The sequence below is a fragment of the Oreochromis aureus genome, linkage group 9, assembly GCF_013358895.1.
Source record: "Oreochromis aureus strain Israel breed Guangdong linkage group 9, ZZ_aureus, whole genome shotgun sequence".
In the NCBI taxonomy this organism is placed as follows: Eukaryota; Metazoa; Chordata; class Actinopteri; order Cichliformes; family Cichlidae; genus Oreochromis; species Oreochromis aureus.
This window is the reverse complement of record NC_052950.1, coordinates 2,361,408-2,480,765: the sequence shown is the minus strand read 5'-3', so window position 1 is coordinate 2,480,765 and position 119,358 is coordinate 2,361,408. Positions and strand designations below refer to the sequence as shown.

Sequence of the window (119,358 nt, the reverse complement as noted above, 5' to 3'; positions counted from 1 at the left end):
GAGGGCGAATTTCAGACAAGTGTGGTAACACGAGAACGTCTTTGCATTAGCAAAGAGACGACTAACCCAGCCCCTCTTCCTCAGTCTCTTAAGAGCTCCACATAAAAAAAAGATAAGTGGATCAATCAGTTCAGTCAGTGACATGGTCAGAGGAAGGCTGACAGAGATCTATATTATATTTTAAAAAATTCACAAGTCAGGAGCAGGAAGACATTAATCTTTGACTTGATCTACACATCATCAGCACACTCAGTGCTACGTTTCCATTTAAACACAGGAAAGTCATTCATGTGCGACACTGCTCCAGAGCCTGATGACACAGAAGTGGGCATCTCCTCAGCTTGTGGCCTGCTCAAAATGAAATGAACTTTACTGGAGTTGCAGCATATTGAAGATTAAACCAGTCAGCACTGTGAGATGAGAGCAGGCAGGGACCTGAATCTGCACGTCTTCCCTCAGTGATACAGATCAACGGGCAGCATGTCTAAACTGAAATCACACACGGGATCGTGATGAACTGAATATTCACGTTGAAACTCTTTAATGATATGCATTTTAATTTGCTGAGAGCAAAACTAAGGAGCATGACCAGATGATGCAGGGACCATGCAGTCAATGGATGGTCCACTGACTGGTGACCTAACCGAACTCCTGCTGCTGCTCTACACTCGAAAAAGAAGAAACTCTGTAGCGTCACATCAGTCTTTATTGTCAGCATCTCAAATCACGTTATTACATATTATTTTTCACAATGATAAAAGCAGTGAGAGAAGGTCCACAGTATGAAACGTGGGTGGAACAGCTGGAACGAGCTGCTGTAGTGCAGATGAGTAAACTTAAAAGCTTCCAGACGTCTCAGTAGTGTTGTCTGCAGCTCACATGCATCTGACTCCACTTTGATCACACGTGAGGTTTGTTAATGAAATGTGAGACATTTGTTTGGTACATAACTTTGGCAGAGCTGTTTCCCCACCTGCAGTCAAAGTTGGCAATAAGAAGGATTCAGATTTTCAACTTTCAGTAACTCGTCTTGATAAAAGTGGAGACAGTCACGAGGCCATCGCAGCTCGGGACCGGACTGAAGGACTCTAATGTTTTTATGTCTCTGGGTTCACTATTGTTACCATTAGCATGGACACATGACTCAGACCATCACATTTATAAGCCCAAAAGACTGATGTTTTATCATTATTATTATTATTGTTATTATTTTAACACAGGGTTGTAAAACTGTAGTGCTATGTATGGATGTTTCCTGCAAACCCATCATTTTCTCATCTTGATGATTAATAGTAACAGATGGTTGTTATAAGGACAGAAACAGGTGAGTAAAGACTGAGCCTGAAAACTGCTTTGCTTTTCAATTACTGACTGATTACGTTTCAGCTCACAGATACTTTGGTCGCTTCAGTACGAGATGCCGGTTTGGCTTAAACGCTGCTGCACACGTGCTGACAGCAGCAGCTGTGAGGAAACACGGCTCTTTGGTCAATCTGCACAACAACATCGGGCTGATGTAGCAAACATTACTGCCACAGGCTCATCACCATCACCATAATGCACAGAATGAGCCGTGTGTCTGTTGTTGTTATCACTTCTATACAATTCAGAACTTACTAAAACTACTGCATCACTAATGACTAATAAACATCAGAATTTCATTATGAACTTTAAATATTAAAGTAGAAATCAATATCAATGTACCATTTATTACAAATTAAGCTACTCCAACAAATAATTTTAACTTTGTTGTTGTGGCAAAATCACTGAGCAGGACTTTCTGAGGCACTAACTGATCATCCCTGCTTTGTGAAAAACAAAGCTGCAGCTGAACCCACCGAGTTACTGCAGGACAGCTGAGGGCATCCTTGTCACCTGACACAGGAGCCAGCTGCTAGCCATGGATGTGTTTTAGTGCCACTGTAGGAAACATGCAGCACAACAACGACACAAACCAGAGAACATTTCCCGATCACACGGTTGTTGGATGTGCGTGTGTGTGTGTGTGTGTGTGTGTGTGTGTGTGCACGTGTGGGGATTGCAGTGCTGGTTTTAGTCATGTTGGAATGGTGAGACTGGGATTCAGCAGCCTGCCCTCAGAGGAGGAGAGACAGAAAGCAGACGGGCAGTGGTTTAAGTCCTCGTACATCTGAAGGTTTTGCTGGAGAGACCGGTGTGTGTCGTGTGGGGGGTGGGGTTGGGGGGTGGGGGCGGCGTCGACCTTTGAACTCCACATTTTAAGCAACGTCTTCCTGGCCTCCGCTGGAGTCTGCTCTCTGTGACACCAGGAACGACTCCCACACCGCCAGGCACTGAAATAAAGACGGACAATATTCATAATAATTACTACGAGTAGCAGCAACATGAACACTGGCTGGAGAATGAAACAGGGCTTCACTGCACATGGAAACGCAGCTCGTAACAACCGAATGTCTTGCTCGACATTGTTTACATGTCATTCTCTAAAACCACATAAATGTGTTTTGGAAGGAATGGAAGGAAGGACTGATCACCAAGATAATCTTTAGTTTCAGTCCTACAACATACAGAAAACAGATTTAAGATTTCACATTTGACCTCTGACCTCAAATCACACCTGCTTTTGTTTCAAGTTGACCCCAGAGTGTGTCCCATCTTTAAACAAAGTCAAGAGAAAGAGAATGAGCTGCCAGAAATACTCAAGCTCGTCATCCATGACCTACATCACGTTTGTGAAATCAAAGTAACCCTCTGTTGTTGGTTCTTGGCAGCCCGTCACACCGAACAGTGTGATCGCACACCGTCTGAGGAGCTTCTCTGATGGTGAACGCCCCCATCATCTCATCACTGCAGTCCCAGTGTGTGTGTGCGTGTGCGTGTGTGTGTGTGTGTGTGTGTGTGTGTGTGTGTGTACGGGGTTTGCAGCGGACTCGACAAAGCGAATCCCCCTCTGTCACATAACCCCCCTAAAAAACGCAGTTATCTTGATAGCAAGAAGCCATGAATTGACAAAGTGATGACAAGCACACACCATCAAGAACAGACACGCTCAAACGCCCGTGTGAGACCTCAGGGTCAGCGCACAGAAAGTTTATGCGAGGCAGTAGCAGTTTGTTCAGAGCGTCGGCACCACGACAGCGCAGCACGGCGTCGCCTCAGACAAACTCCGTCATGACAACCAATCCTAACAGACTGCTGCTGCACTTTCTACTTACACACACATCATCTTGTCCACGCGTGCACACACACGTTGGGTATTCATAGCTTGTGGGGACATCTAATTGGCATAATGCTTTCCCTCGCCACTTACCCTACCCTTTAACCTTTAACCTAACCATAACCCAACTGTAACCCTGACACTAAAACCACATTTTGAGTCTGAAGAATGTGACGAGAGGACGGTGCACAGTCAGAAACACGGCCCTGACTCAACTCTGAGCAGAGGAAAGCCTGATCAGCTGACAGCTCTCCTCCACACTCATTGGTGCTCAGCAGGTGACCAGAATCAGGACAAACACACAGAGATGGGCAGGGTGTGTTGGTCCTCTTGTAGCACAAGAGGACCGACACTTTAAAAACAGCACAGCAAAGTACCAGAACTCAGAGCGGGGTGGTATTCAGCTGGTGTCAGGAACAAATGTGGGGCCAGTGAAACCAGCTGGTGGGCTGTCATCACCCTGCTGTCCCCCTTCTCACTCTCCACCTGCTTACTGCTCACACAGATGCTCATGTCTCACCAGCCTGTTCATCACCACTGGAAGCAGGAATTAGACATATCCCTCAGTGTAATCCCACCTTCGCTGTGAACCATTTGTTACGCTTACCGCAGCCCTCATACATGCCCCGCACCACTCGGCCACCTGCAGCTTCCTCACCTCTGTGTGCAACCTTTGACCTCTCTACTTAGTACAGTTCTGCCAGATTCTTCTCATTTCTCCCATCATGCATCCTGTCCAGATGCCTGATGAGTGCAGAGAGAGAGGATGCCCAATGAGATAATCTACTTAGAAACCCAACTGTCATCTCAATATCTCCATGGATTTGTTCATCAGGTCACACGGTCATCCTCTCCTTTACTGTGCACACTTTACCCAACTAATCGCTTGCACTTCCTCAATTTGTACGTCCACAGAAACCATGGATTCAGGGTGTTATTTATTTTAAATATTATATTATATTTATGGATATACATTTTCTTTATGGCGATCCATGCAGAGTATGTCCTGGACATCCCGAAGTCAAAATGGGTCAATGGGTGGTGGACAAGTAAAGGAAGACGGCCGTAGTGACAGATGTAGCGATACCGAGTGACAGCAACATCAGGAAGAAGGAAGATGAGAAGCTGCAGCAGCACCAAAGGCTCAGAGATGGTATTTCTATTTACAGCAGCCCTTCTCCAGCACACTGTTGCTATGAGGTAACCATAGAAATGGGCTCTGCCATCCAGAATGAAGGCAGAGCTCCTCATAACTGTGTATCACAACGATAATCAGTGCATCATCAATAACACAATAAGAGCCGGAGCTGGCGACACAGTCGACCTTTACATCATTCATATATGAAGAACTGATGGCTTTATTCATCAGTAAGATAAAGTCAATATGAAAAGAGGAGCGCCTCAGTTTGTAACATACTGGAATATTTAGAATTTGAGCCATTTTGTTACATTTTGTATTCATTTGGTACTTTAACTGGTTTGTTACATTCTTGACTACATAACTAAAGTATTCTGACTCTGATGAATAGATCATGAATAAACTTGTTATGTTTAATATTCTTTTGCCAGTCCTGCTTCACATATGACTGAGTGGACCTGATGCCTTAAAGTATCACATTGACTGTTTTTGACTTGATGTAGCAACACCACCCCTTCTTTCCTTGATCTCTCTATCCTCACTCATTTACTTCCATCTATTTCTGAGTCCTGCCCTGCATCGCTCATAGCCGCTATCAAATCCTCCCGGGTGGAGGTTTCTTATTAGATTCTTATAGCCTCTCTGGGCTCCAGACCAATAAATCATTCACAGCCCCCATGGCCACGCTGGCCCACATATGCACCTGAATAACAATATGTGCACACAGCCTCTGTGATCACTCAGATGGAAACTTATCTAACACCCCAGTGTCAGCTAAGTTTGCACACAGTGTGCAAACACTAAGCACTTTAAACGTACGGCGTCGCTGTGTTCCACTAAAGTCACAAATGACCCAGCTCAGGAAGCTCAGGCCTGCCCATTCACCCCACTGCAACTCTGATTACTGTGTGTACACTGATGCCCTCACTCCGGCTATTCTCCCGTCCTCTAAAGAATGGCTCTCATTATTTTCTTAACACCTTCCCCCGTGCTGCGGTTCCTCAAGACAACACAAACTGCTCTCACACCAAACCAAACCGTGCCTCAGCTTTCACACAGTGGAGTTGTGCTTGCAGTGATGTAGCACCTCTGCTGAAGAGGCCTCTGATGTGGAATAGATATAGAAAACAAGGCCAATGAGACGTGTGAGCCAAAGAGGCAACCGCTGCCCAAAACTGTGGACGCACTAATTGGATTTATGACTTTTGGCTTTTTCTCTGCTCGCTGTTTCTGACTGGAAAACAACTTCCAATAACTTGGCTCCTTCCCTATTGGATTATACCCACACAGAGACGGGCATGCCGTGGCCAAGGCGTGCCTGTTTCTCTCCTCTCAAAGACCAGAACAAAGTGAGCATTAGCTTAGAGTAGATCACAGGAGGCAGTTACAGCTGGGTGAATCCTTTCACCTATCAGCTCTGCATCGTCTATGATAGGATCAGACATTAGGACTTTTTAAACAGAGACCTGCTCCAGACTTCCTGGTTCCACTGGATTCTGAAAAAGGACTTTTGTCCAGGTTCACACACACGTCAGCTCTCTCTTTATACTGGGCCTCCCAGTACTCGGGTCTCTTTATACTGGGCCTCCCAGTACTCGGGTCTCTTTATACTGGGCCTCCCAGTACTCGGGTCTCTTTATACTGGGCCTCCCAGTACCCGGGTCTCCTTTCTTCATCACCCCGACTAGCCCGCTGGAGTATAACATGTAATGTTCATAAAGCACGATACGAGGTGCTGCACATGGTTCATTATTGAAGAATGTGATAACTGGTTTCAGAAGCCTTTGTTATTAGTTTCTGACACTGTCCATGAAACACTTCTCAAATGTAACTTAACTGAGTAAACAAGAGAAAACATTAGACAAACTGACCATTCTGAAACTCAGATATTAAGAAATTAGCTGCCAGGAACATCCCGAGCCTCCTTCCTCTGTTCAGAGGATACACCAAACACCTTACTGGCAGTTTCTCTCAGCACATCATCTGGTTACTCTTCCCGACGACTCAGAGCTGAACTGTGATCAACATTCTTCCTTCTTCGGCTTCCACCATTTAATCACCAGCTCTACCTTCACTTCCTTCCTCTTCATACTTCTATCTCCCTCCCTGGTCTTGAAGTGTTCACTGTAGATATTTCACAAAATCCACTATCATGTCTCCTTTTGCATTTCTCTCTTTAGCACCTTACCTACCCAGCACCTCCTCATCACCTCTGTTTAATTCACTGAAGTCTACTCCAAACTCCAGTCTTGCCAACTCTTCATGATACTCTCCTCCACTTTATCCATCTTCTTCCAGAATTCCCCTTTCTCTTCCCGCTGACCTCCGACCTGTGGAGCATAGGCACTGACAGCATTCAACACCAACACTCTGATTTCCATCTTCAGACTCGCGATCCTGTCTGACCCTTTCTTCACTTCCACATCTGCTTTGTTGGAGTGTCTTTACAATTTAAAGCAGCTTGATGCGAATGCTGTAGTGACTGGGCTTCAGACCAGGAGGACGGGACAGGTCATCCTGAAAACAAAATGATCCTCCAAACCAAAAGACAGAAGGAAAACGCTGCTGATGCTGACTGTAATTTAATCCAATAACTCCTGACTATTAGACTCAGTGTGTAAGCTGCCATCAGCCAGTGAGACAGAGAGAGCTGCAACGCTGCAGGTTGGTCAGAAAAAACACCAAAAGGCTGCACATGCTTAAGAAGCCCCCACAACCCACCTGCATTAGACAAAGTATCAAGTACTCATTGAGCATTCAGCATACACTCTTCTTACTGGTCAGCTGGCACATTCAGTGTGTGACATGCCCTTTTCCACTTCAAACCACTGACAGGAGCACAGACGGCACCGAACACCGAAACTTTAAAGTACACCAATCAACACAATCACAGGAATATATTGTCAATGCCTTCAGTATTATATTCACTCATGAAAACATAGAAATCAAGTCCACGAGTTAAGAACCTTTGAGTTTGGTTAATATTTCTGAAATATTCCAAATGAAAACTAACACAGCTCCTGAGGTCAGGGCCTTCATCAGGTGCAGCAAAGGTCCGGTTCACGTCTGGACTCTGCAGCAGAACCACAAACACCACAGCCTTTAGGACTGATAGGATGTCCTGATTGAGTTTTTCAGATTACTGTAAAAGTATGAAGGAGGTGAATTAGCAGGATGTGCTGCAGAGTGGGTGGGGCGATCACTTCCTGTTTCAGCTCCACACATGGCCCAGCAGCAGGCACTGCACGTTCCTAACAACTGAATTCGTACGAGAGTGTGTGGGCATGAAGGACTTGATTTCCACTCATCCAGCTCAGTGTGTTGTTGAAGATAAAGGAAGGCTCGCCCAGTCATTTCCTGTCCAGGTCTTATGTGTCTAATCTAACACTAAACACTGTGTGAGAATCCAGCCCGGTCTCTGATCCAGGACCAGTACGGTCCGCTCAGCAGCACACACGCCGCTCTAAAGCAGTAAGACCAGTCCAGCCTTTGTTCCACTGCTCAGTGGAGCCGAGAAGAATCCACAGAAGAGACGTGTTACGTTGACGAGTGGGAGAAGTTTCATCTCCAAAGTTATGATGAGAGGTGGAGTCAGTGTTCTACCTGCAGGATGTGGAACCATGAAGTCAAAGAGCTGACGTAGGCACAGAACGGACTGCAGGCAGAGCTGCTGCCCTCTGCTGGAGCACAGAGGAGCTGGGGGTGTGTCTGGGTGGAGACTGCAGGGCTCCAACCAACTGAGTGAGTGCTGTAAGAGCTTTCTGCTCCACCAGCGTCTCTGCTTCAGCCATCTGCAATAATATCTCAGTGCTCTTCACTCAGTTTACCCTTGGGCATACACAACACACATTTTAATGACTCCTGAGGTGAAAGTGAATTAAATGGAAGTCATCAGTACAGTCAGAGTGTCATGTAAGAACAAATGGACTCTGAGCCACAGCTGCTGAGCACACACTTCAACAACAACAGCTCAGGCTGCTCTCACACTCACCTGAACAGCCCACAATGTTCTTCAATACAAACCAAGGTCAGGTGAGATGAAAGGTGTCTCTGCGTGCTGCGTCTAAGCTTCTCAGGTGAGCTCACCTTCTCGTAGTACTCCACGTTCTTCTCTGCAGCAGAGATGAAGGCTGATCTGAGGTCAGTCTTCATGCTGCGCTGCCAGCGGAGCCAGTCTCCCTTCAAGCTGTTGTTGGCCTGCTCCATCCGATCCGCCAGGACATCCACCTCCTCCTGAAGCTGCCGCCAAACACACGTTATGCTTATTGACATATTGTGGTTCATTATGGAAACATGACGTCCTGATGTATCCCTGTGCTCCTCCCACAGCACGCCTCTGTGCCAACACAACAGCCAGTGCATTAACTGGTTCAATACAGCACCTACTACACTCACATGTATCTATACACAGGAACATGTACTTGTACCTGTGTACGTGTGTGCAATTGTGTGAAGCTGTTTATTCCACACCTATTTTCACCTGGCAAAGCATTTACACACACACACACACGCACACACACACGCACACACACACGCACACACACACACGTCAGTGTAGAAGATGAAGCAGTTACAGAGGTCAGTGTGTGCACTTCACTTAGATAACAGTGCCCCCTCCTGGCCACAACACGTACACACACACACACACACACACACACACACACACACACACACACACACACACAGCCTGTGGAATACGTGACTCATAAAGTCGAGCATTTCTTCCCAATAAAGGTGACGTTCTAGAAGGAAGTTTAATGTGCGATGTCTGAGAAGCCTCTCGTCTTATTGGCCAGTGTAGTCAGCTGACACAGACTCACACACAGACTGCGTGCAGTGTCCAGCACCTCAGTCACATGTGACTACAGATTCCACTAACCAATCAGATCACTTCTCAGCGCTGCATCTGTATGATGGGTTCAAACACTAATGCTCCAAAGCTGCTGTGTGTCAGACACTTTTAGTGGTTTTGGGTTCACAGTAGACAAATCAAGAGCATAACAGTATTCACTTTCAAAATAAAAGACCTAAAGGATGTGAGCGATAAGGGGCTGCTTATGATAGCTGGTTGCTCAAGCCTCTGTTTTGACCTCGCTGCTTAAATTCAAGCACTTTAAAGCTTGCCGGTGCTGGTTGAGCAAATTATTAGTGGGTGTACAGGAGGTTCTGGTTTCCAGGGTGACGGAGAGCCAGCTCCTGCAGCATCCTGTGTGACTGAAGGGAGGTGAAGGAGCAGGCTGTTGGATCACCTGTGGACCAGTGCTCAGTGGACGATGGAACCACAACCTGCAGCTCTGAGGTTCTCACCTGCAACTGTAAATGAGTGGAGTTCCACTTCCACTGAAGTCGTCAGTGGAAGTGGGTTAATGAATGTGAGAGCAATAACAACGTATGGTGAAAGCCCAACAACCTCACAGCAGGATGAGCTGTAGTTTAAAACAACCACAGTGTTTAAAGAGTCTCCTTCAATAAGCACATTCATAACTGCATTAAGACAAAATATCACTCGAGGCCTCGATTCCCCGCAGAAGAAACTTTAAGGCCAATAAACCTGCAAAGAAGCTCCGAGTATGGATTTACTCAACAAACTGCACAGTAATGTAGTGAGCTCGGCTGTATCGCAGCTGCTGCCCAGTCGCTCACAGCATTTGGCTGTCAGCTAACTAAGTGATGAAATTAGGTCATAATGACGCAGACTTTAGGTCAAATGTAAAGCAGCTACATGGAGGAAGCACAGACGGTGTATGAGGGAAAAGCACAGCCAGTGGGTCAGCAGCTGAGTCAGGACCAGATGTGCTGACAGATGTGAAGATCAGTGCTAGCCCGGACAAGCTGGACTCCTTCTGGCGTCCTCTTTGATGGCCATGAAGAAACATTTAGATCAACATTTTCCCAACAAAGACTGTTTATGTTTGGAAGTGAGCTGAACAGCGTGATTAGACCTGATCTCCAATGATCTGATCAAATCTTTCTCTCCAACGCACAACGCCACTACGATGCTCTGTATGTGTGTACACACACACACACACACACACACACACACACACACACACACACACACACAGCATGTTTGTGTGGATGCTTATGCTTATGAGGTCGTGCATGTCTATGACCATGGCACCTGGTTGTAGACATGCTGAACAGGTGCTGTCAAACTGTGGGCTGTACTGAACTCCAAGTTCTGAGAGTCGATGTGATGTGTACTTTGGTTTTTAAAGTGTGTAACACTGCTACACAACACTGGCTGTTTGGAATTACAGGGACACAGGCTGCATGTAGAACTTCTCATTTTCTAAATCTAGATTGTCTGAATTTGTGGGCGGTGCCAACTTTACGTGCAATCTGTCCTGCTCTCCGTCTTCCTCACCTTCATCACCCATTACACCAGAAAACACCCAGCGGAGACTGTATAGTGACTGGCAACCACAAGTTGTCATAGAAGGTGTGGTAGTCATGTGACTACCACACCTTCTATGACAACTTGTGGCACAGTTTGTTACACTATGCTGTGAGAAAACAGGCAGCACTACTGCCTAGTGAGGAGTGAGACAGAGCAGAGAGCAACACAAACACGACTGACAGCAGCTGCAGAGACCTGCCGGGTCCACACCCACAGAGCGACGAGACCCATTTCCCTCCCAGTAACACCGCCGCCTTCTACAGCAACACAGTGAAGCTGAATGAAAGCATGTCATTCAGCTTTCCTCTGACATTCACTTCTCATTAGTGCAGGTCTGTTATAGGCATTAGCGGGCTGATACACAGCAGAACCTGGAGGGCTGGATTAAATCAGAGCTCGCACAAAGCACGAGTACAACGGCGGTCTGTGGGGGAAGCACAGCTTCTTAATTAACATCTAACAGATGGGACTGGATGTTGGCCTGATGAGGGGGACAGACACCTGCAGGTCACACACACACACACACACACACACACACACACACACACACACACAAAGATGCCTTTCTTCTCGGGTCTTCGCGTCCTCACATCACGAAGCGAAGCGTCATCTAAGAAGGAATTTTTCTCCTGCCAAGATCAGTTGTCAGTGCACAGCAGGAAGTAATATCAGCAGCTTTTCTTCACTCTGAGCTCGGCACAGACTTCCAGCCTACAAGCAGAGATATTCAGATAATCCTCCCAGGGAGCCCTCTCCTCCTTCCCAATATGAGGTGAAGGCGGCTCTGCGAGAGAGGCCCACTGCACGCCTCACTTTATTACAGCTAATCTCAGAGATGACCGCAGGACGGCCAAAGGCAGGGCTGCCTCAGACACGTGCAGGGACGGAGGAAAGTGTGTGAGTGCTCTTTTATCAGCATGTGTGGATCAAATTAAACTTACTGCTTCCTGCTCCACTTTCCTGGTCAGCAGAGCCTCGTTCTTGGCTTCAAACTCTGCCTGGATGTTGTCTCTCCGTCTCATCACAGCCTGCCACAAACCACCAGAGACCTGCTGTCAGTGCACATGCTCCAACACATGCTGTGACGTTTTCACTCACACACTCAGGTGACACAAAGAATGTGACATTTGCAAATAGACACATGACATCACAGAGCAGCACTTTGTTCTTATTTCCATCTTCTCTGTCATACATGTGCTTTCCCAGAGCTGCATGAACAAGGTTAGGTCGTTAGGTTAAAGGTCACACTGCTGCATGCTCCCTTTCCACAGTGAATCTCAGATGTTACCTGTGGAGTGGCTGAGTCACAGCCAGTATCTGCTCCACACACTGTGCTGTGTCTGCTCTACTGTTAGTGGCAGAAGTGTCACCTCCATGCTACATGCTAAGGCTCACTAACACTGCAGCTGCTGCTCAGGAGGCAGGACAGGTTGTCGGTTCAATGCCTGACCCCCTAAGTCTGGATACCCAGACAGCGAACACCGTGGTTCCCCCGAGTCCCTGAATGGGCGCACAGCGCTTCGAGTGTTCGGTGTTCAACTTTGACATCACACCTTGTCTTACCGCTGCTCTGCATCAAGCCCCACCTGCAGAGCACCATCACAGGTGAAGCGTGCTCATGCCTCACCTTGAGCGTTTCAGCGCAGAGGACATACTCGTGCAGGGCAGGGACCAAGACTTCAGACAGATGCTGGATGTGCTCTTCTGCTTCCTTACTGCACTGCACCACACAGCTGGCCATGCCCTTCAACGGCTCCGTCAGATCCTCCTCCAACTCCCCCCACCGGGCGTAGGTGGGACTGTACTGCTTCAACTCGTCCACGTACTCTGGAAGCACAGAGGAAAACACAAAGACTCATTTTCAGACCAGATGGTGCTGTTAGCTACACAGAAGCAGGTCACAGGAAGTGTTGCAAAGAATTAAAGGTTGAGACCCTCTGAACACATCACATGTGAGTGGAAGGTGTCTGTTCAGACACGGAGTGGGTAACGTGTTAGGAGAGGAGGGTGCCAAATGGAAAAGAGGGCTGAATCCAACTCCGACAGCCTGATGATCAAAGTGAGGAAACGATGTGGCAAAATGCTGCTCAGTAGTTTGGATGGCCACAGATGCCTGTAGTGCTTATTATTACTTACCTCATTAACCCACTGACATCCGTTCACATAAGCACGTTTTTCTCTCTAACACACATTTACACTCAGACAGTAACTTGAGTTAGTGTGCTGCCCAAGGATATCTGGCACACACACTGGAGCAGAATCATGAGGAAAACCCTCATGAAGTTAGTTTCTCATTGTGTGGTTAGAGGCACTGACACCGGTGACCTGCAGGAGGTCATTTGTAGCTCTGGCACTGCTTGTCCTGCTCGTCCTGAGGAGCCCTGCAGATGGGTTAACGGGCTCTGCCCACAGTTTACCTGCCTCGATGCCATACTGACTAAAAAGTGTTTGAACAGTGTATGAGAAATTCAGAGTTTTTCACTTGGACCGCAAACATGTATTACCCACAATTCACCTACACAGCTGATGAGTGATAGCACGGATACTGGTGACACTGTAACACAAGAACAAAGTGTGGAACAATATGTGCACATAAATATGTTGTAAACAGAGATAATGTAAGAGGAACTCTCCTCCAAAGAAGAGTCACATTGTCATGTGCAGTCATGGCTCAGCCATCTCTCCATCAGTGACCACAGAGACATCACTCATTGGGTCAACATGAGGGGAGGAGCTGTGCTGGGTTGTAAAGCAGCTTGCAGCTGTATGCAGGCTAAAGCGGCTTAAACTGTGTACATCATATGAGATGTACAGAGGGTGCCAGCAAGCATCTGAGTCCGACTCCTCTGATACGGAGAAATAACAGCTATGTCCTTCTGGGAGGAGAGCCTGGAGCTCACTAAGATGGACAGATGACTGCTTTCTGCTGGATTGGGAATACCTCTGAACAGACAGACGGATACCTCTTTGTTCCTTGACGATTCTCTGGGTGACTTTGTCCATGCAGCACATCTTGTTACTGAAGTCGTCCACGTACTCCTGCATCACAGCGAACTCCTCTGGCCGGCTTTTGAGTCCTCGGACCGAGTTGGCCACCGCTCTCACCGTCTCCCCCATCCTGCTCAAGAAGCCCGGTCCCTGTTTCCTGTGGGGCGCCAGATCCTGGAGGAGCCACACATTCAGAGGGTCAACATACCACCGAGTCACAATTCAATGCATTCTAAAACTAGAAGTGCTGTGTGTGTGCGTGTGCGTGTGTGTGTGCGTGCGTGCGTGCGTGTCAGACACACACCTGTGCAGTGAGGAAGACTTGGAAGTGCTGGCTGTATGACAGGATGGGATGCTCGGATATCTTGTTGAGAAAGCGGTGCAGGGCTCTCCTCCTCGTCTCAATGAAGTCGTCGTTGAAGCGCTCCACCATGCCTTTCATAACAAACTTCTCTGGGAGGGGCTGGAGACAGAAACGACAGAAGAGTCGACGATATCAGACCGGAAGCTGTTCCACGTCACCCCATTTACACACGCTTGTCCATAAAAGTGCAGAAGAGGGCGAGACGCATTAGACTCTTCGTAGCAGTCTATTTTTAGTGGTGAATTCTAGCAGAGCAGCTTTGCATGAGTTGTGAGCAGCAGCTGGGTGGGGCTACGTGCCTGAGAGGACCACATGTGTGATATCCTCTCTATGACAAACACACCTAAGAGTAGCTCTGTCCTGGCAGAGCAGTAACCTAACCAAGATACACACAGAGCTGGAAATGAGGACGATGGTTTTGCTTGAACTTCAGACCTCAACAATCTTTCACGTTGCAACAGCACAAAAAGCAAAGAAAGGGAAGCTCAGAAATGTTCCTGCAGTCTGTGACTGTGAATGAATGAACTGATGCATTCACATGCCTTGCAGTAGTGTGCAGCAGCCCACAGCTGTGCAGGGCAGTGACCTGGTGAGCTGATACGTACGTGGACGATTAGTGTGGGGTGCTTTTCTTCTAGTTTGCTGCGGAGCCACACAAAATCCTGGTAGCGTCGCCGTACCTCGTACTCACTGGAGTCAAAGTCACTCCGAGTGGTCTGGAGAGAGAGGGACACATGAGTACAGACAGTATCAGTTAACACACACATATGCATACATTTACACTACTGGTCAAAGGTTTTTGAACATGCCAGTTTTCCCAGTTCTTTGTGGTGTGGTGAACTGACAGAGGTTAAAAAAAGGTGATCCAAAACTGAAAAATAATGTACATTTCAGAATTATACAAAATGGCCTTTTTCAGGGGTTTAAAGCTGCTCTGCAACAATGGAGGCTGATCGAGCCTTGAAAGCTTCTGCTACTAATTCCTGGAGGAGGAAGTGTGATGGTCTGGGGCTGTTTGCTGGACCCAGGGTTGCTGACTTGTACAGAGTGAGAGGCTCCCTGAACCAAAACCACAGCATTCTGCAGCTCCATGCAGGACCCTCTGGTATGTGTCTAGCTGGTCAGGAGTTCATCCTACAGCAAGATAATGACCCAAACTTGAGTCCAAGCTGTGCCAGAACGACCTCAGAAAGAAGAACAAGATGGTGAGCTTGGAAACATGGAGTGTCCAGCACAGTCTGCAGACTTAAACCCCATCGAGCTGGTTTGGACAGAAGAGTGAAAGCAAAGCAACCTACAAGGTCCACATTTATGGGAACGTCTGCTACAGATATGGGAGAATATTTGATTTCTGTTGCAGACAGAATGACACGGCTGTGTTCAGCTGTTACATCTGCCAAAGGAGGCTACTCTGATGAGTAAAAATAAGTAAAAATAAACTGATTCCATGATTTCTTCTTTAACTCCAACTGCTTATTCATACCATGCTTTCATTTCAGAGTGAAATCAGACATTAAACTGCATCATTTTCAATAAAAACTGGGAAAGTTGGGGTGTTCTGAAACGTCTGACCAGTAGTGCATTTATGCCTAAAATTGCTCTCATTCAAATCAACTATTCAATATTTTTTTCTACACTAAATTTAAAAAAAACTGAATGAAGTGAAACTTTTTATTTGAACCATTTTTGAACCATCAGTTATCCACAGCGGTTTTCACAGGTGGCAGTACTGTCACAGTAAGGATCTTGCTGTGGTCAACACTTTGAAAACACCCCACATGTATAAATGTGAACTGTTTTCAGTCCCGTTGCCTCACATAGATGAAATGCAGCACCTGTGCAGTCTGCCTTTACAAACTGTTCACACTACAGAGACTAAATGCTTTTAATGGCAGAAAGCATCCAAACAGCACCGCTGTGTCTGAGACACGATGTGACCACGCTGATGCAGGACGACCACCTCACCCTGGTCACCACTCTGTACAAGACGAACGTCTCGATCGCCGTCACTTGGCTCTCTGGGTGGTCGACGGTGACGAAGATGTCCTTAGTGTTGGCAACCTCTTGGCCCTCATCATCGTCCTCCAGTCTGTACTGGTTGACCATGGAGCTGGGAGAGTTGGGCATGGGGCTTCCATCTGGCAGGGAAGTATTCTGGCCCAAAGAGAAGATGCAGTGGATATTAACAGCAAACACAGCCTCGCTCACTCACATCAGTGTCAGCTGTGTGTGCACTCAGAGACCTGCAGGCGCAGAATTGCTCAGGTCAGCTCTGGAAACAGTCAATGAATTCAGGATAATGTTCTTCACCAAAGCATCTGCAGTTTTTAACTGGTGAACATGTTTATGTTGTTATAGAAGGAAGACTTTGCTTGATGAAAGCTTAGTGAATGTTTGTAGAAAGTAAACAAATGAATAAATTAATGCAGTGTCTGAATAAACAGGGCTGTGCGATGTGACCAAACTCTCCTGTCCCGATATAAACATTTATCATCCCGATAACCATATAGACCACAAACTAGTGCTTTTTCTGTAAATTCAGTGAATCTCGGCCAACTCGACCTGTGTGACGTGTTTTCAGCTGGGCGTCGTGTACCTGGAGTCGAGTGTTTTGACCGATGCATGAAACTTTGTATTTTTAGTTATTTCTTTGTATTTATTACACGGCGTGCTGCGGGGAAAAGCCTGCTCCAACCTTTCAGTCTAAGGTTTACTTTCTCTTTCATTCTTGTGTAGGTGGTAAAAGAGGTTTGTGTTTGAGTCTGAGGCAGGCCCGGTTTGTGCCATCATTTGTACAATAGTACAGTTTTCTGGTCCGTGTCAGACTTTTCAGAACCAAACCATGTCCTCGCTGGACGTACTGGTAGGGCTGTTCGATATAACGATATATATCTGATGATGATATGAAAACTATTGTTTCATATGACGCTATCGTTTGTTTCGAGGTGTCACAAATAAACTGTGTACAGCAATAATTTTTCCCTATTCTGATGGTCCCTGTAGTGGCTGTATTCATTTCTTAAAGTTCTCTCTTTCTCTTATATTTAAAATAACCACACTACGCACGGACAGGCGACTGTTTTTACGCGTTGTCGTTAGCAACAACGACGGGAAACCCAGTGTGTGGCTCCGCCGTCCGCTTGTTTATTTTCCACATAAACCTTTCAAAATAAAGCTGTTGAGATTTTTCAAAATAAAGTGAAATGTTGACAAACAGAAGGACCAGTCCAAACAAATCGAGGCCCTTATTCATAAACGAGGGGCTGCCTCTGTAGCATGGACATGGGTTGGTTCTGACACGGACCAGAAAACTGTACTCTGCAAATTATGCAGCACGCCGTGTAATAAATACAAAGAAAATGGCGGCCGTTACAACTTATGTCTAAAAATGTATCGTTTCATGCATCGGTCAAAACACTCGACTCCAGGTAACCGACGCCCAGCTGGAAACACTTCACGCAGGTCAAGCTGCCCGAGATTCACAGAATTTACAGAAAATGTAAAGTTTCGGTGATATATATCATTGTTAGGACGATAAATGTCTCATATCGGGATATGAGAGTTTGGTCATATCACACAGCCCTACAGTATTCTCTGCGCCCGATGAAAAGGTAAACTGCGGATTTTGCGACACCACGAAACAAACGATTGTAATTTGAAACGATAGATGTTTCCATTTGGTCATGTTGCACAGGCCTGTGAATAAAACTAAAGGATCTAATGTTGGAGTCGAGGTCCTGTGTTGGATATCGAGTGTTTTAGCCTCCTTGGCCTCGTGTGTCTGAAAAACTCAAACACACATTTTATTTGTTGTTATCCATCCTCACTCATAGTTTCTACTGAATTTGTCAGACTTTATTTGATTTAGTGCTCAGCTAAAATAAAAGAATTATTGTGGGTGGATTTAGTATCCAGAGAGCTCTCTCCACAGATCTGTCTTCACAAATAAAATTGTAACCATGAGAGAAAAAGCATCTTCCTCCAAACCTGCTCAAAGAGGTCGTACCATGACTGAAGGCTTTCATCTTAAACATGATGACTCAGGCCTTTAAGGTGGCAGCATTGTTCATTTTTTTCTTCAAAAACCATTTTTTCTGATGAAAATGAGACGATAATTAAATAAAAAATAATGCACAGGACAAAAACTGTGATGAAATGTACTGACACTTCATCAATGGATAAAAACGAGATGAAAATATTCTGGAGAGATGAGATCCTACCAGAACTAATTAAGTTGTGTAAAATGACAGGACGAATTTGGAAGTGATCCAATCAGAAGCAATCTCGTTGTGCAGCAAAGTTAGAAACACACATTTGAGCCGGTCCTCACAAACAGGATGGGCTCCCATCGAGCTCCCCGCCATGACAAAATGTTAAACTCGAGAGGAAGAGAAGGACAGCCAAACAGAGAGTCTGTAAACTGTGGAGCACCTCTAACCAGTAAAAACACAAACTTTTACACTTTATATTTTTAGTCAACAACAGTTTAACACGGAGCATGAAGCTGCCACACAGAGTTTATAGCTGCTGATGATTTTCAACCTTTGTCCCTTGTTGGGCTTTTACATTCACAACACTCAGCTACATAAAACCATTATATACTACAATTACAAAACTAAAAAGAAGTTAACACACAGCACTATCACATAGGGCTGCCACGATTAGTCGACTAGTCAAGATTACGTCGACTATTAAAATCGTCGACGACTAATTTAATAGTCGTCGTCGTCTGAGGCTACATGCTGCTTCCCAGTGATCCACAGCTAAACCTAATAAAAACCCATGACTTGTCTCATCTCTTGTCACTGATGCTCCTCGAGCACCAGGAGCAGCTCGTCTCTAGTCTCCCACCCCACTGCTGGATGAACTCGGACTTAAGGGCAACTGTGGATCAAGAAGTAGAGTGGACCACCAATCGGAAGGTCAGTAAATTGAACCCCAGCTCTTAAAGTCCAAGTGTAGGAGTGTCCTCAGCTAAGACACCCCGATTGCCCCTGATGTGTGCCATGTATGTAACCGGGCGAATGAATGAAGATAGGCACTATTTCAGAAGAAGTCCTTGTTCTGTCAGTGGAGAGGAAGGACCCTGCAGCTTGTGGTTCCTGTACCAACAAGCCAAGCTCAGCGAGCTGCACACCAAAAACCACAACTTCTGCACCGTGGACGGGCATCAAGGCCTCACTGAAGCCGCAGCAAAATATAGAAACTTACTGACCACTTTTTAGCTACAGCTTCCTAGTGCTGGACTTGAGCAGTGTTTCCTTCAGAGCCCTTTTAAATTATGCTTATTCAGTAGTAAATAACCCCTGCACCACTACCCCACCACCAGCAGCTGTCATACCGTTTACACCACCTGAACCCCTGGTCCCAAATATCAGCACATACTGCGCCTTCTTCAGCATCAGCTCACTGCAGGTTTCTCCAGCCTTATAAACGCTGAATCTGAACAACAAGTGAAGCTAGCACCACTGCCTAACAATGACCCATGAGGTCAGTTTCATCGTTGTTTATATGTAAATCACAATCAGCTGTGTTGGGCGATGGCTGTAAGACACAGGTGTCGAACTCCAGGCCTAGAGGCCCGGTGTCCTGCAGGTATTAGATGTGTCCTGATTTAAATGGCTACATCACCTCCTCAACATGTCTTGTAGTTCTCCAGAGAACAGGTAATGAACTAATCATTTGATTCAGGTGTGTTGATCCAGGGTGAGATCTAAAACCTGCAGGACACCGGCCCTCCACGCCTTTTTGGTCAAAAGTCAGTAATTAGTGCATAATCTGATTAAGTTACGTAACTAAGGTGATAAATAAGTTCAAAGTTAAGAAATATTATAAGTAATTCATGGTATAAACAGTTAAAATGTGTGGGTTTGAAATTTGCTCAGAGTGAGACATCGTTATCACAAGCGATCTTTGTATTGTATGTGCGGAAATGGGAGCGAGGGAGCGCTCTGGTCATTCACCTATCTTTGACGTATTTTCTCCGTTAATGTTGTGAAAAGTGCTTCGGCAGTATTAAAACTGTGAATAAGCTCATGTACACGCTAAAAGTGCCCTACACGCTTGTACCTTGGGAAACGTTCGTCTTTGTGAGTATTAATGTGTTCAGAAATAACTTTTATATGTGTTTACCTGGAGTTAACTGTGATGCTAATGTAACGCACGTGTTAAGCTAGGCTAATCATTAAGTTGTCATTAAGACGTGTATTAGCTAGCAATTTATTTTCATATTCTGTATGTTTCAGTTACAAATAAGAAATAGAAAGGAGAAGCCTTGAGAGAGGATAAGGCTTTAAAGGATCTTCATTAAAAGCAAGAAAAGCAAGCCTTGTGTGGAAGATCTCGTCTATTTTGTTCGCTGGCTGTCTAGCTTCACATGGTCACGTGTCGTGAGGGCAGCACAGTAAAAAGACGCCTACTCAGCGGGTTCAAGCTTACAGAGTTACTTTAAGCAACATGAGTCTACGCTCAGGAAGAAATTATCTAAAAGACTACGCTGCTGAAGAGCTAGACGAAGCAGCCGGTGGTGAACAGCAACCAGACGTCGCCACTCAATCAGCTACAATGCAGCAACAGTCTCAGCCATTCGACACCAAGTCGCAGAAATCCAGAACATCGACAAGGCGGTCTCAACGGACATCCTCATCAACAGCTTCTGCAGCTGCAAGGGCCTATGCCAAAGCTCAAGCAGCACGACCTCAACTGGCCTTCGCTGAAAAGGAAGCCAATGCAATGAAACAGAGAGCTGAACTGGATGCTCATCTACATGTCCTCCAGTGCCAAAAAGCAATAGCCGCAGCTGAAGCAGAGGCTTCAGCCTATGAAGAAGCAGAGATTCAAAGCGGGGAGCTCTATGGAGAACTTTGTGAGGAAGTTGAGCCTATCAGTACAGTGCACCGCACTAACGAATATGTTCAACAACAATGTGAGTTACTCTACCCAGACACTCAGCACGACCCAGCACAGCTTCCTAAAGGGAATGACAATGAAGTAGATGTACAAGACAGTACACAAATAACTAATCCATTTATAACCAACACTCAAATGAAACCACCACCTGTAAACAGAGAAAGGAAACGGGAGCAAACAGTGAACACATGTGTAGTCGACACGTACTGGTCCAACTCCACAAAGCACACCCCCAACCTTAACAACTGCTTACCTGAAGCAAGTGAAACGCAACAGTTTGCAAAATACCTAATTCGCAAAGAACTAGTCAGCACAGGTCTTTTGCAATTTGATGACAAACCTGAAAACTATTGGGCATGGAAAACCTCATTCATCAGCGCAACCAAAGACCTAAATTTGTCTCCAAGAGAGGAATTAGACTTGCTAACGAAATGGTTGGGTCCAATATCATCCGAACAGGCTAAGCGGATTCGTGCTGTACACACCCTCAATCCTGCTGCAGGTGCGAAGATGGTCTGGCAACGCCTTGAAGAGTGCTACGGCTCACCTGAGGCTATTGAGGATGCACTCTTAAAAAAGGTAGAGGACTTTCCCAAACTCACAAATAAAGACAATGTTAAGCTGCAAGAACTTAGTGACATCTTATTGGAGCTACAGTGTGCTAAACAAGATGGCGCACTCCCAGGACTTGCTTACCTGGACACAGCCAGAGGAGTCAGGCAAATAGTGGATAAACTTCCCTTCAACCTACAGGAAAGGTGGACAACTGTAGGAACAGAGTACAAGGAGACTCACAGTGTGTCATTTCCTCCTTTCTCAGTTTTCACACAATTTGTCCAACGGCAAGCAAAAATGAGGAATGACCCAAGCTTTGCTATGTCCAAGGCCAACACCCATGTCCCTTCTCCCACAGAAAAACTGAGGTCATATAGTCGCAAACCTACTGTGTCAGTACACAAAATGGACATTATGGCAGAGCCCGACCAGAATAATCTCGGTCCAAAGAACATGGAGGAACCGGATCGTCAGTGCCCGATCCACAAAAAAACCACATCCACTCAAAAAGTGTAAACTTTTTAGAGACAAACCCATTGAAGAAAGACAAGCCTATCTGAAAGAGCATCACATCTGCTACAGATGCTGTGGGTCTGTCCAACACATTGCAAAAAACTGTAAAGCAGTGGTTAAGTGTATCGAGTGTGACAGCCTTAAACACTTATCTGCAATGCATCCTGGTCCTACTCCTGCCCCTAAGAGTACTACACCAGGAAACAACGACAATGAAGAGCAAACTGAGAGCTCACCTTCAGTCGAGTCGAAGTGCACAGAGGTATGTGGCCAAAGTGATAGCCCACGTTCATGTTCTAAGATCAGTTTAGTCAAAGTGTATCCCGCAGGCCAAAAAGAGAGAGCTATAAAAATGTATGCAGTAATAGACGACCAGTCCAACAGGTCACTGGTTAAGTCAGAGTTTTTCAGCCTTTTCGAAATCAATACCAGACCCACTCCATACACCTTGAAGACTTGCTCTGGCAGAGAACAAAGTAGGAGAGCTGTAAACTTCTTCCTCGAGTCCTTGGATGGAGAAGTCAGCATCCAACTACCCCCTTTAATTGAATGTGACTGTTCCTGATAATAGATCTGAAATACCCTCTCCAGAGATTGCCCAGCATCACCCACATCTTCTTCCAGTCGCAGATAACATCCCACCTGTTGACCACCACGCCCCAATCCTTTTACTCCTAGGACGAGACGTCATCAGGGTCCATAAGGTATGTGAGCAAATCCAACGGACCCAACAATGCACCATACGCCCAAAAGCTAGACCTGGGTTGGGTTATTGTGGGGGAGGTGTGTTTAGGAAAAGCGCACAGTCAGTCAGAGGTCAATGTCTACAAAACACACCTTAGATAATGGACGTGCATCCTATTTTGAGCCTTGCCCAAACACAATTCACGTTAAAGAGAATTATGGGGTCACTATGAATGCTACCTGCGTCACAGACGATTTGGGACACTCTGTGTTTGTTAGATCTGAGGGTGATAACAAACAAGCCATATCTATTGACGACAAAGCATTCCTGACAATAATGGACAATGAAGTTTATCAAAACCAAGAGAACAGCTGGATTGCACCTTTACCCTTTCGCTCACCGAGAAGGAGGCTCCCTGACAACAGAGAACAAGCCCTACAACGCCTCTGCTCTCTCCGAAAGACTTTGGAAAAGAAACCAGAAATGAAAGATCACTACATCCAATTCATGCAGAAAACGTTGGATAACGATCAAGCCGAGCCTGCCCTGCCTCTGCCAGAAAATAAAGAACATTGGTATCTGCCCACTTTTGGTGTATACCACCCACAGAAGCCACAACAAATACGAGTTGTGTTCGATTCAAGTGCAGAATGTGATGGAATTTCGCTCAATCAAGTGCTTCTTGGCGGACCTGATTTGAACAACTCCCTGTTGGGAGTGCTGTTGCGCTTCCGCAAAGAGCCCATAGCCCTGACAGCTGACGTGCAGCAAATGTTTTACTGCTTCGTTGTACGCGAAGACCACAGAGATTATCTGCGTTATCTGTGGTATGAGGACAATGACATTACAAAGAACATAGTCGAGTTTAGAATGAAGGTCCACGTGTTTGGAAACAGCCCGTCGCCCGCTGTTGCCATCTACTGCATGAGACAGGCAGCACAACAGGGTGAACGAGAACACGGATCTGATGCAAGACAGTTTGTTGAGCGTCAGTTTTATGTTGACGATGGGCTCACATCAGTCGCCACGCCAGAGGAAGCAATCAACCTGCTCACAAGAACGCAAAACATGTTAGCAGAGTCTAACTTGCGCCTTCACAAAGTGGCATCAAACTGCAGTCAAGTCATGGAAGCTTTCCCTGTTGAGGATCGTGCAAAGGACCTGAAAGATTTAGACCTAGGAGTAGACCCTCTTCCAGTTCAGAGAAGCTTGGGACTCTGTTGGAACCTACAATCTGACAGCTTCACTTACCAGGTGTCAAATGAGAGCAAACCATTCACACGGAGGGGAGTATTGTCGACAGTTAATAGCCTCTATGACCCTTTGGGATTTGCTGCTCCCATAATAATGCAGGGCAAAGCATTACTCAGAGAACTGTCATCTGATGGGAAAGACTGGGACACACTCTTACCCCCTGAGAAGCAGGAGAGGTGGGACTCATGGAAAGACTCTTTGAAAGCCCTTGAGAACCTCCAAATACCAAGGTGCTACAGCCCAGGTACGTTAAGCGCAACAAAAGCGAAAGAACTATGCATTTTCTGTGATGCCTCCACTGTAGCTATAGGTGCAGTAGTCTATCTGCGTACAGTTGACAGTGAAGGACAGTGTCATACTGGGTTTGTAATGGGGAAGTCTAAACTCGCACCCCGCCCCGCACACACTGTACCACGCCTGGAACTATGTGCTGCTGTGCTCGCGGTGGAAATGTTTGAGCTCATCAGAGACGAGTTAGACATTAAAGTAGACAATGTGACATTTTACACAGACAGTAGGATTGTGTTGGGGTACATACACAACACCTCCAGACGATTCTACATGTATGTTGCCAACAGGGTTACGCACATTAGAGCATCTACCCATCCGAGTCAATGGCATTATGTACCAGCTGAGTTAAATCCAGCTGACCAAGCCACTCGGTTTATTCCAGCAGCAGACCTGCAGAACAGTACCTGGTTCTCAGGTCCACCCTTTCTGTACTCTGACACACACACAGAACCACACACTGGTCCTTTCACGCTCATCGAACCTGAAAAAGACAGAGAGATACGTCCAGAAATAAAAGTAATGAAAACTAGTGTAGCAGAGCCACAGTTAGGTTCTGACCGTTTCAAAAAGTACTCAAACTGAACCACACTTTTCAGAGTCATAGCCAGACTCATTCATGTGGTTACATCCTTTGCACAAAAGTGGACAAAGGGGATGGAAAAGCTTCAGTGAGACACCAAATGTCCAAGAACTCACCCGAGCCAAAGTAGTCATTCTTTGAGCTGTCCAACAAGAAGCTTACAAAGGGACACTTGAAAACATTAAAGAAGGAAAGAAGGACAGTGGCATATTTGATGCACTCAAAAAGCTCAATCCTGTAGTGGACAAAGACAGTCTCTTACGAGTCGGTGGACGTCTTTCCACTGCCGATCTCACAGAAAATGAAAAGCACCCTCTGATTATTCCATCTACCAGCCACATCGCCATGCTAATTGTAACTCACTATCATGAACAAGTAGCTCATCAAGGAAGACACATAACTGAAGGAGCTATCCGTGGTGCTGGGTACTGGATAATTGGAGGGAAGCGGCTCGTGTCATCTGTCATTCATAGGTGTGTCACATGTCGCAAGTTGCGAGGCAAAATGCAGATCCAGAAAATGGCGGACTTGCCCGCAGACCGAGACACCCCTGAACCACCCTTTACCACTGTAGGCCTAGATGTGTTTGGGCCATGGACAATTGTGACGCGGCGTACAAGAGGTGGTTGTTCCCAGAACAAACGTTGGGCTGTGTTATTCACATGCATGTCAACTAGAGCTGTGCATATCGAACTGATAGAGACTATGTCTGCTGATAGTTTTATCAATGCATTAAGAAGGCTCTTCTCTATTCGGGGTCCAGCCAAGTTTCTGCGCTCAGACAGAGGCACCAATTTTGTGGGCGCTTGTAAGGAATTAGGGCTAAACTCAGGAAACAAAGCAGTAGGGAAGTACCTGCAAGGGAAAGGGTGTGTTTGGACATTCAACCCCCCTCATGCGTCTCACATGGGAGGCTCGTGGGAGCGCCTTATAGGGGTAGCCAGGCGCATTCTGGATGCAATGTTGGTATGAACTGAACAAACACGTCTTACTCATGAAGTGTTGTGCACCTTCATGGCTGAGGTGATGGCAATTATTAATGCAAGGCCTCTTGTCCCCATATCCACTGACCCTTACAGTCCTGCAGTACTCACTCCAGGAATGTTACTAACGCAGAAGATGAGTGCTGTGTCTGCCCCACTCGGGAACTTTTCATCAGGGCAGTTGTTTGGGAAACAATGGAAACACGTTCAACACCTTGCTGATACCTTTTGGAAAAGGTGGAAAGGAGAATATTTGTCTACCTTACAAAGTCGTGCAAAATGGACAGAGACTAGACCTAATGTCAAAGAAGGAGATGTGGTCCTGCTGAAGGACTCCCAAGCCAGCAGGAATGAATGGCCCATGGGACTAATAGTAAAAACATTCCCCAGCAGCGACAAGAAGGTCCGAAAAGTGGAAATGCGGACTGTAAAAGATGGGACTGTTAAAATGTTTCTCAGACCAGTTTCAGAGATTGTTGTTTTGCTGGCAGAGACTGAATGAATATTCTTCTATGCTAAATAATGTTTGAATATGTTGTATTGATGTTTATTGTGATATAATGTGTTATATCAAGCGGGGAGTGTTATGCCTTTTGGTCAAAAGTCAGCAATTAGTGCATAATCTGATTAAGTTATGTAACTAAGGTGATAAATAAGTTCAAAGTTAAGAAATATTATAAGTAATTCATGGTATAAACAGTTAAAATGTGTGGGTTTGAAATTTGCTCAGAGTGAGATATCGTTATCACAAGCGATCTTTGTATTGTATGTGCGGAAATGGGAGCGAGGGAGCGCTCTGGTCATTCACCCATCTTTGACGTATTTTCTCCGTTAATGTTGTGAAAAGTGCTTCGGCAGTATTAAAACTGTGAATAAGCTCATGTACACGCTAAAAGTGCCCTACACGCTTGTACCTTGGGAAACGTTCGTCTTTGTGAGTATTAATGTGTTCAGAAATAACTTTTATATGTGTTTACCTGGAGTTAACTGTGATGCTAATGTAACGCACGTGTTAAGCTAGGCTAATCATTAAGTTGTCATTAAGACGTGTATTAGCTAGCAATTTATTTTCATATTCTGTATGTTTCAGTTACAAATAAGAAATAGAAAGGAGAAGCCTTGAGAGAGGATAAGGCTTTAAAGGATCTTCATTAAAAGCAAGAAAAGCAAGCCTTGTGTGGAAGATCTCGTCTATTTTGTTCGCTGGCTGTCTAGCTTCACATGGTCACGTGTCGTGAGGGCAGCACATACATACATACATACATACATACATACACACACACACACACACACACACACACACACATACATATATATATATATACACACACACACACACACACACACACACACACATATGTATAACCAGTAACTATGATACCTAATATATGCCTTATATAACAGTAGAGCTGATGACCAACTCCATCAGTTTAACTCAAGTTCTCAGCATTCTTGTCCATCAAGGCTCAAACTGTTTGTGGTAAACAGGAACGTTACAATGTAGCAAATCAGAAGAGAAACTGCAGGAAAGCAGAACAAACATGGAGAGAAAGGAGCTTCAGACTGATAACAACCGTGAGTTATGTGGCTCATCCTGTAATCAGAACATTAACAATGTTTGCAAACACTGCTACCTCAAGAGTTTCTCAACCAAAAAGTATAGTTAATATTCTGAGCATTACTATATTACTCTGGTATTCTCATATTTAAGTAGCATAACAACGCTACACCCAGATGACCAGTAATCATTCAATCATTTTTATCTTACTGATGAGCAATAAGACATATTTAAAAGAGAAAAATTAGAATCTTTTAAAATAAACTGATGATTGCTTTCAGTATTAGAAACTGCAACATTTTAATGTGTTACTGCAAACATCTGTCAACAAAGCTCTATGCCACATTACAATGAAAGCTTTTAAATGCAAAAATACATCAATAATCACAAGTCCAGAAATTTTAAATACAGTAAGGTCTACATTGGAGGGGCGGGCCTTACATTTGTATGAGGTAAAAAGAGTTGGGACAGTGCTGTATGTCCTGGAAGACACAGATGTGCTGTCTTTGGTGTGTGTGTGTGTGTGTGTGTGTGTGCGCGTGTGTGTGTGTGAGCCTTCACAGCAGTATGTGGTGGCTGCAGTGGAGAAAAGTGAACACATCAGCAGTGTAACGTTTGCTCTGTGCTGTGATGTCTTTGTGCTGCTGAAACAGATGCTACAGTGACACGTTCATAATAAAAACTTCAGCCCCGGGTCAGTGTCTCAGAGTTTTACAGGCACATGAGCATTTTTATTAGCCTGCAGGAAAAAAGCTCTTAAATATTCAATGTTATTAATGTAATATTGTATTTCACCTGAAAAATAATGTTATGAAAGCCTTGAGATAAATATGGTGTAGTACACCCCGTGCCCCCCTGCCTGCCTGCTGCAGGTATCACTGTGACAGAGAGTGGGCCGGCTGCCCTCAGCCTTCAGCAGGCTGCCTGATTTGATTCCAGTTATCAGCCTGGGTGAACATTTCATCTGCAGATTTGACTGTAGCGTCTGGAGCTTCACTGCATGTGTTCACTGTGTAAAACAAACGACGGTGGATGGAGCAGCTACAAAGTTCACTTTTCTTTTGTTGATCAAGTGCTCTGATACATTACAAAGCTGCAAACAGATATTTGAAACTGCTGGTGCCTCTGGAGACCTGCGAACATCAAGGTGTAGGATCCTCCAGAGACTTGCAGTTGTGCATAAACCTTCTATTCGGCCACCCCTAACCAATCCTCACAAGCAGAAACGGCTGCAGTGAGCCCAGAACTACATGAAGACTAATTTTCAAACAGTCCTGTTCACTGATGAGTGCAGTGCAACCCTGGATGGTCCAGATGGATGCAGTGGTGGATGGTTAGTGGACGGCCACCATGTCCCAACAAGACCGCATTGTCAGCAAGGAGGTGGTGGAGTCTTGTTTTGAGCCGGAATCACGGGGAGAGAGCTGGTCGACCCCCTTTAGGGCCCCTGAAGGTGTGAAAATGACCTCTGCAAAGGATGTGGAGTTTGTGACTGACCACTTTCTTCCATGGTAGAAATAGAAGAACTGTGCCTTCCGTAACAAAACCATCGTCATGCAAGACAATGCACCATCTCATGCTGCAAGGAATACCTCTGCATCATTGGCTGCTATCGGCATAAAAGGAGAGGAACTCATGGTGTGGTCCCCATTCTTCCCTGACCGCAATCCTACTGAGAACCTTTGGAGCATCCTCAAGCAAAAAGCTATGAGGGTGGGAGGCAGTTCACATCCAAACAGCAGCTCTGGGAGGCTATTCTGACATCCTGCAAAGACATTCAAGCAGAAACTTTCCAAAAACTCACAAGTTCCATGGATGCAAGAATTGTAAAACTGCTATCAAATAAGGGGCCTATGTTAATATGCAACTTGACCTGTTAAGATGTTTTTGATTGAAATTGCTTTTGATTTCAGTAAATATGATCTCCTCATGCTGCAAATTCAACAAATGACCATTTTCAATTCTCTACAGTCTTTAAAATGTTTTGAAACTCTGTGTGCTTAATAATTTGGAACAGTTTTTTTTATCTTTATTTTTGAAAAACAAACTGTTTTCATTGGCAGTTTTGCTGAGTAACATTTGAATTATACTCTAATGATTGATGACTCTAAAATTATGCTGACTGTCATTTGAATCGACTATTTAGGAAAATCAGAGAAAAATATCATTTGCATAATAATTTGCAACACAGTGTATGGTGTCATAATGGGCTCTGTGTCCAAGCTGCAGGACTGTATGCAGTGAGGGGCCGTGTCCATGTTAGAGACTACAGACAGGTGTTCAGAGAGGCAGCAGCGAGGACCTGAAGGAAAACACGTCGTCTTTTCTGACTACATCAGGAAGTGCATACAGCACCTGAAGCAGAGGACTCCTATCAGTGCTCAGTGCGACACCAGGCCCTCTCTCACATAGACAACAATGACTCATATGTTTATGGAGCTCAGTTGTGCATGCAGCACCATTAAGCTAGCACCACCGGGTCCCTCCTCATCTGTGTGCAGCTGGGTCCTGGATTTCCTGAGCTGCAGGCCACAGAGAGTCAGGATTAACTACAACCCATCCTCCATCACTACACTGAGCACTGGCTCCAGCAAGGCTGTGTGCTCAGCCCACAGCTGCCCACACCGATGACCTGTGACTGAAAGAGCGCACTACAGGATGAGATGGTGTTCATGCTGCAGGTGGAGGACCTGACACGGTGGTGTGGGCACAAATACTTCATCCTCAACATGCAGAAGACCAGGCAGATAGTTGTGGACTTCTGCAAACCTGGCACTCCCCCTGCTCTCTAATTAGATAGAGTAGATGGCCCCTCCATCAGGCACCTCTGACTAACACCATCAACACTACACCTATTAAGAAGGCGACCTAGCATGTGTTGGACTGAATGTTGACATCCTCGGGTCCTTCGACAGCTGTGTGGTGGAGCGCGTCCTGACCTACGCCTTCGCTGTGTGGTATGGCAGATGCACTGGAGAAGGAGTTGCAGAAGGTGAAAGTCTGCAGACTTACCACACATCAGTGACACCTACACCATTAGATGTAGAACAAGCACCACCTGTAAGCACATGAACTGCTTGCTCTAATGCCTAGTAGGAGGAGGCCGCGCTGCATCCAGCAAAAAACCTTCAGCAGTCAGACTGCTAAACTGCTCCACCCTCAGTACTCACACCTTCCACCTCAACAACATGACTTACTGAACATGAGTCTGTGAAGTGTTGATGTTACCCACACCTGACAGCAGCTGTGCAATATTCTGCTTTATTATGATTCCTTCTTTATATTTAGGGCTGCCACGATTAGTCAACTAGTCACGATTACGTCGACTATCAAAATCGTCAATGACTAATTTAATAGTCGACACGTCGTTAGAAGCTTTGTAAGATCCTGAAAGACGCAGGAATAAGCATTACGATTTAAGGGTTTAATAACGGACTGAAACAGAAGATGTCAGCAATGCATCTACAAGGATGCCAGCTGCCGTTAAACACCAAAGAAGAAGAAGCAGTCTCCAGTATCGTAGCTGTGTCCAAACTCAGGGGCTGCATCCTCCTGAGGCCGCATTTGAAGGCTGATTACATCACAGCGACGTGACAAAGGCTGTCCAAATTCAAAGACTCCTCCAAATGCGTCCTCCTTTTCCCCAGATTTGAAGGATGGGTCGGGTGTATCCTTCGTGGCCCAACCTTTCCCAGAATTCATAGCGCGGCCCAGCCAATTCCAGTTTCCAACAATGGCAGCAGCTACTTAGTTTTAATATTACTCTTTCTGGGTCACAAAATAAACTTTTAAGATATTTTCAGGCGAGAATGCAGCTGTGTAAACTTCACATATCTGCTCGGTTTATCAACACATCACATATTTGCAAAAGTGCTTCGACGTTTTCGGAGACAAGCCGACCGGGAGGTCAAGGCTCATTAGAGCCGGCGAGAACAGCGAGCTACCGGCACATAATTTTCAGATTCCCGCGGTGTTTCGCTGCTCATGTTAAACATGATATATAAGTCACTTAGATAACTTAAAAAATGTTATTGTTTGGCTTTTTTCAGTGTTCGATTTGTTCCTGAGTAAATCGGTTTGGCTGAGATCAAAATTATAGTTTTCACACAGCTGAATAAACGTCAAACAGAAAACTGATTAAACAGAAGTGTGAGATGTTAGGGAATTTACTCCAGTGTCCTGTTATATTTTAGATAGCAAGGAGCAGACGGCTGAGTTTATTAAACTCCACCGAGACAATCTGCAGATTTCATTCAAAGTTTAATAAACTATCATCTTGTCTTTATTTTTAGTTAGCACATACCTGAAACACTTCAAGCTGTAAGCTAATGATAGTTATATAAGAGCAGATGCTGCTGGTGCAATAAGCTGTATGTTTTACGTCCAATGGATGCATGATCTGATTAGTCGACTAATCACAAAAATAAACGGTGACTAGTCGACTATCAAAATAATCGTTTGTGGCAGCCCTATTTATATTTTAGGACTAAGGTAAGACAGGTGAATCAATATTACATTTAGTAGCGTAGTGCATATAATGAGACTAAAAAAGTGTGTTTCATTCATATCTTGTCCAGTAGCTGAATGACAATAAAGCTGAGTGTGGTTTTAACAGACAGACACATCCTTGGTATTACAGCTGGCCCCTGAAACACGCCGACATCAATGTGGAGGCAGAAGTCGTCGTTCCATGTTTGACTACCTTTACAGCTCCACACACACAGTTCTGACGTCAGACCTGAGAAGCTGGAGTCCAAACAACAAACTCATATTCACATCACGATGTGAGCTTTGCAGCTCCCTGTTTCAAATTCAACCACACAGTGCAACATCATCAACAACATCTACACACTTCCATCAAACTCTCACCTCACAACAGACTCCCAAAAAGCTAATGGCAGCACGTCATCTGTAAGCTCCGCCCTTTCACCGTGGATATTATTGCAGCTGCATTCAAATGATCCACTTTATGCAAATAGTATTGAAACATGCATGCTTTGCCTACAGGTGTGTTTCCTCTAACAGCAGTCTGAGGTCAGCGTCGGGCTCCTGTGATGGCGTGTGGTGACAGACATGCCATGGCTCTGGATGGTTGATAGTTCTTACATCATCTCCATCTGCAGAAAGCAGAAACAGCAGCCATGCTTCTGCCCTCAGCTAACATCTATTCACAACTACTTCCCTAAATGTCTTTGTGAGTGAACTGGTTGTTATGGTAACATGATGTGGAAGCATAGATGTGTGCTCTGCTGCAGGCACCACAGATGTGAGTCTATACAGCTGTGCAGTGTGTTAAATGTGTAAAAATACCTGAGCCACATGCAGGACACATCTACAGACGCTCTGATCCTCATCGGCAGCACTGGACTGTGACAGCAACAGTTGTCCTAGTAACAGGAATGTTGGTAGCTTCATTTCTTTCATGCACACAGCTCATCCTGACTGAAATCCCTCCATTAAACCGCTTTTCACATCAGTGTGTATGTCGACTCGTGTTTACTCTTTTGCACCTTTTTTCTTTACAGCATGCTGTCATCTCTCCTGTAAGCTCACAATCACTCAGTTTAGTTCGTGTAGAGTCAAGAAGAGAGGAGGAGCCTTTGGGGATCAAAGATCTCAAAGGTTCTTATAGGTGAGCCTGTGCAAACTGCTGTTCTTTCTTTCTGCAGCGTCCAACACAAACAACTCCATGGGTAACGCCCATGTGAAATAACTGAAGCAACACACAGGTAAGCCCATAGGTTTTCGGACAAAGACACATTTTCTGTCATTTTACCTCTGTACACCAGAGTGGACTTTATATGAAACTGGAGTTCAGCCTGCGTTTGGTAGCTGTTCAGCGGATCTCTAAATAACCCGTCCAAACACATGCTGATGCAAGTGAAGGACATCGTTAGGCTCCAGGTCACACCGTCCTTGCCAAGGAGTCCCCTAGCAGGACGACAGAGTCACCAGGTAGAGCACCCTCGAGTACCCCACTCAGTGACTCCAAGAAGACTGGGTACTCTGAACTGTTGTTCAAGTGCAACTGATAGTCAAGATGTTTTTTCCTTTTTAATGATTTAATGAAAAATTAGTCACCAGGATTACACTGAGGTGAGCCTAACTATATCTAGCCGGTATCTCTCAACTTCACGCACTAGCTCATGCTCCTTTCCCACCAAAGAAGTGACATTCCATGTCCCGATAGGGATCTGACTGCTACAGCCTCCTCCCTGACTGCTGTCTGACACAACACTGCAGCCAACCCTTACAGCGCCTCCTGTGGTGTGTCTATAGAAGTGTGTTGTTGTCTCTTCAAACTGCGGCCACCAGACACTCTCCTTGGAGCTCCCTCCCCAGGCATCGCTCCAGGTTGGGGCCCTGGTAACCCTATCCCAGCTAGGTTAAACTGGTTTTGACATGATTTAGTTCCTTTCATAGGGGCTGATTCTGGCAAACTGTCACATGACTCAGGAGTGGAAGGCAGTTCTTTACTCAGAGGGTGTAAAGTGGGGGTGGGGTGCTGCTGACCTCAACTGGGGATATAGTCGGGGGTGGGACCTCCTTAGTTGTATCATTTACAGTGGGATGGTAATCCAGAATTCGAGTAGTCGAATTCCTTGGAATCGTTAGTCTGCTTGCCTATTGATCGCTCATATCGGCTCTTGCACTTGCGCTACTAACAGCTGATTTCAATTGTCGGAGGAGGTAAATAGCAGGGCAGTTTACAGCGTGGACATTACTTTTATTTTTATTGCACAGAAGAACAAGAATGTAATGGTAAAGTGCAAACTGCATCCAGGACAGAAACTATTATACTGCTAACATAACTTCGGCTCTTTGCAAACACCTGCACAGACAGCATGCTAACGCTAAAGCTAGCCAAAAATCCAGAGTGACACTAAAGCTGAGTAAAGGCCAGCCTAGGACGGCGGTCAAGTGTGCCGTCACTCCACTTCATCAGGTAACAGACGAATAAGCAGTCACGCAGCAGCCTTCATTTCTACCTGTTCATGTGTCTACAGTAGAATCACTGTGACGATCGCGTCGAAGTGTCTTTCTGTTGGTCTTCATCTTTGTATTGTGCTGATGGCTTTGTGTTCATATCTAAACACTGAGAGAAAGATCCTCATCAGGACAGGGTTTGGTGTGTGGGACTGTGGCCTCAGGTTTAGATTGTAAATGGCAATTATGAGACACTGTTTTTCAGGTCATGTTATGAGGAGCATAATGAATAATTTTCTCTTTGGAGTAATTAAGTAAGGTACTGCATTACTTCTAATAAAATTGTTCATTACTTTTTGAGTAATGACCCGACACTGATCACAATGAAGAGAGGAAACACATCCAAAATGCACAAACATTTGACCAAAAACATGCAATTAATTTGTTCAAATGTAATGTCTTTTGATATGCTGCTTACTGATGGTGGTAACTGTTAAAGCAGACCATTATTTATGGCTCACTTCCGAATAAATAAATCATGACTTTAAAAGTGTAATTCCTTTTTTCACCACATGGTGGCAGCACATTTTTTTCTGCTACCTGGACCAGGTAGCATTTCTCCCATGGTGACTGTACGAAAAAAGAGAAAGGTTGACAGTGAGGCCCGCCGCTTTCAGGAGCGGTGGGAATTGCAGTATTTTTTTACTGAAATTCGAGGCAATTGTGTTTGTCTGATTTGTAAAGAGACCGTTGCCTTGTTTTAAGGATTTTAACATTAGGAGACACTACGAGACTAAATATGCTGCAACATATAACAAGCTAACAGGGAGTGAGCGTGCTGAAAAAGTGAAGCAACTCCAAGCTGCTCTGGCTTTGCAACAGCCTGTGAGACACGTGAAAATATCACGAAAGCCAGCTACGAAGTGGCTATGTCATGACGTCATTTATCACAACAATGTGAGGTGGCTAAGTCGGGGGTCTGCACTACAGCGATGTTTCTCTCTCAGAGTGGAAACCAGACCGTTTTTGGATGAGAAGGGACAACCAATGGAAGAACCGTCTGATCCTGTATGGCTGGCAAATCTGGCTTTTTTGGTTGACATTACGAAGCATCTAATTGCGCTGAATGTTAATCTTCAAGGAAAAGACGCAGTGGTGAGCCAACTATACGCTCACGCCTTTAGAACCAAACTGTAACTTTTCCAAAGACACTTGTCCCTAACAGAGCCCTGTACCGCACACTGACAGTTTCCCAGAGGACATTAATGCCCACATGAAGAGTTACGCAACAGCTATCACGTCTCTTTCTGGGGAATTTAACAAACGCTTTCAGGACTTTGCAGTCATTGACAAAGACATGCTGCTTTTCTCATCTCGCTTCTCCGTGGACCCTTATGATGCTCCTGCAGCTTCAGCTGGAGCTCATTGAGCTGCAGTGTGACGATGAGTGCCGTGGAAAACACCAGCAGTGTTCTCTTGTTGACTTTTATCAGCAGCCAGACAAAGACAGGTTTCCTGAAAATGCTGAACTTATTTGGTTCCACATATTTGTGTGAGTAAACATTCAAGGTCTTTACAAGATCTTTCAGGAAGAACTTAAACAAGAACGGTGTGAGATCAAAGATGAGTGACTCCCACTTGCATGATATTTTACACATCTCAGCCACTGCCCTCAAACCAGACCTGATCGCTTTACTAAAATCTAGATCTCAGTATCACCCCTCTCACTAGTGCAGGGATGTCCAAACTCTGTACTGGAGAGCTGCTGTCCTGCATCTTTTAGTTCCCTTTCTGGTTTAGCACAGTGGAATCAAATGATGGCTCATCAGCAGGCCTCTGCAGAGCTTTCACATGGTTAATGAGAAGATGTGCTGATGAGCCATTATTTGATTCAACTGTACTAAACCAGAAAGAGAACTAAAACACACAGAAGAGCAGCCCTCCAGGAGTGACATCACTGCATTAGTCATGTGTTCCTGAACAGTAAAAAGCACTAGAAAGCGAAAATTTCAGAAGAAATTTTATGTGTGCCTATGCCGCTGCTAATCTGTGTAGCTTGCCATTCTTACGGCTGCTTAGGGCAAAACTCAGAAGAGCAGCTATTCTCCACCATGAACTATGGTAAAAACAAACACCGCTCACACTTCACAGATGACAGCTTACAGTTTTGGGTAAAGATGAAGTGACTTCGTACAGCCCCGATTTGCAGACGCTGTGCACACAGGTTCATGAGCAGAAGTCCCATTGTACCACGGCAGACCCCAACAATGTTTGCATGAACATGCTTTGAAGCATTACGTTATGGACCACTTTTCACACATGGTTGGTGTACCCACACAGGCAGCTGTAGCTTTTCAACTCATAGCCCAACACACACCCAAAAAACAGCCAAGAGAGCACAGACTTTTACCCGTGGGTCCACCTCCCCTGCAGCGGCACTGCAGACCACGCCCGACACACACATCAAACACATAAAATAAATATTTATGCACTTTCGCATTCACTTTTTGTTTTTTGTTATTTTTACACAGTGTTCTGAATGATGAACAATGGTCTACAGCCAATCTTGTGTATTATTATACAAACTTTGGTTGTAAGATTCAGATAAGTATTTAATAAAAGCTAAATATTTTATATGAGAGTAAGAAAGAAAAGTATATCTTTATGTCCACCTTTCTCTGTTAATGCCCTACCTGGCCCCTGGCAAAAGCTTTGCTAGATCCGCCCCTGCACAGTTACCAGCTGTCAGCTACACAAAAAAAGGAGCTTGGTGTTTGTCTCTCAGAAACAGTTCATAACTTCCCTTCAACTCATTCATGTCACCTAAGGGTAAACCTGTTTCTCCATCACCTGTTCAGCTCTGATGATTCAGTAAGGATATCTGGTTTGGAACAGCCGTTTTTACAGCTGTGGCTGCAGCAAACATCAGCTGATACTAGAAATTAAAAGCAAATGAATTCTAACAACAGCTGATCAAGCTTAAACGTGCTGCTGTTGTTTAGCGCGATAAACAAACAAGAGAGAAAAGCCGATCATTGATCAGTTTCATGACTGAAGTTTCAACAGGCGAGAGAATGACAGGGAGGCTTTCGTAACGACAGAATAAATCGTAATATTTTCTCTGAATGTGGCACGATTCCGTTTGTACGGCAACTCTACGAACTAACCATTATGAATAAAATAAAGTCCAACGTCAGTAACTTAGCGCGCACACAGCTGTATATAAACTCCCGTGGTGCTAGCTAGCACGCAGTACGATTGTAAAAAGTCAGCACAACGAAAATAAACTACACCTAAACTCCTGTTTATATCTGACCCAAATAGAGTGCAGTTCATAACTTCTTACCTGAAATTCAGTTCACCTCACGCTCCTGCCTTCGCTTTCCCTGATCCATGATTGACCACCGCGTTAGCAATCGCCTGCCCGGCCTCATATGTCTCGTTGGCGGCATGTCCTTTCTGTCACACACCGGTGGGTAGCTGCCCTCTGTTGTAGCTCCACCACCAAACAACTCAGTTATTTTTTCCACATCCAGCTGTAACTTCGATTCTATGCGAGCACGACAGAGAGAGTCCCCTCGCTATCCATTTGCAGCCAAGTGCGGCAGCTAGCTAGGTAGCCGGCTAGCTGTCAGGCAGGACCGACGTAGTCAGAGCACTGTCGCTAAATATGGGATGTCTTGATAAAACAAGCAGATATTTGAAGTTTACACACCTACATTCTCGCCTGAAAATATCTTAAAAGCTTATTTTGTGACCTAGAAACACGAATAAAAGACATATAAAAGCAGTGGTGGCCGCCATTGTTCACTCTGTAGAGGCGTGCTATGAATTGTGGGATATGGAGTTTTCAACACAAGGATAAATCTTTTCGGCTGTACTACTCCCGGTATACCACTAGAGAGAGCCAAGACACCACAAATGAAGTCTGTTTATTTGGCGCCAAAAGATGAATTGGCCTAAATTTGCACTAAAATCTAAATATTTCAAAAACTATAAAAGTCATAAACACCAAAAGTCACACCATACTAGTCCAGCTTCAGCCGCACAAAATGATGTAACATATGTAACCCTATTGTCAAAACTGTTTGGCAGAGGAGCGCGGGAAAATTTTCACTAAAATATTAATATTAAAAAAACTATAAAATTCATAAACACCAAAAGTCATAGCACACCATTCCAGATCCAGCCGCACAAAATGAGGTAACATATATGAAGCTTGTCTCAAAACTGCGGGGCGAGTTTCGCTGCAAAATTTCAGGCGGAAACTGAAGAATAATAATAACTAGAAAGCGAAAATTTCAGAAGAAATTTTATGTGTGCCTATGCCGCTGCTAATCACTGTAGTTTCCCATTCATACGGCTACAGAGAGCAAAACTCAGAAGAGCAGCCATTCTCCACCATGAACTATGGTAAAAACAAACACCGCTCACGCTTCACAGATGACAGCTTACAGTTTTGTGTAAAGATGAAGTTACTTTGTACAGCGCCGATTTGCAGACGCTGTGCACACAGGTTCATGAGCAGAAGTCCCATTGTACCACGGCAGACCCGACAATGTTTGCATGAACACACTTTGAAGCATTACATTATAGACCACTTTTCACACATGCATTCACTTTTTGTTTTTGTTATTTTTACACAGTGTTCTGAATTATGAACAATGGTCTACAGCCAATCCTGTGTATTATTATACAAACTTTGGTTGTGAGATTCAGATAACTATTTAATAAAAGCTAAATATTTTATATGAGAGTAAGAAAGAAAAGTATATCTTTGTGTCCACCTTTCTCTGTTAATGCCCTAGCTCCCCCTAAAAGCTTTGCTAGATCCGCCCCTGCACAGTTACCAGCTGTCAGCTACACAAAAAGGAGCTTGGTCTTTGTCTCTCAGAAACAACTCACAACTTCCTTCAACTCATTCATGTCACCTAAAGTGTAAACCTGTTTCTCCATCACCAGTTCAGCTCTGATGATTCAGTAAGGACATCTCCTGATTTCATCTTCATGCTCCAGCAAACATCAGCTGATACTAGAAATTAAAATCAAAAGAATTCTAACAACAGCTGATCAAGCTTAAAGCGTGCTGCTGTTGTTTAGCGCGATAAATAAGAGCGAACAGCCGATCATTGATCAGTTTCATGATTGACGTTTCAACACGCGAGAGAATGACAGGGGAGGCTTCGTAACGACAGAATAAATCATAATGTTTTCTCTGAATGTGGGGACGATTCCGTTTTATGCGGCACGGCAACTCTATGAACTAACCCTAATGAATAAAATAAAGTCCAACGTCAGTAACTTAGTGCGCACACAGCTGTATATAAACACCCGTGGCATTACGATTGTAAAAGGTCAAGCGAAAATAAATTACACCTAAACTCGGTTTATATCTGACCCAAATAGAGAGCGACCGGTGCTGACACGAGTTTCACCCGCCTCAATATAAGCCAAGCCTGGGTGCTTTTTCACGAAGGGTTGCTAGCGGCGCGAGCTAACTATGCTAGCGGCGCTAGCTAGCTAGCCGGCTATCAGCAACACATAAGAGAACTGCTGCTAAATAAACTACACCTAAACTCGGTTTATATCTGACCCAAATAGAGAGCGACCGGTTGCTGACACGAGTTTCACCCGCTTCAATATAAGCCAAGACTGGGTGCTTTTTCACGAAGGGTTGCTAGCGGCGCGAGCTAACTATGCTAGCGGCGCTAGCTAGCTAGCCGACTATCAGCAACACATAAGAGAACTGCTGCTAAATAAACTACACCTAAACTCTGTTTATATCTGACCCAAATAGAGTGCAGTTCATAACTTCTTACCTGAAATTCAGTTCACCTCACGCTCCTGCCTTCGCTTTCCTGATCCATGATTGACCACCGCGTTAGCAATCGCCTGCCCGGCCTCATATGTCTCGTTGGCGGCATGTCCTTTCTGTCACACACGGTGGGTAGCTGCCCTCTGTTGTAGCTCCACCACCAAACAACTCAGTTATTTTTCCACATCCAGCTGTAACTCCGATTCTATGCGAGCATTTGCGAGAGACCGGGAGGTGAAAGGAGAGAGAGAGTCCCTCGCTATCCATTTGCAGCCAAGTCGCGGCAGCTAGCTAGGTAGCCGGCTAGCTGTCAGGCAGGACCGGCGTAGTCAGAGCACTGTCGCTAAATATGGGATGTCTTGATAAAACAAGCAGATATTTGAAGTTTACACACCTACATTCTCGCCTGAAAATATCTTAAAAGCTTATTTTGTGACCTAGAAACACGAATAAAAGACATATAAAACGAAGTGGTGGCCGCCATTGTTCACTCTGTAGAGGCGTGCTATGAATTGTGGGATATTGAGTTTTCCACCAAGCATTACCGTAACTTTTGAATGATTTGCGCAACCTTAAAAATTCCAATGGCTCCTGAAAGCAGCGACGCTGTGCGCACCGTTGAAATTGTCATCATTACGGTAATCCAAATAAGGGTACACAGGCTGTACCACTCCCGGCATACCACTAGAGAGAGCCAACACACCACAAATGAAGTCTGTTTATTTGGCGCCAAAAGATGAATTGGCCTAAATTTGCACTAAAATATTAATATTTAAAAACTATAAAAGTCATGAACACCAAAAGTCATGACATAATAGTCCAGCTCCAGCCGCACAAAATGATCTAACATATGTAACCCTAATGTCAAAGCTGTTCGGCAGAGGGCGCGGAAAATTTTCACTAAAATATTAATATTTAAAAACTATAAAATTCACAAAGACCAAAAGTCATAGCACACCATTCCAGATCCGCCGCACAAAATGAGGTAACATATATGAAGCTTGTCTCAAAACTGCGGGCGAGATACGCTGCAAAATTTCAGGCGAAAAAGGAAAATAATAATAAGAATAATAAATCGAGGAATAGTAATATGTGTGCCTCTTGGCATAGGCACACATAACTAGAAAGCGAAAATTTCAGAAGAAATTTTATGTGTGCCTATGCCGCTGCTAATCACTGTAGTTTGCCATTCATACGGCTACAGAGAGCAAAACTCAGAAGAGCAGCCATTCTCCACCATGAACTATGGTAAAACAAACACCGCTCACGCTTCACAGATGACAGCTTACAGTTTTGTGTAAAGATGAAGTTACTTCAGACAGCGCCGATTTGCAGACGCTGTGCACACAGGTTCATGAGCAGAAGTCCCATTGTACCACGGCAGACCCGACAATGTTTGCATGAACACGCTTTGAAGCATTACATTATGGACCACTTTTCACACATGCATTCACTTTTTGTTTTTGTTATTTTTACACAGTGTTCTGAATTATGAACAATGGTCTACAGCCAATCTTGTGTATTATTATACAAACTTTGGTTGTGAGATTCAGATAACTATTTAATAAAAGCTAAATATTTTATATGAGAGTAAGAAAGAAAAGTATATCTTTGTGTCCACCTTTCTCTGTTAATGCCCTAGCTGCCCCTGCACAGTTACCAGCTGTCAGCTACACAAAAAGGAGCTTGGTCTTTGTCTCTCAGAAACAACTCATAACTTCCCTTCAACTCATTCATGTCACCTAAAGTGTAAACCTGTTTCTCCATCACCAGTTCAGCTCTGATGATTCAGTAAGGACATCTCCTGATTTCATCTTCATGCTCCAGCAAACATCAGCTGATACTAGAAATTAAAATCAAAAGAATTCTAACAACAGCTGATCAAGCTTAAACGTGCTGCTGTTGTTTAGCGCGATAAATAAGAGCGAACAGCCGATCATTGATCAGTTTCATGATTGACGTTTCAACACGCGAGAGAATGACAGGGGAGGCTTCGTAACGACAGAATAAATCATAATGTTTTCTCTGAATGTGGGACGATTCCGTTTGTACGGCACGGCAACTCTATGAACTAACCCTAATGAATAAAATAAAGTCCAACGTCAGTAACTTAATACGCACACAGCTGTATATAAACTCCCGTGGCATTACGATTGTAAAGGTCAACGAAAATAAATTACACCTAAACTCGGTTTATATCTGACCCAAATAGAGAGCGACCGGTGCTGACACGAGTTTCACCCGCCTCAATATAAGCCAAGCCTGGGTGCTTTTTCACGAAGGGTTGCTAGCGGTATGTGAGCTAACTATGCTAGCGGCGCTAGCTAGCTAGCCGACTATCAGCAACACATAAGAGAACTGCTGCTAAATAAACTACACCTAAACTCGGTTTATATCTGACCCAAATAGAGAGCGACCGGTGCTGACACGAGTTTCACCCGCCTCAATATAAGCCAAGCCTGGGTGCTTTTTTTCACGAAGGGTTGCTAGCGGCGTGAGCTAACTATGCTAGCGGCGCTAGCTAGCTAGCCGACTATCAGCAACACATAAGAGAACTGCTGCTAAATAAACTACACCTAAACTCTGTTTATATCTGACCCAAATAGAGTGCAGTTCATAACTTCTTACCTGAAATTCAGTTCACCTCACGCTCCTGCCTTCGCTTTCCTGATCCATGATTGACCACCGCGTTAGCAATCGCCTGCCCGGCCTCATATGTCTCGTTGGCGGCATGTCCTTTCTGTCACACACGGTGGGTAGCTGCCCTCTGTTGTAGCTCCACCACCAAACAACTCAGTTATTTTTTCCACATCCAGCTGTAACTCCGATTCTATGCGAGCATTTGCGAGAGACCAGGAGGTGAAACGACAGAGAGAGTCCCTCGCTATCCATTTGCAGCCAAGTGCGGCAGCTAGCTAGGTAGCCAGCTAGGTAGCCGGCTAGCTGTCAGGCAGGACCGACGTAGTCAGAGCACTGTCGCTAAATATGGGATGTCTTGATAAAACAAGCAGATATTTGAAGTTTACACACCTACATTCTCGCCTGAAAATATCTTAAAAGCTTATTTTGTGACCTAGAAACACGAATATAAGACATATAAAACGAAGTGGTGGCCGCCATTGTTCACTCTGTAGAGGCGTGCTATGAATTGTGGGATATTGAGTTTTCCACCAAGCATTACCGAACTTTTGAATGATTTGCGCAACCTTAAAAATTCCAAGGGCTCCTGAAAGCAGCGACGCTGTGCGCACCGTTGAAATTGTCATCATTACGGTAATCCAAATAAGGGTACACAGGCTGTACCACTCCCGGCATACCACTAGAGAGAGCCAACACACCACAAATGAAGTCTGTTTATTTGGCGCCAAAAGATGAATTGGCCTAAATTTGCACTAAAATATTAATATTTAAAAACTATAAAAGTTATAAACACCAAAAGTCATAACATAATAGTCCAGCTCCAGCCGCACAAAATGATCTAACATATGTAACCCTAATGTCAAAACTGTTTGGCAGAGGAGAGCGGGAAAATTTTCACTAAAATATTAATATTTAAAAACTATAAAATTCATAAACACCAAAAGTCATAGCACACCATTCCAGATCCGCCGCACAAAATGAGGTAACATATATGAAGCTTGTCTCAAAACTGCTGAGGCGAGATTCGCTGCAAAATTTCAGGCGGAAACTGGAGAATAATAATAATAATAATAATAACTAGAAAGCGAAAATTTCAGAAGAAATTTTATGTGTGCCTATGCCGCTGCTAATCACTGTAGTTGCCATTCATACGGCTACAGACAGCAAAACTCAGAAGAGCAGCCATTCTCCACCATGAACTATGGTAAAACAAACACCGCTCACGCTTCACAGATGACAGCTTACAGTTTTGTGTAAAGATGAAGTTACCGTACAGCGCCGATTTGCAGGCGCTGTGCACACAGGTTCATGAGCAGAAGTCCCATTGTACCACGGCAGACCCGACAATGTTTGCATGAACACGCTTTGAAGCATTACATTATAGACCACTTTTCACACATGCATTCACTTTTTGTTTTTGTTATTTCTACACAGTGTTCTGAATTATGAACAATGGTCTACAGCCAATCTTGTGTATTATTATACAAACTTTGGTTGTGAGATTCAGATAACTATTTAATAAAAGCTAAATATTTTATATGAGAGTAAGAAAGAAAAGTATATCTTTATGTCCACCTTTCTCTGTTAATGCCCTACCTGGCCCCTGGCAAAAGCTTTGCTAGATCCGCCCCTGCACAGTTACCAGCTGTCAGCTACACAAAAAAAGGAGCTTGGTGTTTACAGGGAGTGCAGAATTATTAGGCAAATGAGTATTTTGTCCACATCATCCTCTTCATGCATGTTGTCTTACTCCAAGCTGTATAGGCTCGAAAGCCTACTACCAATTAAGCATATTAGGTGATGTGCATCTCTGTAATGAGAAGGGTGTGGTCTAATGACATCAACACCCTATATCAGGTGTGCATAATTATTAGGCAACCTCCTTTCCTTTGGCAAAATGGGTCAAAAGAAGGACTTGACAGGCTCAGAAAAGTCAAAAATAGTGAGATATCTTGCAGAGGGATGCAGCAGTCTTAAAATTGCAAAGCTTCTGAAGCGTGACCATCGAACAATCAAGCGTTTCATTCAAAATAGTCAACAGGGTCGCAAGAAGCGTGTGGAAAAACCAAGGCGCAAAATAACTGCCCATGAACTGAGAAAAGTCAAGCGTGCAGCTGCCAAGATGCCACTTGCCACCAGTTTGGCCATATTTCAGAGCTGCAACATCACTGGAGTGCCCAAAAGCACAAGGTGTGCAATACTCAGAGACACGGCCAAGGTAAGAAAGGCTGAAAGATGACCACCACTGAACAAGACACACAAGCTGAAACGTCAAGACTGGGCCAAGAAATATCTCAAGACTGATTTTTCTAAGGTTTTATGGACTGATGAAATGAGAGTGAGTCTTGATGGGCCAGATGGATGGGCCCGTGGCTGGATTGGTAAAGGGCAGAGAGCTCCAGTCCGACTCAGACGCCAGCAAGGTGGAGGTGGAGTACTGGTTTGGGCTGGTATCATCAAAGATGAGCTTGTGGGGCCTTTTCGGGTTGAGGATGGAGTCAAGCTCAACTCCCAGTCCTACTGCCAGTTTCTGGAAGACACCTTCTTCAAGCAGTGGTACAGGAAGAAGTCTGCATCCTTCAAGAAAAACATGATTTTCATGCAGGACAATGCTCCATCACACGCGTCCAAGTACTCCACAGCGTGGCTGGCAAGAAAAGGGTATAAAAGAAGGAAAAACTAATGACATGGCCTCCTTGTTCACCTGATCTGAACCCCATTGAGAACCTGTGGTCCATCATCAAATGTGAGATTTACAAGGAGGGAAAACAGTACACCTCTCTGAACAGTGTCTGGGAGGCTGTGGTTGCTGCTGCATGCAATGTTGATGGTGAACAGATCAAAACACTGACAGAATCCATGGATGGCAGGCTTTTGAGTGTCCTTGCAAAGAAAGGTGGCTATATTGGTCGCTGATTTGTTTTTGTTTTGTTTTTGAATGTCAGAAATGTATATTTGTGAATGTGGAGATGTTATATTGGTTTCACTGGTAAAATAAATAATTGAAATGGGTATATATTTGTTTTTGTTAAGTTGCCTAATAATTATGCACAGGAAGTGTCACCTGCACACACAGATATCCCCTAAAATAGCTAAAACTATAAACTACTTCCAAAAACATTCAGCTTTGATATTAATGAGTTTTTGGGTTCATTGAGAACATGGTTGTTGTTCAATAATAAAATTATTCCTCAAAAATACAACTTGCCTAATAATTCTGCACTCCCTGTATGAGAGTAAGAAAGAAAAGTATATCTTTGTGTCCACCTTTCTCTGTTAATGCCCTACCTGGCCCCTGGCAAAAGCTTTGCTAGATCCGCCCCTGCACAGTTACCAGCTGTCAGCTACACAAAAAAAATGAGCTTGGTGTTTGTCTCTCAGAAACAGTTCATAACTTCCCTTCAACTCATTCATGTCACCTAAGGGTAAACCTGTTTCTCCATCACCTGTTCAGCTCTGATGATTCAGTAAGGATATCTGGTTTGGAGCAGCCGTTTTTACAGCTGTGGCTGCAGCAAACATCAGCTGATACTAGAAATTAAAAGCAAATGAATTCTAACAACAGCTGATCAAGCTTTAAACGTGCTGCTGTTGTTTAGCGCGATAAACAAACAAGAGCTTAAAAGCCGATCATTGATCAGTTTCATGACTGAAGTTTCAACAGGCGAGAGAATGACGGGGAGGCTTCAGTAACGACAGAATAAATCGTAATATTTTCTCTGAATGTGGCACGATTCCGTTTGTGCGGCAACTCTGAACTAACCATTATGAATAAAATAAAGTCCAACGTCAGTAACTTAGTAGCGCACACAGCTGTATATAAACTCCCGTCGTGCTAGCTAGCACGCAGTACGATTGTAAAAATTCAGCACAACGAAAATAAACTACACCTAAACTCTGTTTATATCTGACCCAAATAGAGTGCAGGTCATAACTTCCTACCTGAAATTCAGTTCACCTCACGCTCCTGCCTTCGCTTTCCTGATCCATGATTCTAACAACAGCTGATCAAGCTTAAACGTGCTGCTGTTGTTTAGCGCGATAAACAAACAAGAGAGAAAAGCCGGTCATTGATCAGTTTCATGACTGAAGTTTCAACAGGCGAGAGAATGACAGGGAGGCTTCGTAACGACAGAATAAATCGTAATATTTTCTCTGAATGTGGCACGATTCCGTTTGTACGGCAACTCTACGAACTAACCATTATGAATAAAATAAAGTCCAACGTCAGTAACTTAGCGCGCACACAGCTGTATATAAACTCCCCTCGTGCTAGCTAGCACGCAGTACGATTGTAAAAAGTCAGCACAACGAAAATAAACTACACCTAAACTCTGTTTATATCTGACCCAAATAGAGTGCAGTTCATAACTTCTTACCTGAAATTCAGTTCACCTCACGCTCCTGCCTTCGCTTTCCCTGATCCATGATTGACCACCGCGTTAGCAATCGCCTGCCCGGCCTCATATGTCTCGTTGGCGGCATGTCCTTTCTGTCACACACCGGTGGGTAGCTGCCCTCTGTTGTAGCTCCACCACCAAACAACTCAGTTATTTTTTTCCACATCCAGCTGTAACTGCGATTCTATGCGAGCATTTGCGAGAGACCAGGGAGGTGAAACGACAGAGAGAGTCCCTCGCTATCCATTTGCAGCCAAGTGCGGCAGCTAGCTAGGTAGCCAGCTAGGTAGCCGGCTAGCTGTCAGGCAGGACCGGCGTAGTCAGAGCACTGTCGCTAAATATGGGATGTCTTGATAAAACAAGCAGATATTTGAAGTTTACACACCTACATTCTCGCCTGAAAATATCTTAAAAGCTTATTTTGTGACCTAGAAACACGAATAAAAGACATATAAAAGCGAAGTGGTGGCCGCCATTGTTCACTCTGTAGAGGCGTGCTATGAATTGTGGGATATTGAGTTTTCCACCAAGCATTACCGTAACTTTTGAATGATTTGCGCAACCTTAAAAATTCCAAGGGCTCCTGAAAGCAGCGACGCTGTGCGCACCGTTGAAATTGTCATCATTACGGTAATCCAAATAAGGGTACACAGGCTGTACCACTCCCGGCATACCACTAGAGAGAGCCAAGACACCACAAATGAAGTCTGTTTATTTGGCGCCAAAAGATGAATTGGCCTAAATTTGCACTAAAATATTAATATTTAAAAACTATAAAAGTTATAAACACCAAAAGTCATAACATAATAGTCCAGCTCCAGCCGCACAAAATGATCTAACATATGTAACCCTAATGTCAAAACTGTTTGGCAGAGGAGCGCGGGAAAATTTTCACTAAAATATTAATATTTAAAAACTATAAAATTCATAAACACCAAAAGTCATAGCACACCATTCCAGATCCGGCCGCACAAAATGAGGTAACATATATGAAGCTTGTCTCAAAACTGCGAGGCGAGATTCGCTGCAAAATTTCAGGCGGAAACTGGAGAATAATAATAATAACTAGAAAGCGAAAATTTCAGAAGAAATTTTATGTGTGCCTATGCCGCTGCTAATCACTGTAGTTTGCCATTCATACGGCTACAGAGAGCAAAACTCAGAAGAGCAGCCATTCTCCACCATGAACTATGGTAAAACAAACACCGCTCACGCTTCACAGATGACAGCTTACAGTTTTGTGTAAAGATGAAGTTACTTTGTACAGCGCCGATTTGCAGACGCTGTGCACACAGGTTCATGAGCAGAAGTCCCATTGTACCACGGAAGACCCGACAATGTTTGCATGAACACACTTTGAAGCATTACATTATAGACCACTTTTCACACATGCATTCACTTTTTGTTTTTGTTATTTTTACACAGTGTTCTGAATTATGAACAATGGTCTACAGCCAATCCTGTGTATTATTATACAAACTTTGGTTGTGAGATTCAGATAACTATTTAATAAAAGCTAAATATTTTATATGAGAGTAAGAAAGAAAAGTATATCTTTGTGTCCACCTTTCTCTGTTAATGCCCTAGCTTCCCCCTAAAAGCTTTGCTAGATCCGCCCCTGCACAGTTACCAGCTGTCAGCTACACAAAAGGAGCTTGGTCTTTGTCTCTCAGAAACAACTCATAACTTCCTTCAACTCATTCATGTCACCTAAAGTGTAAACCTGTTTCTCCATCACCAGTTCAGCTCTGATGATTCAGTAAGGACATCTCCTGATTTCATCTTCATGCTCCAGCAAACATCAGCTGATACTAGAAATTAAAATCAAAAGAATTCTAACAACAGCTGATCAAGCTTAAACGTGCTGCTGTTGTTTAGCGCGATAAATAAAGAGCGAACAGCCGATCATTGATCAGTTTCATGATTGACGTTTCAACACGCGAGAGAATGACAGGGGAGGCTTCGTAACGACAGAATAAATCATGTTTTCTCTGAATGTGGGACGATTCCGTTTGTACGGCACGGCAACTCTATGAACTAACCCTAATGAATAAAATAAAGTCCAACGTCAGTAACTTAGTACGCTTTACAGCTGTATATAAACTCCCGTGGCATTACGATTGTAAAAGGTCAACGAAAATAAATTACACCTAAACTCGGTTTATATCTGACCCAAATAGAGAGCGACCGGTGCTGACACGAGTTTCACCCGCCTCAATATAAGCCAAGCCTGGGTGCTTTTTCACGAAGGGTTGCTAGCGGCGCGCGAGCTAACTATGCTAGCGGCGCTAGCTAGCTAGCCGGCTATCAGCAACACATAAGAGAACTGCTGCTAAATAAACTACACCTAAACTCGGTTTATATCTGACCCAAATAGAGAGCGACCGGTGCTGACACGAGTTTCACCCGCCTCAATATAAGCCAAGCCTGGGTGCTTTTTCACGAAGGGTTGCTAGCGGGCGCGAGCTAACTATGCTAGCGGCGCTAGCTAGCTAGCCGCTATCAGCAACACATAAGAGAACTGCTGCTAAATAAACTACACCTAAACTCGGTTTATATCTGACCCAAATAGAGTGCAGTTCATAACTTCTTACCTGAAATTCAGTTCACCTCACGCTCCTGCCTTCGCTTTCCTGATCCATGATTGACCACCGCGTTAGCAATCGCCTGCCCGGCCTCATATGTCTCGTTGGCGGCATGTCCTTTCTGTCACACACCGTGGTGGGTAGCTGCCCTCTGTTGTAGCTCCACCACCAAACAACTCAGTTATTTTTTCCACATCCAGCTGTAACTCCGATTCTATGCGAGCATTTGCGAGAGACCAGGAGGTGAAACGACGAGAGAGAGTCCCTCGCTATCCATTTGCAGCCAAGTGCGGCAGCTAGCTAGGTAGCCAGCTAGGTAGCCGGCTAGCTGTCAGGCAGGACCGACGTAGTCAGAGCACTGTCGCTAAATATGGGATGTCTTGATAAAACAAGCAGATATTTGAAGTTTACACACCTACATTCTCGCCTGAAAATATCTTAAAAGCTTATTTTGTGACCTAGAAACACGAATAAAAGACATATAAAACGAAGTGGTGGCCGCCATTGTTCACTCTGTAGAGGCGTGCTATGAATTGTGGGATATTGAGTTTTCCACCAAGCATTACCGTAACTTTTGAATGATTTGCGCAACCTTAAAAATTCCAAGGGCTCCTGAAAGCAGCGACGCTGTGCGCACCGTTGAAATTGTCATCATTACGGTAATCCAAATAAGGGTACACAGGCTGTACCACTCCCGGCATACCACTAGAGAGAGCCAACACACCACAAATGAAGTCTGTTTATTTGGCGCCAAAAGATGAATTGGCCTAAATTTGCACTAAAATATTAATATTTAAAAACTATAAAAGTTATAAACACCAAAAGTCATAACATAATAGTCCAGCTCCAGCCGCACAAAATGATCTAACATATGTAACCCTAATGTCAAAACTGTTTGGCAGAGGAGCTGGAAAATTTTCACTAAAATATTAATATTTAAAAACTATAAAATTCATAAACACCAAAAGTCATAGCACACCATTCCAGATCCGGCCGCACAAAATGAGGTAACATATATGAAGCTTGTCTCAAAACTGCGAGGCGAGATTCGCTGCAAAATTTCAGGCGGAAACTGGAGAATAATAATAATAATAATAATAATAATAATAAACCGAGGAATAGTAATATGTGTGCCTCTTGTCATAGGCACACATAACTCAGAAAGCTTAAAATTTCAGAAGAAATTTTATGTGTGCCTATGCCGCTGCTAATCACTGTAGTTGCCATTCATACGGCTACAGAGAGCAAAACTCAGAAGAGCAGCCATTCTCCACCATGAACTATGGTAAAACAAACACCGCTCACGCTTCACAGATGACAGCTTACAGTTTTGTGTAAAGATGAAGTTACTTTGTACAGCGCCGATTTGCAGGCGCTGTGCACACAGGTTCATGAGCAGAAGTCCCATTGTACCACGGCAGACCCGACAATGTTTGCATGAACACGCTTTGAAGCATTACATTATGGACCACTTTTCACACATGCATTCACTTTTTGTTTTTGTTATTTTTACACAGTGTTCTGAATTATGAACAATGGTCTACAGCCAATCTTGTGTATTATTATACAAACTTTGGTTGTGAGATTCAGATAACTATTTAATAAAAGCTAAATATTTTATATGAGAGTAAGAAAGAAAAGTATATCTTTGTGTCCACCTTTCTCTGTTAATGCCCTAGCTGCCCCCATAAAAGCTTTGCTAGATCCGCCCCTGCACAGTTACCAGCTGTCAGCTACACAAAAACAACTCATAACTTCCTTCAACTCATTCATGTCACCTAAAGTGTAAACCTGTTTCTCCATCACCAGTTCAGCTCTGATGATTCAGTAAGGACATCTCCTGATTTCATCTTCATGCTCCAGCAAACATCAGCTGATACTAGAAATTAAAATCAAAAGAATTCTAACAACAGCTGATCAAGCTTAAACGTGCTGCTGTTCTTTAGCGCGATAAACAAGAGCTTAAAAGCCGATCGTTGATCAGTTTCATGAGTGAAGTTGCAACTGGCGAGAGAATGACAGGGAGGCTTCGTAACGACAGAATAAATCGTAATGTTTTCTCTGAATGTGGACGATTCCGTTTGTACGGCAACTCTGACGAACCAACCCTTATGAATATAATAAAGTTCAACATCAGTAACTTACACAAGCACACACAGCTGTCGTGCTAGCTAGCATGCAGTACGATTGTAAAAGGTCAGCACAACGAAAATAAACTACACCTAAACTCTGTTTATATCTGACCCAAATAGAGTGCAGTTCATAACTTCTTACCTGAAATTCAGTTCACCCTCAGCTCCTGCCTTCGCTTTCCCTGATCCACGATTGACCTCCAGGTTAGCAACCACCTTCGCTTTCCCTGATCCACGATTGACCTCCAGGTTAGCAACCACCGGTCGATCGGCGGTGGCCTGCCCCACCTCCCTATGTGTGGTTCGCGGCATGTCCTTTCTGTCACACACGGTGGATAGCTGCCCTCTGTTGTAGCTCCGGCTAGCTCCACCACCAAACAACTCAGTTATTTTTATCCACATCGACCACCATCATCGGCCCATATAAGCGAAAAATGAGTCCAGCTAAAACACAGACTTGGCGGCGATCGGGTGTTGCAACAAATTTTAGCGGCGTCACTATAAGCCCAGCCTGGGTGCTTTTGAGGGTCGCTAGCAGCGCTAGCTAGCTATGCTAGCGGCGCTAGCTAGCCGGCTGGCTATCAGCAACACATAAGACAACTCTTGCTAATATGGGATGTCTTGATAAACGAGCAGATATTTGAAGTTTACACACCTATATTCTCGCCTGAAAATGTCTTAAAAGTTTAGTTTGTGACCTAGAAAACACGAATAAAAGACATATAAAACGAAGTGGTGGCCGCCATTGTTCACTCTGTAGAGGCGTGCTATGAATTGTGGGATATGGAGTTTTCAACACAAGGATAAATCTTTTCGGCTGTACTACTCCCGGTATACCACTAGAGAGAGCCAAGACACCACAAATGAAGTCTGTTTATTTGGCGCCAAAAGATGAATTGGCCTAAATTTGCACTAAAATATTAATATTTAAAAACTATAAAAGTTATAAACACCAAAAGTCATAACATAATAGTCCAGCTCCAGCCGCACAAAATGATCTAACATATGTAACCCTAATGTCAAAACTGTTTGGCAGAGGAGCGGGAAAATTTTCACTAAAATATTAAATATTTAAAAACTATAATAGTTATAAACACCAAAAGTCATAGCACACCATTCCAGATACAGCCGCACAAAATGAGGTAACATATATGAAGCTTGTCTGAAAACTGCGGGGCGAGATTCGCTGCAAAATTTCAGGCGGAAAAAGGAAAATAATAATAAGAATAATAAATCCGAGGAATAGTAATATGTGTGCCTCTTGGCATAGGCACACATAATAATAATAAATCCGAGGAATAGTAATATGTGTGCCTCTTGTCATAGGCACACATAATAATAACTAGAAAGCGAAAATTTCAGAAGAAATTTTATGTGTGCCTATGCCGCTAGTAATCAGTGTAGTTTGCCATTCATACAGCTACAGAGAGCAAAACTCAGAAGAGCAGCCATTCTCCACCATGAACTATGGTAAAAACAAACACCGCTCACGCTTCACAGATGACAGCTTACAGTTTTGTGTAAAGATGAAGTTACTTTGTACAGCGCCGATTTGCAGACGCTGTGCACACAGGTTCATGAGCAGAAGTCCCATTGTACCACGGCAGACCCGACAATGTTTGCATGAACACGCTTTGAAGCATTACATTATGGACCACTTTTCACACATGCATTCACTTTTTGTTTTTGTTATTTTTACACAGTGTTCTGAAATATGAACAATGGTCTACAGCCAATCTTGTGTATTATTATACAAACTTTGGTTGTGAGATTCAGATAACTATTTAATAAAAGCTAAATATTTTATATGAGAGTAAGAAAGAAAAGTATATCTTTGTGTCCACCTTTCTCTGTTAATGCCCTAGCTGCCCCCCAAAAGCTTTGCTAGATCCGCCCCTGCACAGTTACCAGCTGTCAGCTACACAAAAAGGAGCTTGGTCTTTGTCTCTCAGAAATACTCATAACTTCCTTCAACGCATTCATGTCACCTAAAGTGTAAACCTGTTTCTCCATCACCAGTTCAGCTCTGATGATTCAGTAAGGACATCTCCTGATTTCATCTTCATGCTCCAGCAAACATCAGCTGATACTAGAAATTAAAATCAAAAGAATTCTAACAACAGCTGATCAAGCTTAAACGTGCTGCTGTTGTTTAGCGCGATAAATAAGAGCGAACAGCCGATCATTGATCAGTTTCATGATTGACGTTTCAACACGCGAGAGAATGACAGGGGAGGCTTCAGAACGACAGAATAAATCATAATGTTTTCTTTGAATGTGGGACGATTCCGTTTATGCGGCACGGCAACTCTATGAACTAACCCTAATGAATAAAATAAAGTCCAACGTCAGTAACTTAGTGCGCACACAGCTGTATATAAACTCCCGTGGCAGTACGATTGTAAAAGGTCAACGAAAATAAATTACACCTAAACTCGGTTTATATCTGACCCAAATAGAGTGCAGTTCATAACTTCTTACCTGAAATTCAGTTCACCTCACGCCCTGCCTTCGGTTTCCAGCATCATCGGCCCATATAAACGAAAAATAACTCCAGCTAAAACACATACTGTCGGCGAGCGACCGGTGCTGACACGAGTTTCACCCGCCTCAATATAAGCCAAGCCTGGGTGCTTTTTTCACGAAGGGTCGCTAGCGGTGCTAGCTAACTATGCTAGCGGCGCTAGCTAGCTAGCCGGCTATCAGCAACACATAAGAGAACTGCTGCTAAATAAACTACACCTAAACTCGGTTTATATCTGACCCAAATAGAGTGCAGGTCATAACTTCTTACCTGAAATTCAGTTCACCTCACGCTCCTGCCTTCGCTTTCCCTGATCCACGATTGACCTCCGCGTTAGCAAACACCGGTCGATCGGGCGGTCGCGGCATGTCCTTTCTGTCATACACTGGTGGATAGCTGCCCACTGTTGTAGCTCCGCATTATAGCACCACCAAACAACTCAGTTATTTTTTCCACATCCAGCTGTAACTCCGATTCTGTGCGAGCATTTGCGAGAGACCGGGAGGTGAAAGGAGAGAGAGTCCCTCGCTGTCCATTTGCAGCCAAGCGCGGCAGCTAGCTAGGTAGCCGGCTAGCTGTCAGGCAGGACCGAGGTCGTCAGAGCACTGTCGCTAATAATGGGATGTCTTGATAAAACAAGCAGATATTTGAAGTTTACACACCTACATTCTCGCCTGAAAATATCTTAAAAGTTTATTTTGTGACCTAGAAACACTAATAAAGACATATAAAACGAAGTGGTGGCGCCATTGTTTAACTCGGCAGAAGTGTGCTATGAATTGTGGGATATGGAGTTTTCCACCAAGCATAGAAGCCATTGTGTTTACCGTAACTATTCAATGGTTCGCGCAACCTTAAAGCCTCCAATGGTTCCTGAAAGCAGCGAGGCTGTGCGCGCCATTGATATTGTCATCATTACGGTATCCAAATAAGGGTAGACAGGCTGTACCACTCCCGGCATACCACTAGAGAGAACCAACACACCACAAATGAAGTTTGAAATTTGTTTCAATGGGACCAAAAGATGGCGCCAACACACCACAAATGAAGTCTGTTTATTTGGCGCCAAAAGATGAATTGGCCTAAATTTGCACTAAAATATTAATATTTAAAAACTATAAAAGTCATAAACACCAAAAGTCATGACATAATAGTCCAGCTCCAGCCGCACAAAATGATCTAACATATGTAACCCTAATGTCAAAACTGTTTGGCAGAGGAGGCGGGAAAATTTTCACTAAAATATTAATATTTAAAAACTATAAAATTCATAAACACCAAAAGTCATAGCACACCATTCCAGATCCGGCCGCACAAAATGAGGTAACATATATGAAGCTTGTCTCAAAACTGCGGGCGAGATTCGCTGCAAAATTTCAGGCGGAAACTGGAGAATAATAATAATAACTAGAAAGCGAAAATTTCAGAAGAAATTTTATGTGTGCCTATGCCGCTGCTAATCACTGTAGTTGCCATTCATACGGCTACAGAGAGCAAAACTCAGAAGAGCAGCCATTCTCCACCATGAACTATGGTAAAACAAACACCGCTCACGCTTCACAGATAACAGCTTACAGTTTTGTGTAAAGATGAAGTTACTTCAGTACAGCGCCGATTTGCAGACGCCAGCACACAGGTTCATGAGCAGAAGTCCCATTGTACCACGGCAGATCCGACAATGTTTGCATGAACACGCTTTGAAGCATTACGTTATGGACCACTTTTCACACATGGTTGGTGTACCCAAACAGCCGGCTGTAGCTTTTCAACTCGCAGCCCGACACACCCAAAAAACAGCCGAGAGAGCACAGACTACGCCCGAGAGGCGTGATTGCAGGTGCCGCTCAGGTGGGTCCACCTCCCTGCAGCGGCACTGCAGACCACGCCCGCCACACACATCAAACACGTAAAATAAATATTTATGCACTTTTGCATTCACTTTTTGTTTTTGTTATTTTTTACACAGTGTTCTGAATGATGAACAATGGTCTACAGCCAATCTTGTGTATTATTATACAAACTTTGGTTGTAAGATTCAGATAACTATTTAATAAAAGCTAAATATTTTATATGAGAGTAAGAAAGAAAAGTATATCTTTGTGTCCACCTTTCTCTGTTAATGCCCTACCTGGCCCCTGGCAAAAGCTTTGCTAGATCCGCCCCTGCACAGTTACCAGCTGTCAGCTAAATAAAAAAAAGGAGCTTGGTGTTTATTTCTCTCAGAAACAGTTCATAACTTCCTTCAACTCATTCATGTCACCTAAAAAAAGGTAAACCTGTTTCTCCATCACCTGTTCAGCTCTGATGATTCAGTAAGGACATCTCCTGGTTTAGACCAGCCTTTTTACAGCTGTGGCTCCAGCAAACATCAGCTGATACTAGAAATTAAAATCAAATGAATTCTAACAACAGCTGATCAAGCTTAAACGTGCTGCTGTTATTTAGCGCGATAAACAAGAGCGAAAAGCCGATCGTTGATCAGTTTCATTATTGCAACAGGCGAGAGAATGACAGGGGACGCTTCATAACCACAGAACAAATCGTAATATTTTCTCTGAATGTGGGACGATTCCGTTTGTATGGCAACTCTACGAACTAACGCTTATGAATAAAATAAAGTCCAACGTCAGCAACTTAGCGCCACACAGCTGTATACAAACTCCCGTCGTGCTAGCTAGCACGCAGTACGATTGTAAAAAGTCAGCACAATGAAAACAAACTACATCTAAACTCGGTTTATATCTGACCCAAATAGAGTGCAGTCCATAACTTCTTACCTGAAATTCAGTTCACCTCATGCTCCTGCCTTCGGTTTCCAGCATCATCGGCCCATATAAACGAAAAATAAGTCCCATTTCCCTGATCCACGATTGACCTCCGCGTTCTGAAACGCGGGTGTTGAAATGCGTTTCAGCCGCGTCACTATAAGCCAAGCCTGGGTGCTTTTTCAGGAAGGGTCACTAGCGGCGCTAGCTAGCTAGCCAGCTAGCTATCTGCAACATCGTCAGACAACTTTGCTAATATGGGATGTTTTCACAAAACGAGCAGATATTTGAAGTTTACACACCTACATTCTCGCCTGAAAATATCTTAAAAGTTTATTTTGTGACCTAGAAACACTAATAAAAGACATTTAAAACGAAGAGGTGTCCGCCATTGTTTAACTCGGCAGAGGTGTGCTATGAATTGTGGGATATGGAGTTTTCCGTTACCGTAACTATTCAATGGTTCGCGCAACCTTAAAACTTCCAATGGTTCCTGAAAGCAGAGACGCTGTGTGCGCCATTGATATTGTCGTCATTACGGTAATCCAAATAAGGGTAGACAGGCCGCACCACTCCTGGCATACCACTAGAGAGAGCCAACACACCACAAATGAAGTTTGAAATTTGTTTCAATGGGACCAAAAGATGGAGCCAACACACCACAAATGAAGCCTTCCCATTCATTTCAATGGGCAAAACTTGCAGTAAAATATTCATATTTAAAAACTATAGAAGTAATAAACACCAAAAGTCATAGCACACCATTCCTGATTCAGCCGCACAAAATGATATACCATATGTGAAGCTTGTCTCAAAACTGTGGGGCGAGTTACGCAGCAAAATTTTAGGCGGAAAAAGGAAAATAATAATAAGAATAATAAATCCGAGGAATAGTAATATGTGTGCCTCTTGTCATAGGCACACATAATAAATCCGACGAATAGTAATATGTGTGCCTCTTTCATAGGCACACATAATAAATCCGACGAATAGTAATATGTGTGCCTCTTGTCATAGGCACACATAATAATAATAATAATAATAATAAATCCGAGGAATAGTAATATGTGTGCCTCTTGTCATAGGCACACATAATAATAATAAATCCGAGGAATAGTAATATGTGTGCCTCTTGTCATAGGCACACATAATAATAAATCCGAGGAATACCTCTTGGCATAGGCACACATAATAATAACTAGAAAGGGAAAATTTCAGAAGAAATTTTATGTGTGCCTATGCCGCTGGTAATCAGTGTAGTTTGCCATTCATACAGCTACAGAGAGCAAAACTCAGCAGAGCAGCCATTCTCCACCATGAACTATGGTAAAAACAAACACCGCTCGCGCCTCACAGATGACAGCTTACAGTTTTGGGTAAAGATGAAGTTACTTCATTACAGCGCCGATTTGCAGGCGCTGTGCACACAGGTTCATGAGCAGAAGTCCCATTGTACCACGGCAGATCCGACAATGTTTGCATGAACACGCTTTGAAGCATTACGTTATGGACCACTTTTCACACATGGTTGGTGTACCCAAACAGCCGGCTGTAGCTTTTCAACTCACAGCCCGACACACACCCAAAAACAGCCGAGAGAGCACAGACTACGCCCGAGAGGCGTGATTGCAGGTGCCGCTCAGGTGGGTCCACCTCCCCTGCAGCGGCACTGCAGACCACGCCCGCCACACACATGAAACACGTAAAATAAATATTTATGCACTTTTGCATTCACTTTTTGTTTTTGTTATTTTTACACAGTGTTCTGAATGATGAACAATGGTCTACAGCCAATCTTGTGTATTATTATACAAACTTTGGTTGTAAGATTCAGATAACTATTTAATAAAAGCTAAATATTTTATATGAGAGTAAGAAAGAAAAGTATATCTTTGTGTCCACCTTTCTCTGTTAATGCCCTACCTGGCCCCCTGGCAAAAGCTTTGCTAGATCCGCCCCTGCACAGTTACCAGCTGTCAGCTACACAAAAAAGGAGCTTGGTGTATATTTGTCTCTCAGAAACAGTTCATAACTTCCCTTCAACTCATTCATGTCACCTAAGGGTAAACCTGTTTCTCCATCACCTGTTCAGCTCTGATGATTCAGTAAGGACATCTGGTTTGGAACAGCCGTTTTTACAGCTGTGGCTGCAGCAAACATCAGCTGATACTAGAAATTAAAAGCAAATGAATTCTAACAACAGCTGATCAAGCTTAAACATGCTGCTGTTGTTTAGCGCGATAAACAAACAAGAGAGAAAAGCCGATCATTGATCAGTTTCATGACTGAAGTTTCAACAGGCGAGAGAATGACAGGGGAGGCTGTCATAAAGTTCAACATCGGTAACATCGGTAACTTAGCGCGCACACAGCTGTATACAAACTCCCTCGTGTTAGCTAGCACGCAGTACAAGTTATTGTAAGTGATTGAAAAAGTCAGCACAACGAAAATAAACTACACCTAAACTCGGTTTATATCTGACCCAAATAGAGTGCAGGTCATAACTTCTTACCTGAAATTCAGTTCACCTCACGCTCCTGCCTTCGCTTTCCCTGATCCACGATTGACCTCCGCGTTAGCAAACACCGTCGTCGATCGGCGGTAGCCTCACCGCCTTTTATGTCTCGTTCGCGGCATGTCCTTTCTGTCACACACGGTGGATAGCTGCCCTCTGTTGTAGCTCCACCACCAAACAACTCAGTTATTTTTCCACATCGACATCAGCTGATACTAGAAATTAGAAGCAAATGAATTCTAACAACAGCTGATCAAGCTTAAACGTGCAGCTGTTGTTTAGGCGATAAACAAACAAGAGCGAAAAAGCCGATCATTGATCAGTTTCATGATTGAAGTTGCAACAGGCAGAGAATGACAGGGGAGGCTTCGTAACGACAGAATAAATCGTAATATTTTCTCTGAATGTGGCACGATTCCGTTTGTACGGCAACTCTACGAACGAACCCTTATGAATAAAATAAAGTCCAACGTCAGTAACTTAGCGCGCACACAGCTGTATACAAACTCCCGTCGTGCTAGCTAGCACGCAGTACGACTGTAAAAAGTCAGCACAATGAAAACAAACTACACCTAAACTCGGTTTATATCTGACCCAAATAGAGTGCAGGTCATAACTTCTTACCTGAAATTCAGTTCACCTCACGCTCCTGCCTTCGCTTTCCCTGATCCACGATTGACCTCCGGCGTTAGCAAACACCGGTCGATCGGCGGTCGCTGCATGTCCTTTCTGTCATACACCGTGGATAGCTGCCCACTGTTGTAGCTCCGCATTATAGCACCACCAAACAACTCAGTTATTTTTTCCACATCCAGCTGTAACTCCGATTCTGTGCGAGCATTTGCGTAGAGACCGGGAGGTGAAAGGAGAGAGAGAGTCCCTCGCTGTGCATTTGCAGCCAAGCGCGGCAGCTAGCTAGGTAGCCGGCTAGCTGTCTGGCAGGACCGAGGTCGCCAGAGCACTGTCGCTAATATGATAAAACAAGCAGATATTTGAAGTTTACACACCTACATTCTCGCCTGAAAATATCTTAAAAGTTGATTTTGTGACCTAGAAACACTAATAAAAGACATATAAAACGAAGTGGTGGCCGCCATTGTTTAACTCGGCAGAGGTGTGCTATGAATTGTGGGATATGGAGTTTTCCACCAAGCATAGAAGCCATTGTGTTTACCGTAACTATTCAATGGTTCGCGCAACCTTAAAACCTCCAATGGTTCCTGAAAGCAGCGAGGCTGTGCGCGCCATTGATATTGTCATCATTACGGTATCCAAATAAGGGTCGACAGGCTGTACCACTCCCGCATACCACTAGAGAGAGCCAACACACCACAAATGAAGTTTGAAATTTGTTTCAATGGGACCAAAAGATGGCGCCAACACACCACAAATGAAGTCTGTTTATTTGGCGCCAAAAGATGAATTGGCCTAAATTTGCACTAAAATATTAATATTTAAAAACTATAAAAGTCATGAACACCAAAAGTCATGACATAATAGTCCAGCTCCAGCCGCACAAAATGATCTAACATATGTAACCCTAATGTCAAAACTGTTCGGCAGAGGAGCGCTGGAAAATTTTCACTAAAATATTAATATTTAAAAACTATAAAATTCATAAACACCAAAAGTCATAGCACACCATTCCAGATCCGCCGCACAAAATGAGGTAACATATATGAAGCTTGTCTCAAAACTGCGGGCGAGATTCGCTGCAAAATTTCAGGCGGAAACTGGAGAATAATAATAATAATAATAAATCGAGGAATAGTAATATGTGTGCCTCTTGGCATAGGCACACATAATAATAATAATAATAATAAATCCGACGAATAGTAATATGTGTGCCTCTTGGCATAGGCACACATAATAATAATAAATCCGACGAATAGTAATATGTGTGCCTCTTGGCATAGGCACACATAATAATAAATCCGAGGAATAGTAATATGTGTGCCTCTTGTCATAGGCACACATAATAAAGCACACTAATGCAATTCACAACATTTCCATTTTAAAAATAAAGGTAATTGTGACCATTAAAATTGTTCTTCATTATATTTTCATGTAACTTTGTTATGGAAAAAAATGTCAAAAGGAACCATTGACCCCCGGGCATCTTCACTTTATAAAATGTGGCCCTCTTTGCAAAAAGTTTGGACAGCCCTGATCTAGAGCATCATGAAACCAGCCAGGACTGCATGGTGCACAGTAGGAAACATGGCCCTGACAGGGCCGGATGTAGAGACATTTTCTTAGGGTGGCATGGAGTAAGTATACTTACGGCATTTAAATATATGAAACGTGTACATATATACATGTCGCTCATTGATGTTACATATAAATATAGTCTATAACTTAATTATTCTCTGTAGCCCACATAATTAAACATTTCAGTTGCATAAAATGTGTATTTTGATCTTATGTACTGTATAGCCTGTATAAGAAATAAATATGTAGCCCAATAAGTATAAAATCCAGAAAGCTACACAACATGGGGCGGTCCATTTATAAACACAAGTTTAACTTAAGTTTCACACTTTGTTTGTTAGAAATAATCAAATTGTTGCTTAATTTACACAAAATGTCAGAAATCTGCACCGTGAACAAAAATTAAGCCTAAATTTTCATAATTTGTTGGGTTCACCCTCTGAGGTCCAAAATATACCCGGCCAGTTTTGATTTTACATTTGTATTTCACCTTCAAATTGTTTCATTTTATCTTTTTTGCTTCGCTTTGTTTGATCTCATTCTCTTCAGCTCAACCTCACGTGTCTGTATTTACACTTATTTTTTCATTGACATACTGTAGTAACACAACTCATCTGAAATCACACAAAAAACATAAAATCCGAGAAGTAGTTATAGTTTTTTTCACTGTAAAAACCACAGACATGTTTAGTAACTTATTTTAATAAATTGAAAAGCAAATCTAAATTGTCAATGTTGAAAACTTATGCACAATTTTTTTAAACATATCTAAAAATGCAGCCAATACATCTGGCGGGGCTTACCCTAACCCCTAACCATTTAAAAATTCTACTATAACTTAAATGAGAGAACAATCAGGTGTCACAATAAGATGTCCCACAAATTATTTGTGCCAGTAAAAGAAATAATAATAACAAAACACAGAGGAGACACCACAGGGATGAACCTGCAGGCCTGACAGCAGCAGGTGCATCACTGCTCCAGTTTTCCACCTGGAGACAGTGTTTACACTGCAGTCTGCCTTTGTGACATTCATTAGTACTCTCACTGACACACAAACAAAACAATGACTACACAACACACTAACTACACACTCCACACTAAACATCACAAATCTATCACATCTAAAAACTCGCTCTCTCGTTCTGTCTCGCTGCCGTCACTCCCAAAACTTTCCCCTCTTCCTAAAAAACTAAATCCCACGCGTTGCCATTTTTTTTTTTTTTTAAATTGGTCGACATGGTACATTTTTCCACCAATAGGAAAGAGGTGTCTTTTTTCCTTTCTTTACTGTTTTCGTGCCATCCTTAGAAAATGCCTTTTTTAGCGTTTCTTCCCACACAAACGTGACGATAGCATTCAGAAAGCATCGCTTATATACATTTTTAACCATAACTCTGGATTTAGTGGCCTGTCATTAAAATTTAAAAACCGATGTTTACTTTGAAGTCCGAACTTTCAACACGGGCTGAAAGTTAATAACTCTCACCTTCATTCCACAGTGCAACAACCAACCACCTGTGTGAAATCTGAGATGCCCATGGTGTTGATTCAAAATGTGCTCTGGCACAATCATAGGCATCGGTTGCTACTGACAACAAGAAATAAAGCAGGTCTGCGCTGTGGGCTGAACCATTTGTTAATGATGGGGGGGAACACTATGTAATATATTCAGTGTTAACTGTTGCTAGGCTCAAAGTGTTAATGCTATCTTATTTCAATAAACAACACTGTCATATGCAAAACACCCCTCTAGATCCGCCCCTGGGCCCTGAGAAAAAATTTCCCAGTTTAAACATCTGTTATGTTGTTTATGTTTTCTTGTGAATAAACTGTGGATGTATGAGATGTTCAAATGTGGTTTTTATTTACAGATTACACAGTGTCTCACTGTTTTGGAGCCTGGTTAGTACAATGAATCGAGGTTCGAGTACAGACTGTTGTCTGCACAGCACTATCACTGTCACAGCACAGCTGCAGTGAGTTCTACTATTACTATGGATTTCATCACAACTACACAACAGTAGGGCTGCCACGATTAGTCGACTAGTCACGATTACGTCGACTATCAAAATCGTCGACGACTGATTTAATAGTCGACGCGTCGTTTGTAGCTTTGTAGGATCCCAAAAGACGCAGGAATAAGTAGTAGGATTTAAGAGTGTAATAACGGACTGAAACAGAAGATGGCAGCACTGCATGTACAAGGATGCCAGCTGCTGTTAAACCCCGAAGAAGAAGAAGCTGTGTCCCAGAATTCATAGCGCAGCCCAGCTCAGTTTCCAACAATGGCGGCAGCTAGTTAGTTTTAATGTTACTTTTATTATTCTTTCTGGGTCACAAAATAAACGTTTAACATATTTTCAGGCGAGAATGTAGCTGTGTAAACCTCAAATATCTGCTCAGTTTATCAAGACACCACATATTTTCAAAAGCGCTCCGAGGTTTTCGGAGACATCTGTTACCCACCAGCTCGATAGCTAGCCGGGGGCAAGGCTCACTAGAGCCGGTGAGAACACCGGACTCCCGGCAAGTCTTTCGCTACTCAGCTTAAACATGATATATAAGTCACTTAGATAACTTAAAAATGTTATTTTTTGGCTTTTTTCAGTATTTTATTTGTTCATGAGTAAATCAGTTTGGCTGAGATTAAAGTTATAGTTTTTACACAGCTGAATAAACCTCAAGCAGACACCTGATTATCAGAAGTGTGAGATGCTGGAGAATATACTCCGGTGTCCTGTTATATTTTAGATAGCAAGGAGCAGACGACTGAGTTTATTAAACTCCACCGAAACAATCTGCAAATTTCATTTAAATTTAATAAACTATCATCTTGTCTTTACTTTTAGTTAGCACATACCTTAAACACTTAAAGTTGTAAGCTAATGATAGTTATATAAGAGCAGATGCATGCTGGTGCAATAAGCTGTACGTTTTACGTTCAATGGATGTATGACCTGATTAGTCGACTAATCGCAAAAATAATCGGTGACTAGTCGACTATCAAAATAATCGTTTGTGGCAGCCCTACACAACAGCCCTGTTTACCTGAGCACAGACCACCTGAGCACAGACCGCCACACACATCTTGCTTCAAGCTTATTTGAAATGAAATCTACAAACAGAGAGCTGCAAACACAATAACTAGGAGTTATTATAGAACTTCTTTCAGACTTGCCGCTCAGACTCTCATGGCTGTGAGAATAACATGATGCAGTCATCACACAGCAGCACTAAATCTTAAAATCTCAGCTGATCGTCAGAAAACACACACCTGGGAGGCCTCGATCACGTGACTGCTGAGCGTACACAGACTGTAAGTGAAGATGGAACCTGCTGCTTCCCTGGACCTGAGATTTCCTCCAATCATGCAAGTGAATTTCTAACAGTGAGCGCACTTTATGTGTCGCCGTGGACGATCACACACTTTTAGAGAGTGATCGTCACATGACTGAGCACGGAAGTCTGCACGCATGAATGAAGTGAACTCGCAGGCTTCCACACAGACAGAGCCAAGTGAAGCTATCTGAAAGCTTCGACTTCTAAATCTAAATTTCAAGATAGTTTCTGTGTTTTTAGTTATTATCTGTCAAGTCTGAGATTCTAACTCGACATTTTGAGAGAAGTATCAAAAAAGTTTTCTTCAGTCGCGTAAAGCCGGCTCCACGGGTCTGTTACTCTTTAACCTGATGACAACATGACAGTGGAAACTTTCAGCAGCCGCACCTTTCATCTTTTATGTTTCAAGCTCGAGCTCCTCAGCTCTTGCGCCTGCGCAAACACGCACCGAAGAGCTGCCCCTCGACCCGACGAGTGTATGTGTGAGTGTGCGCGGTGAATCTTCGGAAAGAGTAAACTTGAGCAGCGGTTGGAAGCGCAGTCCCGCGGCTGTGGGAGTTACCTTGGTGAAAACCTCCAGGTCCTCGTCCTCGTCCAGGTCCAGCATGTGTTCTGAGAAGTCTGCAGGGACCGTGTGCCCGCTCATCGCTCTCAGCTCCGGAGACTTACTAAACACAAACTTCCACCTCAACTCTACACAGCAGCCGCACTCAGAGGCCCGCCGAGGATGCCACTTCCTGTAACGGATTTCAAAGTAAAAGCTGCGATCAGTCACGTTTGACTTGGCCCGGAAGCGTCTTTGTTGTTCACAGTAAAGTTGAGTGTTGGCTAGAGTTCGTGTTTTTCGGCCAAAATGCTGAGTGTACATGTGTTGCCTCATATCATAAGGAAAGCCAGAAACGTGTCTGAACAGGACCACTGGAGTTCTGTGTTTTTATTTTTAAGTCATTTTAATTTTTCTTTTCATTTTATATTTTCTGTTTGTTTGTTTTAAAGTTTGTTTTTCCTATTATGATAACATATGTGCTATTTATCATGTATTATTAAATGTTAAGCTTAACAGATCCAACAAAGTCAAAGCGTAAAAACGTTGTCCCATAATGTGTTTGATTCAAGTTAGTTTTGCAACACTGCAGTATCGTTTTAGCCTTTTATTCATATTTATTCCAGTGAACTCAAATTTAAAACTAGGAAAGAAAAATACTGACAGCAACCTGTTTGTTTGATCCCTGACTGCTCCAGTCTGCATGCCAAATATCCCTGGGCAAGATACTAACCCCGAGTTCTTCTTTGATGGCTTGTATGAATGGGTAAACAAGACAATTTGTATAAAGTGATAATAATAATAGTAATAATAATAATGATAATGATAATAAAGTTCAGGGCTGTCACGTGTCTTCCAGAGAGAGAGAGAGTGTGGTTTTCTCTTTGCCTCCTGATTTGTATGACGTCTTCTTTGCTTATGTGTCTCTGTGCATTTAGCCTTTTTTACACTTTCATACCATTTATATTTTCATTCACATGGATTTTTAAACATTTTTAAAGATTTATTTTGAAGTGCATACACATTTGAATCTTATACAGTTTATGAAAGAACAATTACTACTGTAAATTCTGCATCCATGACTCTACATAAGTAACAATATAGAAGCCTTAGCTTCAAAATGTATTTCAAGTCATCATTCTGTTGAAGAAAGGTTGTGAGCTCTGATATACTGTTAGACCCCCCCACTCCTCCTGATATTCCCGTGCCTGCCTTTAACTATGATATGTCATCTATGAACTATGGATCCAGTGTTTAGGAACCAGTGAAAATTTATTTGATTTTCAGCCACCCCACTACACCCAGAACACAGTTGTATTTCCTGCATATTTGTCTGAGCGGACTTTCTCTTACCTGCAATCTTGTCAACAAACGGGCAAACTGTGTGTTTATTTAGGGGAGTGTGGCTGGCACACAGGCTGCACTGACAGTCAGCCCCACCAGCACCAAAAGATGTCAGTGTTGCATAGGCTGTGCAACAGTGTGTCACACCTCAGGCTGGACCACCACTGCACGCTCACACAGTCACCTTCCCTACACTTTACAGCAAACGCTGTGCCTGAAAGAAGAAAAGGAACTCATGCACAAAGAGTTGTTTTTTTCCTTTTGAATGTGAGAGAATCTTCATTTATTCCCAATGAAAAATAAGTTTCTCTGCAATTTATTTTTTTCTTTGTGATTCGATTTTCCCCTTTACTGTCTACTTTCGCTACACAATTTAAGGGTACAGAAAAACTGACCACAATATCCAAATATCACCGTTCTGCAGGACTGCTGCAGTCTACTCTGTTACGTGATACAAGCAGAAGCATCTGCAGGTTACCCTGGTAAAGACTAACTGGGCTGTGGACAAGAAGAGGACCAGAACCGTGTCCATCCCTGGAGTCTGTGTAGAGACACAATAGCACTCTACAGGAAGAGCCAGAGTCATCTGTTATCTGTGACCACTTCTTTCAGCTGCTCCCTTTAGTAGTCCCCACATCTCATTCTATACCATCTTCTTCTGTTTTACACCAACCCTCTGCATGTCTTCACTAGATCCATGAACCTCTCTGAGGTTTTCCTCTTTTCCTCCTGCCTGGCAGAACCATTTTCATCATCCTTTGTCCAACATACCCACTGTCCGTCCCCTGCACATGTCCAAACCACCTCAGCCTTGCCTCTCTAACTTTGTCTCCAAAGCACTCAGCCTCAGCTCTTGTATTCATTTCTAGTTGTGGCGGGGCGTGGTCTGAGGTGCCGCTGCGAGGGAGGCGGACGCACCAGTGCGGAATCTGCAATCACACCTTGCCGGCTTTAAAATCTGTACTGGGTCCTGAGAACTGTTGCTGTTGGTGTGTATGTTTGGCTGGTGACTGGGAAGCCGCAGCCACGTGTGAACAGCAACCAGTGAATAAAAGCAAGATGCTGAATAGCATGAATGTGTGGACAGGTCTGCCGTGTGTTCTTTACACTAGTCATGTCCATGGTGCTTAAACCCCATGAAGACATGAACATTGTCAGCTGGCCTCCTGTCTTTCTGTCAGAGCCACCATCTCCAAACCATCCTTCATAGCAGCCCTGACTAGAGGACTAGAATAGAATAACTTTGTTATTCACATCAATGGAAAATTGTCTTTGATTCACCAAGTCATAAAGCAATCAAGTTACTTCATACTAACCAACACAAATAACATAAATATATATAATAAATAACACAATGAAATATAAGTTTTAATATACAAAACTTTAATACAACAATTAAACTTCAATATAACAATATATGTCACAGCATCTCATTATTTAGTATACTGACTGCTTTTGGCACAAATGATCCCTTATACACCTACTACTAAGAGGCAGGACCTGCTCCCCGACAGAGGGCCTGGCTTGTTAAACCTAGGGAAGTCTGATGCAGATGACCATGTTGCCACCGCACAAATGGCTGAGGCCCACTATGTGGCCACCCCTCCGGGTAGAGTGGGCCCGCACTCCAGAAGGGAAGGGAGACCCCGAAGAGGCATATGTCTCCCAAATGGCATCCACGATCTAGTGGGACAACCAGGCCCTAGACAGCTGTCAGCCCAGGATCCCTGAATGGACGGCCGGGTACTGACTACACTGCCAAAGCATGGCCAGAGCACAAGGCAGCCTGGTGCTGTGCTGCCTCCTGGGCCAACCTCTCAGTGGGAGCTGTTTGAAGCTCACCTGAATGGAACAGGTGGAATTCAGACAGGGCCTTCAGTAGGAATGCAGGGTTGGGCTGGAGGACCACCCCTTTCCTGTCCGACAACCACCTGCAGCAATCCCTGTGGACTGACAGAGCATGGAGTTCAATAATCCTTCTGGCAGAGGTTATAGCCAGCAAAATGGCTATTTGAGGGAGAGCTATTTCAGTTCAGCGTCCTCCAGCAGTTTAAAAGGAGGATGCTGAAGGGTGCTGAGGACCAGGTCCAAGTCCCAAAGGGAAACTGGGGGCTGTGAATTGCGAAAAGTAGTTCAGGACCCTCAAGCCTCTCAGCCTTATAGGAGCAAGGACGGCATCCATGCACCGTGTAAAGGTCCGGGGTGCAAGACAGATGCAGAAGGGGAGGACTCGGAACTCAAACAACTTCCCCTCAAACCCGAACCTTAGGAATCAACAGTGCCCCCTGAAGATAGTGGTTGAGGCCCCCAAGATCCAAAATCAGGCAGAGTCCCCAGTCCTGCATCCTTCTTGGGAACCAAAAGATAGTGTGAGAAGAGCCCAGCTTGGTGGTCCCCAGCATCCACCTCCCATATTGCACATTTCCCCCGGAGAGCCGAGTGTCATGGGCCTGGGTCTGGTGACCCAGGGTTCATGAGTGTTTATGAACTTGAATATATTTGATGGGTTTGCCTTGGGCTAGCGGTCCTCGCAGGTGAGTGTGTTCCGCCGGGAGGCCGGTCACACCAGAGGAGGATGATGGCACACACCTGCTGCTGATCAGCCTCGTCTGGGGAACTACTGGGGAGAGTGGCTGAGCTCTGGTCGACGCTGGATCGTAAAGTTTGGGATGGTCATGACGGCAGGGTCTGCGGAGAAACTGCAGGTGGTCGCCCTGGGTCATGGTAAATTAAAACCAAGGCTCTGGCCCCAGAGCAGACCAAGCTGCCTTGCACTGCAAGGCAGAGAGGGAAGAGGGCTGGCTGGCTTGGACCGAAGAAAAGTCAAGGGGGAGGGAGTTGACATGGCCCTGTGTAGCCTAGCCAGCAGGGAATCCATAACCTTAGAGTCTCTGCTCGGGCATGTGGCCTTCACAAGAAGGGAGCTAGCGAGTGCAATCAATGGGACGAGAGCATGATCTACTGGGGTAAGTGGGCCACAGGCAATCTACTCCCACCCATCCATGTTAGAGAACCTCCTACTGGCAGGGGAACACCTGTGCAAACTCTCTCCATGCATGAGTTAAACAGTCCATCGCTCTCTCTCATAGGCATCTCCATCCACAGGTGTGTCATCTCCACTCTTCAACCTCATCATAGTTGCTCACACTTCCTGGTTGTGATCTACCAGCTTTCTGAGCAGATGGAGAAGTAAATGGAAAGCCACGCACAGCCCTGTGTTGAACTGGATCAATGAACCAAAGAGCCAGCAATGAGTGATGACAGTTTTACCTGATCCAGCACCAACTATGAGCTTTATTGAAATGTAAAGCTTGCAGCCTAATATTAAAAGTAGAGAAGGTATCCAGAGGTATTCGACCAACACAGAAGCTGAAGACGTACGCTGAGTGCTTTAATCCCAGATCCAACACTGCACACCACAATGATGATGCTGTGTATATGCAAAATAGGTTGATTGCAGTGGAGTTCACTAGAAAGTTTTCATTGTTTTAAACTCACAGTTTTGCTTCACTACAAAGAAATTCTTTGTTCCTTCTTCCATTACGAATAAATATACTTCAGATTATTTGTATTTTATTTGAAGCACTTGGGCATTTTTACAGTGTTACTGCTGATATTGTATTCAAATAAAGAATGCTGGCTTCATGTTACCATGACGCCAGGAATGTGCAGGAAGACACTTCTACGCACTGATCACATGTAGTTCAATCAGGGTCATATATCCCGCTTCATTTTCATCATGACGCTTTTCATGTGAATAACACTGTGCAGCACTATCAATGTCTCCTTGGAGACTGTCTAACAGTGTGCATCAGTATCCCCATTTTTAAATGGTAAAACAATGTTTCTCCTTCTTGCTTCTCCCTCCTCTGCCACAGGACAACCAACCATAAATTACCGTTTCTTAATTGCAGACAGTTTGTGCAGAAATAATTCAGCTGAAAAAGTCATATATTTCCTCTTCAGCAAAGCAGTTGTTGATAAGACTGTATTCATCAGTCATACAGACGGTCAGAATGTGCACTTCCTTTGGAATCATAGATTATATTTTTCATTCCTAGCTCTCTTGTATCGATGTGTCATCACATCACTTGCTTAAACATCACCAATTTTTCCTAATGGACGAAGATAATCAATACATATGGATCCATTTTCTCATTTCCAGCAATTACCACGAGTCTTCCACTTGCCTGGGTCAGATTGCTCAGTCTGCACTCTGCACACGTACGTACTTACATATGCACACACAGTGCTGCACATAATTATCTATTCAAACACTCCACAGGATATTTTTTCTGTATTTTCTCTAAATGCACACTGGCAATGGCATTAAAAACAATGTGTCATTCCACTTCTGGCATTTTGCAATTCAAAATGATGTGAGCGTCGCCTGAGCGGAATACTGAGGAGCAGACAGAGGCGTTCCAGCCAGCAGCATTAACATACAGGAAGCCATTATCACATCTGGCCTTTGCAGCCAACTGGAAGGCTGCTGAGTGTGTGTTTGTTTGTGTGTGTCTGCACGATATGTTTCCGTGGGTCTACCTGTAAATACATGGCTGCGCGTGTGTCAGCCTTTATCCATAAATATGCATGAAACAAATACAAGGTGGTGTCCATGCCTGTGCAAATTAGGTACATATGTGTGCATGTGTCCCCATCCCCCAACCAGCTCTCAGATTAGAGGCTTCTGTAATGCTTCTACAAAGGTCAGGGTTTTGTGGTGGTTGGGCTGTAGCGGCAGGCTGTGTTTAAAGGTCACCACGCCACACCATCACATTATCTCCCTGCCATTTCATACCAGTTTGTCTGTCTGATTGATTTTTAAAATAAAGCTGCACGTCCTCCCAGGCTCAGCGTGGCTGCCTTTCTCTCACAGTGAAAACAGGCAGTCTGTGGGGGGGGGGGCTCTGTGGCTGTTAGACTGGAAATCCTGTGATGGTGACAGTGATGACCGTTCCCTGCTGTATGGGTGGCTGAGCTTTGTCTGGGTTCACTGTTTCGCTGTGCGTTTCGTCAGCGCAGGTGTAAAAATCAAACATCACATCAGTTGGCGCTCTGGCTTTAACACTGGTGTGTAAAAAGTGAGAGATTCGTTGTGGTGGAAGGAAAAGATGGAAACGTAGCTTTACAGACATTTTTTCCCAACTGTTGCGTGAACTCGTTTCTTTTGTTTGTGCATTCTGCTTATATTGCTTTGTGATGACAGCAGCTGGTGATTTGGGTCATTCGCTTGACCATTGCTAAGGATTTTCTCACTTTTTAATAATGTCTCCATTACAACATCTTTGCTAGCATAATGGAGCAACTCTGCATATAAACTAATGTTCAACAAGACAGATGTTAGGAAAAAGGCACCTGGATTACAGTTTCTGTGAATTTCTATGAAACTGTAATTAACAATTTAAAATTCTGTGACTTTTAAAGCGATAATAAGAGATGAGGAACTGGACTGGAGGTTGACAGCAATATAAAGAATAGACTTGCAGCCTAAACACCAGGGAATGCATGCAGATCAGTGATTACAGATGTCATGAACTTCACTTTGGTGCTACGGTGTGTCCTAGCAGAGGGAAAGGGCGCACCGCTGCTAAGTACATTAAAGCCATTGCAATGGATACTGAGCAGGTTGTGTTGGATTTGGGGTCAATAAATATTTAACAACAGTTACTGAACACACACTGAAAGTGAGAAAATGTGCAGATTGGATCTAAAAATAGAAGTCACCGAATCAGTTCCACAGGTGGCTGAGAAGATTACCACCAAGCAAGACTCTTGATATTCAGAGAGCTGCTCCTGGAGCTTTTTGCATGCACCTCATTTTACAATCTGTTTCACGGCTGTATTAATCAATATCCTGCAGTGTTACTATGTTACTGTGACATGGAGTTATATTTCCAGGTAGGTGGGAATCCAGGCTATAATGTAGAGTATGCAGTCATGTCATACTAACTCCTTTGAACCGTAGATCCAGGTTTAGTCCGATGGAGAAACATTTAATAGCAACTTTATTTTATAGAACAGTTAAACTGAGATGGGGTTATTTTATTAATTTTAATTCCAGGTTGAATTATGATGTTTAACTTTTCTGTCTTTTTTTCCTCCTCCTGACTGTCAGCTTGGATATTGCCATATTGCACATGTACCGTAATAACAGAAATGACACGAATTGTAATTGAAACACGAATTGAATAAATAACCAAATAAAAGTAACACACAAACAAGAGGAGCATTTAGAGAATTTATAGAGTTCATGTTGGAAAAGCAAAACATGTTTGGCACAACAGCACATGGCAAAGCTGCCAATCTTTAAAATGAACTTAACATTTTTATGTTTCATATATTTATGAAACTGCTGTGAATCCTAATGTAACTTGTTAAGCTGCAGCTAATTCATAGTTAATACTGAGCAGGCTGCAGTTACATGTTATGGCGTGTATGTAACCACAAAATTAGAACTATTGACCATAGATCACCTCATGACAAGAGCCGATTCTTAATAAAAAGCTGACAAAGGGAGATACTGGTGTCACCCCACTGTCACAGACTCCCAGTGTTCCCCTCCATTCACCAGATAAACTGGCAAAGGACCAGATTTCATGCACAGCCAGTGGCAGTGTAATAATCAGATCAGAAAATCCCCAGTCCTGCTTCAACAATGGCTGATGCAGATCAGTGCAGTCAAACTGCTTTTACACATCATCACAGCCATTAGCCTGCACAAGCCTGAGTGGCTTCTTGGTAAGAAGGCAACAAAATGAAGGTAAATGGAAACATCCACTGTGACTATTTCCCCTGTACCACATCCAAAATGACTAAAGTAGAAAAGCATTACTGTGAATTATGGATCAACTCTTGTTTTTGTGTGTTTCCAGTGTTCCCCTCCTCCCACCCTCCTCTCTGTCTAATGCTCAATGAATTGCTCTTGTTCAGGAAATTGCTGCTAAGCGTGGCAGGCAGCTCCGAACATGTTCCACTCACAGAGAGGGAGGGAGACAGAAATAGAGAGAGGGATTAAATAGGAGAACTTGGCCACCTGGATGAATCAGGGACTGAACAATTAAAAATCAATTTACCGTCAAAAAATGTTGCCTTCTAATTAGGACCACATGCAGACCACAGGGCCTTTTCTGTTGAAGGGCATTTTTTCTCCTAAACCAAATTGTTTCATACTCCTATTGCTGTCCCCTCCCTAACTATCCCATTGTTTTTCATCCTCTGCTTACAAGCCCACATGATAATGCAGCAGCAAATAGTGTATTATTCAGGCCCACTGTAGTACAATAGGCCTAAATGTTTCTGCCAAAATGGACAGAAATTTGTTTTGATTCCCAGCAGGTGTGCAGGGCTGGGGCCTATCTCTGTTCCAAAGGGAGATGACGATGTCTCATAAAGCACAAAACTGTACAATGCCTATATTGGATCTGATAATATTTAGTTAGTTAATTAATATTTAGTTAAGTTTCCCATAGCAAGTAACACCTCAGCAAGATGCTTTTGGTACCATCAAGCTTCGTGAAGAATCCTGGCTGGATGTTTGATCACTTTTGTTGATGAAAATTGGAAAACTTCTTTTACATTGGGGACGTCATGATCCTGAGTTTTACAGCTATCTTAGTTCCCTTTCATGTTCAGTCTGCCCCAGTCCCAGTCTCTGTCTCTTGTCATCAGCGTCTCCTGTGGAAGTCAGCATTGTCTCCGTGTTTTGTTACTCTTTTTGTCTCTTTCCTGTGTATGTTTGGTCATGTTGTGTCCTGTCTCCATGGTTGCCTGGTTTTCCTGTTTTGTTTAGTTAATACATCTTAATTCCCGTCCTTTTCCTATAATCTCCCTGTGTCTTATCCTTTTGTCTCCACAGTACATGTCTGTTTATCTCCAGTCCCTGTGCCAAGTTCCTGTCTTAGTGTACATTACTTCTTGTTTTATTTTGATAGTCCCTTGCCTTGTGTGCATAATGTTCTATTGTGTTTCTCTGTCTCATTAGGTAGATCCTCTTCACCTGTGGTCCCAGACGTGTCCACCCTGCCCTGCTCTCCCCCTCTGTGTATGTAGTGTCTGTGTCTCCCTCTGTTATTTGTCCCAGGATTGTCTCAGGGGCATCTCTGCACATTCTGCACATAGGGTCTTGCCTGGTATAGTAGACCCCAGCCGCAATTGATTGTGTTTATAGCTTGTTCCTGTGGTGTATTAATTAGTGCCTCTTTGGTGTCTTTCAGTCTAGATTTTTCCAGCCATTGGTCAGATTTCTTGATATCATCAACTTCTATCTGCCAGTGGTACATGCCATGCGAGGGCCTGTCCTTCCATGATGGTTCCTCTTCTTGCTCCTGGGTCTAGTGACTCAGTGGTTTTGGATTGTATGTTGTATTCTTTGACTTGGTGTTTCTGTTGTCTGGATTCTGTATTTCTTGCTCCTTAGGTTCTTTATTGTCTCCTGATTTCCATCCTGGGTTTTGTTTGTATGCCTTCCCTGTGTTCAGTGTTATGCCTTTTTCATGCCTCTGTGTCAGGTTCGCGTTGCTGTGTTATGTTTCCTGTTTTACTTTGAAGGTCCATGTCTTATGTGAATATGTCTGGTTTTGCTTCCTTACTCTCTTTACCCCTGATTTCTCCCAGCTGTGTTTCCCTCCTGTGTCCCATTCCCTGATTGCTCCTGTGTGTATATAAGCCCTGTGTTTCCTTTTGGTTGTTGCTGGTCCGTCTGTGTTGTCTCACTGCGTAACCTCCATGAGCTTCTCCCTCTGTGTGTTCTGTGGATTCAGGTTTCAGTTCTATTTTATTAGTTTTCTCAGTTTAGTTTCCCTTTATTTTCTGTATAGTCCATTCTCCGCTCCTGCTGTATCCTGCTCACCTTGTAAATAAATATCCTGTAAATATCCTGCGTTTGAGATTATGAGTCCTCACTCATAATCTCCACACGTCTGCCGTTGCAGCCGTGACAGATACTGCATGTATAATTTTTGTTTACATGTATAATGTAAACAGAATTGGTCCTAGCACTGAAACTGGTGGAACTACATAATTAACCTCAGCGTGTGAAGAGGACTGTGTTTACAAAAATAAATTGGAGTCTATTAGATAGATATGATACAAACCACTGCAGTGCAGTACCTGTAATACCTACAGCATGTTCTAATCGCTCTAATAGGATATTATGGTCAACAGTATCGAACGCTGCACTGAGGTCTAGCAGGACAAGCACAGAGATGAGTCCACTGTCAGAGGCCATAAGAAGATCATTTGTAACCTTCACTAAAGCTGTTTCTGTGCTGTGATGAGCTCTGAAACCTGACTGAAACTCTTCAAATAAGCCATTCCTCTGCAGATGATCTGTTAGCTGTTTGACAACTACTCTTTCAAGGATGTTTGATATGAAAGGAAGGTTGGTAAAGAGTAGTAGCAAGTGAAAAATAAAATTATTAACTTATGTTGGAGTAGTGTTCAGGTAGACTCTCTTTTCTCCACTGTGAGATTCCAGCTATTTTGATCACAGCAGTATATATAGCTCCGGATGCTAAAGCTAACTCGGCCCTTAGACTTCTACATAGTGCCATTAGCATTCAGCTGAATAAATATCCAGGCAGCACACATAATAGTGGGGGACATAAGCCATGTGGACTTAAAACTATTGTTCCTCAGATTCCATGAGCATGTTTTACACACGGGAAAAGGCTGCTAGATAAAGTCTACTTCAACATTAAACAGGGATACAGGGCCATAGCAATACCTGACCTGAGCCACATGGACCACGTATCCTAGTTTATGTTTCCAGTTTACACCCTCCTCAGGAAATGAACCTCCCAACTTCAAAAACTGCACGAGTGTTTTGAAAATAAAGACTATTTTGGAGTATTCTTGAATCTCAGGACCTGGAGGACTACACTACACCTGTGCTCTCCTACATCAGTCACTGCACAGACACTGTCACCCTGACAAATGCATCTGGGTGTATGTACCAAAAACCCCGGATGACAAGTGAGGCCAGCCCCCTGCTGAGGGACAGAAACACTGCCTTCAGGTCTGGTGACATTCAATTGTGCAGTGGAGCCAGCCCAAACCTGAAAAGGGGCATCAGACAGGTCAAGCTGAATTATAAAAATAAAACTGAGGATCCAGACCAAATACTGTAGATACTGTAGAACAGACACATCTTCACGATTGGGGAGCATGATGTGAGGCCCATGTTAAGGACCGTTAACCCAAGAAAAACAGTAGGACCTGATGGAGCCATTGGTAAAGTGCTGAGGGTCTGTGCAGACCAACATATAGGACCAGTATGTACAGAATTTTATTTATGAATGGGGCATAGACCACTCTAACAGTTTTCGTTATGCTAGTCACAGGCCCCACAAGGTTTTCTGCTGAATACCAGCTCATCTCCTTTACTGCAAACAACACAGGGTCTAGTCTTTGATTCTGACTGTGTTCATTGTTATAAATGAACTTATGAATGATAGATTTTAAAATCTTATCCAAATGCTCAACCACCTGCTTACTGCATCTCTAAGCTGCTGGGTAAAGGGAGAGTAGGAGGGTCCTAATGTGGGGCTGTGGGGCGAGCGATGCTGATTTTCAGCAGAAAGGCTTTCTGACATACTGTAGAGGACAAGGGAGCAGCAAGCTGAACACTGCTGTTTGAGCCTCCTCAGACTTTAAGGGAAGTGGGTGAAATGGTGCAATTTAGGATTACTTTGATACAACAAATGTATAAAATTAGTTACCATGGTGCTGTGCTGTGCTGGTTGCAGCAGCTCGTGTGTTTTCTGCTGTTTTTTACTGTTTCCTTAATAAATGACTTAATTATTCTTAATTATGAACAAGTTTGTTTGTTTGTTACTTTAAACACATTTTTTGCTTGTGTGTGTGTGTGTGTTTTTTTTATCCTTGAGGAGCTATGTCAGAGACAATGGGGATGCAGAGCTGGAGCAAAGTGAAGAGCTAACAGAAAAACAAATAAACCATTGATTCTAGCTAACAAGGTCCTCAAGCTCCCCTGATTAAGACCAATAGAGAGTCTAGTAAAATGTGCTTCACACAAACATGGCTGAGCTCACAGTTTTTGGACCACAGTGTGACAATAACTGGCTTCAGAACTTGGCAAATAGGGATGTTAATCTGAGTGAAACCAACCAAAACAAAAACCAGTTTAATGAACTGTGAAGAAAACGCGCCATGCTGGACATGTTACTGTGGAAAAATGTTTCTCTGTCCCAGATATCAAACAGATAGCAGCCGCGATGCATCCATATGACTTACTGGGGGAATTTTCATCTATTATTGTTGTTGATTTAACCATCAGCTGATGCAGGGCAGTGGTAATTTTGACAGATAATTTTGATTGAAAGGTTGGTGGTTCAATCCCTGGCTGCTCTATTCTGCACACCAACTATCTTTGGCCAAGATGCTTCTTTCTGCTGAGAAAATTCAGGAGTTTTATTGTAAGTAAAAATATTTTAACAGTTGTCTGTAAGTCGCTCATGAAGTCCGTTCTCACTTGCAACATCACATCCTGGCACACAGGATAGAACATTGCTTTTCTGGTGGTAAGGAGTCTGAGCTGGGCTGAGTAAAATTAAGTGATACCAACTATATATAGTTGGGCTCACCTCAATGCACAGCTTGGGCTGTGGGACCAGTCTCCTAGAGAGGGTTTGGACTGTTTCCCTCTGGAGTTGCCCTGGGTGAGAGGCAGCAGGCAGTGGTGGGTATTCTTGTATCCCTCGAATTTGCTCTCTACATAAGGGGTTTTCCCCAGAGGATCAAATTGTGCAGGGTTCGGGCCCTGCACAAGTGCACCAAGAACTTGGTCTGTATTGCCAGCAGTAAAATCAGTAAAACTGTCAAAACAGTGAGGCGACTGCTGAATGTCACAGTTGCCAGCCAAAAAGCCACCAAAGCCAGACTGGAAGCAGGAGGAGTGATACACCTCCTGCTTTCAGCCCTGCAGATGCCAGGCTTGTGATGTGCTCCTCTGTCTCATAGTGGCCAGAAACTACTTTTCGGAGTGCCACAAATAATTTGTGTGACTGCTTATTTGATGCAGAACAGAAGATAAATTGTCCTGCACAGCAGCAAAATCTGCACAGAAGACCTTGGTGGGGTTGATGGAAGTTGCAACCATATTATATACCATTCTGTTGTAAAAAATTCCCATTCCTCCTAATGGGATTCAAACCTTCCAAAAAGTTCAACTTCTGTCTTTTCAGTCTGTATAATATTGTCCAAGTCTTGGAACTCATCAAGCTGTGTTTCCAACTTAGCAACTTTGTCGCTATATCTAGCGAGTTCTCAGACCCTGTTCGTGACTTTTTTTTTTCTAAAAAGCAACTAGCGACAAACCAGGTGACTTGGCAGGTGTTATTGGAGACTTATGATGACTTTTTGATGTGAAAGCACGTATCGCTCTTACTCTCACAGTCACAGCTGTAGTCTTCTGCTCCTTGTCAACCTTGCCTGTGTCTGTTTGGTTGGACAGTAGCTGCATGTCTGTCTGGTACTTGAAGTCACACAGAACTGTTGTTCTAGACCACCTTTGGTGGTGTCGCCCATCAGGACTTGGGGACATTTAGTCCATTTGGGGCATAGATGTTCCTGTACACTATCCCAGGCATTTGGTTGTGTCTCCCAGTATACATAGTCACATGGTTACTTGGATTATATGTCCTTCAATACCTGAAAGTATGTGTTGATTGTCTCTGGGGTACCATGAATCCTGTTCTCTTTGGTAGACTTCTAAAGATGATCAATGGATTTAGTGCTTAGGGCCTGTTCTTGTGATCAGAGCCTCTATGTTGTTATTTAGGATGGCCTTTTCCTGCCACCGGTAGGATTCCTTGATGTCAGCTCCTGTCCTCTATCTGTTGATGGTACATCCCACATAGGGGCTTGATTGTCCACAACAGTTCCTCTTCCTGTTCTTCCATTAGTGTTCAGTTGCCTGAGCCATAGTTGGTTCAGCTCATCTTGGGGGGTATCTTCCTGATATATGGATAAATACTCGATGTTTCATCCTGGATTGTGGATCTTACACTTTCTAGTCCTCGCTCTCTTTCTTTTCATTACAAGAACCTCAGGGTGGACTTCAGGTGGAGCCCTTCATGCACTGTGAGAAATTTTTACGTCTTGATATCAGTGGGATCTATCTATTCTTTCAGCCTGATTTTCAACACCTGAATTACCTCTGAAGGTATGTGGTTGTGACTGACCTTTTTGCATCTTTATCATGTATCCAGCTGGCCTGTGGGATACCCAGATACTTGTTGTTGTGTATCTGCTATTCTGTGTTCTGCATATCATATTTTTGATGTATTCTTTTATTTAATGAAGCTTATGTGCAACTTCAGTAAGGAAGAGCTATGGTCTCATATCTTACTAAGGTTTATCACTCTCACTTTCCCATGCTGTCAAGCTGTTTGTGTCATCACTGGTCTAGTCCAATCACCTCCTCCAGGCCAGTCAACATTCATGCCACGTACTTTAAATCTCACTGCGCATCTGTCATTCTCCTTTGCAGACGCCTTTATGCATTGTGTTCATGTCTTTGTCCCGCTCGTGCTATATTGCGCTCATCGATTTTGATTGTTTGCAGCGTAATCTATGATTCCGTCATCATCGCTGTCCTGGAAATACTTGTATAAAAGCAGAATTCACTGATCCTGCATCGCATTACATCCAGATTCAACTATCTGGCAATTCTTGCTTCAGCAATGCCAAACTAGCTCTGGCCTGAGCGCCGTGCAGTTACTCAATTACAGGAGCTCTTTCCATCTCATCTGCAGAATGGTCTTCTTCACTAAAGTGTTAACTGTGCGCACTTAGCATTCCCTCATACCCCATTTGTTTTGAATTTGTCAGTAGGGTTTAAATTAACTGCACAGATAAATGTCCTTTTAGTTCTATGAGTGATGAGGTGTATTTCCCAAAGTGAGATCTGCATAGGCCCACTGCAATAATCATCGGCTAAGGCCTTTTGAGTTTGTCACCACCTGGTTATGAATTAGTGAAACTTGTAGTTAGGTTTATCTGCGGAATTCAGCAACTTTTCAGGTAGGCCTGGTTTCTTGAAGCCTCTGTATAACACAGCTTCAGCACACATTCATATTATCGTTTAATCGGAAACACCCTGTGTCTGTTTTCCCCATACAGTGTAGGATGATATGTTTAGCTTCGAATTTTATCCATACAAGCGGTTTATGTGGAAGTTCATTCAGTCCAGTATCAGGAGCCTTATATTTAAAAGAACCCCGCAAAACCTCAACCTTTTCTATTAGTATCACAAGCCTCCATGACTGGCAATTATTGGCTTACTGATTGTTCGCTAGCCAATTCAGGCGTTTCACTCATCTTAACGCGTTTCATAAATTTTCTGCTCTCAGATGAGAAATCAATTTGTGCACCAGGTGTGGAGTTTCTGGGCACTTTAGGCATCCTAAATAATCAAATGCTGCTCAAATTTCTGAGCTCCTCATCCATTAAAGATGCCTGCCTTCCCTGCTTGGTGATCTAAATCTCTTTCGTCAACTTATTTTGCCTTCTTCAGTCATGCGCATTACTTTAGATTGTTCACCCTGGCGCTCAGTGCAACTTCTGCTACTTTCTATCATTTAGGCTTCTGCCTCAGAAGGTTTGTCATACCTGCTCAATATTTTCAATGGTATGTCCTTTGTTTTCATTATTCTTCTGTTTTCATTGTGCTAAACATTTAGCACCATCCTATGGGCGTACTAGCATTGGTAATAGTTAGCAGGAGTAGTCCTCCTGAGTTTCTATCATTTCCTGTCCTCCATAGGAATAATTCAAGTATATAAGTTCAAATTGGTAATACATGGACCCTACCCTATATTTCATGCCATTAAGCAGCATCTCCCTGGACTCTATGCAGTAACTGTTTCCTTTTTCTTTTCCAAACTAAAGGTACATCTTCAAGAAGGCCTGCATTTGGAATTGGTAAATAGGTCTATCTGTTTCATTTTCAAAGATTGTCTATAAATAGGTAGGTGGGTGCTGCCTCAACAGCTTTACAAGCCTTTCATTCCAACCTCAGTCCGATAGAGCCAATCACATCAAAGTCGCCTAGGAGGCGTAAGGTAACTCCCGCCAATTATAAACAGCTTTTCTCTTACTCGTCTCCAAATCTATTGCAGGTCATCAGCGACCTTTTCTTCTTGCATCCATTTCAATTCAGCATCACCCTGTATCCATGTGGTCCTCAAATCATGTTTTCTTAACCTGTGGTTCTGCCTACTCTTTCTAAGATACTCAAGTCTAAATTCCTGACAAGTCGGCATATAGCTAGTGGTGGTATCCAAGTCTGTCTTCTTATCCTGTTGCCAACTCTTAGCCTCATTAGGGTCTCTGTGCTCTCTTCCAGCCTACAGCAGCCTGAGCCTTAATGCAGGGTTTTCTCCCCCCGTGTTTCTTGCAACTCTTAGCTTTTCGCAGCCTCTCTGCTCTCTGTCGGCCATCAGCTGCCCCGAGCCTTAACCCAGCTCTGCTGCTCTCCTGGCCTTTGTTATCCCTCAACCCTTTTACTGACTCTGTTCTTCTTTCTGATCGAATGGAAAATGTGGCCTATTATCGGACAGCCCAGCACTCAAGCTGATGCTTTGGGTGGAGTGTTCCTCTGGCCAGCAGGCTAGCCTCTAGCCGTGGTTGGGATCTCTCCTTGCAGGTTCTCTGTTCTCTGTCGGCTATCAGTAGCCCAATCCTGAATGCAGGCTCTTCTCTCTCCTCACTCTGCAACTCTCAGCATTGTCTTCGCATTTTCAGCCTTTGCAGGCTCTCTGTGCTGTCGGCCATCAGCGACCTCTCACCATTGTGGCTCTTATCTACTTGCTGTCTCTTTTTTTACCTTCTGAACGAATGGGAAACGCTGGGCCCAGCACTCGTGCTGATGTTTCGGGCAGTCTGTTCCTCCTCCCAGCAGGCTCGCCTATAGTCCTGGCCAGGATCCTTCCAGACCTGTCCCAATTTCTCACCCTTCTTGGTGCTTAGGAGTAATGCATGGCACAGGCTTAAGCTGTTTTTCTGATAAATCTAGTATGACAAGATAAGATAAGATAAGATAATTCTTTATTGTCATTGCACAGTCATACATAGTACAGTAGTACAATGAAATTGGAAAAACTGTCCTACGTCGGTACTACATATAACACAACACGACACGATATGACACATCACAACGCGACACAAACAACACAACACAGTATATTAACTTAGAAATAAAAAAGAAGAATAAGTGTTATGTGTATTGCACACTGTTATTATTGCACATTAATTATTATTGCACCTTGTTATAAATATAAATATTATTATTGTTATTGTTTTAAACATTGTTACCTCCCCCTAAAAAAAGTCCAGGCAGGTAGCCAATCAGGTTAGCTATTTGCATTGATTAGGGCTATTGCCCTGTTGTAAAAGCTGTCCTTGAGTCTGTTTGTTCGGGACCTCAGCAGCCTGAACCTCCTGCCAGACGGCAGCAGCTTAAACACCCGGTGTCCTGGGTGTGTACAGTCTCGTAGGATGCTGCGTGCCCTCTTGAGACAGCGAGTGCTGTACAGGTCCTTCAGGGAGGGAAGAGGATGTCCAATGATTTTTTGGGCCATATTGATGACCCTCTGGAGTGCCTTTCTGTGTGCTGTGGTGCAGCTGGAGAACCATACACCGATGCAATATGTCAGCACACTTTCAATGGAGCAGCGGTAGAAGACACGAATGCAACGTAAGAAGACCCTGCAGCTTTTAATTGGTTTGCATTAGTATGTCACCTTTGATTTCAGGGCTGCATTGACTGCCAAAATCAAAGGCGGTATTCAAAAACTCAGTCAAAAAGCCACGTGACACTACCTGCACAGACTCAATGCAAAACGGGGAGCAGGCAGTAAAACACTCATCAAAAAACAGGGAAGCCTTCAGGCATCATTAGTCGTGAGTGTGGTGCACTGTGTGGACGTGTCAAAGACACAGCTGCTTCGTGAACTAGTAGAGGCACTTCCACTAATGACTTTTTGTGAGTGAGTTTGTGCTTTCACTTTGTTTGTGAGTCAAAATGTGTGTGTGGGTGCATGTGTAATTTATGTGTATCCAAGTCTCTGTTATGCATGTGTTTTGTTGTACTCAGTATGCATCTGTGTGTGTTTTTTTCTTTTCTGTCCTGTAATATTGTGAAGAAGGTGAGTAAATATATTCAGCTGAATAAATATAATGGTCTAATTAGAGAAGAGCCATATAAATACAATAATGAAGTTTAGTCTGTGATAGACAGACAGAAGTAAAGGAGCAAAATAGAGACACTGTTTTATTTATTTATTTATTTATTTATTTATTTTGAGCACCTCATCTGGGTGATTTCCATTGGAACACATAAAATATATGTATTGAGATTTTCATCTTGGATCATATTTCATTTTAGTCAAAATTTTACCCTTCCTGTTAAAAGACCTTGAACCATTACCATTCCTTCACATCATCACCACCAAAAGAATCTGAGGGGATCATCTGATTGGTAAAGTTTTCTCTGATTCTATAAGATAAAGACACTGGAATATCAGAGAAAAGTGACCTGAGGTGAATATTGTTTTGAATTTTTCTGTCAAAAACAAATAAAATTTCCAGAGCAGTACTACAACAGACTATTTTCATCCAACAGTGGACTTTAGGTTAAATAAGTGACTCTGTACATTTAGAAAATGCTTTTTTACAACAGCGAGCTATAACTTCCATTTCTTTCACAGAAAGAAACGGAACAAAAAGAACTGTGCATGGTCCTGTTCCCGATCTTCAAAAAGAAGGAGCCTTCTGAGCAGTTAGCTGTACTATCAGTGTGTGAAGAGTGGGAGAAGAGGGTTGCATTGACTATCCAACACAATGGGCAGCACAGTGAACACATTTTATAAGTGGTCAGAAACTTGTAAATAACTCATGAAAGAATAAAGTTACGTTGAAACCAAGCACACCATTGTTTTTCTTGTGACATTACCAATAAGTTTGATGTGTCACATGGCCCTCTTCCTATTGAAAAAACAAAAGTTGTATGCAAGATGGCCGACTTCTAAATGGCCACCATGGTCACCACCCATCTTGAGGAGTTTGCCCCCTCACATATACTAATGTGCCACAAACAGGACTTTAATATCACCAACCATTCCCATGTTATTACGGTGTATCCATATAAATGGCCCACCCTGTAGTTTACCTATATCACTATAAATGATGGTTTTGCCTAAAATCAACTATTTGCTCTGACTAATTCTTAAATCCTCTGTTGATTAGTTTAAGTCACTACACTCAGACATCAGTTTTTTAAAAATGCTACCAAATGCAAAAGACATTGGTGGTTTAGAGCTACCATGTTTAAATCACTGCTTCTTAGTCAATTGATTGTTGTATGTTTCAAAATTGATCAAATCAAGCTCATTAGATGGCCCATGGCTGGACCCGTAACAAGCACTCTGTGAAAAAGTAAAAATGTCACATCTGCCTTTCATTACCTAAAGCATTAAGCATCATTACTGCTTTAAAAGCCTGATGGGAATTGGCAATCCAACTACCAAATGGAAGAACAAAATGCGTTTCAAGCAGGTTATGATTGTTTATGTTGCTTCTTTTATTTTGATTTTTGTTAAATGCATTGTGCTTCATGATGGCCAGCTGCAGCAACTCATGTTAATTTTTTTTTAATTTAATGACCAAATTAATCTAATATTATTTGAAGGCTTATTTTTGATGATTTTTGATGCACGTTGTGAGTTATGAAAAAGTGAGACAGGTACTTTTTATTTTGCAAGTATTATAAAGTGAAGTTCTGTGAATATATTTTGGCGAGCTCGGACACAGAGGTTTCTTGGGAGCACAGCCGTTTATTTGGAATCGGCCCAGAACACTGCCGCTACCTCCTGCTCAGTGCGGCAACCACAGAACAACAACAAAAAGGGCGCTCTCTCACCGGAAACACAGTTGCCGAGAGATCGCGTCACCCGTCACCATAACAACATGACAACACAAACATAACTGTAATAACAAAACTCCGAACAGCCCTGGCCCGCTGCAATATTATTGTTATATCTTTGCATTACACTTTTAGCAATGCTGAATCTTCATCAGCTGACTGTCCTGACAGTGTTGCTGCCGAGAGCAAAGTTTGTAATCCCACAGGAGGTATGGAGGAAGATGGTAGTTTCAATGGACCATCATGGTGAATGCCAGCTGAGTGAAGAATTAGGCCCTAAAGGAAGCGCTGTGTGTGGAGTTTACACTCTCACTCCAATGCTGTAACACTTTATGAAATGCAGCAATTTTGCGACACTCACACTTTTCAGACCACAGGGTCTGGAAAGGTTTTTGGGATGTTAATCAGAGCGGTAAGAAGAAATGTGAAGGGATTTTGGGAATTGTAATTGAAATGTGTTGTAAACTTGGACACAGAGAAACACACAAGGTCTTCAAGAAACAATGACTGTGCCAATAATGACATGTTGATTATACCAATCATGTTTTCTCTATTATTGTGGAGTCTGTACCTTACAACACCGGTCCCCTATGGAGTTAAATCAGGGCCATAATGTTTGTGTAGTTAAAAGAAAAATTTGAAATCGAAAATATGTAAACTGAAAGCAAAAGTCACATTTTTAGAGTGAACTTTGAAAAAGAAAGAGTTGGATTTAAAATAAAATCAAACGTTTTGAATATTTGTATTAACTGAAAACCCAATGGTTCTATTATCTATAATTTCTCTGAGTAAACTTTATTTAAAAATTTTCAGGAATCTTTTTTTCATTATTATTATTTTTAAAAAATCTATTCAGTCTCAGATTACATTTTTTCAGATTCAGATCTTTTAAATTAATGTACAAAAAAAAAAATTCTTCAGGTTCGGATTTTCTCTCAGCTTCAATTTTTTTTTTTTCACTTTCAGATCTCTATTTTTCAGTTACAGACTTTTGGCCCTGTTTTGACCTGGTGGGCGTGGCTACACAGAGAGGGGCGGGGAATCATGAGTGACAGCAGACCGCTGCAGGCTCAAGATGGTCCATTTTTCATGTTGCCTTCAGGAAACCTGGGAATGAACATAATTTATCAAACACCTCCTGCACTGTATTATTTGATAATGTTTAGAAAACATGTCATGCATAACTGCTAAAACTCAGTTACTAAAGCTCTTTCAAGCAGTAATGTGTACAAATTACGCCGTAACTGATCAATTATGAGACGTTTTCCCAGCCACTACGTGAGAAGTGGTCATTTCCCATGCTCTCAAAGTAGCGCGCATTGTATCGGGTGGGGGCTGCTGTCAACTTGTCCCTCAGTGAACGATGGCGTCGTCTTCCAACAACACTGCTGGCGCGAACAATCAGGTGAGTGTTTAAGTTTGGAACAATTACACTGCAGTCTGTGAATACTACGAATTTAAGAAGTGGCTATTGTTACGGTTAATTTTTCGGCTATTCTGTTTTTTTATTTTATAACGTTTTTTGCTGAAATGCTAGCTATAATCCAGTTTTGAGTTCCCTCCCCAGACGCCTTAACGCCCACTCACATCCTGGGCCATCTGACCTCAGGAATTCACATGACAAGGTGGGGCCAGGTTTCACAATGAGCTCACCCGAAACCCTGGCTGATTAGGTACCACACCCGCTTCCACACCTTGGCTCATGTGATTAGAGGATCACCACGGGGTCCCTTGTCCCTCTTTGGGGGGGATACTCCCACTGGGTTTAAATCTGGGACTCTCGGCCATTTGACCTTAGAACTGAAGAAGCTTCTCGGATGAGAGGTGAAACGTCTTCAAGCAACTCAAAGAAGTCCAGACGCTTTTTCTTTGCAAATTCCTTTGACTACGATGACCTGGATGACTGAGAACCTTCACAGACATTCTTGACAATCCTGTGCCTCACTTCCTGCTCCCTTAAATACACTTACAGTTACTTTTGTCAAACCAAACCACGCTGCGTCATATACCAGGAGGACAGGAAAAAATGACCTACTTCCATGGTTGTGGATTACATGTCTTCTGCAGTACCCTCCAGTTTCTGTCCCTTGGGCATGCTTAGAATTCCCTTTTCTGTGTTTGTGATCTTAAGCGATGATTTAGCTGGAAATAAATCAATTTTGAGTCATTGTGCATGACATTAAAAGGGTGTGGAGGTAAACACAGACGACACGAGAGCTCTCGATTAACAGTCCTCGTTTATTACTCATCACCACACAACTGAATACTTTTCCCTCCAAAACCCTGTGTGGTGAGGCAGTGCTGTGCGGACGCACCTGCACGGCATCCGCAATCATGCCCGCCAGGTAAAACACGGGGACTCAGGGGTTGGTGGGGTGGTTGTGGTGTGTTTCATGTGCGGCTGGCAGCCTGTGAGCTGCAGCCGCAGCAAATAAAGATGTCTCAAAACGATGATCTGTGGTCCCACCGTGCCTTATTCACACCACACAGAGCAATAACACTTCCTGAGAACTGGTTGTGAGTGGAGTCCTCCAGTTGTCCACCACACATGCCCCCCCCGAACACCCAGTAGGGTCATCCCCTAGTCCAGAACCCTTGCTTTAATCAAACGTCCAGAATGGCTGAACCGGGAGGTGGAGAACTGGCTGATAGCTCGGGCCCCGCCAGGTGGAGGGCGCTCCCAGGGGAAGAAGTGGAGTCGTCCAGCCCAGTGGAAGGTGGACGGCCGCGGCGGGGGACCTGGGACGGCACCACCTGATCATCCAGAACATGTGCTGGTTTAAGTCTGTCAATGGAAACAGCCTCCTGGCGACCCCCAAGCTCCAAAAGGAAATGCTTCTGGACCCGTTGAATAACCCTAAAGGGGCCGTCATACAGTGGACGCAATGGAGGCCTATGAGCATCATGCCTGACGAAAACAAACTACGAAGAGTCCAACGACCTCGGAACAAAAGTGTCGGGCAGACAGTGGTGCACTGGGCCAGGAACAGAAATGAGTCTCTTGGGGGATGGAGAGACAGCACAGAGGGATCGAAGCACGGGGGTGGGCTCTCGGGCAAGAATTCCCCGGGGACCCGGAGGGGCTAAACGAAAAGTTCAGCCAGGGAAACCCCGAGGTCTTCTTTAACCGCGCAGCGCAACCCCAGTAAAACCCTTGGAAGGCAGTCAACCCAGTTGCCATCTGTGAGAGAAGCATGGAGCGTGGCCTTAAGCGACCGGCGGAAACGCTCGCACATCCCATTAGCCTGTGGGTGGTATGCAGTGGTTCGGTGGACCTTGACCCCCAGGCCGTCAGCCATGGCAGACCAAAGCTCTGAAATGAACTGGGGGCCCCTGTCTGAGGTGATGTTGGCGGGGGGACTGAAACGCAAAACCCACGTTGACAAAAATGCCCTGGCCACCGCTGCTGCTGTAGTGGACACCAGAGGGACTGCCTCGGGCCAGCGGGTTGTGCGGTCCACTACAGTCAAAAGGTGCGTGACTGCGGCAGAGGACCAACCAGGTCCACATGCACATGATCAAAATGGCTCCCTGGGACGCAGAAGGATTCAAGGGGCGCCTGCGTGTGCCTATCAATCTTAGCGCGTTGGCAGAGGATGCACGCTCCTACCCAGTCTTTTACTGATTTACGAAGGCCTGGCCAAACGAACCTAGAGCTGACCAGCTTGACCGAGGCTCGGACGCCTGGATGAGAGAGGAAGTGTACTGAGTCGAAAATGCAACGACGCCATGAAAGGGAAACTACAGGATGCGGACAGCCGGTGGAAACATCGCAAAGCAGGCTAGGCCCACCATTCCACACGGGTCTGTCCTTCAGTACAAGGCCTGTTTGCGCAGACCGAAGGGGAAGGACGTCCGGGTCGGTGCGCTGGTCATGGTGTCAAAGTCTATGCCAACATAAATGGGAGAAACAAGCGCGCGGGACAGACAGTCAGCCATGCAGTTGGACTTACCAGCCACGTGCTGAATGTCTGTTGTAAACTCGCAAATGGCGAACAGACTGTGTCCAGGGTGAGAAGGGTCAGCTGTGATCCAAGCTGCACACCCCAGTGTCCTGGAGGTGTACAGGTCCTGCAGAGATGGGAGTCTGCAGCCAATCACCTTCTCAGCAGAGCGCACAACACGCTGCAGTCTCTGTTTGTCCCTGATAGTGGCTCCAGCGTACCATACGGTGATGGAGGAGGTGAGGATGGACTCGATGATTGCAGTGTAGAATTGCATCATCGTCCATGTTGGCAGGTTGAATTTCTTCAGCTGCCTCAGGAAGTACATCCTCTGCTGGGCTTTCTTTATGACGGAGGTGATGGTGGGCTCCCACTTCAGGTCCTGGGTGATGGTGGTACCCAGGAAGCGGAATGAGTCCACAGTGGTGATGAGGGTGTCAGTCAGGATGATGGGGGGGGAGTGGGGCTGTGTGCTTCCTGAAGTCCACAATAATCTCCACTGTCTTCTGTGCATTCAGCACCAGGTTGTTGTGGCTGCACCAGGACACCAGACGTTCAACCCCCCTCCTGTAGGCAGACTCATCCCCGTCCGAGATGAGTCCAATAACGGTGGTGTCATCTGCAAACTTGATTAGCTTGACAGACTGGTGGGTGGAGGTGCAGCAGTTGGTGTACAGGGAGAAGAGCAGAGGAGAAAGAACACAGCCCTGAGGGGAGCCGGTGCTGATGGTCCGGGAGTCCGAGACATTCTTTCCCAGCCTCACATGCTGCTTCCTGTCCGTCAGGAAGTCAGTGATCCACCGGCAGATGGGATCAGGTACATTCATCTGGGAAAGCTTGCCTTGGAGATGGTCTGGAAGGATGATGTTGAAGGCAGAGCTGAAGTCCACAAACAGGATCCTGGCGTAGGTTCCTGGGGAGTCCAGATGCTGCAGGATGAAGTGTAGAGCCATGTTGATAGCATCGTCTACAGACCTGTTGGCTCTGTATGCAAACTGCAGGGAGTCCAGGAGGGGGGCCGTGAGGGTTTTGAAGTAGGAGAGAACCAGGCGCTCAAATGACTTCATGACTACAGATGTCAGAGCTACATGTCTGTAGTCATTTAGTCCAGTGATCCTTGGTTTCTTGGGGACAGGGATTATGGTGGAGGACTTGAAGCAGGCAGGCACATGACATGCCTGCAGTGAGGAGTTGAAAATGCCAGAAAACACTGGGGCCAGCTCATTTGCACAGTGTCTGAGGGTGGCAGGAGACACACCGTCTGGGCTAGGAGCTTTCCGAGCATTCAGACTCTTAAACTGCTTCCTCACATCTGCTTCATGAATATGAAGGGTTGTAGTGGGAGAAGGTGGTGTGAAATCCTCCATGTTGTGGGGTGAGGACGGGGGTGTTGTAGGTGAAGTGTTTGATGGTGGTGATGGCTCTATGGGGACAGAGGTGGGGGAATGAGTGTCCAAAGTGTCTCTATTGTTGGGGTTGTTGGAGGTGTGAAGGCTGCTTGATGGCTCGTCAAAACGGCAGTAAAAGTCGTTAAGGGTGTTGGCCAAGAGCAAGTCATCAGTGGAGTGGGGGGTTTTAGGCTTGCAGTTGGCCTCTGTGTGGAAAAGTTTTAGGAATATCACCGAGTCATTCTCTGAGATCTGCTGCTGCATCTTCTCAGAGTGCAGATGTTTAGCAATATCCACTTCTTTAGTGAACCTGTACTTAGCCTCTCTGTAGCAGTGCAGTGCCAGAAATTTCCTGTCAGAAACACTATATTTGCGCTCACTGTCCCTGAGCATGCGACTGAAAAAGGTGAGCTGTTGCCAAACACTGCTGTTCTAACACTGCACCACGTCTGACGTGACGGTGGTCAACACAATCTCCGCCGATGGAAATGGGTGGGCCAGCAGGGCGGCGTTAGCCAGCAGGGCGGCGTTAGCCAGTGCGGCCTTGGCCCCAGAAAATGCCTGGATGCGTTCAGGCAGTCAATCAACTGGGTCCTTAGCTGTTTTACCCTTCAAGGCAGCATAGAGTGGCTGCAGCAGTTGCGCAGCTCTGGGGAGAAAGCGGATGTAGAAATTGATCATCCCCAAGAACTCATGCAGGGCTTTAACCGACGTGGGATGCGGAAAAGCCAAAACAGCCCGGACCTTGTCTGGCAACGGAACCATACCGTCAGCGGAAATGCGATGGCCCAAGAAATCCAGAACTGGCAACCTGAACTGGCACTTGGAAGGGTTGACGATCAGGCCGTGTGCCGCCAAGCACTGAAAAACCTGATGCAGATGGGACGCGTGCTGACTCTCAGAACAGCTGGCCACCAATATATCGTCAAGGTACACGAAGACGAAAGGCAGCCCACGCAAGACAGAGTCTATCAACCACTGAAAAGTCTGGTTGGGGCCTTTGAGGCTGAACGGCATGCGCAAAAACTCAAACAGGCCGAAAGGGGTAATAACGGCAGTTTTGGGAATGTCTTCGGCGCACACGGGAACCTGGTGATACCCCTGCACCAAGTCAATTTTAGAAAAAAAAAAAATCGACATGCCGGTGAGGTGGGCGGAAAAATCCTGGATGTGGGGAATGGGGTAACGGTCGTTCTCCGAGACATTATTCAAACGGCGAAAATCCACACACGGCCGCCACAGACCGTCTGATTTGGGCACCATGTGTAGCGGAGAGGCCCAAGCACTATACGAGCGCTGTACAATGCCGATGCGCTCCATAGCGGCAAACTCTTCCCGAGGGACGGAGAGTTTCGCGGGGTCGAGGTCGCGCACGCGCGTGAACACCGGGGGACAAACCGTCGAGATATAATGTTCAACCCCATGCTTCGTTGCTGTGAAATTAGGAACAGTCAGTGAAGGGAACTCCAACAGCAAACGCTGAAAAACATTCCCTGAAGTCACTAAATTAGCTCTATTCAGGGGCTCGATGGCCCGAGTGAAACAGGGTATTGAAGAAAAGGACAGGGCATCGACATCGACCAGCAGTCCGTGGGCACAAAGAAAATCGGTGCCCAAAATGGGCAAAGAGCTAGCGGCAACCACAAATTTCCACTGGAAATCCCGACCATGAAAACAAATGTGTCAGCACAAGGTGGGGGAAGAATGGAGATTCTTCACAATTTGACAAAACCCGACAACGCCACCCTGGGAATTTCACCCAGAGAATACTGGATCAAGATTATACTAATCACCAAGAAGGCACTTAGGTTCGTTATACTCAAGACAGAGACGTGGTTCAATGATAAAACAGGTTGACAATTTATTAATAATTATTTAAAACAGCATATTCAATTCAATTCAATTCAATTCAATTTTATTTATATAGCGCCAAATCACAACAGAAGTCGCCTCAAGGCGCTTTATATTGTACAGTAGATCGCACAATAATACATACAGAGAAAAACCCAACAATCATATGACCCCCTATGAGGTTGGAGATTGGCCTATAATTAGCTAAGACAGTTGGGTCTAGAGATGCTTTTTGAGTAAAGGTTTAACTACAGCCACCTTGAAGGCCTGTGGTACATAGCCGATTATTAGAGATAGGTTGATCATATTTAAGATTGAAGCATTAATTAATGGCAGGACTTCTTTGAGCAGTTTTGTAGGAATGGGGTCTAAAAGACACGTTGATGGTTTGGAGGAAGTAATTATTGAAGTTAACTCAGAAAGATCAATTGGAGCAAAAGAGTCTAACTTAACATCAATGGTACTAAAAGTAGCTGTAGATAATATTACATCTGTGGGATGATTATTGGTAATTTTTTCTCTAATGATAAAAATTTTATTTGTGAAGAAGTTCATGAAGTCATTACTAGTTAACGTTAAAGGGATGGTTGGCTCAGTAGAGCTCTGACTGTTTGTCAGCCTGGCTACAGTGCTGAAGAGAAACCTGGGGTTGTTCTTATTTTCTTCAATCAGTGACGAATAGTAAGATGTTCTGGCTTTGCGGAGGGCTTTCTTATAAAGCAGCAAACTATTTCTCCAGGCTAAATGATGATCCTCTAAATTTGTGACACGCCATTTCCTCTCCAGCTTACGAGTTATCTGCTTTAGGCTACGTGTTTGAGAATCATACCACGGAGTCAGGTACTCGGATTTGAGGCCTTAGTTTTCACAGGAGCTACAGTATCCAGAGTCGCATGCGTAGTGAGGAGGTAAAATTATTAACAAGATAATCGACCTCTGTTGGGGTAGCGTTCAGATAGCTGCTCTGCTCTATGTTGGTACAGGCCATTGAAGATGATAACAGTGGGTGGATTACATTCTTAAACTTAGTTACAGCACTTTCAGAAAGACATCTACTGTGATAAAGTCTACTCTCCACTGCTGTGTAATCAATTATTGTAAATGTAAATGTTATCAGGAAATGATCAGACAGCTGTTAAGAGATGTATTCTTAAACACTTCTTCAGTTGAGAATCAGAGAGGAGAAACACACAGTTTTACTTGCAGCAAGGGCAGCCACAGAGCACTCGCACTGAGAGTGAGAGCTCTGAGACTTGCGCCGTGTCACTGCCCTGGTCTTTATTTATACATCAGTGGATGTTTGTTCTTTACATTGGAATGTGGATGTTTAGGTGTGTGTATGTGTGTGTATGTGAACCCATAAAATGACTTCCTAAACCTGCTGGCCTGGAAGTCCAGCAGTTCATCTAAACAAAATGCACTTAGAGTAAAACAGATATAGCTACGTTAATCCTACCGTAAAACAATAAGACAAGGTATGTCCTTTCCCATGCTCCCAGGATGTGGGTGTGGATATCAGAACACTCTGGAATGCACACAACGTTGTTACAGACTTCCTAGGATGGGACATTCTTTCAATATGCCAACAACTATATACTTCTAAACACAAATGATTACATGCAGCATTCTACCATATGCAAACTTATATTATTAAAAGGTTATGCTGACTACTAAATACAGTACAATTTTCCATTGACACAGCAGAGGGATTTCAGGAAACACTGTTACATGTTCAGTTTCTATGCCATATTTTAAAACAAGATCTAGAGTGTGATTAAAGTGGTGGGTGGGTTCTTTTACAGTTTGAGAGAAGCCAGTTGAGTCTAATAACAGATTAAATGCCATGTTGAGGCTGTCATTTTTAGCATCTACATGGATGTTAAAATCACCCACAATAATTATTTTATCTGAGCTGAGCACTAAATCAGATAAAAAGTCTGAGAAATCAGAGAGAAACTCTGTGTAAGGTCCAGGTGGACGATAGATGATAACAAGTAAGACTGGTTTCTGAGTTTTACAGCTGGGGTGGACGAGGCTAAGCATCAGGCTTTCAAATGAATTAAAAGTCTGTCTTGGTCTTTCGTTAATTAATAGGCTGGTGTGAAAAATTGCTGCCACACCGCCCCCTCGGCCTGTGCTTCGAGGTTTCTGGTAGTTAGAATGACTCGGGGGTGTTGATTCATTTAAACTAACATAATCATCCTGCTGCAACCAGGTTTCTGTAAGGCAGAGTAAATCGATTTGTTGATCATATAAAAGCACAAGCATAAATATCAATATACAAATATTCTAAAAAGTATTCAGAGCCGAGGCTTCCCAGTGGGGGGACAGGGATGCCACACACAAAACCAATTCAAAAAGGAAAGAAAACTCACCAATACACAAGTGCAGCACACTGTCACAACCTCACACTAATGAACTAAAAATGCAGGTGTGTAATACTCAAAGGATCCCACCACCAAGGCACCCCAGTCGCCTCCACGTCAGGCCCTCCGCATCTGAATAAAAGAAACAAAGAAAATTATAATATATTCCAAAAAAACTAATATGCACACGCTGGGGTTAGCCCAACTGCAAGAACACACAGCTAGAAAAAGGGCTTCCTACCAGTGATGTAACAAAAACCAAATTACAGATCAAAACAACCGAGAGCCAGAGATACAAACTAAATAAAACCTTAAATCTGGAGCAGACAGAGTCACCGTATTACTCCAAATTGCCGTCCGCCCGACTACTCTAATTGAATTATTAAGTCAATCAACATGCACGCCAGCCGACTCCCGTAGCCGCCATGTATGTAGCCACTGTCCATGCCGACGTCCACTCCTAAGAGGCTGGCAGCAGCAGGGAAAAAGAACCCTCGCGAAACTGAAACAGATGGGGAAAGGCAAAGCAGCAGCACTTCTGTTAGCGTAGTGTAGAAAAGCCGTAGCAACCCTGCTGTAAAACTACTGGCCGCCCCCTAAGGCCCACACTTCCTGCAATACATAATGAGTGTTTATTATAAAAGAACAATAAAAGGCAGAGATTGTAACAAAGCTGAGTTACGTACCAATTAAACAGCGCCACGCGAGTCATGAACAGAGTGGCTCATAGGAGGCTTCTGCAGCTATGACCTATAAACAACATTGGTTTACTACCGAGTGAAATAATGTATGCCCTGCACCGAATAAACACATACCAGCCATGATGGAGGCTTCAGGAAGGTAATCCACGGGTAATCTCTGTAACACGAACAACAATCAACACGAGTACTGCCAATTCAGGCTGAGGCAACAACGACATGTAAGCAGCTCCTACCTGCAACACCGGGGGAAGTCAGGAGACTGAAAGGGGATTCAGGGATGGTCAAATGGCCACTACTATTTATACTAGCGCCCCCTAATGCGCCTGACAAAAGTGGGATCAGCCAGAACATTTAATATTCATCCTACCACACAAACAGTCACCAACCTTTCCCTGAACCTCGCGATGGGAGAGCCATTAGCTGCAATATGAACCCAAAAGTCCGGCAGCCCAAGCCCCACAGCAAACGCAGCTACAGCAGGAGGCAGAGGGCTGGCGGCCGCTGATGCATCCAGAGCGGAGCCGGTGCCACCATCGGGCTGCAGCATGTTCGAGCCAGGGGTCACCAATGTGGAGGTAAACACAGACGACACCAGAGCTCTCGATTAGCACTCCTCGTTTATTACTCATCACCACACAACTAAATACTTTTCCCTCCAAAACACAGCAATAACACTTCCTGAGAACTGGGTGTGAGTGGAGCCCTCCAGTGGTCCACCACAAGGGATAAATTTCAGCAATATGATCCTTCAATTAATTAAAATGTATTGCATTTCTTACAGACAATTGTTTCACATTATGATGACTGATCATAAGAAATGTCTGTACTGACTGTAAAATAGGCAGAAAAGGAAGAGAGCTAAGAATTTGCAGGAGCAATGGAAGCAAAGAACCGATGAGTGAAAATTTAAATCAGGTGGAACTTTGGTTCTTCAGGGTGAAATCGCTTTTAGAGCAGGTCTCATATTGCATTGACATAAGTACACAGCTATGGAAATGTGTCATAGGTCTGATTGGATCACAAAATGTGAGAATTTCTGTCTGACGTCAATGGCAATTAACATTTTAAATGTGGAACAATGACATGTTGACCATTCTGAAATTCTAATTTGAGGTCTGGTCTATATTGAATTGAACTGAAAATGCATTTGACTTCCTGATATTGACCACGGTTGGCCCAGGCACACAGGAAATAAAGTGGGGTCTGGTTCTGTGTTTGGAATGCTAAAAAGCCAAAAAGCGTAGCTGTATGAAAATAGAGGGAGATTTATCATTTGGCTCCGACGATTTCTGGGTTCCACTTCACTGTCCTCTATGAGCTCAGTGGGCAATGGAGCATCTAGTGATCCATGGAAACTCCAGGGACAGAGTGTGGGCCATGGAGATCAGCTAGCCTCAGCCCAGTTAAATCACTTCTAAAGATCACTTCCCTCTGCCAATCAGCATATAAATTGCCCTGATAACAATAGCCAAACCTAATAACTTCAATTGGAACCACGAAATGAAACATTCCAGTAAAGATGGAAGTTTAATCAGATGCTACTATGGAACTCTTTCCACCTGGACAAAACTGAAATGTGAATATTGGCTATCGGTCCTAAAATTAGATATTAGTGAATGCTAATTAATTTCTATCTTCTTCATGGTGCATGCACACGGCTAGCTGTCAGTGTAATTACTGACTGTGTACTCAATGGAGTGTAAGAAACCCCCCGGATCATTTATACTTCCTTTTTTCCAGCCAGTCATTTATGCACAATAACTGTAGTTCAATGCATCATTTGTGGAATAATCTACAATAAATGAGATCACCTGCATTAAATAGTTATTTTGCCAGTATGGAGTGGGAATTCTGGGCTTTTAGAGACTAACTGTTACATTGTTGCTGCATGTTTACTGAGGGGGAACTGTTGAGTTGATTATCTGAAGATTTCTTTATTGAACATCCAAAGATGCATGAAGTTTCACAAACACACAAGCACAACATTCAACCAAACACTGAAAATACTGCAAACAACACAACACAAGCCCTATACTGCTGAGACAGTAAAGGGAACACATCAGATGCTGATGAATGAAGTATTTACACGGAAAATCTTACTGACATACACTGTGTAATTTGTTGAGAACAAAATGACATAAAGACCATCGAAGGGCTCAATTAGAATCAAACCAAAAGGTTGGAGCAGTATAAATCATATTAATGGATTGCATTTATATAGCGCTTTTCTAGGCACCCAAAGCGCTTTACAATTCCACTATTCATTCACTCACTCACTGGTGGAGGCAGCTACAGTTGTAGCCACAGCTGCCCTGGGGCAGACTAACAGAAGCGAGGCTGCCATATCACGCCATCGGCCCCTCTGGCCAACACCAGTAGGCGGTAGGGTAAAGTGTCTTGCCCAAGGACACAACGACCAGTACAGAGAGAGCAGGGGGATCAAACCGACAACCTTCCGGTTACAGATGAGCTTCCCAATCCCCTGAGCCACGGTCGCCCTTTACTGTCATATTATACTGTACAAATAAGTGGCTGCAGTGCAGTCTAGTTGTTAATGATTCATTTCATACTGATTCAACATTTTGACAGCGTGAAGATCATAAGAGTTTGTTTATCTTTCACATCTAAATTTGAATTCAGAGGAGCGACAGGTTGGATAATGGGATACCATTTATATACAAGACTGCAAAAATACTGACATCATGCAAGTTTTAACATGTAAAATGAGAAAACCACAGCTTGAGTTTGATAAACTTCATAGTTCAAAACATTAGTGTGAGTGCTACATACTACATAGATACTGGAAGTGATTTAGAGTAACATGATGATCAGAACCCATAGAAGGTGAATGAGATTTCATGACTTCAAGTGACTACATGTGAAATTACCACCTGTGACAGGAAGTGTGTGGGACCTGAGATTAACTTTTCTTAACTTCCAGGTGAATGACTGAAGTGGCTGCCAATTAGAGTGAAGAATACTGTGGATTGACTAAATAAATCAGAGTTGCTCAGGCAGCTGGAGCCTGGGATGTCAACTTGCTACATCAATGACAATTTCCTTCAAACTGCATTTGTGGCGATGTGAGTGAGTGCAGCCATGTTTGAGGTTGTGTGGATGAGTGGTTCACACATTTTGGCTAAATGTTGTTCTCTGTTCTACTCTGTGGCTTAGGCACCATAGACACTAAGCTGAACTTGGCTTGTGTCTATTTTATAAATATTAGTCATTAACAAATAAACATACCACAGATAATCCTCCTTTCTGGAAAAATGGTAGCTGATGAGTGTGTGGTTTAGAAGTCAGAAGCTTCCCTCTCTCGTCACATATGGATTTTGCAACTAAGATGGCGATGATGAAATTGCTCATCTTGAGGCTTCAGAATAATACTACTCATACTAATAATATGTTTATTAATATTAATGTAGCTCCAAGCCTCTTACATCCCACCTTTTACATCCCAACTAAGTGCCAAACTCTTAACCAAACCCATTTCTGATCTTAAACAGGCCTTTGAAGGAATGTAAATTAGTCACTCCATAAGTTGTAGTTTTTTAATCACTTAATCCTGCAAAACTATAGACTACTATGGCCTACACACACACACACACACAGACACACACACACACACACACACACACACACACACACAAACACAGACACGCACAGTGTATCCTTATAGCTGTCTTTAACTTAATGTAGACAATTTCTGTAAACTGTCTAAAAATGATAACTAATGACTCTCTGGACAGGCTCTGCACTCATTATCATTAAACAGCTACATACAAGCCAACATGATCGATTTTGGGCTGTGATTCTATTTCAGCTGTCTGTGTTTTAATTTTCGACTAATAGTGAGAAAAATAAAACCAGAACCTCCAAATTTGTTTTTAGAAGAATTAAAATCGAGTGTAACACCCCACTGATATTTATAATTGCACACTTGGACCTTTTCTCGTAGCATGTCATTGTGGTTACTCTGTTTATCTAGATGAGGACATTTTTTAATGTCGCTTGTTCAAATCTATGCTTAGGAAGCAAAGAAACAGAAACCTGAGAAGGCTAAATTATGTCAGCTAATAAACCCACTGAGCAAATTCATTTCATGTTATTTATATAGCAACAAGATAAATCATGTGCTTTATTAACCTGTGCTTGTGTATTCCATTGTTTTGATGTATATAAATCAAATAATACTGTGATCAAAGGCCTCAAATAATGATATCCTATCAAAACACAGAGTTTTATAGTGAAATATGTCAAATTGCAAACATGAATTCCTTTACATGGCCATACATGAGAGCATTAAAAATTAAGACAAGTAGAAAAAAACTCTGATTCTCTGTCTCTCGCTCACCAACAGAGCGTAGGTGGGAGAGGGGGAGGATGTAGCCACCTGGCCAAGCATGCAGGAATTAGCCTCCTGCTGTGAAAATGCCCCCCTGCTTCAAACACTGCCATGTTGATTGTCATGGAAATCAGGTGCCTATGTGTTTATGTGTGTAGATGAACATCTGTCCAAAAGCTCGGCAAAATGTTTGTATATGCCTTTGTAGGTCTGTGCTGAGGCCCATAGGATTATATTTTAATTAATGTTTCCTTGATTGGAACAAATTCTGAAACTGAATTTTCCATATCATTTTTCAGGCTTTTATGAGCTGAGTTCACTGGTCAGTTGTGATAATGAATGGCTCTGTTTCCTATTAATTTTGTTTTTTTACAAATAAAATTGATTCCCTAGTACAGAGGTTACCAAAGTGTGGGGCCCGCCCCCTAGGGGGAGGGGGACGGGGACGGGGGGGGGGGGGCGCAGAGCCATTGCAGGGAGGGCGCGGTATGAAAAGAAAAAAAAAAAAGAGCGCTTGGACACTGTGGACAGGTTTTTGACGGGGCTCCCACATGAACGCAAAGCAGGAGATGAAGCATCGCCAAATATTTTTCCAAACCAACTTCCTTCCAAGCCAAAGACAGGACAATATGGTGAAGCATATCTTCCCTTTGGCTTCACCTGCACAAGTGCCAAGGTAGGTCTCCCCTGCATAATTGGTTTCCCTGCGTCGGGAGCAGCGCTGGGCTCTCCAAATCACGGACAAACAGGATCCCACATTCTTGATTTTTAGTTCACAAACACTTCTTGTAATAACTAACTACTCCTGACATTTTGGACATGTTAGCTCTTTATGCAGTAAAGTTACAGCGGGATACAAATAACATCAGGCTGATCCTGCCGTAATTTGTTCCCCCGGTTCAAATCACGGACAAACAGTATCCCACAGCTGTTTATGTGTTTAAACCCATTTTGCACAGAGAGACATTTTTGAAAAATGTATTGACAGCAATGTTGAAAATTATTACACAGGAAAAAAAAACAACTACACATAAAATAATCACACCGTGACGCCTCTGCCTTTCTAAATGGAGGGACAGTAACTGCGTGTGTATGTAAGCGTGTAAAACCTGAAGATAGTCAGATTAACAGTAACAGTATTTTGTCTCTATCTGCCATTCTGCAATTCATCTCATGTAAACAATAACGTGGCGCACAGCGTGACGTGAAAAGAGGCACATAGCTTTGACGTTGCGTGACGAACTCTGTAATCCTCGTCCACACGTAAACGCAAAAAAGGAGTTTTAAATAATCTCCGTTTTCGGTGAATCGCAACGCCGTTTACGTGTTGACGAAAAGCCCAAACACATAGAAACATTACTACCTGTAATTTATTGCCGTTTACTTGTATTTGCTTAATTGTTTACTAAATGTTTGAGGTGTGAAATAAACCGCAATGGAGTTTGTAAACAAAATATGGGTGTGTGTGTTTGGAGGATGTGTTTTGTGCGGGGGGGCGCGAACATTTTTCTTGTAAAAAAGGGGGGCCTGGCAAAAAAAGTTTGGGAACCACTGCCCTAGTATATTTACATTGCTCCAGCGTTACATTTGTTTGTGAAATATTACAAATGTGTTTGTAATGAACATTTCTTGCAACCCAAATTACTCTTGTAACTCAGAAAATGGAAGAGGAGCTTCTAGGAGAGTTAACACTGTGAAAATGTCTATTGTTACAAAATCATAAACCTTTCTAAAACTAACCAAACTTGTTCGGTATATTAATGATCAAGGAACTGACCTCCCAGCCAATTGTTCCTTCAGTGGGCTGGTTTCAGTCATTATGCAAATGTACTGTTTATAAGGTTGGAAACCTACAGTCAGCTGAGACTGAAGAAGTCACCTGGATGCGTGACGAACCGTTTCTCCCACTGAAAACGTCCAGATGAACAGAATCAACTTTTTGAGAAAAGGTTGAGAAACACTGGCTTAGACGTCACGACCTCAATGTGACTGGGAAAGGAAATCAGCTGTGCAGTTCACATATCCTTTCCTGTATAGTACTTCGAAGTTGAAGGGCTACAGTGCAAGGAAGCACCTGGTGATTTATGAGTTTGTGTCCTTCACGTTCTGCAGCCAGGACAGTATTTCAGTGACTCCAGTGCCCACTTAATAGCCAGACACTCCTTTTCAATCACTGAATACTTTAACTCGTGCTTGAGAAGCTTCCTACTGATGTGGCCACAGGCTGGAGGTTAACTGACTCTCCCTGTAGCAAAACCGCTCCAACGCAAACTTCAGAGGCATCCATTTGGACTATGAAAGGCTGCTTAAAGGCATGGCTCCTCAGAAGGGGCTCATTGCAATGTGAGTCCTTCAAAGTCTGAAAAGCAATTAAGGTGGGGCGGTAGTAACCCGCCAGCCCCAAAAACCACCTCACCTCCTTTTTTGTCTTGGGGCATGGGCAGGATGCAATTGCTGATATTTTGTCCACTTGTGGACGCACCTGCCCATCCCCCAAGTGGTACCCCAGATACTGCACCTCCCTCCGTCCAAGTGCACACTTCTTTGGGTTGGCCGTGTGCCCCACCTGCCTCAGGGAATCCAGGACCGCGACCACCCGCTGCACATGCTGCGCCCAGGTGTCGCTATCGATGATCACATGATCCAAGTTGGCGACAGCATATGCAGCATGCGGCTGCAGCACCAGGTCCATGAAGCGCTGGAAAGTGGGTGGGGCTCCGAACAAGATGAATGGAAGTGTAACAAACTGGTGCAAACTGTACGGAGAAGGCCGATTTTTGGAATCTGCCAGTAGGTCTTGGTTAAATCCAGTGTCGTGAAAAAACGGGCTTTATAGACCCATCTTTCTTCACTACAAGAACTATGGGGCTATACCAGCTGCTATTTGACTCTTCTATCACTCCCATTTTTAGCATTTCAGCCAATTCCCTTTGAACAATTTGCCCGTTATACTTGGGAAGCCTGTGGGGCCATGAACACACCGTCACGCCAGGCTGCGTTTCAAAATGGTGCTCGATGAGAGACGAGAACCAAGAACGGGAGAGAACAAATCCGCGAAGCCCTGTTGCAACGCGGCAACGTCCGCTCTCTGGGCCTGCCTGAGATGGTCATCACAATAGAGCGAGGTGGGAATGGTAGAATGTGGCACCTCCGGCCCCAACTAATCTCTCCCCTTAACCAGGCTCACCAGAGAAGCGGTTCAAGCCTCTCTCCATGCTTTCAGGAAGTTGAGGTGATAAATCTGCGTGGCCCCTTCCCTGTCTGACCGTACGACCTCATAGTCGACGTCCCCCACACGCCATATGACCACGAAGAGCCCTTGCCACCTGGCGAGTAATTTAGAGTTTAGGGGTGGCTGTAGCTCAGGTGGTAGAGCAGGTCATCTACTGATTGGAAGGTTGGTGGTTCGATTCCTGGCTTCCCCTAGTCTGCATGCCAAATATCCTTGGGCAAGATATTAACCCCAAATTGCTCTCCGATGCGTCCATCGGAGTATGAATGTGTGTGAATGTCAGTTAGAAAGCACCTAGGATAAATGTGCTTGTGCGAATGGGTGAATGCACAAGTTGTGTAAAGCGCTTTGAGTGCTCCGAAGAGTAGAAAAAGCGCTATGTAAGAACCAGTCCATTTAGAGTTAGAAGAAGGGCACAAGCACTTTGTCTCCCAGTAAAAATTGCCTGAGTCTAACCCCTCTGTTAAACAGGCGTTGCTGACGCTGCTGAGGGTCTAACCAGCAATCCCAATTGCGTTCATCTTTGTGAATGAACTTACGAATCATGGACTTTAAAGTCTTATTCAGCCGCTCCATCAGCCCATCAGTCTGATGATGGTAGACGCTCGTTTCTAGATTTAATTCTCAATTTTATGCAGTTCTTTCAGTGTGTGAGACATGAATGGTGTGCCCTGGTCAGTCAGTATGTCTTTCGGATGCCGACTCGGGAGATGACCTGAAACGGCGCCACACTCTTTACAGAAATGGTGTGCACTGCTTCTGGGTATCGCGTTGCATAATCCACCAGAGCTAATAAAAGCAATAGCCACGTGCACTCCGGTGAAATGGCCCGATGAGGTCCATGCCAATGCGCTCAAAGGGGCGGGACTCTGTCTCAGACTAGATTTGCCCTTGGTGAGAGGCGGTGGGCTGGGTTGGTAACCCCTTGGCTTGCTGCCTGTATGTTGCAGTTTCTTCCAGTGGACGAGAGAGTTTGTTCCCTGCACCTTCTGGTCGAGGAGCGGGTCCTGAATGTCATTTGCACTGTTCAGAGTACCCAGCCTTCTTGGAGTCCCTGGGAGGGATGCTGGAGGGTGCTCTACTTGAAGACTCTGTTGTCCTACTGGGAGACATGTGGGCAACCACAGTGAGACCTGCAAGGGTGTGATTTGGAGGAACGGCCTCCCAGATCTGAACCTAAGTGGTGCTTTGTTGTTGGACTTCTGTGCAAACCACAATTTGTCCATAACGAACACCATGTTCGAACATAAGGGTGTCCATAAGTGCATGTGGCACCAGGACGCCCTAGGCCCCAGGTTTATTTTGTAACTGCTCTATGAATTTATGTGACTTCATGGCTGAGTTGCTGTCATTCTTAGTCACTTTCACTTTGTTATAATACCACTAACAGTTAACCATGGAATATTTAGTAGAGAGCAGCCATGAAATGGCGAGTGAATTCACTGAAATTCACTGACCTACTGAGAGCAACCTATTCTTTCAAAATTCTTTCAAAAATGTTTGTAAAAGCAGTCTGAATGCTTAGGTGCTCGATTCTATACACCTTTGGCCATGGAAGTAATACAGTACTGTGACACAGGACCTTCTGGATTGTGCTTATAACTGTACTTTATTCAAACAGTGTGTCTTCCCCTGCGGTTTCTGGCACCAGCCTCGGACGCAGCCACTCCGTCACTCCCAGTGTGTGTGTCTCCGCTCCTTCTCACTGCCAATGACATAAGACAGGTCTCCCTCATTAAACAGTCCTGTGCACCTGTTCCTTCCCGCCTCCACGCCGCCCTGTGAGCTCACTGCGTCACCCGTCCTCTGCAGCAGGCCCAAGACCACGCCCCCGCTACAAGTACATATACATACTCCTATAGTGATATTTGGTTGTCTGTTAGCAAGTTGCGCATGCGTTTGGCATCTGGTTGGTTTAATATTGTAGGGTATTTACAAAACTTACAAAAGACAGTGCTTTGAGATGACTGTCATAGGGATTTGGCTCTATATAAACAAAATTTGAGTAAATGATTTGAATATGTCACATGCGGCAGTAATGAATGAGCAAAAGCAGCTATTTTTGTTTCAAATAGCTTTAGTCAGATGGTCATGCATCATTGTACACGCGGTAGATGACAGTGACTATTTTAAACATCAGTGTTAGTCCTCTACAGCAGCGTGCTGTCCTCATACTTTGCTAACCTCTGACTTTCTGAGTTTAAACATCCTAATAAGTAGAGGCAGCCTGCTGCTTCACCACACGCATCACGAATATCAAACCTAGACTTTCCACATCAGATGGCATACTCTGAACAGAACAGCAAGTGAAATCTAACATCACACACATGCAGACATGAATTCACACACACCCAGTAACAGGCAATCTGACCTCTTGTTACAACCGTCGCTTGCTTGTTGGAAATTAGAGTGTGGACAGCAGGCTAATGATCAATAGACAGGCCCACTGGAGAGCCCCCACTGGGGCTCATTATAAGCTACATGTGGTCATACTGGCACACACACAAACACACACACATCCCCAGAGAGATCTGATAATCAAACACTGGACCAACGCACATGGTCCTCCCACAGCGACCTGAAGACAGCGAGGAAGGGGAAGACTGCCGAGGCATTTACAAATATGCATTTCTGGATTTAAACACCAAGAGAAAGTAAATACTGTCAATGTCCCTCCAAAAGTTGAATCTGTTCATCTGGACGTAGCGTTTTGTGGGAGAAACGTTTCGTCACTCATCCAAGTGACTTCTTCAGTCTCAGCTGACTGCAGGTTTCCCCAAACCTTATAAACAGTACATTTGCATAATGACTGAAACCAGCCCACTGAAGGAACAATGGGCTGTGAGGTCAGTTCCTTAATCATAATTATGCAAATTCCCATGACCATTGATCAACAATCACTGACCAAAACCCACTGATCAAAGACCACTGATCAATGGCCATGAGTACCATTCACAGAGAGTTGGGGAATGGCTGCAATCACAGCATTGTAAGATGGCGAAAGATGTACCCTTAGGCCCCTCCTCGATTCAGAGATGGTCTTTCCTTTTCACGTAAATGGCCTCCTTGACTCCGGCGCTCAAACCAGCGTTCTTCCCTGTCCAGGATGTGTACATCCTCATCGTTGAAAGAGTGTCCACTGGCCTGTAGGTGTAAATAAACTGCAGAGTCCTGGCCTGATGAGGTTGCTCTTCTGTGTTGTGCCATCCGCTTCGCTAGAGGTTGTTTGGTTTTCCCGATGTATAAATCCTGGCAATCCTCCTGGCACTTAACAGCGTACACTATGTTACTCTGTTTGTGTCGGGGACCCGATCCTTGGGTGGACCAGTTTTTTTGGCGCAGCGTATTTTGGGGTTTAAAAGCCACAGAGACCCGGTGTTTAGAAAAAATGCGTCTCAGCTGCTCCGATACTCCTGACACATATGGGATCACTACAGGTTTTCGCCTGGGCAGCGGTTGTCCTTCTCTCCTGGATCAGCTGGAGCTTTCTTTAGGTGCCTTCCCAGCTTTGACAAAAGTCCAGCTGGGATAACCACATTTACTCAGGGCCTTCTTGATGTGCTCTTCTTCTGCCTCCCTGGCCGCTGTGTCAGTGGGGATGGTGTTCGCTCTGTGTTGTAGCGTCCTGATGACACCCAGTTTGTAAATACTGTCAATGCTTCGTTGCTGATTAAAGTTCACACAGTGGGCACCGAAGTCCTATAACAGACCTGCGTAGACATGTGTGTTATACAAAGGTCACATGTACTTGTATGGGGAAAATCAACCAAAGACCCAGACAGACTTTTAATTCATTTGAAAGCCTGATGCTTAGCCTCGTCCACCCCAGCTGTAAAACTCAGAAACCAGTCTTACTTGTTATCATCTATCGTCCACCTGGGCCTTACACAGAGTTTCTCTCTGATTTCTCAGACTTTTTATCTGATTTAGTGCTCAGCTCAGATAAAATAATTATTGTGGGTGATTTTAACATCCATGTAGATGCTAAAAATGACAGCCTCAACATCGCATTTAATCTGTTATTAGACTCAATTGGCTTCTCTCAAACTGTAAAAGAACCCACCCACCACTTTAATCACACTCTAGATCTTGTTTTAACATATGGCATAGAAACTGAACATTTAAGTGTTTCCTGAAAACCCTCTGCTGTCTGATCATTTCCTGATAACATTTACATTTACAATAATTGATTACACAGCAGTGGAGAGTAGACTTTATCACAGTAGATGTCTTTCTGAAAGTGCTGTAACTAAGTTTAAGAATATAATCCACCCACTGTTATCATCTTCAATGCCCCTTACCAACATAGAGCAGAGCAGCTATCTGAACGCTACTCCAACAGAGGTCGATTATCTTGTTAATAATTTTACCTCCTCACTACGTACGACTCTGGATACTGTAGCTCCTGTGAAAACTAAGGCCTCAAATCAGAAGTATTTTAGAAGCAGTCAGTTTGTGGCAGCCTATCTGCTTGATTTTATACACATGGTAATATAGTAATTGTTAAGGGATTTTATTAGGATTTTAGGATTTTAGGATTTTTATTATGTTATGCTTAAAAGTGGGAAGGTCCTTATCAAGTGCTACTCACCACACCTACTGCCAGCAAAATAGCAGAAAGACCGTCCTGGATCCATCAAAGCCACTGCAAAAAAGTGAGTGACAACCTAAACGTTTAGACGCTGACACCCCTAACTCCTGGTGATCTATTGGTGGAGGGAGGGCTGACCGGGTACACCCCGCCCTCTTCTTCTTGCCGGTAGTCTACTCATCAGAGGTCACAGGTGTGTCTGGTCATCATGAAGACACTCGTCCTCCTAGTGGCTAATGTTGCACTCCTGGTGAGTTTATTAACACTCACCCGAAAGAAAGAAGATGAACAACACCACCTGCAGACAAGATGGACACATGACAACTCACATCTTTGTGACATGACACAAGACCACATTCACCCATGGATGAACAACGCATGGTATCGATATATACATGACAGCACACCCAGAAAAGACTGCTATGTTTGCTCCTATATGCCCCCAACGACACAGTACGCCACCTTGTACGCGAAGGCAATGGACATAATTCAGGCAAAGTGTGCTGCGAGCTATGCCAGCCTTGGGTATCAATTCCAGGGAATCGTGGTCAACCATGAGGAACCTCTCCAGATAGGACTACGAAATGGCACATGTGACGAATGGTTCTGGGTTGACCTGAAAGTGAAGCACAGAAGTAAGGCTAGATCATTCCCAGTCTTTCTCGAAAACAATGGGAATTTGAGCCACAGCCTATGCTACCGCCAAGAGAACGGATCCACGCCAATGGGAAACACCACCAACTGCAAAGCAGTACAGACACACGCTCCTGGAGGGCCCGTGAAGAGCAGCAACATCTCGAATGGCACCTATTGGGTGCAAGGAATGGCCTGGCTCTGTGGCCAACGGGCCTATTTTATCCTTCCTGGGAATTGGACAGGTCAGTGCGCTCCCATTTTCATATCTGACACTTTCAAGATAACCATGGACGCCACGTCAACTTCAACGTCAACAACAAGGAAAAGACGAAGCACCCCAGACCTCAAGCAGCATGATTCCGTGTGGGGTTCCGATGTCCCAGAGGAATTCAAACTTTGGACTGAAAGACAGAAGGTTGCTCACGCACTCTTCCCATGGGTGGGGGTAGGAAAACACGCTTTAAGAATAGAGACTCTAAACTACCGTTTTGGACTTTTTCTGAATGCTTCATGGAAAATCAACGACGAACAGGATCAAGAAATTGACGCCCTGCACATTGCAGTAATGCAACACAGGGTAGCATTGGACATGATTCTCGCCGAGAAAGGAGGACTATGTGTCCTCTTTAACAACACATGTTGCACATACATTCCAGATAATGTGCACTCACCGAACATGACTGATGCTCTGAAAACACTCAGACAACTTCGGGATGCACAACAACGAGACTATGCCACAAACACAGAAGACTGGCTTACGTGGCTTTTTAAGCGGCTCTTGAAGTCCCTGCTGATTAAAGGACTTGTTTTTGTTGGTGTTATAATACTGTTATTGTGTCTTTTCACTTCATGTGTCATACCTTGTCTGAAGAACATGGTATCAAACATGGTAACTGCTTCAATTCATGACCATCATCACCCTATCACAGAATGAAGAAGATGATAATGAGATAGACACTTGGATATAACATACTCACAAAACCCACTATTTTATGATGTCTTGGCTAACAATGTTTACAAGTGGCCATAGACTGAGCTGCTATGTACATATATAGAAGAAAAGATCAAACAACAGGAGGGAATGTTAAGGGATTTTATTAGGATTTTAGGATTTTTATTATGTTATGCTTAAAAGTACATTTCATTATCTAGATGTGTTTGCTCTTTTAGTATTCAGCTTAAATAGAGAAGTTACGCTCTGTTCAACAGGAAGCCTGCACGCAGCACAGTTCTATTTTATCTCTTCCTGTACGTCTCTGAGAATGCTATAAATAAAGGCTGACAACTATTGCAGGGTGTGAGAGTCTCCGTGAGTCTCACCCGTGTACACGTTAACCTGTCTGAGCGTCTTTATTCTGACCTGAGTTGCAATACAGGAAAACTTCTGACAGTAACTAATATAGTGTACATACACATGCACCTCTCCTAATATTTGTTTAAATGTCCTTTAGGAAGCTGCACCTAAACTAGATTCTTTTGGTAGCCATGAACAATCTTCATGCATAATTTTGGCAGGATGTGTGACCACTCTTCTTAGCAGCATTGGGAGAGTTCATTTAAATGGTTGGTTTCCTGGTATGGACCCAGCTTTTAAGCATTATCCACAAATTTTAAATAGGGTTCAATAGGATGTACAGGTACAACTGACCCAAAACAGCACTACAGCATGATACCACCGTGCTATGCTTGTCAAATAGCTCAAGCTTTGCTTTGTCTGACCTTAACTATCTTCTCCTGGGCAGCTGCAAATTTCACTTGAGTTTAAAGTTATTGATCTTGGGTCCCTGTCAGTCCATGACAATGTAAAACTTACTTCACTGTGGACAGTGATGCTGGTGTTCCAGCAGTTTCCAGTTCAGTATAGCCCCTTTTCCATTAGTACCTACATAGTACTGAGTACCAGATACTTTTTTAGCACCTGCTTGCCCGGGGTTGCAAGCAATCCACGCAGGTACTAAATTGGGACATTGTCATGCCACCGATTGGCTGGTCAGTAGCATCACTCGATGAGTATGAAAGTGTCTCGTTAACAAAAATTATAACCGCCGTTTTTGAAACCCGGCAACGATGGAAATTACTACAAAACCAATGCTGTGTTCCCCGAGTCTGACGAACAGCCACTGACCGAGGAGCAGGTATATTCTTGCTTCAATGACCACCTTTTTTGTAGCGTTGTGTTGCATATTAATTACGTTGTGGGATGCTCAGATGCGTTGCTATGACGACAACAATAGTACCGGATTGTAGTGGAAAACCATCGATCCGAGTTGAGTCGTGGAGAGTCAATCTGTGTAAGTACTGATGGAAAAGGGGTTTATGTGCTGAATGGCAGCAGGTCTGAGTAGCTCCTGAGAAAGCGTGCAGCTTTTGAATACGTTTTTTGGGTATTATGATGCACACAACTGTAGAAAACAAAGAAGAAAAGAGATAACTGACTAAGAATAACTGTGTGGAGAATAACTATAACTTTTGTCTTGATGTTTCTGAAATGATGAATCTCTACAGGAATAATGATCTGGAACTTTATACAGAGTGTATCTCAGTTATCACGGCCACTTGCTGAGCTATTCCTCGCCACAGTTTTATTGTGGAAGTCAAGACAGACTAACTGTAAGTGCTGAATTGGGAGTTTTATCAACTTTGTCTCCAAAAAATTGAGCAAATATCTAATGTTTGTTTGACCCTTTGCATTTCTCATCTGTGGTTAACAGTGTCTTTTTTATAGAGTATAACTCTGAATACAGACATTAAACACACCTCTAGCCATCACCTTGCTCTCTGTGTCAGCTATCATTCCCCCCCCACACACACACACATCAGAGATCCCTATTTAGTCAGGGCTGGGGATTAGAGTTGGCCTTTGTGGATCTGACATTCACCAGCTGGACTTAATTAGCAGTGCTGAACCTGCTGCTGACCTTTTGTCATGTGAGCTGTCATTGAAAACCTTTCTGTTGACTTGAATGGGGAATGCTATTTGTAATGTAATCAGAGATCATCCAATTCAGCCTGCTGCACATAGGGAAGTATTGTCTTCTCACTGTGTGGAGAAAGTAGGGTTATCAAGGTAGTAGTAGTATTTAAGACTCCATAATGATACCCAGGAATGAGCAGTCCCAGCAGTAACGGCAAAGAAGTCATTTCTTGAAAAGTTATTGATTTTCAATTGATTTTTCCAAGTATAAGTTAGATTTAACTAAATACATATTTATGATTTAATTTGAAGGGTTTTACAAATTATTTTGATAATTTCCTTAAATATGGCAAAGGTGTAAAATATTTTAGAAGCCACAGCAAACAATGCAACATCTAAAAATGCTCCTCATCTGTCTGCAGCCCATCAGCTCCTCAGATTTCACTCTTTACTGGCTCAGATTAGTTCTTCACACTCTCGACTCTCTGCTTAGTTCAGCTATGGTTCCCTCGCTACCAGGAACGAACCTGGCTCTTGATGTGTCCCTAATCATGGTAATCATGGTCCATGTCACAGTTCAGTATCACATCCTCAACCTGTTCAGCCCTGTAATATTCATCTTGTCACAGCCGGTGTGGCCGACAGGCTGAGTGAATGCAACATGCAGATTCAACACATGAAGGCTGGAGAGTAATGTGGATAATTTTTTATTTACAATGACATGACTAAAAAAACTATTCAATAGTAAAAGGTGCAGGTAGCGATATACAGTGACGTGAGTGAAGGGGCTATATTCACAGTGCAGGCAACAATATACATGGGCGTGGAGAATCTAAAGCAGTGTAACTAGGAGCAGGCTATACACAAGAACATGAGCTATGATCTATGGCTTTGAAACACAGGTTACAAGAGGGGAGTGCATAAACTTGTGAGGCATGAACATGACTATGCGACAGGGTTCTGACGGTCAGTGCATGGTACTGACGTGGTAGCGAGAACAACAAGCCAGAGGAGGATGTCCCCAGCCTCCTCCTTTTGCTTAGTGCAGTCTCAGGATGCTGCATTTGGGGTGAAACCCTCCATGCATGGTCAGGAGCTTCCTGGTCTTGATGTCAGGGACTTCCATCTCCTCTTTTCTCCAGCTCATTATCCCAGCAGGGTACCTGATCACCTGGACAGCATAGGTGTTGATAGCCCTGGTCCAGTGGCCGGCTTGGCATAGAATTTTTTTTTTGTGTATCAATAAAAATTATGAACACATTTGCAAGTCATCTTTTCACAGTAACTGAAAAGATGACTTGCTAAACGCAGCTAAAGGTCCTTTCACATGAGATACGTCACGCACAGAGCTGGACTATTCGTTTCTATTGCTTGTGTTACACAATAACAGTTTCCCGCTGCTCTGAGTAAAGCGCAGCGCAAGCGTGGCAGTGAGGAGTACTCTCTGTATCCGTGCGCATTCTGTGCATATCAGAGTTTGGTGAACTTTCTGATACAAGTTTACGTGCACATATAGAGACCTCCAGAGCCTTTAAGTCATTCCTTTCCTTGGGAGGAGAGCAGTGTTGTGGAAACGACAAACTCTTCACTAGTAGGGACAGTTACCACACTTCCTACTTTATGAATGTCAGATACATGTTTTTTTTAAATTAAAAAACATAATACAAACATAATACAAACTCTCGTAGAGGACAGAAAGTCAGAGAGATACATGTTTTGAAACAGCAGCACATGTATAGTGGCCACAAAGCGCAGTAGCCAGCGCAACATGAATTTTGGGCCATTTTCTCTAGCTAGCTGTTTGCGTAGCACATGCTGCTTTATCAGAAAACTGCCCGTCTTTGTTTGTTTGTACCCCCTCTTTAATACATGTTGCTTTTACAACCATAGAAACATATTATAATTTCATAATTTAACTGAAAAGCATGTTGTGCCAGTTAAAAAAAACTATCCTTAACAACTGCATATTTCTTTTTTTTCCCCTTTGAGTGACGTGGATGTGGCAGCATTGTTCCATCAGAGGGAGTAGTAGGTACGACTTATTAAAACATTGTACATTATGTCATCATTACTGATCCAGCCAGCTTTATCTTTGTATATATGTAAATTGTCCATGTACATTTAAAACATGGTTTGTCCTAATTTTTTACTGAATACCTCAAGGGTAGCATTAGTATTAGTTTACTTTAATATGCTTTTATAGAAGTGCTCATACCTGCTTATTGCTTAATTAAGGTCAAGGTCAATTTTATTCATATAGCACATTATCAACAGTCCATATTGCACAAAGTGCTTAATAGTGTAAAATGCCACTAAAATAAATAAAATGAACAACAAATGGTAAATGGACTGATTCTTATATAGCGCTTTTCTACTCTCACTGAGTACTCAAAGCGCTGTATACAACATGCCTCATTCACCCAATCACAGCCATTCTCACAAGCACTTTATCTATACACAGTGCTTTCTAATGACATTCATACACATTCACACTCCGATGGACCCATCGGAGAGCAAGTTCGAGTTAGTATCTTGCCCAAGGATACTTGGCATGCAGACTGGAGGAGCCAGGGATCGAACCACCAACCTTTTGATCAGTAGGTGACCAGCTTTACCTCCTGAGCTACAGCCACCCTCAACAACAATGATGCAATAAAATATGGAACAGAAAATAAGTAAATAAATAAAATCAAAGTCATTAAAAACAACTTAAACAACAACAACAACTAAGGTTGTTAAAACCAAAATGTTTAGTTCAACGTGTGCTAAAAGCAAGACCATAAAAATGTGACTTTAGTAATGATTTAAAATGTTAAAGCGTTTTTGCTGATCTAATATTAAAAGGAAGACTCTTCCAGAGTCTGGGACCTGCCACAGAGAAGGCTCTGTCACCACAGGATTTAAGTTTAGTCTTTGGCATAGTTAAGGTTAGTTCCGACCTGGACCTCATGGTTCTTTCTGAAGCATAAATAAATAAAAGCTCAGACAGATGAGAAAGAGCTTGGCCATTAAGCGATTTAAAAACAAAAAGTAAAATTTTAAATTGGATCCTGTGAGGAACAGGAAGCCAGTGTAGAGAAGCTAAAACTGGGGTTATATGCTCCTTCCGTTTTGTGCCAGTCAGCAGACGAGCAGCTGTATCTTGGATCAACTGGAGACGATAAAGAGAGGCCTGGTCCAAACCAAAGGACAGAGAACTGCAGTAGTGCTGTCTGCAAGTAATGAACAGATGAATAACACTTTCAAAGGCATTAGGCTTTACCTTGGCTAGTCTCAAATGAAAAAAGCTGGATTGGACTATTGCGCTCACCTGCCTACACAGTTTGAAGGAATCATCAAGGTACACACCAAGGTTTTTAACATTTGACTTACAATAGGAGGATAAGGGGCCCAGAGCACTGTCAATGTGTTTAATAACAAAGTTACCAAAAGTGACAACTTTTGTTTTGTTTTCATTTAATTAAAAAACACTTAAAGACATCCACTGTTCAATATCATCCAGGCAACGTAATAATAGCTGCAGTGACTCTGTCTCTGCTTTTAAAGGCACATAGATCTACAAGTCACCTGTAAAACAGTGAAATGAAAGGTTGTACCATGGGAAAACAGACCCCAGTGGCAACATATACAGTGCAAACAAGGCAGGACCCAAAATAGAGCCTTGAGGGACACCATCACTAAGAGGGGCTATTTTAGAGCTGTGGTGGGCCCGTGTTGAAGTCCTTCCAGATAAGTAGGACCGAAACCACTGGAAAGCAGACCCTTTTAGGCCAGCATATGCATTTTTAAGCAGACTTGGGGGAAGACTCCTGTCTTCCTTCTCTCACCCCAACCGGTCGCAGCAGATGGCCCCGCCCTTCCCTGAGCCTGGTTCTGTCGGAGGTTTCTTCCTGTTAAAAGGGAGTTTTTTCTTCCCACTGTCACCAAAGTGCTTGCTCATAGAGGGTAATATGATTGTTGGGTTTTTCTCTTTATCTATTATTGTACGATCTACTGTACAATATAAAGCGCCTTGAGGGGACTGCTGTTGTGATTTGGCGCTGTATTAACCAACTTAGAGAGAACTAAAAGAGTCAGAGCTTCTTCTGCTTGCATTCCAAATGTCTACTCTTTCCCAGCATGCATGGAGTTTAAGTCTTTGGAGGATCTGGGAAAACCACAAGTAGTATGTGCTTAAAAAGAGGATACAGTGATTGGAGCAGCTTAAGGCTTAAGGATACAGACAGTAATCCAGAGTTGTCTCAACTGAAATGAGAAAAAGTTAACTCATAATAAAGGATGGACTGCTTAATCGTGTAAGCAAGCAATCTTCAGAGGAAGACTTCACACAGCTTGTCCTACCTAAGGAGTTTCGTAAGGTTGTGTTGACATCATTGCATGATGACCTAGGACACGTAGGAATTGAAAGGATTAATGAGCTTCTGAGAAGAATGTTCTTTTGGCCCAAAATAGCAAAAGATGTAGAGCAGCATGTAAAGACTTGTGTAGAGTGCATTACCCCTACAGAGAGCAGCTCCATTACATCAGATCCTGAGCAGTGGACCAATGGAACTAGTATAAATTGACTTCCTTTCAATGGAACCTGACTCTAAAGGCATGAGCAATGTATTAGTGATCACTGATCAGTTCACACGGTATGCACAAGCTTTCCCCACAAAGAACCAGAGGGCTCAGACTGCGGCAAAGATTCTGGTTGATAAGTACTTTGTATATTATGGCCTGCCCTCTAGAATTAATTTGGATCAAGGAAGAGATTTTGAAAATCACCTGATTAAAGATCTCTTAAACATGCCGAGTACTAATGTCACAGACTACTCTGTATCACCCCCAAGGAGACCCTCAACCAGATAGGTTTAAATGGAATTTGCTCTCCTTGCTTGCTACTTTGTCATGAGGGGAAGCAACAGTGGAGTCAACATGTTGGATTCCTGGTTCATGTCTACAACAGTACTAAGTGTGCTGCAACAGGGTATTCCCCTTATTATCTGATGTTTGGTAGGGAAGCCGGCTCCCAGTAGACTTGTGTTTTGGTACTACTCAGGATGGAAAAGAAGAGAGCCATTCACGCTATGTGGCAAAGTTGAAAGAAGATCTCTAGATTCTAGAATTCTAGAACATATCAACTTGCCTCTGAAACTGATGAAACAGATTACAAGAGTCACCAAAAGAACAAAAGAGTTGGTTTTCAGTCTGTAGAAGTAGGTAGGTGACAGAGTGTTACTCAAGAACTTGGGGCTGAAAGAAAAGCACAAGTTGCAAGCCAGCTGGAGTCCTTTCTGCTACACAGTAGTGGGGAAATTGCCCAAGCTTCCAGTTTATAAGGTCAAACCTGAAAAGGGCAGTGGAGGTGTGAAATCTGTCTATCAAGACCATATCCTGCCTAATGGACAACTTGTGAGGTTGCCAAAGACAGATTGCAACCCTTCTACCAGGTCAAAGACCAGAATCTCAGCTGCCCAGAGGTGGACCCAAAACTCACCTTGGGGTCAAGACATCCAAGACTCTTACTCATCCTCTGAGTTGAGTATTATCAAGCTAATAGATTTGCTAATAAATGCTCAGAAACCCTGGAGCAACAAATCTGGCTACCAGCTAGGCAGTCATCTGTTGTACTAGAGGATGAGAGGCCACTTTCTCAATCAACTGAAAGTCCAGAGCTGGATAATTCTGATCAAGAGTTTTGGAATGACCAAGATTAGGAATCCCATGAGAATTCTGTTCCCCTTTCTGAAACTGGCTTTGCCAGAAGACCAGAAGGAAGATTTGGAAGGGGATGGAGCTCATTATACTAAAGCTCCAAAATTTGTGAGAGAGACAGATGGCAGAGTTGATGAGAGAACTGAGACCGACCCCAAGAAGACTGTGAAACCAGTAGTTGATTAACCTACGATGAGACAGGTAATGCCAATGACCAACCAATCACCATCATTTTGTCATAAAGATCCATAAATAACATAACATATTATAGTATATATTCTGTAAGGATATTGTTACGGCCCTAGCTGGGCCTCCTGAAACTGCCCTTGTGTGGGTGTGGTGTTTTTCTCCGCCTCCTCCTCTCTTGCCACTCCTACCCCCTCTGTCTCTCTCACTCTCCTCTCTCCCCAGGACACAGCTGCTCTTGGTTAGCCTCGTTTGCCACCTGAATCCAGTCAGCAATCACCTCTGAGGCTATTTAAGCTGGGGATGAGCTGTGAGCAGGGTGGTGTTCTCTGGTGTTCCCACATTGTGTGTTGAAGGTGTCAGGAGAGATCCTATAGTGTGGAGTGGTGGAAGCAGTGTAGCTGCTTCACGTGAGTAGTGTGGGCTTGTGGGCCTTGGCAGCAGTAAAGCTAGCTGCTGCTTGTGACAGGGTGAGCTTGTGGGCCCCTGGAAGTGCCTCCCTTTATTGTTTAGTAGTTTTCTTGTCTTTTGTTGCGAGTGTTTCTGTTGTTTCTTTGGCATTAATGGTAAAACGGCGTTGCTGGCTCTTTAAGTTAATGTTGTTTGTGATAAAACTATATTATTTGTAATAAAACTATATTATTATAGAACAACTCTGTCTGTTTTCCCTTTCATTCTGTTTCCGGACCCATTTGTTACTGGTCCCCTCACTCGCACGCCTAGACCCCTTCGGGGGGAACGTAACAATGTGGGGGCTCGTCCGGAATATGAATGGAAGGAATAGTAGTTGAGTTTTAGTGAGTTGTTTGCCGGTGGCCTGTTTAGTTGCATGGTGTCTGCTGCGCTCTCTCTCCAGTTAGCACAGGGGAGTGTCTAGCTGAGCGTAAGCTCCTCCTTCAGGCACTCATTTTTTTATTTTGCCTTTTTTATTTTCGGAGTAATCCTGGGTGGGGATTAGTTCCCTGTCGGGGGTAGGCTTGTCGGTGCTTTGTGCACTTGGTGCTTAGCCTTTAAAGTTGCCTCGAGCCTGGTACACTCCAGAAGCTAACTAGGCTAAGTTTTTAGTAGGTAGGTCTGGGGAGAGAGTCGGTGGTATTTTATTTATTGGTTAGCCCTGTGGCCACACATATTTCCCACCTGTTTTTGATTTGTGTATTGGAGGTGGTGCTTCTTTGTTATCATTGTTAGCCTCAGGTAGTGTTTTGTTTTAGTTTTAATGGCTACCTTTGATATTGCTGTGTTTCTAGCGAACCCTTCGCTTGTCCAGCTGGACACCTATAAGAAAAGGGATGTGCATGAGGTGGCATCATTTTATGGCACTTCTGTCTCCACGGCTCTGCGTAAGGCTGAGCTGAAAGCTGCTCTTGTGTCTGGCTTGGTGGAGAAAGGGATAGTGGCCT

The 119,358-nt window shown here is 43.7% G+C and overlaps 1 protein-coding gene across 1 annotated transcript; it reads right to left on the bottom strand.

Annotated features, from left to right (window-relative positions):
- Positions 1-688: 688 nt before the first annotated feature.
- snx7 (sorting nexin 7) lies at positions 689-66,567 on the bottom strand. Its single transcript, XM_039617345.1, has 9 exons — positions 65,833-66,567; positions 16,052-16,240; positions 14,692-14,802; positions 14,027-14,185; positions 13,698-13,896; positions 12,362-12,561; positions 11,676-11,762; positions 8,421-8,573; positions 689-2,312 (listed from the first exon to the last, which is right to left on the bottom strand). Exons 1-9 carry the CDS (start codon positions 66,148-66,150, stop codon positions 2,238-2,240), a joined length of 1,491 nt encoding a protein of 496 aa, XP_039473279.1. The 5' UTR covers positions 66,151-66,567; the 3' UTR covers positions 689-2,237.
- Between the last annotated feature and the right edge of the window lie 52,791 nt (positions 66,568-119,358).

Bases quoted from the DNA above. Each gene is read 5' to 3' on its own strand.
- snx7 (XM_039617345.1), bottom strand. From the start codon at position 66,150: ATGAGGCAACACATGTACACTCAGCATTTTGGCCGAAAAACACGAACT. The intron at 14,803-16,051 runs GTGAGGTGGTCG...CTCTCTCTCCAG, and splicing joins TGTACAGAGTGGTGACCAGG to ACCACTCGGAGTGACTTTGA. The intron at 12,562-13,697 runs GTATCCGTCTGT...CTGTGCTTCCAG, and splicing joins AATCGTCAAGGAACAAAGAG to AGTACGTGGACGAGTTGAAG.